The sequence below is a fragment of the Denticeps clupeoides genome, chromosome 16, assembly GCF_900700375.1.
Source record: "Denticeps clupeoides chromosome 16, fDenClu1.1, whole genome shotgun sequence".
NCBI lineage: Eukaryota > Metazoa > Chordata > Actinopteri > Clupeiformes > Denticipitidae > Denticeps > Denticeps clupeoides.
In genome coordinates this window covers 8,162,523-8,306,050 of record NC_041722.1, presented here as the reverse complement: position 1 = coordinate 8,306,050, position 143,528 = coordinate 8,162,523, and the positions used below count along the sequence as shown (strand labels likewise).

At 42.8% G+C, this 143,528-nt stretch overlaps 8 protein-coding genes and 1 pseudogene across 19 annotated transcripts in view; 4 read left to right on the top strand and 5 right to left on the bottom strand.

Annotated features, from left to right (window-relative positions):
- lingo1b (leucine rich repeat and Ig domain containing 1b) overlaps window positions 1-15,836 on the bottom strand; it is a 20,094-nt gene extending 4,258 nt beyond the window's left edge. For 2 of the 4 annotated variants that reach the window (XM_028956513.1, XM_028956514.1), the window contains exon 1: window positions 15,513-15,836. In XM_028956513.1, the coding sequence (XP_028812346.1) occupies window positions 15,513-15,524 (12 nt within the window). In that variant the 5' untranslated portion in view covers window positions 15,525-15,836. Of the gene's footprint in view, window positions 1-6,910; window positions 6,933-13,707; window positions 13,756-15,512 lie in introns of those variants that run through there. The other 2 variants (XM_028956515.1, XM_028956516.1) reach the window with 2 other exon arrangements.
- A 5,153-nt stretch (window positions 15,837-20,989) lies between these two features.
- On the top strand, window positions 20,990-21,106 carry LOC114766459 (uncharacterized; annotated as a pseudogene).
- Window positions 21,107-24,733: 3,627 nt separating this feature from the next.
- Window positions 24,734-28,209, top strand: slc25a44b (solute carrier family 25 member 44b). Of its 2 annotated transcripts, none has more exons than XM_028956792.1 (4): window positions 24,734-24,835; window positions 25,547-26,213; window positions 26,403-26,530; window positions 27,175-28,209. In XM_028956792.1, the coding sequence occupies exons 2-4, from the start codon at window positions 25,586-25,588 to the stop codon at window positions 27,364-27,366; spliced, it is 948 nt and encodes a 315-aa protein (XP_028812625.1). In that variant the 5' UTR covers window positions 24,734-24,835; window positions 25,547-25,585; the 3' UTR covers window positions 27,367-28,209. The 2 variants fall into 2 exon arrangements, with proteins under 2 accessions (XP_028812625.1, XP_028812626.1); XM_028956793.1 differs by having other exon boundaries at window positions 24,737-24,839.
- Window positions 28,210-30,733: 2,524 nt separating this feature from the next.
- crabp1b (cellular retinoic acid binding protein 1b) lies at window positions 30,734-33,891 on the top strand. The gene is made up of 4 exons (XM_028956775.1): window positions 30,734-30,803; window positions 31,510-31,688; window positions 32,283-32,396; window positions 33,841-33,891. The coding sequence occupies exons 1-4, from the start codon at window positions 30,734-30,736 to the stop codon at window positions 33,889-33,891; spliced, it is 414 nt and encodes a 137-aa protein (XP_028812608.1).
- Window positions 33,892-36,353: 2,462 nt separating this feature from the next.
- sin3ab (SIN3 transcription regulator family member Ab) lies at window positions 36,354-49,266 on the bottom strand. Of its 4 annotated transcripts, none has more exons than XM_028956701.1 (21): window positions 49,019-49,266; window positions 47,657-47,880; window positions 47,291-47,470; window positions 47,090-47,196; window positions 46,727-47,009; window positions 46,363-46,614; window positions 46,090-46,242; window positions 45,543-45,698; window positions 44,999-45,085; window positions 44,780-44,898; window positions 43,671-43,881; window positions 43,264-43,380; window positions 42,922-43,160; window positions 42,397-42,580; window positions 41,719-42,304; window positions 40,428-40,597; window positions 40,057-40,230; window positions 39,549-39,641; window positions 39,247-39,341; window positions 37,124-37,325; window positions 36,354-37,044 (listed from the first exon to the last, which is right to left on the bottom strand). In XM_028956701.1, exons 2-21 carry the CDS (start codon window positions 47,834-47,836, stop codon window positions 36,826-36,828), a joined length of 3,807 nt encoding a protein of 1,268 aa, XP_028812534.1. In that variant the 5' UTR covers window positions 47,837-47,880; window positions 49,019-49,266; the 3' UTR covers window positions 36,354-36,825. The 4 variants fall into 4 exon arrangements, with proteins under 4 accessions (XP_028812534.1, XP_028812536.1, XP_028812537.1 ...); XM_028956703.1 differs by having other exon boundaries at window positions 44,999-45,082; XM_028956704.1 differs by having other exon boundaries at window positions 46,180-46,242.
- Window positions 49,267-52,852: 3,586 nt separating this feature from the next.
- On the bottom strand, window positions 52,853-71,624 carry tnfaip8l3 (tumor necrosis factor, alpha-induced protein 8-like 3). The gene is made up of 2 exons (XM_028956633.1): window positions 71,372-71,624; window positions 52,853-54,248 (listed from the first exon to the last, which is right to left on the bottom strand). Exons 1-2 carry the CDS (start codon window positions 71,415-71,417, stop codon window positions 53,686-53,688), a joined length of 609 nt encoding a protein of 202 aa, XP_028812466.1. The 5' UTR covers window positions 71,418-71,624; the 3' UTR covers window positions 52,853-53,685.
- A 5,165-nt stretch (window positions 71,625-76,789) lies between these two features.
- cyp19a1a (cytochrome P450, family 19, subfamily A, polypeptide 1a) lies at window positions 76,790-79,407 on the bottom strand. Its single transcript, XM_028957094.1, has 9 exons — window positions 79,203-79,407; window positions 78,889-79,039; window positions 78,621-78,775; window positions 78,311-78,487; window positions 78,114-78,228; window positions 77,917-78,028; window positions 77,671-77,833; window positions 77,191-77,432; window positions 76,790-77,047 (listed from the first exon to the last, which is right to left on the bottom strand). The coding sequence occupies exons 1-9, from the start codon at window positions 79,405-79,407 to the stop codon at window positions 76,790-76,792; spliced, it is 1,578 nt and encodes a 525-aa protein (XP_028812927.1).
- Window positions 79,408-82,571: 3,164 nt separating this feature from the next.
- On the top strand, window positions 82,572-87,021 carry gldn (gliomedin). Of its 2 annotated transcripts, XM_028955918.1 has the most exons (11): window positions 82,572-82,588; window positions 82,655-83,167; window positions 83,444-83,495; window positions 83,587-83,604; window positions 83,759-83,857; window positions 84,412-84,513; window positions 84,603-84,731; window positions 84,813-84,890; window positions 84,975-85,100; window positions 85,501-85,651; window positions 86,204-87,021. In XM_028955918.1, the coding sequence occupies exons 2-11, from the start codon at window positions 82,760-82,762 to the stop codon at window positions 86,667-86,669; spliced, it is 1,629 nt and encodes a 542-aa protein (XP_028811751.1). In that variant the 5' UTR covers window positions 82,572-82,588; window positions 82,655-82,759; the 3' UTR covers window positions 86,670-87,021. The 2 variants fall into 2 exon arrangements, with proteins under 2 accessions (XP_028811751.1, XP_028811750.1); XM_028955917.1 differs by lacking the exon at window positions 82,572-82,588 and having other exon boundaries at window positions 82,608-83,167.
- Window positions 87,022-87,110: 89 nt separating this feature from the next.
- Window positions 87,111-126,234, bottom strand: dmxl2 (Dmx-like 2). Of its 4 annotated transcripts, XM_028955913.1 has the most exons (46): window positions 125,867-126,234; window positions 119,395-119,520; window positions 118,510-118,581; window positions 118,029-118,107; window positions 116,401-116,545; window positions 115,781-115,847; window positions 115,469-115,641; window positions 115,026-115,206; window positions 114,758-114,932; window positions 114,384-114,590; window positions 113,647-113,909; window positions 112,345-113,059; window positions 112,093-112,214; window positions 111,724-111,813; window positions 111,509-111,620; window positions 111,297-111,416; window positions 110,817-111,047; window positions 108,714-110,405; window positions 107,010-107,120; window positions 106,752-106,921; window positions 105,562-105,659; window positions 105,322-105,487; window positions 103,975-104,239; window positions 102,541-103,601; window positions 101,586-101,777; window positions 101,348-101,424; window positions 101,027-101,157; window positions 99,050-99,298; window positions 97,609-97,656; window positions 96,084-96,119; window positions 95,335-95,525; window positions 95,132-95,265; window positions 94,707-94,792; window positions 94,389-94,590; window positions 94,150-94,267; window positions 92,711-92,776; window positions 92,238-92,324; window positions 91,349-91,470; window positions 91,117-91,255; window positions 90,383-90,443; window positions 90,103-90,230; window positions 89,919-89,996; window positions 89,732-89,823; window positions 89,556-89,608; window positions 89,147-89,364; window positions 87,111-88,797 (listed from the first exon to the last, which is right to left on the bottom strand). In XM_028955913.1, the coding sequence occupies exons 1-46, from the start codon at window positions 125,951-125,953 to the stop codon at window positions 88,588-88,590; spliced, it is 9,246 nt and encodes a 3,081-aa protein (XP_028811746.1). In that variant the 5' UTR covers window positions 125,954-126,234; the 3' UTR covers window positions 87,111-88,587. The 4 variants fall into 4 exon arrangements, with proteins under 4 accessions (XP_028811746.1, XP_028811747.1, XP_028811748.1 ...); XM_028955914.1 differs by lacking the exon at window positions 92,711-92,776; XM_028955915.1 differs by lacking the exons at window positions 96,084-96,119; window positions 97,609-97,656.
- Window positions 126,235-143,528: the final 17,294 nt, after the last annotated feature.

Genomic DNA, 143,528 nt, shown 5'->3' with positions numbered 1-143,528 from the left:
CTGCTCTACCACTTGGTGAAAAAGAATATTTCTTGTCTAAAGCCATTATTCTTATAGGTGTGAAAACTTACATGCTCACTTGTCCAGGTACAAAACAACAGTACATTTGATTCATTTTAAAACAACCATTTTCACAGTTTAGCTTCATTTACCCTTTGCAAGACTGACAAAAATTATTGGCCCAACAGGTAGATTTGTTCCCTACACGTAATCCTTCTCATTTTTGGTGGAGTGAAAGGCGCATAAGAATAAGCTTAGCAGCATACACAGCATCTTAACAGCTTCATCTTCCTGACAGGTTTCATGCAAATTGAGCAAGCCGTTCCACTGGCTGCCACAGAGACTGCTGCTAAAGGAAGATACGGTTACAATGAGATGCCTCGGCGCCCGTTGATACAGCACATCTCAGCCATTTTGAGATTTTTTTTCTAACAGTTCTGCTGGGCAACATATCAGCTATTATTGCGAAATGAAAATATTGTCATCTATGTTAACATCTCGTACAAATTCATGTACAAAATGTTATGTACTGTTATCATGGAAGTAACGTTCAAGTATATTGATACCATATCCCCCTGGCCTTGTCCTACATCCTTCAGGAGCAATACAGAATGATACCATTAAAGGCTGTAGCTTTAGCAGGAAGGGAGCTATGGCTCACATTCAGACAGATGTGAATGCTTATGTTCAGTCACGAACTGAGCATTCAGCTGAGTGTAAATATTTGCATGCCTGTGTCCTGAGTACTGACTTTATGTTTCTTTTGTACATTGCGCTCTGATTCTAAATATAAAGCAGACCGAAGGCTTTTCTGGTGCTTCTAGACTGCTGCTGGAGGTCACATACATAGGCTGTCAGACATATCGTAACCTCTGCTACCCATGGCCCGACCTTTAACCCTGTCAGCACTGCTATTTGACTGCATGACCCCTGAATGCCTGCCATGAATATCATTAGGCATAATGAGACCATGTGAGGTGTTTCGCATTAGTTGACATGATTAGATTGTTCTTGACCCATCGGTGCTCTACAGGATGTGCAGAACATTTCAAAGTGGAAAAAACACAAGCATTATTTATTGATCATGTCTCTGTTATTATGCTGACAGTCCATTGCTGCCAACTCCTAGCTGTTCTTTAACCCATTAGTCATACATTAAAAATGTTTTTATTTGTCTTCCATAGTCCACAATACAGTGTTTTGATTAATCACACAATTTACACATTGAAATGTGATAGTTATAACAAATAATTCATAAATATCTATGCAATGGCTAATTTATAGATGGCTAAATAAAAAAGTTCACTTGCTTGATTGCAATTTGAGTGACATCAAATTGGCAAAATGTGATTCCTAAAGAGTAGAAGATAGGACTCCCAATTAGTGATAGTAAGTGGGATTTGAACCTGGGTCTCCTGGTTCATAGGCAAGTGTGTTACCCACTAGGCCACTACCTAAATTCTGGTCTAATAAAGTTAAACATTTTCTGTCCATTGGTTCTTGGTTCAGGCATTAAAGGTTTAACCCAGAACTTTCTTTTTTGTCTACTATAATATATTCTTGCAAAATATGGTATGAGAAAGTATGAGAAAGTTGCAGAAACAGAGTAAAACCTAAGAACAGTGTGCTTCTCTTATGAGCTTCAGATCAGTCTGCTTTGGAAATGAAGCATTGGGAAGGAATTAGTTCTGTAATATTCTCCTGCATTCCAAGACTTTTTACAGTATGCAACTCACCAGCTCGGCACCACACATGAAGGCAGCAGGGACGCATTCACTCTTGTATTTCTGAGTCAATTTTCAAAGACACTTCTCTGCTGAACCCCTCTGAATCAAACGTTCCAAATTCTACCCAAAACTTCATTATGTCCTGAAGATTTTTTTTTCTTCTGAGACAGCAATGTGCACCGACAAAATGGCCATTAAACAACCCTATGGTCATAGATCTTTTCTTGCTCTCTGTTTCTGTAGACAATTTTTCTTCTATTCTTTGAATGGTGTACATTTCAGCAGGTGGTCCTCTCTGCGTGAAGAGGCCTTGGGCCTTCCAGATCCTTTCAAGAGTTTGTCTTTGTGCACAAGAAGATTATAGAAATGAAATTCTCTGTTTTCAGGATTTCTCCCCAACAGCAATGAATAGTGCTGAGCAAACTGTGGCACAGGTCACGAGAGAGCATGTTTTAGTTCTTGCTAATGTAATCTTGTGATGCCATTATTTTAACTTTAAAATGCATGATAAATGTTTAATCATAGACATAGAGTTCTGTTCAGTGAAACAAATGATGCAAAGTCAATTCAAATATGGCCTATTCTCAAGATGACAACTGACAAGCAGCTCTCATCCTAGTTGACAGTTTCATGTTCCAGCATGTTTGTCACCTACAAATGTTCCCCAGATCAGGCCCTACCTCTCACAACATGCTGCAAGCATCTCGTTGTCCAGCCATCACTAGACAAGACTAGTACAGTGTGCCCTTGGCCCATCTCCCAGCCATTAGAGTGCTACAGAAAATTCCAAATGAGGCACTAAGCTAACATACAAATCACCCCCTCTTTATTTCACTCCACTTCGTACTGTAGTAGATTCACCTTGTCTGTTCAACTGCTTATACGATTGTTCAGCACTTCCTGTGGAAATGCTTTTGTGCTCTATGCTTTGAATAAAAGTGTCTGCCAAATGTGAAAATGCAAATGAAGTATGTTCAGGGCTCTTGACTTATTTTTTTTCTTATTTCTATAGCACTTTTTACAGCAGTGCACGATTTTGCCCTCATTTCACTTCTTCCAGAGGAGCTACTTTATTGTTGATCATGTACTGTACTTTAGACCATTGTCATTTTGCTTATCCCAGTCTGGTTTAGATTATGAACAGATGGCCTGATATGCTGCTGTCGACTCGTGTGATATAACTTCATTGGGCTCTTAATGACTGCAAGTCATCCAGGCCCTGAAGCAGCAAGGCAGCCCCTTACTATTACATTCCCTCTGCGGCACTGTACGGCTCAGAAGTGTTTTTTTGGTGCTGGTATGTTTGCTTTCTCCTACTATCACAGCATGTGCATTAACCATCTGTTTAATACGCCTATAAAGCATCTTTTTAATTTTGTTATGGAGCAACCAGGAATTCTTAAACTGTTGTTTACTAAAGAATGCTGGTTTCTTCGGTAGTCTTCATTTGCAAAGCTGTGGCTTGTTCGCTTTTCTTAAACTAGATTCTTGAACACATACAGTGAATCCGGAAAGTATTCACAGCGCATCGCGTTTTCCTCAGAATACTACACAAAACCCCACATAATGATAACGTGAAAAAAGTGAACTTTTCAAATAAAAAAAACAGAGCACATGTACATAAGTATTCACAGCCTCTGCTCAACACATGTTTCCAAGTCCTCAGTTGTCACCCAGGGCTCTTTCTTAGGGTGGTGCTACGTGCGATGGTGCAAGGTCCTCAGGGTTCACATAAATAAACAGATACGAGAGAAAGAAGAAAGAAACATGATCTTTAATGATGGTTGTGCACGTGTTGTATTGATGGATGCAGGCTTAAAGTAGCAGATGTGAAAGCTGTCAGTCATCTGGCTCCTTCCATTTTATAAACTAAATTTTTTAAAACACTGTAAATTTTTTAGTTCTGGGTGACAAAAAACCATGAACAAAAAGGCTCTTTTGTTTCTTGTCTTCAAGTTGCACTTGCACTTAGCATTGCACTTAGCGGCGGTTAAAAACAGTGCCCTTACAGTCTATGCTTCTCTGCTAATCTTTGCAAGGAATTCTGAAGGTTGGTGGATTTCAAAAGAAAATATTTATTTGTTTTTATTGCAGACTCATTCAGACTGGCATCAAAATGTATTTGAATCCTTTAACAGCAGTGGCCCTATTTCTAACTGTGGTAGTAGCCTAGTGGGTAAAACACTCGCCTATGAACCAGAAGACCCGGGTTCGAATCCCACTTACTACCATTGTGTCCCTGAGCAAGACACTTAACCCTAAATTGCTCCAGGGGGACTGTCCCTGTAACTACTGATTGTAAGTCACTCTGGATAAGGGCATCTGATAAATGCTGTAAATGTAAATGTAAATGTAAATACACTTCGTATCACCATGCCTGTTCCATCAGCGACTGTAAGTGCAATTCGTTTGTACGCTGGATTGTCTTTATTAATCCCAAATAGAAATTGGATTCCTTAAGAACTGATCTCGCAGAAATCAAAATGTACACAATGTATTCGCATCAGAGACTGACGGATTATCTGATTAGCATCAAGTAGAGGTCATCGCAGGCTGTGTTTCCTTCGAGTTTATTTTAAATTGTAACAGGCTTCAGTCCAACTGCAATAACACATCAGTAAAGTGCTCCTAAAGCGACAGGAAAAGCAATATTGACAGGTGAGACAGGTTCAGGCGCCTGGGTGTTATGTTGTTTTCTTGAAAGTGCCGAAAAAACCTTAGTATCTGATGGCAGCTGACAAGTAATCCCACCATTTTGGTGCTGTGGATGAGAGCGGTTTGGAGCAAGTTCTCGCAACAAGCTGATTCATGGTCAGGTATGTGTGTTTTGTGTGTGGCCACGACTCCAACTTCACTCTTTGTTCTCATCAGGGATTACAAATTATGGGCATACCTTTGGACCATGGACTTTCTAATGGGGCTCAGGCCCCCACGACACTCTCCCCGCTCCCCCGAGTATTAAGGTCTGTGTCTGTGTGTCGCGCAGTGTGCACTTGGTGTTCCCATCTAGCACTTCCGAACTGTGGGTACCGTAGCACGCTCCCTTCCCTGGTCCCAACGGCACAAAGAGAGATCCTCACGGTGTAATGGGCAGCTCGGTGCAGCCCGGTACAGCTCGGTCCGTCTCACACGGTCCACTATAAAAACCCCGTGTGATCTGTAGTCTGCAGAGCGAATATCCAACACGGACATGTCGTGTGCATCGTCTTCTTCAAAATACTGGCGGTGTTGTCATTTCTGTGTCTGTCAAGCAGGATCCTGTGTAAGTCCGTCAGACCAGCCAATCAGAGCACAGGACGGGCGGACCGTTAACCGCCAGCAGCGGTCACGGACAGGCAGGCCTCCCAGCACAGGCCAAGGACAGGGCAGAGCCCTTCCCATGTTTTCAGCAGTTCTTCCTTTTTTGCTCCTCTGTTCTTTTTTGTCAAGAATAAGCTCTTCTTTTTTGTCCACTCTTGACGTTCCTCGTTCCTCTCTGACCGACCTCGGGAATGACATTGAATTCCTTTCCTTTTGGATCCACCGGCATCCATTTTGGTGCATACATCTACTACACAAAAGAATATTCTATTTAAAGGAATAAAGTTTTTGATATATAGATTTTAGGAAACATAATGCAGCAATGTTATTTATTTAATTGCTCCCATTTTGAATATAAACATTATAAACATTATATAAAGATTGTTTTCTGGGTGACTAAAATAATTCCACACCAACAAAATGTAATTAGTTTCTCTTCTTCAAGACACAGATAACCACCAAGCTGTTAATTTTTATTTCATTGCAAATCCCGAGGATGCTGTACCATACGTTAGCGAACAAGCCTCTCAAGTTCAAAGACTCATGTCCCCCTTCAGATTCATGTCTCTCTAAGATGAAAAATTAATGTCTAGATCTTAGGAGAACATAATATGCAAAATATTTATATTTGGAGCACTGAATAATCATATTACTATTTAATAATAAGGCCAAAACAAGCCCACCTTTAAAATAGACAAATAAGACATTGGTTTTAAACATGGTCTATAAATGTCACATTGTATTATAAAAACTGATTTTATAAAAGACTTGAATAAATATAATCTGTTTTTTTTCATGGCTGTCTTATGTCATTTGAAATAATCATCTGGTTTTAAAGCAATGAGATGCTACATTTCTTATCTCACACTCTGTACTGTACACAAGGTTATGGTTCGTGCCAACAGTTAACCTCATGAAAGTCTTTCATCGTGTTTTCTACCGTGGTGAACCAGAGAGAGAACAAGCTGGGATCAGACCTGCCACGTTTTTTTACATCAAAGACTTCTGCTGGATTTTCATTAGCATCGCTGCCGTTGCACGTCAGCAAATTTCACCTTCACCAGCGCCATTTGTACATTGCACTCCCCAACCCATGCATTTCTTGGACCTGTTTTCTTTCCCTACAGCACGTCACATTCTGCAAACCCAGAGCTGTGAAATGAAATCATTAGCTTTTATGTTACATCTTTTTGGGCTACATCAACTGTCTTTTATTCACAATGCATAGACATACTGCAAAGGATAAAAAAAAAAAACAAAAAACAAATATGGAGCATGTCAGCTATAATCTCCACCCCAACAAACACCCACCTCCAACCTTCAAAACCTGCAGATGCCTCCAGCCAGTGGAAGACAAAACACATGAGAATCATTTACATTTTTGGCATGAAACAGGACAATGAAGGAAGCATCATAGCAGGCTTTCATCCTCAGAGTGGAAGGAGTGTAACCTTTGCGAACAGATTTCACAGCGATTTATTCATTTCAGAGCTGTGGGATCACCACTCTTAGCTCAGATTAACCTGTAACTTCAAAGAACGGGTTGCTTTGAATAAAAATCATGGATATGCTAATCTGAACAAACATTTTTTTTTTAACAAATTAAAGCAATCGGTGGTTTAGTTTTTTCATGAAACAGCCTTCATGTTCAATTCTTTTCCATTCAAGATTACGAAATAATGTTTTTACACAATGGATCCAATGGTTTTAAAAATGTTGTTAAATTACATCCATTTTGAACACCAATGCTATGTCATTCACATGAACAGTTGGTCAACTCAGGCTGAAAATAGCAGCCATATTTACTATAGTGATGGTACACAATATATCGGGAAACGGTGCATTTAATCTGTGAAATATGCTACAGCACGTAAAACAAATACCTGGTGCTGTTAAACAGCTTCCAAGCGATCTTGACTGTGCTTATTCTCCGACTCTGTGAGATACTTGCAGAAGTCTGATGTCACTGTTCTTGAGACGTATTGAGGTACATCATGACTACAGCCACTAAAGGTCCAATGGTGACCGATTCCAGGTGTCTAAGAGACATTTTCTGCATGAGCTGTTGATTTCTGGAATACAAAGATATGCATTGTGTTTTACATTCTTTCTTCTATTGGAACGGAGACTACTGACCTGCTTTAGCCTGATGTTCTGATATGAGCAGCGTTGCCAGATACAGCTGATTGCTTCCAGCCTCAAAACTGTTCATAATCCGCCCATAAACTGCCCAAAATATTGGTCCACTATGTACTTCAGAATTTTTCTGACTGTCAGTGTATAGGAGGGGTTCATAATTATTTAGTGGAATATCTGTAAAGGGACTTCAAGCATGGCAGTCCTTGTGACAAGAGACGAATCCTGAATGTTTTCCATTTATTACAATCTGGGCTCTCAATCATGATAAGAGAGGAAATCAGTTAAAGATCTACTTGCAAATTATAATGTTTATCTGTTTCTGAGACAGCTCAGAAGGCCCTGGGGAAATGACTAATACGAATCCTTGAAATCTGAAAACTGCGTTTGCACATATTAGTGAGGGAGAAAAAAAATGTGATTGCATCCTGTCATGTGAAATTTGGATGCTGAAAAGTATTGACTCATTATTCGCCGCTTTTACACTCCAGTATCATGATAGCTCGTGAAAGATTTTTGCTTCATGTTGCAGGCCCCATATCTGATGCAGTCCTCAATACCAGCTGAAAAATGGAAGTTATGAGGGTTATGAGGGTTTTTTTTTTCTCTTTGTTTCTATGTAGATTGCCTCTGCATCAGTGCACCATCAATAAATGTCCTCACCATACCTGGGACATGTACAAGACATGAGCGCCAGCATTAGGATCAGGCCCAGAGTGTGTAGAATGTAGTATTTGTGTACTACACCTTGTCATAGAAAGTGAGGCATTGGCACAGGGTATTCCTCCCACGGTGACACTAATTTGGCTCTGGTGTGTGGGTTTGTGTGTGTATTTCTGTGGCTCAGCAGGTGTCAGCTGCAGTGTAAGTGTGTCTGTAGGTGTATGTGCGCACGTCCACCTCATAAGGGACCGGTACCCTGAGGTCATTCCTGCACTGCACCTAATATGTTCCGACTCCCCCTGCAACAGTTCCCGGTTCACCTGCAAAGTTTCAAGAAAGGACAAATCGACCTTTTTAAGTCACATATTTTAAATCATATGTATTTTGGTTTTTAGTATTCTAATTAGGAGCTGGCAGAACATATTATGGAAAAAGAGTATGCTTAGGCATTTTTGTGCATTAAAGTGAAGTGATTGTCATTGTGATACACAGCAGCACAGCACACAGTGAAATGTGTCCTCTGCATTTAACCCATCACCCTTAGTGGGCAGTGGGCAGCCATGACAGGCGCCCGGGGAGCAGTGTGTGGGGACGGTGCTTTGCTCAGTGGCACCTCAGTGGCACCTTGGTGGATCGGGATTCAAACCGGCAGCCTTCTGATTACAGGGCCACCTGATTACGGGGCCACCACTGCCCTAGTTCTGCCCTGTTCTTACAATTTATTAATTGTAGAACTTATGTATTAGAATGTATTAGTTGTTTAATCTAATCATCTTTTTTTGTTCCGTTCTAATAAAAAATTTGTTATACCTACAATCTGAATACATCATTTTCTGACAGCTATTATACCTGCCTGTATTTGCATGTAACCTTGTAAAGTAAATTTTAGAATCACTTGTATACATATGCCTGAAAACATCAAGGGAGATGTTTCAGTTTATCAGCAATGACCTGGGTCACATCAATAACGCTCCCTGCCCTCCCATTTGTCTTGTGGGCACAAATCCATTCATGAACTTTGTTTGGCTTTGCAGTAAGTGCAGGCAAAGTGATTGCAGTGATTGGGCTCCAGTCATTGGGCTCCAGCAGCATCCTGTTTAAGATTAAAAGAAACTCCACATTTGACTTTTTCTGTTCTTCCTGCTGGCTTTGCTGGGCGCGTCTTTTGATCTTTCTTTTGGCTTTGCACAAAACCTGAGATCAAAGGTTGAGTTTTGCAGGCTGAAAAAAAAAACTGAGCCTCGCTCCCAGAACATAAGAGGGAGGGGGAAATATTATTAAATGAACCCTTATTATCATACGTGAATAAATATGTCAAATCCTTAAAAAAAAAAAAAAACCCTCATTACTGATCTGGCCTCACATTAGTAACTACAAATTCTGATCACTAACTGCATCATAGGCCCCAGCGTTTTTTCATTCCAGCCTTCTGTGCCTTCAGCCTGCTGTTATAATCATGTGAGCCTAATTAAGAAGAGGTTGCATTAAGGAAATGCAGGGCGGGGTGGCCTCCAGGGACTCCTGACCTCGGTCATGCTACGTATTTGTAGTATCCAAAACATGTTGGATGTGTTTAAAAAGAAATCCCTAAAGGTTGATGTTCAATTTCTGTACATTAAACAGAAAATGTTACATGACGTAACACGCCATAAACCTGCCAGTTTTTGTTATTTAATGCAAATGCGTGTGTGAATTTGCCGCGCATACTGGTAAAAACTTTATTCTCCGATTGCTGCTGAATCCTTACAGCAGAATTCTTATCTGTATAATTTAAAGAGGAGCTGCCATGCCTTTAATGATTTATAGATTTACATACAGATAGGGTACACCTGTTTCGCGGCCGCCATGTCCTTGAGAGCCTGACCTGTCAGTGTCAGACTGACGTAGATTAATCACCTTTTGTAACAAGCGGTTTCTGCCGCTACATGTTGGACCCGCGCTCCAAACACTGGAATTGAAATAAAATAATTGGACCGTGTGACATTAATCTGCTGTCATGCATAGACACATGAAGTGTGTTTAACAATTTCCTCATTCTGAGTACACGAATGTGATTCTTCGAAATTGCAGTTTTACTCTGTGATTACTGTTCGTACTGTTATTCACATAAATCACTCAGGTTATTCTACATGTTTAATATGTTGCACTGTGACTGCTTTGATTAATAAAAATATATGATTTATAAATGTATAATTAAGAATACTGAAATTGAGACGTTCTTTAATCAAATGTGGGATCTAATCTAATCTAATGTTTATATCTTGTGAGGATCCTGACCATTGTATGATTCATTGGAACATGGCTCACAGGATTTATTCAACCCTGCTGAAAAGATTCTGCAAGCATGTTTCTGGGCCTCTAGCCTATAATTTGTGTTTCCAAGGGGCTTTAGGGACATTCCTGCATTTCTTTTGGGACTCCCTGACCCTTCATTACTTCTGGCGAGTTGTTAGCTTCTGATATATCTTTTTCATGACTGACTTGTTGGACCTATCACTGGCTCTTTTTCAGTAAATTCTGGTCTGTTGGAGACACATGGATTTATGTCAGTAAGAACATTAACACTCCAGTGTGCAGTTCATGGTTGCATGTTTAACACTTGCTTTTTTGGGGGGTGCATGGGGTCTGAAATTTGTTAACTGTATCATTGTGTGAAGAAAAAGAAAAAAAATTGTTCACAAAAAGAATGTTGATTATTGATTCATCAAGTTGACACAGCTCTGTATTTTGCTTGGCACTACCAAAGCTTTTTAATTACAGAGGTAATCAGTTGTGCAGTGCAGTTGTCTGGTGTTTCAGTATTATGCCACTGTTGCGACCACAGTTCAACCAAGCTTGTGATATCTTTTTTATGTTCTGAGTAACATGGTGTAATTCAGAAGAAGCACTGCAGTCGTGATCCTTGACCAGGAAGAAATCCCTGATGGCATTTTTATCATCGTCAACCTTAATGCCACAGGAAATAACTACCATGATCAATTATGATGGAACAAAGGTCAGCTGCCTATCAGACAGGAACCAGTGTTCTGTGGTGATTTTCCTGAAAAGGGAAAATTAAGATGAATAACCACTCATATTTAATGTTGGGTGAAATGTAGTCAGGGGTATGAAATAATAATAAAGACTGTTGGGTTTTAACAAATATTTCAACCTCTTTGATGTAATGCCTAAAGAAAAAGTGAAAAAGAAAGTGAAAAAAGATGTAGGTGATACTTGAATATTTGAATTTAACAAATAAACAAAAAATGTAATATCCAGCCATTCTCTGATCGATTTGCTAGTGTGCTTTGTGTGGATTGTTGCCTGATCCATTTGTGGTCAAAGTTTTAGGCTCACATTATCTTAAAGCATTCTCTGATACAATACAGAAACCATGGTCGAATCAATAGTGCCCAAAGCAGTGCCCAAATCCAAAACATTGCCAGAATCATGCTTCAAAGTTGATTTGAGCATTTTCCTGCATAGTTGTGTCTGGCCTGGGGTTTGCCTATATGCTCACGCAAAGTGTAGTATTGTATTTTGGACTATTGGCATAAAGGTCTGCCTCTAGACATATGCACATTCACACCTACTGCAACAGTTGCAAGAAACCTCCGTAGTAGCTGTGATGCAAGCTTTCCTTTCATTGTGAAGGGCTCTACTGTCACTGTGAGTTTGCTGTCACTGACAGTAATTGACAAACTGGCAGTTTGTTTGAAATCCAACCCAGTTGTAGATGAGTCTGCTGAATTTATTTAAAACCGTTTAGAGATCTTAGCTAATCCCCTGCCAGACTCATTGAGAGATCTTTTTAGATCTTGGCAAGATAGCTCAACACTCTTCAGCAGCAAAGGCAGGGCACCAGACACCTGTACATGTCTGACATAGGTAATCCAGAACAACTGATTCTAAATATAAGGATTCTTTGATGTAATGACGTTTTATTGGTAATTAAAATTTGAAAATGAAGGCATAATGTCAGTATAATGTCTCCTTTGTTGCACTATATCTTCTTTACTATTAAGAAGATTTTATTCTCTTCCTTCTTCACCTTTTTTCACCTTTGCCACATTTCCAGGTCAACTGTTATGCGCTGTCAACACTAACATGGCGGCTGGTTTAATAATGTGCATGCTTAAACACTTGCTTTTGGCTTTTTGCTGTTATCACACCTTTATTAGCCTGCATTTCTGTCCTCGCTCTGTGCTGTGTATAAAAATAGACAGCGTATTTTAAATGAGTACAACTTAGCAGTTTATTCTGCATCGGTGCCCAAAGACATCTTGGAAACATCAGATGCAAACAAAACAACCTAGACTGGTATGTCTAGAAGAAGAAGCTAAAAGAAATGGGATTAAACCCTGTGAGAACTCTTCCAAGAATATACTAATAGATACAAGAGAAGCTGTGTTATTACCTTCTGTGTCCCATTATAATTTGGTGTTGCAGGTTGTGCTTTTGTAGGTCACTCACCGGTGAGTTACAAAGAACAGATACTTTACTTTTTAGCTTTTAAAGAAAAAAAAAAGGTTTGGAACTCTGCTGGCTTGGTCCCGCATATACTGTAAATAAGGATTGTGGTTCTGGCCAGTAGCAGAAAAGTGATATACTGTAGGTTTGCACAGCAGGACTTAGTATCCCAAGGGCAGGGCAGCTCTAAGTCCATTGTTATATGATAGATGGTGTGTCCATTTTAGTCCTTCGTCGTTACAGTGTCTCCAGTCTATTGGATTTGATTATAAGTGAAGCATTATAAATTCTATTCAGTTTCATTCAGTTCAAGTTGTATGTTCATGCCGATTTTAAAAACGTATAAATGCTCAAAAGGATGAAACGTAAGCTATGATCACCATCTCTCAATGGTTTCTTGAGAACACTGTTAAAGATCTTCATCACCTCTGTCAGACAATTCATACACATATTTCCAGTGTGCTAAGTTAAAAAAATCAATGTCTGCCCTCTGCAATAAAGTCCATCTAACTGTCTGTCTGTGATTGTGTTGCATTTTGTTATATTTCTGGAGCACTAATAAATATTTCCATGTGTAATAAATACATAATTCCACCTCTGGAGGAGACACATCACACACACAACTATGCTTTGTACATCCTTCATGCTTGATAAACAAAGCTGATCCTGATGAAATCTTACTTTTTATTTACATATTTTTCTCTGAAAAGCAGCTGAACAGAGCGCAAGCAATGTCATTTTTCACTGTTACACGCAGGATCATAATTTGTCATCAAGCCAGGTGCCAGTGCAGGGCTTAAATGCGTTTCTATGTTTGCCCATTGTTCCAGTTGCTAAGTTTGTACATTGGCAAAGGCTGCACTGACGCTGCTGTTGCCTACTGTGCCGTGAGGCACCCTGGAAATGGAGACGCCAGCCTCGAGTCAAAGTTTCCAAGGGTCATCATTCACGAGGAAAGCACATGGAATGAAACGTCTCAAAATATACCTCAATAACAGCAATTCTGTAGGCGTAATAAAGTGTGCTGCCTCTACTGTAAAATCCTTTTACATATTTACGAGCGAGATATTATTTATTCATTACTCAATTCCTCAATGATAGCCTTGGTAGGCTGGAGGATAAGAAAGCAACCACGTTACTGGGAGTTTACAGGAGTTTACCGTCCTCCAACCAACACCCCCCGAGACAGGATGTAAAAGCTGGTCATGTGACGATTACAATGACGATATATAAATTGCAATATTGTTGACGAATGAAAATGAGACTAACTATGGCTTACAAGATAAAAACTATAGCTAAATGTCTTTTCAATTTCATTGACAAAAACGAGACAAGATGTTATTTCTTCTCATTTCTTTGCGGAAGCGATGTTATTTCTTCTCATGTCACTTCCACAATACGCAATCGCGCCATTAATTAGACTTCAGCATACCTCTGATGAGTGAGAAGATAGCTGGGAGAAAACGAAGCGATCTTTGGACGCACTTTCTGAAGTGGAAAAGAAAACAATGTGCGGTCAAAGAACATGGAACAAATCAGAGCGCCTTCCTCATCTGGAATTGATGTAGTCTATAAGTTAACAATAATATAATAAGAATAATATATAATTAATAATTATGAATTGGGATTGACTAAAATAAAATGATGTTTTTGAATGAAAAGAAATGCTAATGTCAATACAGAATTCCTGAAAACAATGATGTGATTGTTCCTGGAAGAATGAATGGAAGAATGAATGAGGGAGAGACCCTCATCCTTTCACATGTCTGTCTCATATTTTACATAAAGCTGTTATTATTAAATTTTAATGGCCAGTCTGCTGCAGTAAAGCGACACTGTGACCTTTTGAATACATTTGTGGGAGGCGAGATTGAGTTCTGTGTGTCTGATATGCCACTATGCCTCCCCTCACAACAACACCCTCTGTGCCTCCCTTGTTATGCATGGGCCATTTTAACAGTCCCTCATTTTGTGTGACAGAAACGAGCCATTATGCTGATGTCTTCTGATTTCGGCATCTTTTCTCAATGAGACCAAATACACACCCTAAAAGGGTACCAAGAAAACGTACCCCCGCAACAGCACCAACTGGCTGATAAATCGTCAGGGCCAGAGGGGGCGAGGGCGGTTAAAAGTCCATTTCCAAATCTTCCATTATGTACATTCAGAAAAAGAGGAGCCAAATATGGTAATCATTTTATTTTGGATTGTGTGCACAATATATAATAAGTATGGTTATTATTATGTATTATTGTGATTATTGTTGTTGCTGTATGTGTTTTTGATTATAATTCAGATTGGCTCATTTAAACCAAAGAATATGATCTTAACTAATTCATATACATTGCAAATTATATACGATACATATTAATTATGTACCTTTTATCATTTCTAAATGACATTTTTAATAGGTCAGTATATAAATATGCCAACAAAACGCTGAGCACCTTCATTTCGAAATGCCTTCAGCATAGAAATGGAAATGCCTAGCACATACACTGGCAAACTGTTTTTACAAAATCAAACTCTCCAATATTCAAGATTTATACCAGAAATTATGTTTCAGATGGTCACTGAGAAATAATTATGTTTATCATCACAGATCTGCCATAAGTTGGCTATATTTTCCAATGATCATTTAATGATACCAGATGCACTTTCATTCATTCCTGCATGTAGCTATATAAGCCCTATTGTTTTATCATATTATAGTATAATATGTGCATCATTTGCATGAAATGAATTGTAAAGAGAAAGGTGAGTTCTATAGGAGCAAAATCTAAATTCACATTAGATTCCTTATAAGCTGTACTGGCATCAGGGCAATAAGCACTGTATAGCATGGCAAACCACACACATGCACAGTCTGTCTTTCTCAGTCTCTCTCTCTCTCTCTAACTCAAACACACACACACCTACACAATCTACACACAAGCATGCACAAACACACACACCAACACAGCAGCAGACACACACAAGGCATTTGTATGCACGCACATGGACACCTTCAAAAACATCTCTACAGCTTCACATAATCTGAAGTCAAATGGCTTCCAAATCCATATCTGCAGCCAGATTCGGCACCATTATTCAGCATTTTTTTGTCTCGAGCGAGACCCTTTCCTTTCCCCTCTGACTATTTTAGACACTCATCTGACTATTCTATCCCACCAGTCCTCCATAGCTAGTTTGATTCCACACCTCAATCCCTAGTTAGAGAAGCGAGAGAGCACTTACCACAATCGTCATGCAGAGAATTCTAATGTTGGCTATTCCATGCTGCCACAATCAATTTTAAATCCAAATCGCCTTTGAGAGCTGCACAGAAATTGGGGGGGGGGGGCCTTGAAGAAAGTCATAGGGAGAGGAGAAATCCTAAAGGCGCCGGAAGCATGGAGAGCGCAGCGGCCGCACGTTCAGGTTTCCCCGAGACAGGAATTCAGTCTGCAGATGAAGGATGGCATGTAAACACAGACCCCGGAGCTTCCATACGCTCGCATACATGCTGCGGCAGGATGGAGAGGCAGAGAGTGGCGAGGAAAGATGGTGAGGGAGGAGCTGTTTCTGTGCAAGGTGGAGGGAGGAGCTGCAGCACAGCGAGCAAGCGACAGAGAGAGCGAGATGGGGAGTGGGGGCGAGGGGGTGCGTTTTTTCAAGACAGCCTGGCGGAGAGGAAGGAGAGCGAGCGAGGGGCTGGTGGGGTGGTGGAGTTGAGGGGTGGGAGGGCTGAGGATGGAGCCACACAATGCCGAAAACAGGGCCGGTGGAAATAATCAAATTCAATTCCCCTGTTCATTCGAGCTGCTGCAAGAGCGAAGGAAAAAAGGGAACGGCGGGAACATAAGCGTGTCAAGGAGTCGGCATGGAACAAGCAGATAGAGGAGGGCTGCACTCGCTCGCTGCAGACCACGACACCCCCATCACGCTGTCACTTCATGGTGATTAATGCTCCCCTATTATGCAAAACAGGACCATCATCAAAAAGTGTGCCTGGCTGCAATGTGACAAATGGATGACTCAGGGAGGTAAACAGGCACAGAGCAAGAAAGAGACAGGGAGAGAGAGAGAGAGAGAGAGAGAGAGAGAGGAAGGATGCGGCCGAGATGCAGAATGACGGGGGCTGGTAAGATGAGGCACCACGAGGAACGCACAGACGAGCACAGAGCAGTAAGTGAATTCTGTGCAAGGTCAGTCACGGGGACTGTGTAACAAAATCAGCAGGAAATCCCTGTCAGGCACCATTACATTCCCGAACAGCACGAGGGCTGCAGCCATCGCGCCAACAAATGACAAGCAAGTGAGGAAAGGGCGATCGTTCCTCCAGGAGCGGGATGGGAGGGAGAGAAGACGAACGACAGCTGAGACCGAGAGAGGAAGGGAGAGCCAGGTGGAGACGTTCGGCGACAGATTTTAGTGCTCAGACACTCGCCATTCTCTTGCTGCACTAATTCACATTCCACAGAGCAGGCCGCGGAGGGACGATTCAACACTGTCCTCTGTGTGGGTTTAGACTGGTGTGATTAGCCTTTAAGCAAGTTGTTAAATACACTGATGGAGGGACTGGCATATTTTTATTTTATTGACAGAATTTTGCAGCAGTGGCTGTAGAACAAATCTAACAATATAGTGGTTTGAGTTCCAATATCTATCCTAGTTAGGACATTTTTTGCACTTGTTTGGGGTAAGAGTGTTTAGAATAGAATCACAGTATATAAATTCGTAATAAGTTCATAATAAATTCATTTTTCATGTGCCATCCAAAAAAAAAACAGGTGGATTCAGCAAAACAGAACACTTTCAACTTAAAGTGACGGTTAGAAAGCCATGAATTATTGAACAACACCTACAGCAATTCCTAATCTTTTGTCCACAGGCCCAGGAGACTGGCTTGATTTAACTTCTCACCAGTAACACTAATAACATGGATGTTTGCTAAAAAAAAATCCCCGTGGAAAATCACATCAGTTCTTCAGCTCATCCAGTAGAGTCCTCTGCTTTAATTTTACATTTCATATCAGCCTTGTCTAAAGCGCCTTACAATCAGAAGTTACAGGGACAGTCCCCCTGGAGCATCTCAGGATCAAGTGTCTTGCTCAGGGACACAATAGTAGTAAGGGGGTTTGAACTTGGGTCTTCTGGTTCATAGGCACTGTGAAGCAACTAACATCTTGTATCTGGTATCAAGAGAGCCTGTAATCAGCCAGGACAACTCATCTGAATCGATTACTTCAAGAACAACCTGCATCATGTACACCAAGAAACAGCTACATCTCACATCATGTAGTCCAAGAACGTGTTTCATCAGGCATCATGTACACCAAGAACAATCTGTTTCATGTACTCCAAGAACCAGCTACATCTGGCATCATGTACTCCAAGAACAACCTGCATCCAGAACACAAAGAACCTGCTACCTCAGGCATCATGTACACAAAAGAACCAGCTACATCTGACATCATGTACTGCAGGAATGTGTTTCATCAGGCATCATGTACACCAAGAACAACCTGCATCATGTACACCAATAACTAGTTACATCAGGCATCATGTACTCCAAGGACCTGCTACATCCGACATCATATACACCAAAATCCAGTTAAATCAGGTATCGTGTATTCCAAGAACCTGCTACCTCAGGCATCATGTACACCAAGGATGTGCTAAATCAGACCTCATGTACCCCAAAAAACAGTTACATCAGACATCATGTACACCAAGAACCAGTTACATCAGGTATCATGTACACCAAGAACCAGTTACATCAGGCAACATGTACACCAAGAACCAGTTACATCAGACATCATGTACACCAGTTACATCAGGCAACATGTACACCAAGAACCAGTTACATCAGACATCATGTACACCAGTTACATCAGGCAACATGTACACCAAGAACCAGTTACATCAGGCAACATGTACACCAAGAACCAGTTACATCAGGCAACATGTACACCAAGAACCAGTTACATCAGACATCATGTACACCAAGAACCAGTTACATCAGACATCATGTACACCAAGAACCAGTTACATCAGACATCATGTACACCAAGAACCAGTTACATCAGACATCATGTACACCAAGAACCAGTTACATCAGGCATCATGTACACCAAGAACCAGTTACATCAGACATCATGTACACCAAGAACCAGTTACATCAGACATCATGTACACCAAGAACCAGTTACATCAGACATCATGTACACCAAGAACCAGTTACATCAGGCATCATGTACACCAAGAACCAGTTACATCAGACATCATGTACACCAAGAACCAGTTACATCAGGTATCATGTACACCAAGAACCAGTTACATCAGACATCATGTACACCAGTTACATCAGGCAACATGTACACCAAGAACCAGTTACATCAGGCAACATGTACACCAAGAACCAGTTACATCAGACATCATGTACACCAAGAACCAGTTACATCAGACATCATGTACACCAGTTACATCAGGCAACATGTACACCAAGAACCAGTTACATCAGGCAACATGTACACCAAGAACCAGTTACATCAGACATCATGTACACCAAGAACCAGTTACATCAGACATCATGTACACCAAGAACCAGTTACATCAGACATCATGTACACCAGTTACATCAGGCAACATGTACACCAAGAACCAGTTACATCAGGCAACATGTACACCAAGAACCAGTTACATCAGGCAACATGTACACCAAGAACCAGTTACATCAGGCAACATGTACACCAAGAACCAGTTACATCAGACATCATGTACACCAGTTACATCAGGCAACATGTACACCAAGAACCAGTTACATCAGACATCATGTACACCAGTTACATCAGGCAACATGTACACCAAGAACCAGTTACATCAGGCATCATGTACACCAGTTACATCAGGCAACATGTACACCAAGAACCAGTTACATCAGGCATCATGTACACCAAGAACCAGTTACATCAGGCATCATGTACACCAAGAACCAGTTACATCAGGCATCATGTACACCAAGAACCAGTTACATCAGGCAACATGTACACCAAGAACCAGTTACATCAGGCAACATGTACACCAAGAACCAGTTACATCAGGCGACATGTACACCAAGAACCAGTTACATCAGACATCATGTACACCAAGGATGTGCTAAATCAGACCTCATGTACCCCAAAAAACAGTTACATCAGACATCATGTACACCAAGAACCAGTTACATCAGGTATCATGTACACCAAGAACCAGTTACATCAGGCATCATGTAGACCAAGAACCAGTTACATCAGGCAACATGTACACCAAGAACCAGTTACATCAGGCATCATGTAGACCCTATGTTGAATTAGGAGTTAAATTAGTTCCCGAGACTGGCATATCTATATCTACATACATTCCTGTGGTAAAAAAAATGTGAAATAGTTCCTCAGTGCTAAAAGGTACATCAAGAACCAACTGCCTCAGGTACACCAATAACAAGTACACTAACAACCACACAAAGTGCTACCTACATTAAATACACCAAGAACTGAAATATAGTGTGGAAACGTTATATCTGGAAATTCTGTCACAATGGCAAAGGAAGCTGCTTCTTAAATAAATGTCAGTCCCTGAGGTGGATTAGACAAAATGCACTAATGTCAGCAATGATTCCCATGGGAAACTTGCAGAGTACTGACATCCTGACATACTCAATTTTGTGAATTACAGAAGTCAAAATGAAAACACGAAAGCAGGTCCAGCATTAGTCCAACTGAATACCCACAATCCCCATGTGCATTTTAATTGACTATTTTGTATGCCTTCCAAACACAGAAACAGAAGAGTGAAGTTTTGCTCAAAATTGCAATTCTTGCTTGAGATGCTCTTTCTGCAAAAGACAGAGTATGATTTAATCCGTCAGAATTCACTCTGTGCTTCTCTTCAACCATTGGACAAACTGCTCAGGGACACAACTGATGAAATAGAGGTGCAGAAATCATCAGAACCTTGACAGGCGACCATTAGGCCGGACTGCTTGTTGTGTTCTGTCATTATGACTCAGGTTTGCCGGCAGCCACCTTTTGTTCCAAAACCGTTCTGCCTAACCGCATCACAGGACGATGGATGACCTCATTACATACAGAATGCAATATAAGTCCTTCCAAATAAAGGTTCATTCACACAATCAGCTTCCCCACAGACCCTGCATTTAGGCCCCATTTACACATTAACACTGTGTTATGCAGTTCACTGGGCCCAGATTTCCGGGTCGATCGCCTGTAAGCTGAGAGTAAATTCATTTTGAAGTGAAAGCTAACATTTGAGGAATGTCTTGGTGTCTCTGTAAATACATAATGTAGGGAATGTTAGCAGGGAGAAGCACAGTAATTGACATTTTGCATCTTGTGGTGCACAGAGGAACTTATTGTGTATTGTCAATTTCTGGATTTGCTTGGTAAATGTCAAAGCAGCATCTGGTGTCAGACAAGAGACCTTTGAAGATAATAGCCATCACTCATTACAAACGCCTTGCACGTTGTTTAGTTTTGTTAACCCCCTGCATAATCGCAAAGTAGTAGCAGCGATCGTCTTATGTGCATTTACACAAAATAACGTATTTTATTACGTATTTGGAAAACTGCAAATTAATTAATTAGTTGACGATGACACATACTTCTGTAATTAACACACCACACATAATGATAGTTATGTCAAAAAAATTGTTCTGCCAAAGACTGGTGTTCATTACTTAGTAACTGTATATTCAATATTTTAGAACAGGGAGTCGGCAAAGGAGCTTGCTCCATCCACTCCACGCATCGACCCAGTATTGCAGTGCCTCTGGGAGCAGTGCACTTTCTCTAGGGGCAGTGGTGGCCTGGTGGTTAAGGAAGCGGCCCCGTAATCAGAAGGTTGCCGGTTCGAATCCCGAACTGCCAAGGTGCCACTGAGGTGCCACTGAGCAAAGCACCGTCCCCACACACTGCTCCCCGGGCGCCTGTCATGGCTGCCCACTGCTCACTCAGGGTGATGGGTTAAATGCAGAGGACAAATTTCACTGTGTGCACCGTGTGCTGTGCTGCTGTGTATCACGTGTGACAATCACTTCACTTCAATATGAAATTAAAACGTAAAACCGACTGCCAATGTTAATTGGTTAATAGTCTGTTATTTACTACTGACAAAAGCAGTAATACTGCACACAGTATCTCACTGTTCATAGCATTGACCATTTATATTGGCCCATCATTGGCTCATTTGGAGGTTTCCTGAAGTACATATGGTATGTGTGATAACAACTACTAACAATTTGTCTATACTCTGAAAAGATCCAAATAATGAATTAAATTATGCTGTCTTAATGATGTATACGATTGAGTTATCGTAGTTGTGATGCCATTTGGCAGAGTGAAATGCGCTCTTATATAATTCATGCAATGCTCTTCACATATGCGGGGAGAACCTTCGGTGATGAATAACAGTGAGCACGCTTTGGAAAAAGAGATTGTGGATGTCCTGAGGGGGCATGCTAGAGCCCTACTTGCTCAGTCACTGCATTAGGAAAGTGGCATGGGTTCATTTCCATTCGGGATGCATCACTCTCTGCCAGAGGTACCATGCCAATCGCTGACATTTAAGTTATTACACTTAAATGAAAAATATTTTGGATATCACACTGTTTGCAAATGCAAAAGAGAAGCAGCGGGATCATGAGATCTTTCTTTCTGTAATTAACTGTAGCATAATTAAGTGTTGGTGAAAGCATTTGTCCCAAGGGCAGTTTAATACATCCCATGGTTCCAGGCTGCAGCTGAATGGATTTTATAATGAATGTGAGCTGCATTTGAGGAAAAAGAATTGGATCTCTTGCTCGTTTCTAGACAGTTCTACAATGAGATTATTTTCACTAGACAGAAAACAGCACTAATCAAATCCATTGGGGAGTGAGCCGGGTAATCATATTGCAAATGTGAACAGCAGTCTGTCCAAATTACACTCCAGTCATTGTCTGGATCACTGACAAAGAGCATAAGAAGGACACTGTGTGCGCTGATTTATAAGCATCCCGCTATCATTGATAACAATTGTTTGTAATAAAGAGATTTTTCAGAGCAAAGGGCCTATGACAAATTAGTTTCAGACTTGCTCCAGACATCTTCATTTTGATGGTCAGCGTGACATATCGTGTAACACAGCATGTGCCGTACGGCAAGTGATATCAATGAGTCATCTTGCACAACCCTTTGCCTACTGTGTTGTATTGTAAGAAACAACCTTGCACACGCTTGAAAATGTAAAGAGAGCAATATAATCATGCAAATGATTGGACAGCACCCTGAATGGCAGCTAAGCTGGAAACCAAAGACCAAGCTAGAATGTATTTGAAGCCATCAAAAGGCCTCAAAAGAAGACATTTAGTGGCATGCATGTGTGGAATATAAAACAGTTCAGCTCACTGTACCAAATGACTCAGCATCGCTGCACAGTGTGCACACACATTTCACTATCCCACATTTCACTTCTTTTTAATAAAGATGTTCCACTCAGAACATCTCTCAGAATCTCATGGTTATTTGTACAACTATAATGGAAATGGAGAGAATATGGTAAATATAAACATATATGGATTTGTACTCATGAGACAGCAGACAGGAATAATACGCAGCATATTATTCATGGTTATTCATGCCTTAACAAAGAATGCCCTAGTCTATTAATACTTAATCCCATTAAATAGGGAGACACAGTCTCCCTAATCTTTGACAAAAGTACTTTGCAAATATCCAAACCCATCCAACATTTAGACAGGTTCAAAAGAGAAAACAAGAGACAACAATTTAATTCTGAGTTGTCCGACTGGCCAGGGCACAGTTATACATCACACTCAGCACAAGCAGGCTTACAGGAAATGGGGAGTCAGGCATGATGCACTATACCATTTATCAAAGGTGGAGATGATGGCGGGGATATGATTACTAATGATGATAATACAGGGGTTTTGTTTCTACTCTGTTCAGTCACTAAGCTTTCCATTAACGCTTACAGATTCTTTTGAGGGGTAACATGCATGCAACGCCATATCACACAACACCCTACTATAATACTAGGTTGTTGTTTATGGATGTGATGTTTTAGCTGCTAACTACCTACCTAGATAAAACATATTCAATACATAGCTGGGTATTCGCATCTATAATTATCATAACGTAAACCTCTTTAAGCAACTCTCACTTTTTAATCTAATGTCACAGAATGCATCTCATAATAATAACTAGAAAACATGGTTTATTTAGTCATTATTTCCATCTCCCAGAGGGATTTCACAGCGTAACCGTGTAACGCCTGTTAATCTGACCATTAAGACAATAATTGCCTCTTTTGACCTCAGCTGCTTGAGCACACATGACTAATGGATATTTAGAGGCAGGAGCTCTTGAATTTACATTAATCTGTCATTTCTGATCTTTGAGCAATTTCATGAATCCATTTGGGTTGCATAAATTGCGCAACGGGAAACATGAAAAAAAAAAAAAAAGATTATATTGTTGATTGTTTCTTTATAGTTCAATTGAATAAATGGGAATATAATTGCTTTAAACTAAATGCAATCATTTGAAACATGTTGGCAAACAAATGCACACATTTACATTTACATATGTTACACTATCCATACACCATATTTTCAGAGAAATTAGCCACACACACACACACACACACACACACACATACACACATTGCAAACACAATTTACAACACACACATTGATGCACATAAAAACACATACCAAAAATAGTTATGTAACAAACCAGCTCAAACCTTTTTTGCTTTCCCTGTAGACAGTCTTTGTTGCCATAGAAAACAAAGGTCTGTTCACTCATGGCCTGTTTGGTTCTGTGCTACTCACTACAATTCTGTGCGGAATGAGGATTATATCTGCAAGCATCGTTCAAACCAGTGCTTCCAAAGGTGCTTTTTGGAACGTCATGGTAAACTGAATAATATACTATCTTAGTCAAATGGGCCTATATTAATAAGACAGTACTGATCTGATCAATAACCTCACATCAGATGGAGGTTTTAGTATAGGAGTTGTCTCCATCTGCTGGTTGGATTTGCAGGAGTTTCATTCAGTGCTGACATTTTTACATGTGCATTTTTGTGATAGCTGCGAGGTCTTTAATTTATTCTTTTGTTCAGCACCTTGGTCCAATGTGGTTGTATAAAATCTTCTACAGATCAAGATGGATTGGGTTTGATTGACATTTTTACCCATTTCTGAAATCAAGAAATTAGTGATAATTTGTGAAAATAAGGGCTAATTTCTCAGATCAGACAAATCAGGAGGGTCGAAAAGTCTGTTTTTTAAATTATTATTATTATTGTATAACCCTGAATTTGCCTGGATACCCTGGGATTTGGATGGGCGGGGGCGTGACCTTTCACCTTTGGTGGTGTGTGACGTCAGAACGCTGTCATTGGTCCTTTCTGCAGCATGACTGTAATGGAGGAAGAGCTCCATATATGAACGGCGCGTCATTCGCCACGCCGAACGTCGAAATGGGTTCTCAATAAAGTCGTTGTCCCGAGCGGTAGGTGAGCGGTTTGCGTTTTATTTTATCTTTTTTTTCCTCCTCTGCGCGTTTTATCGGTTGAGGCACAGTTCGTGCCCGGTAAACATTCAGAATGTACCCGTCTTGCCCCTTAGCTAGCTTGCTGTGAGCTTGTCTGGGTCGCCGTGGTCGGTTAAAATGATGTGAAAAGCTGGGCATTTACAGCTAGTAACTCATCATTTACGCTCATTCCGGGAGCACGTTTCGTAGTGACATGGCGCCAGGCTAGCCTAGCCTAGCCTAGCCTGGCGGCTATCAGTCACCGAAACACCCGCGACGGCGTGTCGACAAATTCTGACATTATTATCGCTTTAAATAACGTATATTATACACTTCTCACCAATAGTTGTCGTTTGTTTGCAGCCAGTCTGTGTCGAAAGTGTTTAAACACTTGCTAACAGTATGCTAGTCCTGATATAAAAACACCTTGATTTGGGGAAAAAGGTTCATTAAAAAGTTTTATTGTTGTGTTTAGTCTCTTCTGGTATTTATGGTAATTACTCATCTGAGCTGGCTCGGGGGCAATATAACTAGCAAATATAACTATTGGACTTCGGGGAAGACCTTTATACCTTTCCCACATATCTCTGCATGAGAGAGCTAGATTGTGGCCTTTCTGTGGTGCACGCAGTATCCTCATCAGTTTCCCATGTTGTGTAATAGTTGTCCTGGTTCGTATGTCTGTCACAGGTCACCTAAACCTGATGACGGCCGATTCAGGGGACAAGGATGCAGCAGAAGCGGAATATTCAGATCATAGAATGGGAAGACCTGGACAAGAGGAAGTTCTACTCCTTTGGGGTGTTCATGACCATGAGCATCCGGGCCACGGTCTACCCTGCTACTCTCATCCGCACACGGCTGCAAGTTCAGAAAGGGAAGTCCCTCTACAGCGGGACGTTCGACGCCTTCTTTAAGATACTGCGAGCCGAGGGTGTGAGGGGTCTCTACCGAGGGTTCATGGTTAACACCTTCACGCTCATCTCAGGGCAGGCGTACATCACCACTTACGAGCTGGTGCGGAAATACGTCTCCATCTATTCCAAGGACAATACGCTGAAGTCTCTAGTGGCTGGGGGCTCAGCATCCCTCGTGGCCCAGAGCATCACTGTTCCCATAGATGTGATCTCCCAGCAACTGATGATGCAGGGCCAAGGGGAGCACTTGACCCGTTTCAAAGTCAAGCCAAACACTGGAGCGGCAAAGCACAAAGTCACTTTTGGCCAGACTAGAGACATTATCAGACAGATATTTGCTGCTGATGGACTCTGTGGGTTCTACAGGGGATATGTCGCATCTCTCCTTACATACATCCCGAACAGCGCCGTCTGGTGGCCTTTTTATCACTTTTATGCAGGTATGTCAGAGTCGCCATGCTGTAAATGTTTAATGTTTGTTCTTTTATTGCTTGGCCGCATGGTGGCCTCCAAGGTTGTGTGTTTGTGCGAGTTTCGTCCGGGTTCCTCACATCACCCAAAGGCATGATTTATTAAAAAATATATATTTTTGGCTATTCTTTTCTCAAATCTCATTATATTTCTAACAGAGCAATTATCCAAAATGGCGCCTGGTGATTGCCCCCACCTAGTTCTCCAAGCCATGGCTGGACCATTAGCTGCTGCAACTGCCTCGACTGTCACAAATCCAATGGATGTCGTTAGGGCCAGGGTCCAGGTAAACTGAAGTTTTCATTCCCATCTTCACAATCGCCAGTCCACAGTACGACACAGATATACGTTGTTATGTGTGCAGATATACCTTTCTTATGTGTGCACCAATATCTTTATATGTGATAAATGTAGTTACAATTGACTCTTTCTATGCCTGACTGCCTGTTAAAGCAGTTTTAGTTGGAAATGTGTTGCTACATTGACACAGAGCCAACATAGCACTAATAAATGGCAACATCTTCCTTGTCCACCATCCCATATCACGATGAGAGCCACAATGTTAAACGTGTTCTCCATTTTCTAGTTATCAAAAAAATGTAGTCAGCACAGTTCAGAAAGTAGCGAAAGATACAACAGCATTAGAAATCTTGCAAAGGATACAAGACTACTCAGTCTTGCAACTGTACGCAGGTAGACTATCCAAAATAAGAATAAGGCCTTTTAATGGTTTTGAAGAATCTGGAAAAAATGTCTATATTTGCACACATTCAAAAACCAAATCCTAATTTGTTGCACCTGTGGGTAAATTATACTTTTCTTAACCCCCTTGTTGACAGCTTTTCATTCTTAATTTAGTTATTTTGTTCATTTGTTTTTGGGGTACCCTCAAGTAGCTTATATATATATTTTTTTTTTTTTTTTTTTAAGGTGGAAGGCCGATCATCTGTCATTAAGACTTTCAAGCATCTGATAGCTGAGGAGGGATTCTGGGGGATGACCAAAGGGCTCTCTGCTCGCATCATATCTTCCACCCCTACTGCAATAGTCATGGTTGTTGGCTACGAGACATTAAAAAAACTGAGCCTCCGGCCAGAGCTGGTAGATTCACGGCACTGGTAGAGGACTTCTCATCTGCTTTAATAACTCCTGACTTTCCCTTGTTCTTATTGTCTGCCTTTTTAACTTTGTTGCCTTGCGACATTTAATTCTGTGGTGGAAGCAATTTATGTCTCTGTATCATAAAGATGTAGTGAAGATTTTATTTGCTTTAATTTTGCTTTTATTGAATTGTTTTCGATTAATATCATCGGATTTGTGTTTTAAGGATACTAATTGAATTCCCATATTACGCAGGTTTTAATTCATTAATATTATTTACCTGAGTAAAGGAAATGACAGTATGTTATGAATTGGAACAATCCTTAATTCTTAACCATAATGGTTTAAGTATGCTGCTGTAGGGTTTTAAATTCTATTTAAGTAACCCTGAAGTTCTGTAGCACGGTCAATGTGAGTTGAAACTATTAATTTGAAAATGAGTTGTCTGCCACATACTGTGCGTAATAATTTGTTGGTGTATTTTTTTTTATTTTTGTCCTTTGCTCTGCCCCTAAGATGAAAATGAAATCCTGTAATGTGCATTTGTCTGTGTGCAGTTTGTATAGATCACCTTAAATCACAATGTGTATTTCTGTAAATTCAGGTGTCTTTGACTTGTGGTTTCTTTTGGGATGGCCTGATTACTGTAAAATTTCATGAACTTTTATTACAGTATGTATCCCAGTTTCCTTTATTTCACACATGGTGTGTTGACATGACTCTTTGCAGATGTCATATAGTGTGGCCAGTTCAGACCTGTGTAGTAAAGTAAATGTGGGTTAGACAGCAGGTGAAGAACCGAATACATGCAAAAAAACACACTGAATATGGCACTGAAAAAATAAACTTTATCGTTGATTCTGATGTCTTTTATATCTCTTCCTTTAATTATTTGTATGGAAAAAAACAATACATTAGTGAATTTTAATAGCATTATGATATCCTTAATATTATACAATTTTATTTTTATCAGGATGGGTGAGCCATGGGTCAAATCTTACCAACCATTGATCTATGGTAGGTCATAATCATGAATAGAGCTTTAGGAAAAGCCAAGAGATGTGGATTTTTGAATCGTCGCTTTTTCTTCTGTTCATAATGGACTTATTTAAAAGAAATGACAGTCAACAGGAATGGTGGAGGTCAAGATTGATCTTTCAGGTCAAGAAAATGTTTGAAAGATTTTGCCAGTTGGATTTCAAGAACTATCTGTAAATAAGTTGAGGGCTGGTTCCTGCAAAAACATAATATGAAAGACACTTAAATATCTGCAGTGGAAAATCTCAAAAGGTATAAACTGAAGGCTTTGCCATGACCCTCACTGTCTCTTAATCTAGATCATTAAAAATGTATCTCAAAAAGCAGTGCATGCAAGGCACTTTTGAAGGATGAAAATCTCAAAAGGCTCTTAGCTGCCAACACAATGCATGCTTGCTAAAGGGGGTGTTGACAAGTTCTGAACATGTCAGGTGGCCAAAAGCACCCTTTGCATTTTTGGTGTGTTGTACCGGTGAATGATTAAAATATTAAAGTAAAATATTGATGTACTTTTTGGTACATCAAACTCATCTAAAGCACAGAAGGTGTGAGGCCATATTCTGTTGATCCAAATCCACCAGATATTGAACAATGAGATGATGTAAGAACACGGTAGAGCACATACGGCGCTTAGCAGTGAGTAAAGATTGGGTGGTCTCACTGCACCAGGAAACACAACCTCCCCAATCTGAGGTCAACATAGATGGATGATCAGGCATAGATAGTGAAAAGGAGGGCCCTTCACAAAAGAAATCCTTAGAAAGTGCCGCAGGCCTTAAAAAAACATGGTCGGTATGGCCCAGTGACCAATGAAGAATTAAAAGGTTGACGGGAAAACTGGACTATGAGGTGTCAATTACCCATCCCAAAGGCTCTGAATCGTAAACCCCCAGGCCTATTTAGTTTGTGAATGAGGTGAATATTTATCATTCATATACTGTGAGCGGGCTGTGCGTAAACTAATTAGATTTAAACGACCTGGTCCAGAGTCCAGCTGAGACATGATGGATCAGGCAGGTCATCTTGACTGAGGGTCACATACAGCTGATTCTCATGGAAGGTGCCACAGCTTCTCACAAATTCATAACATAAATTACAGCAATTATTTCAATTGTTATTTTATGGCATAACTGTGAAAATGGATGCTCAATGGGCCCTCAGTGGCACTTTGGCGGTTGTAACCCTCCAGTTACGAGTCCGCTTCCTTACCTTCTAGGCCACCAAGTTGTAATGTGTATATTGTTTGCTGCTGACTTGTGTGCCAATGTGCCATATCACTGCTCATTAGAATCATCAGTTCATACAGTTCCTGGCACAATGTTTTTTTTAAAGATTTTGCTGTTAGCACGCAGGCAATGAAAAGGGTCATCATGCCTATAACTCAGGGTCTTGGGACTGCTTCGGTCAGATGAGAGAGTTGTCAAAAAGGGAAAAAGTTGAACTTAATGCACTGCTTGTGGTCTAATGTTTTATGCACTTCTTTATATATTTTTTTCAGCAAAATAGTCGGGCTCAAGTCCTCAGTGGTCCCAGATTGTTCTCTAGTATTTGTATTTTCACTCCTCCTACACTTTCTCCTCTACTGGAGAACATATTGATGGGCTGAACAGAGGCAACAGTGAATGTGTAGGAGGACCGGCGGCTCCTTGCCTTTAGCCGCCACATTTACTGGGAGAATAACAAAGTGCTCCCTGCCCCTCCTCTACATTAATTATCAGCCACTGTCCGGTGGTACTTTATCAAAGAGACTGATGAACAGCTGTCAGAAAAGGCACAAATCAGGCTTGGGTGGGTGTGGTATGTAGGGATCTGCCCCCCTGCCCCCCTGCTCTCTGAGCTGGGGAGGTGGGACAGAGGGAAAATTGGTCTTCATCGGAAACGCCTCCCAAAAGTCGCTCAGGGGGTCTGTCATGACAAAAGAAAACCAAACCTTTAGGCTGATCCTGCCACATTAGCACTGTTTTAATTATATAATACCAATACTACATTATAGAAGACTAAATCACTGAATATTGAATTCAAATCTTGAATCAAGCCCTGAATGAAACTTAGATATCTTTTTTTTTTTGGTCAGAAATGGGAGCAATCTTCATCTTACTTGTTCTATACATTTATTTATTTATCTATCTATTTATTTATTTATTTATTGCACGAAGCTGTATCATTGATATTTGCAGGACTACATGTGGGTGGCTTTTAAAAACACTGCTGGCTTTGATTAATGGGAAGGCTGTCCTGGGGGAGGGACTCGGGTTCAATACACATGGTGGGACATGTATAAGAGGGGGAGAGACTGGAGACAGAACCTCAACACACTGAGATCTGCCTTTCACCCTCCTGCGGAAAAAAAATGCCAAATTTTGCGGGCAACTGGAAGATGAAGAGCAGCGAGAATTTTGATGATCTCCTGAAAGCCCTCGGTGAGCTGGTCACTTGTTACTATTTCTTCCACACCAACCAATCAGAGGCAGTCGGTTTTCAAGCTTTTCATTAATCTCAGTAGATCTGTTCTTCTGTGAATTCTCCGTCTGCTTTGGTCTCCTTTGTTTTCTCAGCAGGATTTTTGCTCATCGATGAGATTTATATGCTATGGATATCTAATGTTGTGCATTAATTCTATTTCCGTATGTTGGTTTATTTAGAAATTTTGACTAAATATGTGACTAAACTGTGCACGTACTGCACACATCACTGCTTAAGCTGATCATTTTTATCATTCGATTTAAATGACCTATTTAAAGCTAAATAAAAAGCAATTAATTCATCATTGTTTGAATTCCATGGCTATAAACACATGGACCTCACAGTGATGATTAAAAGTTTTTTTTTACAACTGTAACTTCGCCGAGAAGGGAGGAGTGTGCGATCTCCACTGTGTGACCTCTGTAAGGTCTGTAACAGAACTAGGGTTAATAAGAAGACATGCAGTATCACGCATCGGAGTTCATTAGTTCATTTGCTTGTAGTGGGGTACAGTGATATTAGTCAGATGGACATAATTGCACACATTGTTAAAAACAACAATGTTCATTAATAATCCAACCACCATTTTTCGAAATAATAAATTGTCATTATTAATCCAACCTCTGTTGGAACCGTATGTTCACGGAGTCCTCTCTTGTGCAGGAGTGAATGCCATGCTGAGAAAGGTGGCGTGTGCAGCCGCCTCCAAGCCGCACGTGGAGATCCGTCAGAACGGCGAACAGTTCTACATCAAGACGTCCACCACCGTGCGCACCACCGAAATCAACTTCCACGTGGGCCAGGAGTTCAGCGAAGAGACGGTTGATGGCAGGAAGTGCAAGGTAATGGTTTGTTTATTTATTGCATTCATAGCATTTCAAAATGTAATATTTCCTCCAGAAGTTGGAATTGACATTGATATTGGAGTTGGGCGGAGCATGGAGATGATTATGGCTTTTAAATAAAGTGAAGTGATTGTCACATGTGATACACAGCAGCACAGCACACAGTGCACACAGTGAAATTTGTCCTCTGCATTTAACCTATCACCCTGAGTGAGAAGTGGGCAGCCATGACCGGCGCCCGGGGAGCAGTGTGTGGGGACGGTGCTTTGCTCAGTGGCACCTCAGTGGCACCTTGGCGGATCGGGATTCGAACCGGCAACCTTCTGATTACAGGGCCGCTTCCTTAACCGCTAGGCCACCACTGCCCCTTAATAAGAACCTGAATCGTAATTGTCTGGAATTCAGTTAATTCACTCACGCAGCAGCATCCTGGAATCAGGGGATACCTTGGGAGTTGAAAGACTCGGGATTCAATCTGGAAAGTAATTTAGAGGTCATGACCTGGGCGTGAGCACGTATTCATCAACTTCACCCTGCTGCTGCACAAGACGTTGGCAATAATGTTCGGCTGCTTGTTTTCGTTCATGTCAGAGCCTGGCAACCTGGGAGACGGACAGTAAGATGTTCTGCAAACAGACGCTCCTGGATGGGGTGGGACCTAAGACATACTGGACAAGAGAACTGCGAGGAGATGAGCTCATCCTGGTACGGGTCCTGCTGCTGCACATTTCTATAGCAACCGGCTCATCTCAGTACATAGGCCAGATGTACAGTAATAACACGCAGTTTCATTAGCCCTGTAGTGCTTCAGAACAAAACCATCTTCACTTGTGGAATTAAAGTGTTGAACTAATCTTGTAGAAGGAATTATCTGAAATAAAAATGATTTGTTAAAGAAAGAAGCTGATTTTATATACAACAATACAAAAGCAACATAAAGCACAGAAATAAAGCTCAGGAAGCAGGTGAAGGCTACGGAACTAGAAGCAATGGTGGCTGATGAAGGGAATAAAGCTAACGAGTAAAATTAAAAGAATTGAATGAGGTAAGTAGCAAAAACAGGCCTGCTAATGTGAAGCTAATATGAAAGTAACGTGAATCTGAATGAGTAGCACCTACAATAGGGCTGCTGGTGACACAGCGACGCAGCACTAATGTCCTTCATTGATCATGCCTCTCTGTAGCAGCCAGTGGGGACATCGGCCTTATTTGCCCTCTGGCTAACGTCTCCCAGGACACAGGTGCACAGAGCAGATGGGCCATCTGTACACCCAGTGGCGGTTTTTGATATGGGCGACATTGGCAATTTTTTTTGACATCGTGATTGCATGGCGATTTTCCGTTAGCTGGGAGTAAGGGCCACAGAAGGGGGGGGGCCCAGGTTCAAATCCCACTTACTACCATTGTGTCCCTGAGCAAGACACTTAACCCTAAGTTGCTCCAGGGGGACTGTCCCTGTAACTACTGATTGTAAGTCGCTCTGTATAAGGGCGTCTGATGAATTCTGTAAATGTAACTAAACTCAACGCTGAAGTAGCTCCTTTAGCAGTAGCATTACTTATAAAATAAAAGTACAATTTAAAAGCTCTGGGTCACTGAAAGCTCACTTGTTAAGGGTCAAATAAAATGTGTAGAAATAGGAACAACTAATACCTTTCTGGCCCCAAAAATTTTTCACTGTAAAATTGACCTGGGAACTTTGCTCATGTGCACATAGATTTATGTTGAATTTCCATGTAAAATAAATAGTATTGCAACCTGCAGTATGTAAGTGGAACAGACAATTTGAATAAGGAGCTGCTAATAATGAGCTAACAGCGTCTTTGTGTACCCTACATTCTACCACACCCATATATACAGGACATGAGCAAGGTCCTTGGTGTTGCTGCTAATAAAGCACATTTTATTCATTATGTTTTCAAACCAAGCTCATTATGTCACTATTAATTGTTCCTGTCACAGAAAAGTCACAGAAAACTATTCTGACCAAATTTGTGCACTAAAGTTTCAATAGATGTACATTGGGGTGATCCTCGGGAGGATGGACTGAAAAAATTAACGCAGATGGAAGATGGACCAGAAAGGTCAAAGGCCCGTGTTCTGGGAATGTGAACTTATGCTCATATTCCAAAATTTCTTCTCTCCCTAGACATTTGGAGCTGATGATGTGGTGTGCACAAGGATTTATGTGCGGGAATGATGGAGCTTTCAGACAGAAGTTAAGAGTCTATCCATAACCGCTAACTCCCCATCAGTGGGTGTGGCTACAGGAGCCCATCGTGGGACACTGTCTACAGGGAACTCCCACAGGGTGGGGCGGCAGCCCACTGCAGAAGGATCATCCATAGTATCTTTCATTTAATTTCTGTATTTTAAAATCATAATAGAAAATATTATTTTTCCATTTCATATTTTACACACTAATAGGTTACTGAAGTGCACCACTGTTTCTTTAACAGATTTTAACATCTATTTTTCCCTGTTTGTTTCATTGTGTAAATGTCTTAATTTTATTGGGTTGGTTGGGAATACCTAAGCACATGGATACCAGCTTTTAAAGCACTTGCTTCTGTGATATCTTTTTATTTATAAACCTACAAAAACCAAGCCTGGTCTGTTACCATTTTACCCTGTTTAAATTATGCTATTTGATATAAATGTGTAAACAATAAATTAAATAGTGAAAATGCTGTAAAAGAATTTAGCATATATATATATATATATATATATATATATATATATATATATATATATTCCAAAAGCATCAATTTTAAAGTCTTTAGAATGCTCAGGAAAGATTACAACATAATCAACCTCTTGAAATGTGCATTCCATTTTAAAGGACTTGATAAAATGATATTTAAAGATTATATAAAGATTCTGCATTCCATGCAGACCAAATCCATAGATTTTCAGTATAAGAGTGATTTTGTGGAATCAGTAAATTTTGCATCCCAGAGCAATATCTGTCATAAAATTACTATTTTACCTAATACCAAATATACATGCATGATTTGAAAACACAACATTAGTCTTCAATACTACCTCAACGATATGTGAATTTTATTGTCCATGGTTAAATTTGCATTTATATTAATAATGGTGGTTGTAGCCTAGTGGGTAAACCATTCACCGATGAACCAGAAGACCAAACCAAGACCTGAGCAAGACCTGAGCAAGACTCTTGACAGTCTCCATGGGGACCGTCCCTGTAACTACTGATTGTAAGGTGGTCTGGATAAGGGTGTCTGATAAATGCCCTGAATGTAAATAATAAGGCAGGGGTTTTGGTTGATCCCTCACCATGAAATTCTTTTCTAAATAGTAAATTTTGGGGAAAATTATCAAAATTTTCACATTTGTATATTGTTCTAAAAGTAATATAATTAAGCAATGATTTCAGCCTGAACATGTCATCTCTATTAAATTTAAATAATGTCATTAGTGTCCCCTGATTCCAAGTTAAACCTTTTACTGACGCAAGTAACTTTCTCTCTTCTATAATGTAGAATTCTGTTGTTTTAAGAGATAGTTGGGGCATTATACAGTCATTACTGTTAGCACAACCACATTTTAACACATGGAATTGTCATTTTAGAATGTCTTCTGTACCAATGTCTGTACCCATAACGGCTAAGACCATACTGATTATAATAATAACTAAAAAAGATTAAATGCACCTCGTTTCTTGCAGAAATGCTGTCCAGCAGCCACAATAGCATGGTTTTCAATCACTGGTGTGCTGAAGCCATAGGCATGATTCCAAAAGCCAGTAGATGAGCTGAACACTGTTCTTGTAACTATTCATTAAACAATTATAATAAAAATCACTTTTAAAGCCTTACTGATCATCCCCTACCAAAGAGTTTAATCCAATCACAATGCAGGTAGGAGCTTGTTGCCAATGTTGATGGATAATGGAACATCAGTTGAAAGAACTCCTGCTAGTAGCCAATCAAAAATAACAGGAGTCATCCAACTGAGGAATAATACCATGATGGACATAATACCATGAAGGACATGGGTGAACTATTCAACAGCATGCAATGAGAACAGCACAGTAAAGCAGAAAACCGGGTCCCAACTACAACTTCACTTTATTTGAGAACAACAATGAAATGAATAAAAGCTATACAGTTGCAGATAAGACATGCCTCCATCGCATTATTTGACACTGTGAGCTACACAAACATCCCATATGCTTTTTAAAGAAATAAAGGGAGGCTAAACATATTTATTCGATTTCACCACTAACACAGCTAAGAAATAAAAAATGTTAGTGACATTTCGAATTCGAATAAAAACACCATTTTAGAAATTTAAAGGCATTCTATAAAACTTGCGTTAAAAAAAAATGCTGGACCATTTTTCTACTTTTCAAAAGGACATTTAGGACATCACAAAACAAAGGAAAAAAAAAAAAAAAAAGAACGGAACAGGTGAATAATATCCCTTTGGTACAAATGGTAATAAATGATCTTTGAATATATATTTAACCAGCAATATCCACAGTAGATCAGTTTCAACTACAGAGAAAGGAAAGTCTCTGATATATAAACAGTCAGGTCTATGTACAAATCTATTTACACAGTAGAGAGCAGTGGTACTCCTCTGCTCATTGTTCTGGGTTGGCATGTCGAGCTGATCTGACAGATTTCATTATATAAGATGACAGATGTAGAAAAGGTGTTTTTTTTTTTTTTTTTAACAGAAGACAGTTCCAGTAGCTCACCGCATGCGGTGTGTAACTAAGAAATGAATGTAATAATGCTGCCAGTTGACCTTTGTCCAGACATGTAGCTTCACTGAACTACTCCTACTGCAAAGGGCGTGCGTTCGTCTTATGACCTCTGTACAATTCAGAGCTGAGAACAAAAAAATAAAATATCATAAAAGATACGATTGTATAACACAATAGACTGTGACCACCCGTCCATACAGTAAGTCTGCTGAGTGAATTTGTTGTGATGTTGTTCAGTCCTGGAGTTTGACGTAACTCCCAGCATGTCAGTTATGTTGTTTCACAGTCACAATTCAGGCATCGATGTAGGATGAATGGATGAAAAAATTCTCGCAAAAGTTCAGAATACTTCATCTGTTTAAAATGTTTAAAAAAAAAAAAAAAAAAAAACCTTCAGTCCGCACTGTATTTCACACGGTATTTGTTGATCTTCACATAGTGGAGGACCTCTGGGTGGCACGTGGTCTTACAGGGCAAAAGACCCTCCAGTCCTTCCCCCATTAGCCACTTCTGATTTTCACCCCCCATGTCGCTGGTCACATGCTCATCACTCCACTGGTCCAGCCAGGCATGGAAGCGTTGATGCAGACGGGTGCTCACCCTCTCGTGGGACTGGCCACAACACAGGAAACCGCAAGTTAATAAAATGAGGCGTGAGGCGTGATGGTTCGAGAGGGTAACGAGAAGTTACCTGCTGGGCTCGGAGCAGCGCGGTGCGCCTGTACATGTAGTCCTCGGATTTGAAGACGTACACCATCTTGTAGGAGTTCAGCTTGAACATGCACTCCATGTTCACACTGCTGCCGCCGTCTGCAGATTTCTTTGCGCTGTCCTTGGACTCCTTCTCCTGCATCTCCTGACCTAGCTGGCATTTCCGGATCCGCCTGAGGTTCCTTGGAGAGAAAAACGAACTTAATTACACACACAAACATGCATACACGAACAATAGTTCATACAACTAGCAATTCATTTATATAAACTACTACACACAAAAACAATTCAATCATAAACTAGACCCTTGGCATAAAACAATTTCACCAAATCAAGCTCAAATCCACTCATCACCATTTAAATGCATTCATTCCCCCGCTTTGACAAACTAAATTAAATTTGTACTTACCAATCAGCTTACAGATGAGCGGGGACTGAAACCATGAATCTTATTTGCATTCAGAGCTCCAAATAAAAAGAAATTGCTGTTAACTAGCCAATTCTTCACAAAATTAATATCAAATATGTTCACATTGTCAGGATGTAATTGTATTTTTGGCAACAATTATGACCATGCAATGAAGCAAATTCATGAATTAGCATGAAGCCAAAAGCCCAAACGGTTAAAAAGAGATGGAGCTGAATGGATTTACTGACCTCAACAGGTTAAATAAATAAATAAATAAAAATCAAAGATGATCAAATATTTAGTTGGATGTTTGCTGAACTGCACCAACAGAAATGAATCTGTTTACAGCAAGCTACTGAGTGGTGGAAGTCAAATAAAATTGCACACCTTGTAGCAAGCATGTAGGGGGGAAAAAAAGAGAGAAAGAAATAGAGATAGAGACAGGCTTGCTGTACATGAAGATCAAAATCAGCCCACACTCATGCTGTTCGTTCAGACCTCTGGAAATAAATACACGTACATTTGAGAATACAATTTGACCAGCACTTTATTGACAAGCCCCTCTTTCAAGTACAGTCATGTGGGCATGATGGACCATGGCAGTTTGAGTATCATTCAGTAGGCCAAACTTAAACCCACAAAAGTTGAACATTAAACCAAAAAACAAAACACTTCAGTAGATTCGCATCATTAAAAGGTTTTTTTTGTTTTAAACATGATGCCAGTTGGAATTGCAATACAAATCTTACAGGGACCACAAAACAGAATTTTTTTTTTTTTTTTTTTTTTACAAAGTGACTCAACAGCACTTCAGTTAGCAACACAGAAAACCTCAATATGCAAACATAATTACATGAATATAAAAAATGGCACTGGTGAGAGAGAAGAGAACACACTGGGAAAGAACCTTTTCAGTTTCTCTTTGAAGGCCAAAAATTCTAAAATCAATCCCGCTGGTGTGTGTTTTGCTTCTTAAATGATGGATTGCAGGGTAATTGTTTTATAGCAGGAGTATTGCTTTGTAAAAAAAATGCCTGGCAAGCCCAGCACCGCACATGATTATCCTGCATCGACTCCCCACGACAGGACGTTCAATCCCTTTGCTAGTATGAATATTAAAATGTATATGTCAGAATAATAAAAAAATAATAAAATATGCCTCACTTAAAAACTCAAATAAATATACAATTTTAAAAACCAAAACACAGATTGTGGAAGTTTTAGAAAGAGAGTTTTCCCCCCTTTCGTCCCCTGAGTAGACTTGTAAACGAACAGGGGTCTCCTGATTTGAAGTAGATGGTAAATAAAGTGCAATCAAGAGGAAAGGGACTTGAGCCATGAAATGAAACGGAAGAAAGTGCTGCTGAACGACCGAGGCTGGGCAAAAAGAGACAAAAGTCATTGAGAACAAGTGAGCATTTCTACAGACTGCTCCTCTCTACGGAGCCTCATCTGTGGACCTTCTGAATTCGTCACCGTGTCCCATGTTAGCTCCAACAGTGTGAATTAAAAAAAAAAAAAAAAAAAAACATCACCATGCTAAGAGAGATTGGACTGAGCGAGAAGTACAAAATAAAACAGACAAATGAGTCTTGAGCAGCTTTCCATACCAGTTCCCCCTTATGTAACCGGAGTTCTACTAAGAGGACCTCAGGAGAGCACCCTCTGCAGACTGCTACAGGACAGGGCCTCACCTGGGCAGGAACACTGGCTTCTGGGCAAGATGCTCGCGCAGTTCCGGAGACGTAGACTCAGAGTTCAGGTACCGGCCGACATAGTCTGACCAACGCTGCAGAAAAGAAAATAAGTTCAGTTTATCAAAAAACCTGCTGTACGGGAGAGAAACGAAGCCCTTCTGGGTCCTGGCTGACTTGGTCTGTTCAAATGCCCAGTTTTAATCCATAAAAGAGGACGTGACGATGGTGCAGATGAACAGCATGGACACAGATATAACTATATCGTGAAGAATCTTTGTGTCGCATGGCTGAAGCCTCACCTCTGTCTCTGCGGGCTCGTCAGAGTTGTCTTCCTCTGTGTCAAGCAGTTCCACGGCAAGCTGCACATTTCCTCTGGTTTTTTGGAACATCAACTATCACACACACACAGAAAAAGTTACTTTCAGCTTCAACTATGCACTAGTGAAAGTGAAGTGATTGTCACACGTGATACACAGCAGCACAGCACACACAGTGAAATTTGTCCTCTGCATTTAACCCATCACCCTGAGTGAGCAGTGGGCAGCCATGACAGGCGCCCGGGGAGCAGTGTGTGGGGACGGTGCTTTGCTCAGTGGCACCCCTCAGTGGTAACTTGGCAGATCGGGATTCGAACCAGCAACCTTCTGATTACGGGGCCGCTTCCTTAACCACTAGGCCACCACTGCCCCACTATTAGAGAGACGACACATTTTTTACGTTTGACTACCTTTTTAAGTAAAAGTAAAAAAAGACAGACAGACCAGAGGTTGATCGGTTTGAAAGACCATTGTCTAATGACTACCCTACCTTGAAGCAGTTCTCATTCGCCATGATCTGCTCAGCCTTCCGGTGGTAGGCAGCCTCTGCACTACTGTGCTGGCTCTGGGTGAGCTGGGCCCCGCCCGTGGCTTTGTTGGCACACTCGCTCAGGTACAGGTCTGTCACCTGCACGCAGACCTCGTCACTCACAATGTGCTGCAGCTGCGGACACAAAAAGAGAGGGAATCATGGAAAACGTCAGTGACAAATCAGCGGTACAGTTACAGACTGCAGCCCGTCTGCTGCCATCAACAAACCGCAGACCAGACATGGTTGAAGTCTGGGATATTTAACAGCATTTTTTTTTTTTGCTGAGTCCATCATTTTCATAACATAAAAAAAAAAAGAATTTGTGTTACCTGTCTGACGATGCTCTGAATGAGCTTGTCCATGGTGAAGGCTATGTAGGCGTGGATGGTGAACATCTCCCTCAGAGAGTCCTCATACTGAGACGCCTCCATGTTCCCATCAAGCAGGTTCCGAACCATGTCCAGGAAGGCTGAGTAGTAGTCCTCCACCTCAATGTCCACTGCAAAAGACATGCGTTGAGAACCAAGGGCCGCCAGCTCTCCGGACTATGAAAGTGGTTATTATTTAAATAGACCTCATGATCCAACAAGCCTATGTATTCATATATACAGAGACATCTTCTATTAGACAGCTTCATACTTATCTACCAAACCACATATTTGGACAGGACTGTATAGTGCGACCTAATTTCTCAATGGTGGTAACATTAATCAGACGCCTTATGCAGAGCCACTTACAATAAGTAACTACCGGGACAGTCCTGTAGCCCTGTGGTTGAAGCAAGAGACACACATTGATTGGCCGTGGTCCAGATATTCCGGTACGTTTGAAAGGTGAGTAGCCTGGACCGGTCAGATAGACAGAGTGGATGTAGCCACGGATTAGAGCTTTAATCAAGTCTTAAAAGTTAGACCTGACCCCCGAGCTTTATAAAGACTCAAACCAGACGTTATTGTGGCAGTGAATTTCTGCAAACATGGTTTGCAAGCAATGTGTGTCATTTATATGGTTTTAAGGCAAAGCCCACTCCTCAGACTTTGCTTTCATTCCCAGTGTAACCGGAACGTAATAGGCATTTATTTTTGCACTTATCGAGATGAATCACCTGACTACTCATTTAAAATGATAGAAATTAAACATCTATAAAGCATATTACAACACATTTCTTTTTATTTCATTTATTTTGTTTTAACTTCAGCTCAATGAAGCACTTTAAGCACCAACACATTTTCAGTAAGTTACCTTTCTTGTAGAATTGTGTTAAAAAAAAGAACTTTGTTAACTAGACTGTTAGTTAATCATTTACAAGTCAATATTGCCTATATGGACAGCGGAGAAAAGCGAACCCGTAACAACTGTGTTGTTAAATGCGATGCAATCAAAAACTCGGAGCACCTACAGCCCTGTTGGAACACCATGCCGAACTAAACCAAATCAAACCAAACAACTCCCTATCAATCAGCAACATGTCTGCAATTATTCTGAATTATTAGTCATTAATCTACAAAACCGCTGGTCCTGAAGCTGGACAGATTACCACCCAGTCTGGGGACGTTTTACATGAAGAGAGAAGAGCAGCAAATGACACACCTGACACCACAGATATAAAATGACACTTACTGGGCTCTTTGAGTCGGAGCTGGATGGCAGGATTGTCACTTTTGTCCCGCTTGATCCCCAGGACCTCTCTCTCCCACTCCCTCTCTCGCACCTCTTCTTCTATCTGCCTCTCCGCCTGGGTATAGATGCGCAGCAGCCGCGTACACAGGATCTGGTGGAGCCGTAGGAAGATGTACCAGTTGTTGTTGACGTAGAAGAGATTGTACAAGTCGTCACCGCCCCCTGGCTTCTGTGCTGGTGTGCTGCCGAAGAGCAGTTTGGACTTGGAGCCGGTCCCGGATGCAGGGACGCCATTGTGCTTTTTGGCCCCATCATCATCCAGGTCCATCTCCTCCTCCTCCTCCTCCTCTTCTTCTTCCTCCACATCCGAGAGCTCCCCACGTTGGGCAAACAGCATGTCAGGGATGAAGTGATAGATGATCTGCTTGATTTTGTACTTGTCCTCTTTTTGAATACCAGACTGGCGTTTGACGTGGTGGATGATGAGTCCTGCGGCGTCCTCTAGGATCTGCCCATCTTCATAGGGCAACGTCATGTGGGGCCCACATGGAGGGGTGCTGCTGTCTTCGGAAGCTTGCTCCTGCCGCTGATGGGAGCCACATAAAAGATGAGTGGTCATCTTATACACGCCACAATAAATAATATCGCAGCACACAAACAAAATAGATCATGTCTCACCTCATCATACAAAGTTTCGATTTCATTGAGCAACGTTTTGGAGCGGAAGACCTTAGTGTCGTTCTGCTTGAAGTTAATGCCTTGGTGATCGAGTGACTTTAGATAATACTTCTCATTCTGCTCCCTCCAGATCTTGTTGAAACCTCTCTGGGCTTCCCGCCACTCTTCATCTTTTGTCTTCAACCTTGAGTTAAAACGGGGGAAAAGCAAAGCATTTAAATATCAAGCAATTATATACTCCGATTTACATTCACAACATTTATCAGACGCCCTTATCCAGAGCGACTTACAATCAGTAGTTACAGGGACAGTCCCCCTGGAGCAACTCAGGGTTAAGTGTCTTGCTCACGGACACAATGGTAGTAAGTAGTGTTTGAACCCGGGTCTTCTGGTTTCTAGGCGAGTGTGTTACCCACTAGGCTACTACCACCCTTGGGAGGGTTGCGCCAGGAAAGGCATTCAACGTATGTCAATGTGCGGACCAGATGGCATGATCCACTGTGGTGACCCCAAACATTAATTTACCTTTTCAGCACAATGGGAACAGACACTGCCGGATTCTTCTTGAGTCCATCAATGATGTCGGCAGCCTTGTCACCATATATCCTCTGGATTGCTTTCCGGTGTATGACCTCAGAGTTGCCTCCGAGGGTGTTGTCCAGCCTGAACTTGGCCTGTTCCTCAGCAGACATGCGGGAGAGACGCTTCTGGACGGTCTCCAGGACTCGCATAGTGGCCAGATTCGTTTCCAACACCACATCAAGCTGACAGAAAAAAAAAAAAAAAAACGCATGAAGTATATAAGACCCACAGCAAGACAAGTTAATCAAGCAGCAAAATTTTTATCAAGTCCGGATGTCTTCATACCTCAAAACGCTCATCCTCACATCTGTAAATGTGCTCCTCATACTGGGTCTTTTTGGAGCTGACGAACGTGGAATCCTCAGACCAGGAAGGGAACGACACCCAAGTGTCATTAAGCACCTTAAATAGAGATACACCAAAATGAACATCAAGAAGTCTATTCTCAAAAGAGAAGGCACAAATGTGTAGCATGTTTAAGCAGTTTGCACAGTTTCTATATCCTTGATGATCTAATTCAGCAAGAATAATAAAGTACAAAAGGTGTTGAAGGAAAATATGGTGGTGTATATTTTGCTAATGCTCACTCAATTTCCATAACCACTTTATCCAGACCAATGCATGAGTTATTTATATAAATATTGATTGGCCACCACGCTAGTCCTCGTGCACGTCATTACTTCTACTCTCACCTCTTTACACAGGGGTGTCCTGCCGGTACATTTCGGCTGCTGGTAGCTTTTGGGCAACGCCCTGTAACTTGGGCCCAGTCTCCTGCAGGAAGCGTAGTCTATTTCCATGGCAATACCTTCAGTGGCCCGTTCCTTAGGAAAACTCTCGATGTGGGTGGACTCCCGGTAGCCCAGGAAGTTCTTGAACCAGGAAAAGAGCTCAGGAAACTTCCTACAATACAAAACACTTATTAAACCACTCCACAAGATGACAGAAAACCTTCTGCATTGAGGAGGAGAAATATATATAAATGGTTATTTGTGCTGCATGCAGGGTTTCTGCAGGTATAAGGAATAAGGAGACTTTTCTCATGACACTGTGAGGGCCACATGCTCTTCTAAAATACAACATTAATATTATTATATATTATTTAACATATTAAGTTTCCTTCCAGATGTGTGTTTTTTTTTTAGCCTTTGTCAGTGTTAACAACCTCATATTACCATATTACTACAGCAAGCCACTAGGGGGCGTCTGCGATATTTTAGGTCATTTCCAGTGGTGACTTTTGACGGTGGTATTCACGCATGCTGAAAGGCTGAATGCAACATCTACTGTATATATTTACATAATTTATCAGACGAATCTTATCCAGAGTGTCTTAAAATCAGTAGTTACAGGGACAGTCCCCCCCAGAGCAACTTAGGGTTAAGTGTCTTGCTCAGGGACACAATGGGATTTGAACCTGGGTCTCCTGGTTCATAGTGTGTTACCCACTAGGCTACTACCACCCGACATGGGGTCATATGGGCCACTGCTCAGAGGGGCATCATGGGCAGTTTTCTACTGCTCATTTGTGGGGAGGAAGGGCGCCCTCCATTTGCAAGGTGCGCCTGCTGCTGGCCACACAGCAGCAGGAGTGGCATGTGATAACTTGCTTTGCCTTGCTCAGCACACAAAACCCAGAAGTGTGCAGTGCTTGAATGCTTCTTTAAGTTGATTTATGCAGTATATAGACATTTAAACCCGGGATTTAAGGGTTACTAGTCAGTTTTAATGATACTTAATTTTGGAAAAAACGAATTTAAGACTTAAAAAATAATGTAGAGACCCTGTGCATGAACCTTACCCCAAGAATGGTACCACCAGCTGAACAAGTTCTGCACGAGAGATCACATCTTGATTGAAGAGGATCAAGCACCGCAGGAAGTTGTCATAAGCTTCAGCACTGCGCAAGGCTTTACGCACCTACAAATGAGTGAAAACGGAAGTAGTCGCTGAGATTAAACTAAGTAGTCACTGACCAACCTAAATCCTTAGAAGAAATCAAATTAAATGTCAAACATACCCTTTCAAAGAACAAAGATTCAGTGCCACCACCATGTTTGTTAGCCTCTGCCAGTTGATGTTCTTTGACAAAACATTTTGGTTTCTTCTGAAAGAAAATGACATGGCAATTATGCATTTTTCTTCGTGGCAAGTAGAACGAAGTGTTGTGTATGAGTAATATATGGGTTGTTGCATAACTTGCATTGAGAATAACAAAGAAAAATAGTACTAACAATACAGCTATTAAATATAAATACTGTGTCTATCAAGTATATCAAGTGTAACACCATGTAAACCAGAGGTTCCCAACCTGGGGTCAGAAGGGGATGTGCACAATATCATCTGCGCTGGGGTTACCAAAACTATATTTGAAAAAGTTAAATTGATAAATTCCCAATAACACAGCCAATAGGATAAAAAAAAGAAAAGGTAACTTACTGAAAACTTAGAACAATAAGAACAAAAACCTTCAACTGGTGTTTATTCCTGCTGCTTCAGGAAAAAGAGGTTGGGAACCAGAGACTTAAACAAGAGTGAACACTGCAAACTATAGTACTGTGCACCTTGACAGGAGGAGTAGAAGGAGACACAGCGTGTCTTCTGATCGGACAGCCATTCTGACTGAAGCGTTGCTTGTTGTTGAGCTGATGCCTTTTCACTGTCCCTCCATGGTCATTCCTTACAGACTCTGCTTTTTCTGCAGTTGTCTTGCTTAACATCTGAAAAAAATAAAAGGAAACAAATTAAGGGTATTAGCAGGTAAGGACCAGAAGACCCAGGTTCAAACCCCACTTACTACCATTGTATCCCTGAGCAAGACACTTGACCCTGAGTGTCTCCAGGGGGGACTGTCCCTGTAACTACTGATTGTAAGGCGCTCTGGATAAGGGCGTCTGATAAATGTTCGCTCTACTCTGCTGCTGCACAGAGCCTCACTGGTGCTGATGTGAATAGTTAGTAAAGGAACAATTAATGGATTATTCATCTCTATTAGATATGGCTATGAAAACAACAACTACCACAATGCCATGTGTCTGAACCCCAAATACACTAAAAGCAATTGACTTCATCTTTGGCAAAAGAAAATCAAGATTTTTCTCAAATACACACCGCTGAACTGTTGGCATCGGGTAAAAACTGGCCAAACTCTGAGAGCAGGTCCTCCTGGTTCTTAAAGAGTCGAGCCACCTGTGTATATACCTCTTGCTCAGTGAGGGCAGGTGTGTAGTTCCCACCAGCGTCCTTAGCATTGCGTTGCTCTTTCTACAGAGACATAAACATTATAGTCTAGATCATCCTGCACATAAATGTTATTACAACAACCACTCCATATGTAATAAGTAATTCTATTATGGTCTAATTCTAACTCAGCCTTTATCATACCTGGTAAGTGTGCAAAATCTCCAAAAATGCTTTGTAGATATCTGGCTGGCCCTGGAAACGGTTTTTAATCTTGTTCACGTAGTTGATGGCATGGTTAAACTCCACTGGCTGGTTGTTCTGTAGGGCTGGGGCATTTGCAGGTGTGCTGCTGACCGGTGTGTGAGGCTGGACTGATGGGGATCGCGGGGACGCATATGAGGGGATGGACGGACTGGGCTGGCTGGTTGGAGTAAGGGCTGGAGACTGCATAGGCTTTTGGGAGATAAAGTGGTGTAATGGTCTTACATTAACTCGAATTCTGCACAAATTGAAAAACACACAACAAGGGCGACGCCTCACGTAAACCGTATTTAATATTTGTTACCTTGCTAATCTTTGCAGGCGTTGGCTGGCTGGGCTGGGTGGGAGCAGCTGTGGTTGTAGGTGCAGCCTGCTGGGATTGATGTTGAGCTGGGAGGATATTCTGCACCGATATTCCGTGAGGGGTTATATGGTGAATCTGGCCGGGAGTGGTCACATTGACCAGGTCATTAGTCTGAACTTCAATCTTGTATCCAGGTGGAAGGAACGTGTTGAAACCCATGATGAGGTCAGGGTGACCCTTAAAGAGCTGTGATACTCTGCTGATAACCCCTGGTGTGTCAATGCTGCAGACATTAAACAATTATTAATCAAATATCTACTATCAATGACAGGCAGTGAAAAATGACACTTTTACATAACTTACCTTTGAGATTTGAATTCCTTCATAATATCAAGAAAGTCATTATAAACCTGAGGCTGGTTTCCAAACTGCAGCTTCACCTGGTCTAAGTATGACAAGGCGTCCTCAACCTACGGCCAGAAATTAAATAAAGAAAAGCACGTTTAGCAACAAAATGTATTCACCACAACAACTTGTGGCCTTAACAAATGCTTGCTGCATTACCTTAAGCCTCTGAAACTGCTGCTGGCCCTGGGTGGGGGCAGAAGAAGCAGGAGAGTGGGAGTGGCCCTGGCCTACTGGCGGCATCTGGGACTGCATCGCTGGACTGTGGTGGTGTGAACCGCTGTGGACCGGAGGACCACTGCTGTGACCATGGCTGCCTGAGCTCTGAGCCATTGGAACCTGTTAAGACAAACAACAACACTATTGGGAAAAATTCAAACAGCAAGCAAGATATCAGGAAAAAAAAATAATATTTGTTATTTTTTAAAAACTATTAATTATGTAACTAATTATCAAAACAATGAAAAAATTAATGCTGAATGTCTGTATAAAGAATTTCATTTGAAAAGCATCTACAGCACGTGCCTGGTACCCATGAGGGACGGAATAGTGAATGCCGGAGGACGGCTGCATGGTTTCTGAAGCCGCCTCGTACACGGCTGTGGCAGGGGCGAGGGCCCGATGCTGGAACCCGTCAGAAGTGCCAGGGAGTCGGCGCTGCTGAGATGCAAACACGGTTTCTTGTTCCTCCAAGCGCCGCTTCATGGTGCGCACATACTCTACAGGCAGTGAAGACTACCAACAGAACACTGGGGGCAAATAACAAATAACAAGAATTTACGAGCAATAGGTTATCAATGTCAACAAATTACAATGCAATAACACACAATAATAATACATTTATTTACATCACACCCCCGTTTACTAATGATACTTTATGGATGAAAGTAAATATAAAAGCTTCTGCAATGAAACGGTACCATAATCTGGGTGTTGCGAAGCAAAAAAGCTAAGATTGTAATACCGCGGGACATCGCGATACTTCCTCTCGATACAAATTTCAGGTCGAATCGGCGGTGTAAAAACTTCGTTTGACAACGACAACGTACCAGACCACTGTGAATTAAGACCACCCTCCCGTCTCCGACGCGGGTTCGTGTCCTGAACCTGCACCCCGACGAGAGGATCCAAACCTTTCACGGTCATTTCCATCATTGGACATGTGCACTTTAGAGCCATTACCTCTCGTGGGTTTACAGAACGTGGATTTTTATCCACGTATTAGTTACGTTCGGTAAGCCGCGGCGGCTCCGGCGGAAAAGTCGCTAGTGCGCCGACGTGACAACAAATGGCCGTAAGCAGCGAGCGTTTGTCTGCGCACCCCTCCCCCTCCGCTCGGCTCCGCGGCCTGTGGACAGCTGGCGCCCAACTCGAGCCGCTCGGCGCGGAGTTGGCCGAGCCCGCGGCGCGCAACTCCCGACGCGTTTTTCCCGCTGCGCGGACGGCGACGCCGGTCTACGCGGGTCCTGGCGCCGAGAACGCGGGCAGCCGGCGAGGAACGCAGCGACCCGCCGGATCAGGAAACCGGGAAAGGAGGAGGATGAGGAGGGGGGGGGTTGTGTTATGAATGAATAATATTAAAAGTTTACAACGCGGAGACACGGTGACCTCCGAGGCGGGCTCCCGCTCGCCTTTTAAACCGGCTCCGCGCCGCGTGTGTCGGGTCGTGCGGACACGGGGAACGTTAGTCACACCAGCCCTCCGCAGCCCGGCGCGCTAGCGACGTAGCGTTAGCCCAGCTGTTAGCAGGCGCACACTCTCTCCTGCGCTGGCGATTTCACCCACGGCGCGACGCGTGGATAATCGCGTCCGGTAAACACGCACGGAATTCGGTCTGCGCGCAGGCCAAAACACGCCGTTTTGGCCGCGAGCGTTCGGAGAACTCACCTATCAAACCCCCAGATCCGAAGAAACACACTCCCGACCGTGGACCGCGCTTTGTTTTCCGCGGGGCTGAAACGCGCATTAACGACTTCGAAACGCGCTCGCCGCCGAATAACGAGGGTGTTAAAGCGGCGGAATCCAGCGGCGGAGGCAGCGAAACGCCGACATGACAGACTGGTACATTGCAGCTAGCGTGCTAATCGGCTAGCGCTGGAAAACAACCTCTGATGGTCGTTCCCACAGCCAGGGGCGTGGCCGTGGCTGAGGGCGGGAACGCGCCCGCCCCCTGACGTTCGCCATTGGTCAGGTGGAAATTAAAGTCAAGTTCAACAACCAATCGCAACTTATTTCTGCCAGACACTCCAGCAATGTAGATGGCGCCAATACATCTTTGGCCTCAAAAGCAGCAGAAGAGGTACAAAAACGAGCTACTTTAGCTTTGCTGACCGCGTTGTTGTGCTGTTGGGTCTGGTATGCTAAGGTGGCCCAACGTTAAACGGCAATAAACACGTTTGTGCGAGTAAATACTACTCATACTAGTATTTAGTTGTATACTAATATATATTCTTTGGTGTGTTTGGTGCAGCTGTAGATATAATGCTTCCTGTTGAAATTCCCGATAGAAATGTAAACACAGCATCGTATGTAAATGTAAACAAGCACCGATATACATTTACGGGGGCAGTGGTGGCCTAGCGGATAAGGAAGTGGCCCTGTAATCAGAAGGTTGCCGGTTTGAATCTCGATCCGCCAAGGTGCCACTGAGGTGCCACTGAGCAAAGCACCGTCCCCACACACTGCTCCCCGGGCGCCTGTCATGGCTGCCCACAGCTCACTCAGGGTGATGGGTTAAATGCAGAGGGCAAATTTCACTGTGTGCACCGTGTGCTGTGCTGCTGTGTATATAGTATATAGGACTATAGAACCACCCTGTGGATTTTAGATTTTATACCAAGTAGGGATGGACTGGAAATTGAATGTATGATGGTTTTGTTTGCAAAATATATAATAGGTTATATAATGTAAATAGATGTAAAATACAAGAAAAAGAAGAGAAACTAATACGTTTTATTTATTTCAACTGGAACAGAACTGCGGTTGTAGACGTCATCAGCTCAGAGAATTGAAATTGATTATCAGTGAACAGTGCAGGAGGCAAAAGTTTACTCTCACTATACTTCAAGAATGTATATATGTAATAAAAAAAGAAGCTTGTGATACTCTTGTTACATTCATTTTGTGATTGTGTTCATTTATAAAGGATGTCAAAATCCTCTTAGCACACTGATGTGGTTGGAACACACCATAAACCTGAGTATTTTAGCCTGGGATTTGCGGTATTGCCCGGCTCACACAGCTGCAGTAAACACCAATCACCAGAAGAGGTCGCTGCATTTAAGAGTTTGTTTGCCAGTCTGTAGGACTGCTGAAGAGAATGACAGATCTGATGAGGTTTCCGTGCAATGCAAGATATTTTTACACCCCAGCCACCTGCCTGAGTTGCCACGTAGACCCTGGGGCAGTGTTTTAATTGGAGGACCACGCGGCCTGCCTTTAATGCAGATAGACACATGCCACTGCTATGAAATTTCACCAGACATTTTCGCTCATTAATGTGTTTTAGGACACTTGCATCGACATGGAATGGAAGATATGACTATAACAATTATCTTATCATTTATATATTCAGAATTTTTACTAGCCCACAATTGGATACGGCAGATTAGATTAATAACATAACTAATTGTTATTACATAATTGTAATGATGTTAATAACAGAAAAATACATCTACTGTTGATGAAGTTGATGATACTGGTCTCATAGCTGTAGAATGTTTACCTTCAGACCATTTGTAATTCAGTTTTGATTTGTTGTCATGTTTGGGTCTGGTAACAACATGAATACCCCCTTGCAAATATTTTGTGGGTTCTTCAGGCGATCCATGTGCTGAAGTAACTCAGAGGGATCCGACCAGGCGGAGGATACCCTGGTTGTCACTTTTGGGAGACACCAACAGTTATATCACCATTTTGGAGATGCTCTGACCCAGTTCGAGCTGGTGTGCATTAACTAAAGAGCCGATAGAAATTCCTTCTTTATGTGGTCTTCCCGAGTTCACAGTTTGGTACACACAACGTCTTGCGTCATGATCCCAAGCTGACCAGTTCCATTTCTGGTAATGTGTTACTGGGTTACCAGGAGACTTATTTATTCATTTGGTCAGCATGCATGGGTTCACATGTTTGACTGAAGAGTCATGCAGAGCTTGTGAGTGGTCTTGTAGTGTGTAGTGCAAGAAACCAAACTGTCGATTTAAAAACACTTCCCACTAGTGGCTTAGAATGGACTCACGGCTGCCCCAAATAGGAAATTTCTGTTTATTTTGTGGTCTTTCATATGACACTTAAGTTACGATATTGAATTCTCTCAATCACAAAACCCTGGCCCCTTTATATAACAGTCTATGTGGGCCCTATACCTTTATTTGGGTGGTAGTAGCCTAGTGGGTAACATACTTGCCAGAAGAGACAGGTTCAAACCCCACTTACTACCATTGTGTCCCTGAGCAAGACACTTAACCCTAAGTTGCTCCAGGGGGGGACTGTCCCTGTAACTACTGATTGTAAGTCGGTCTGGATAAGGGTGTCTGATAAATGCCATAGAATGTAAAATTTATTGGGAATGATGGGGAGATGATAAAACACCATGCAGACTCAGACAGAAAACAAATTGGAAATCAAATGTAATGCAGGTTACTTTGGTTTTTCTCAACATTCCAGTCAAGCAATGCTTTATTCTTTCAATTTTCACCTAAGGGCTGATTCGCCCCCAAAATGCAGTGAACCTAGTGTCAACAAGGTCTCCGTTTGATACTGATTCACATTTAGAAAAGAGACATCATCTTAATCAGCCATAAAACTTCTTCACAGCTCGTCTCCAACTTTATGCAGGGTTGCCTCTGTTGGGGTTGTCTCTGATGCGTGGATTTTACATTCATGTCATAAGACAGACCCCGCACAGAAATTTAAATAACATGCAGATGCATTAATGGGGTTCATTTATTTTATTTTAATGTGTTAAATTAAATAATACTCGGGTCTGGGGTTAGACATGCTGCTCAAATGAGTTTTTCTATTGTTATCAGTACTACAAATTCAGTATTTAGAGTTTTTAACTCAATAAAGTTAATGAAAATGTGCAGAAATTGTTTAGTTGTTTTTTGTGAGAATGCTTTTCACTAATGAACTGTATCCATATATCTCCTACGGATTTTTCAACTTAATTTACGTAACTGGCAGACATGGAGATTTATTTCATAGTACAGCTTCTGTCCAAGATAAGAAGTGAGAAGGCAGGGAGGGGAAATGATTTGCAGTCTGAGGCCAGTGACGCATCCACCGTCTTTCACCTACGATGTTCACCACATCAAGAGGCACCTTTTTCATTAGTCACAAGCAACCTTCTGCTCTCCTTTCATCCCTGCGACTAAATTTAGAGACTTTGTTAGCAGCTGGCAGGTGCACTGCTGGGTTTTTTTCTGTTATGTGCAGGTCTAGAGCGCACCTTGACTGTAAATTGTTTGAGGTTGGAATAATTTTCCACAAATGAAAGAGTGAAATGATTTCATTTGGTTTCACAATTTCAGTGGCTTTCATCTTATATACTTGTAATAAATAACTGGTGACCATTGCAACTGCAAAGATTGATTCAACATTCATTGACTAGACACGGCAAAGAAGGTTGACAGTGCAGGAACTAGTTTGAAAGAAACCTTTAATTAAAAGTAATAACAGTAATTATGGTATAGCTATTATTGGAATAGAGGAAACTACAGCACTGGTCACAACCACACTTTATTGGAGGACAGTCTTTGTAGATTTCTGATTTGACTATGGAAGTTGCTGTTATAAAGGAATCATACAATTTGGAATAATTTCATAATTTCATACATCCTACACAATTTCAATGAGAAAATGGACACTTAGATATGTGTCAAACATCAGAGCAACATCTACAGTACAGAGAACGATGTATAGCAGAAAAACGTTACTGATTTATATACAGTTTTGTCATTTTTGGCATGTATTTTAACCTATGACTAAAGTCCCAGCCTCTGATTTTACACACACAGTGTGTGTGTGTATGTGTGTGTATATGTGTCTGTGTGCGATATATATATCTGTGTGTGTGTGTGTGTGTTTGTGTGTCTTTGTGGCCTTGTACATTGACTTAAGTTGAGACCCATTCTTTCACTTTAACAAATTGCCCACAACTAAACGATCAGACATGAATTGATGAACTGCCACTGTCATTAAATAAAGAGGAAGAGTAACATATTGTAACATAATAGCGACATATGAGCAGGTTTAAAATTGTAAGATCATATGATGTAGAGTTTAGCTGTTGACTACATTTGAAATGCAATATTTTTTCAAGACTGAATAATTGCACAAATGTGTCAAATGCATATTGGACCGTGCATCTTTTTGGAAATACAATAAGGCTTAATCGGTTACAAGCACAGGATTGAGTGGATATAACACTTCGTGGTGATGCATCTTTTTTAATCCCTTGTGAAATATGCAGGTTTAAATAAAACCAGGAAAATGTGATAGGAAAAAAAAAACAAGACATAGCAGAGAGACGAAAGAGGCTGGGTTGCACGTGGTTAAAGCACGCCTTCGTCCAGAAGTTTGTTTATGCCATGGCAGATCTTCCGCAGGTAGAGTCTGTAGTCGTCCGATGAGCCGTACAGCTCGGTGAGGAAGTCCACGTTGGCGAAGTGGTTGAAGACGTGGTCGATGCGCCCGTGTGAGCGAGTCGTCAGGTGCTGCTCCACCAGCTCATGCAGCAGGTCCCGGCACTCCAGGAGCAGCTCCGACAGAATGTTCCGGTCAAAGGTGTAGTCCACCTCGTAGAAGCTGACTGCTGTCATGGCCGCCTGATTCATCTTTTTCTTGAAACGTTCCACCGTCTCCATTTCATCTGCACTAAACTGCTGGTTGCGGTAGAGGATGCCGATCTTCAGCGCGATCTTAATGATGTCTTTCACGATCTTGTGCGCTTCCTTTTTGCTCTTGGTGTATTCGCGGCTTGCTCTGTAGAGCTCGTCCAGGATCTCACTGCTGGTGTCGTCTGTCAGGAGGTTGGCCACCGCCATGGTGGCCATCTTGCTCAGGATCTTCTTTTGGGCTTGCAGGGCCAAGCTCTTGGAGTTGAAGCTCTCATGCCCTGTAACACACACACACACACACACATGATCAATGTTAGCACAATTATCCAGACATGTAGAAGAGTTATTTTGCACTTTGACTGTAAAAAAAACTCCTGGAATCTTCCGTGGAAGGCGTGTCTCATGAAGTTTTCCCAAACATTCCAACACCAGGTTTTGATGAGTATAAAACCAGCACAGAACGTTGGCCAGAGGTCCCATTCGTTGGTCCAGTCTAGTGGACATTGGACGGCTTGTTTAATAACGGTTGCACTCAACTCGCTTCAGAGGGAGCAGAGACACGCGATGGCAGCTCACATTTGGAATCAAGTCTTTGTGGTAGCGAGCGAACGGAGGTGGAAGTCTGCGGAGAGGCGCCACCGCGCAAGAGCGTCTTTGTCTCCGCGTGAATTAGTAGGAGGCGTGGGTACAGCGCTGCAAGGGGGTTTTATTTAGCTACCACCCAACTGCAAATTACACACCAGATATCACCAATTATGATTAAGCGTCTCACGGTGGCCTGTGCTCTGGTTCCAGCCGCGCCACAATTCAGCCAGAACTCCAGCCGTCATCTCCGAGCATCAGACGTTATCAGCTGATCCCAGTCGCCAGCGCATTATCCACCGCCAGGGCAGCGTAATCCCATAAACCTATTCTGTTCTAACATATTTTCCTGGGAGATTCTCTCAAAGCCTTTGTATATTTTATGCTATCGCTGTTCTCAGAAGGCCGGAAATCCATATTGGCCAAATCTCCCGAACACAGTTCTGAAACGCCCGTGGAACAATACTGGTGTGGACAGCAAATCCAGAAGAGGTGTGTTCACAGTGTGTTCCAGTCAAGTCCAGAATTTAGCCTCGTTGGTGCTTCATTGATGCATGCGGCCGGTCGCCAGTTTGGAGGGTGGACAGGAACCAAGACAGTCGATTGGTCCTGATTTACACTTTTTATGTATCACAATACAGTATATTATAAAAAAAAAAATGAACAATAATATCTTTACATGTTACAGTAGTCTAATTTGGGATGGAAAGTATGTTCCTGCAGCAGAAAACAGTTTTCCTTCGATGATAGTTCACATGCGTCGTATATTTGGAAACACTTGTTATGTAACTTGATGAATGGCCAAAAGTTTGGGAAGGTTTGAGGAGACATAGTTATTTTTTATGGATTTAAAAAAAAAGACCAGATGTACCCCAGCATTCCCATTTAGTTTCAATGTGTTTTGAACACTTCAGGGACTGAAAGATGGAGAGCAGGGTCCCTCTTCACTGGATGGCATTTTACATTTTGTGCTAAGGGCACTGCTGCCTCTCCAGCCTTTCTGCTGTGTGTGACCTTTCTGGGTGCTCAGTGAAGTGTGTATGTGTGTGTGTGTGTCAGTGTCACTGTCAACTTCATGCTTGCTCTTTTTGATTTCTCTGTCTGGTAAAAGGCTGTTGTCTTTTGAGGAAGACTAGCAGCCAGTCTTTAGTTTCTTCTGTCTCATTTGTGTCCGTCCCTCAGGCATGTACGCTTTACAGGACATTAATCTGTTCATCTGCCTCATTTCATCTAGGGTTATTGTTACATGACTTAATACAAAATATTTAAGAAAATAAAGATGAAACCCTTCAAAATGTACTAATTACTAATTAAGTTTAAGGGAATTGGATTTCTATAAATTATTATTATTAATATTAAACACATGATAACAATAACTAATGCAAGAAACTCTTATATTGTAACTGCAACTACCCCTTCTAAACCTTATTTGTGACGAGTAATAAGCATTATGCACTTAGCCAATAAAAAAATGGACCTTAAATTAAATATCAAAATATATACACTACCAGTCAAACATTTGGACACACCTCTTGCATTTTTACATTATAGAACAAAACACAAGACAAAGGACTATGAAATAACATGTGAGGTTATGTAATAAACAAAATATAGCAAACAAGGCAAAAAGTTTCAACACTTTCTTATCATGACTTATGTTAATGAGCTGCTCAGGAAGTGGATTTTGATGATGATAATACAGCATCCATGAATGTAAAAAGAATCAATAAAAAAAAAACAGTTTCATACTTCACTTTCTCTTGCTGCAACAAAATATTAAAATAAATTCTTGCATTGGATTCTTTAAAATGGCTCCATAGTAGGTGCATCCAAACTTTTGACTTGTAGTGTATTTTCCATAAAAATATTTGCAGATTGCATTTATGAACTTGCTGCTGTATTATTAAAGCTCCACAACTCTGTTTAAACGTGTGGTAGCCTGGTGGGTAACAAACTAACTTCTCATCTAGATGACCTGCACAATTCACACTTTCCAGTCCCTCTTACCCCCACCGTGTCACTGAGCGAGACACTTAACCCCTGACTGTCCCAGCTAAATGCACGTAATTCTGAATAAGAGCATCAGCCATACGATAGAGCAGACAAGTACTAATAATACACCGCTGTCACACCAGCGTGATTGAAAATACAATGATTTTTGCATCCGATTCAACTGCGATCTGGCATTTCACAATGTTCGCTGTTCATCTGCAATAATCGTTTTCTACTTTTTTGGACCTGAAGCAATGCTTTGTTCCACTGAAGATGCAGAGCGCTCCCACATGGCAGAGCCAGACCCGAGTTCTCTCCCCCGGCCCTGCTATAATTAATCTAGGAGAGGCTCCTCAGGACACACAGCCCCAACCTCTGCGACACAGGAAGACGACAGCTGAGACGGGCGGAGACGTGTGATAAGATCAGCTGTGTAGGGTTCAGAGGTCAGTGTGGGAGCGGCTGGCTGGCCTCAGGCTTTTTTTTTGAAGGACATGAGGGTGCAAGAACATCGCCTAAATGCAGATATTTGACAGGTGTCACTCTTATGCACATTTGCATCAGTCCATAGTATATAATGTGATAATAAAGCACCTATAATGTATTTGCATATTTGGCTTGTTAGCAGATATTGTCTCAAAATGATCCACTGATCCACCATGAACAATATTTATTAGAAGGGCTGAAACCGAAAGTTAACATCGGAGGAGACGGTATCCTGCATTTAGTGTTGCCTGTTGGACAGTTTTGTTATAATAGTATGTTAACAGTCATTTCTGACAATTTAGGAAAGAGATAATCAGCTATCCAGCAATACCACTTGCCATTGTTAATTTCTCTTCTTCAGGATAGAGTTTATATTCCATTTGAATCTAAGTCCTGACCTTGTTTCAGTGAACTAAGCCCCAATCTCATTACACCAAGAAAAAAACTATTTGGAATTACTCCCATGAGTGAGACAATAATTCCTACACATGCATGCATATAGGTAGCTAATTAGAGTGAAGCGGTACTGAGAAGAATCATATAGTAACTTAGTGATTGAAATATAGCAGTACTGTAATAGCTCTGCCCCGAAAAGCAGGAAGCATCAGATATCATTTTATATTACGCTGATGGACAACTGTATGCAGGTTGCACTTATGCTTTTATGGGACGGTTAGAGCCCAGTGAATATACATTATTAAAACAAGACCCTTTCCATTAAGATCCACTGTGCTGATGGAGGTAGTTGTGCCTAACTTAGTAGCTTAGTACAGATCCAAACTTGCCTTACTACAGAGACACTAGCAGTAAGTTTCTCATGTTTGACGTGATGTAATGCTGGCCCTTCATCCAGATGAAGCAGGGTTGGAAGTTATTTCAGGAGGAGCAGAATCAGCCGTCTCCCTCACTACTCCTCTCTGGCCTGAGAGTCCCTCGCTTGGTCAGCTTCCTCCCTTTCTCACTGGTCAGCTCCTATCAGTGGTCTCTGGCTGCTCTGCCGCCTTTGAGTTCGGGATTGTCACTGTCCCTGACAGCGGTGGGGGTTATATTTTCTGCATGGTTTCCATGTCTTAGTGTTATTTTGTAAATTGCCGGGTTAGTGTGGGTGTATGGTGTGAGGTGAAGGTGTGGTAAACACGTGGCTATCCTGTGTGGAACCCAGCTTTGCTGATAGTGATAGCCTTGCTGTACGGACATGGTCATGGTCTCTTCTGTGTCTCATTTGACAGCCCTGAGGGACATCTGTTAGTATTTTTCATTAAAAAAAATGAAATTATCAGATTTTTCTTGTTACAGTGTCTCATATCTATATTACTGTTTTAAAGCCAGACAGTAGCCCTTGTCAGGGAAGTGAATATATTATTCAGAAGATAACATTTTCAGGAAGAGAAACTGAGCAAGCAATCTTTGTGAACTTTTTTTTTGCTGTTGCAAAGCTGAGGTCACGTCGCCTGGAATAAATGACAGCTTTTGTCAATCCTGTCACTTGTACTTCCATTGGAGGGACAAGGGCGACTAACTAAGCAACCATGCCAGATTCGCATGGCTCACACATACACCCGTCACGCCACAATGAGGAAATCTCCTCTGACAGGCCACTTGGTGTCTAGCACTTACGACGCCAGGCCGCTGGGATCTGCACCGGACTGTGTGTCAGGTGGGGAGTATTTATGTGTTTGTGTGCAGCTCTTTGGGCCTGGTGTTTGTCCAGAGAGGACGTTGTGACAGATGGACATCACTATAAATTACGTAGGCCGATGTCAGATTTTAATTAATTACACAGCCTTTAAACGAGTTTCAGTATTAGGTATTGTGTATTATTTTTTAACAAGTGAAAGTGAAAAAAGTGAAAGTGAAGAGATTGTGAAACACAGCACAGTACACGGTGACACAACGAAATGTGTCCTCTTCTTTTTACCATCGCCCTCGGTTAGCAGTGGGCAGCCATGACAGGCACCTGGGGTGCAGCGTGTGGGGACGGTGCTTTGCTCAGCGGCACCTTGGCAACCTTCTGATTACAGGTCCGTTTTCTTACACGCTAGGCCACCACTGTCCCAAGTGTGGTTTGACTCCTGGGGCAGTCATGCTTACAATCTGGTACAGGACAGTGCCGTGCGAAATTCCAGCAGATCTCATTATGCACCAATCCAAATATCAGATTTCTCATACAATCCCCAAAATATTTTATATGTGGTCTAACGCAGATTTGATCTCAGAATTTGAATCTATTTATTGTGTGTTGTATAGAGCCTATTCTAATATCCACAGTTTCATCCTACTGTGACCTTGTATATTCTTTTGATTCTTTTGCGAATGATAAGTTATCATTAATTGTTCATTATCACACACCGAGTTTTTCAAATGCAATATTTCAGCAATTGGCTGTTTGGCAGAACCTGTAATTGCACTGATACTAAATATCATTATTGCAGTAACTTGCATCAACTTTTAAAGGTCCAAAATATTTAAACAGGAATCCGGCGCTTACTCAGTTTGTGTTAGATCCCGAAGTAGCCGAAGTCGAATAATCTACTAACAGAACATCACCAGACAGACATCCCTGGAGGCGACAATCCTTTTTTTTTTTTTTTTTTTAAATGAACACACTTCTCACATTAAATTGAGAAGGTCAGTGACATTAACATGAACAGAATATTCCATTGAATGTCAAGATTGGCTCATTAAGTCTGTAATATGTTTAAAGCGTATGAATGTATGGTCTCCAGGTCATGGGGCAGAACTGGAAGAGGTCCACAGCAAGTCTATTGTTCTAGCAGAGGTGCATTCTGGGATGGCATGTGTGGGAATTATTATTATCTTTGGAATTTTTTTGATAAAGCGGGAAAAAGCGCCTCAGACGCCGAGTTGGAACTGGTTGTGCAGCTCTGCAGCTCAGCACGGGAAATGGCCGCCAGTTCCTGTGATGCCTCAGGTGCGAGAGAGGATCGTGTTTCGGCTTTAAACAGCGCTGACCACTCTTCAGATATGGTTTCCATCTGGAGGAGAACTCCTAAATATGTCCTTTGATGCGCTCTGTTGCCGTTGACAACAGAGCGCGTTTGGGTGCAAGGTCATTCGTCGTTCGTCATCCGGTGCTCGTGTTGTGCTGCATTATGGTAAAAAGAAAGGGGTTCCTACTCAGCGACAGCTTTGACAATTATTCTGAAATATGCACAAGCAAATCGAACCAAAAAAAAAAAAAAAACACCCACAAACAAACATGACAGACTTCAACGTCTTCAAAGCGTGGCGGTGCGAAGGTCTGCCGTCAAGGCTGCCGGCGTTCATGAATTCATGTCCCTTGTCTACTTCAGCCAACAGAAGCAAACAGATTCCACATCGCAGCAAACAAAGGGGACTCTGGCAACATGTTTTTTTTTAAATGAAATCTAGTAAGGTATGAGAATGTGGAATTTTTGTCCTGCCCGATTCTTTCCAACCCTCAGCCTGTCACACTGTCCTCCTGTCTACTGGCGTCTTATGTAATAGTTTTTCCTGGGCGGTACAGACCAACCTGTCACTCCACGCTGGCCCAGATGCATCCGTCTGACAAATGAAAGCGAAAAACACGCGTCCTGGTTTCCACCTGAGCAGGAGGCTCAGTCATCTGTAAAGAAGATGTGTCACCTCTGTTCAAATGACTGCACCTTTTATATATATTAGGAAAATGTTGCTTGATTAATTTAAATGATTCATGTTATTTTATTGATATTATTTTAGAAAAATGTACAACTAACTGATATATATGTATGTGTTTTATTTTGGGCAAACTCATAAATTCTGTCCAACAAAGACGCACAATGATGACAATGAGAATTTATTGGGGTTCTGTTAAAGGTTCTTGTTTTAAAGGTGAACTCAGATTGATCTATGAATGAATGCAGTTCCATCAGTCGGACTTGTGGATGTGGAACATCCCGTGTCTCTTCTACACAACATCCCTGCACCTCATTTTGTCGATATAGAGGTGAACTTGAGGAAAAGTGACAACAGAGAATAGAAACCGACAATTGTAAGAACTTGTTTAGTTGCCCTTTATGAAACCTCCAAGTTTTGAAATTACTTAAATTTTGCACTGCTTTTATTCAGTCCGTGTGGTGGAGTGCAATAATTCACATTGGCCAGGTCCTTTCTGCAGACGGAGGAAACGGGTGTTTAACCCACCTTACCACATCAGTGTTCCCCACATAAGATAAGATTATCCTTTATTAGTCTGACAAGTAGGAAGCAAATTTACAAATTTACATCATCCGCTCACCACACACATTACTGCAGTAAATAATAATCCTCCTGTCGGACCAGACCAACGGAGGGTGGCACGCGACAGGTTCATCTGTCGTCAGGGGTAATATCTTGAAGTGTTTAGTAAGACCACCTTCTCTTGTGGAGCAAGTCATTTACAAATAAAAGATGGAAAAGTAAAAAAAAAAATCACATGACTTGTCAGAAGTTTGGACGCCCCTACTCTATGGCAGTTTTGTAGATTAAGATTGAGCCATTTTAAAGAAATCAATGCAGGAAACATAGTTAGTATTTTTGTATCATGAGAAAGTGAAGACTGTTTGATAAAATCTGTTCCTTCAGAGCCGCCTCTTTTTACCTTCATGGCTGCTTTGTTCACTATTGTCATCATCAAAAGCTGCTCATTAACATGAGTGAATGATAAGAAAGGAATCAGCATAAACTTTCAGAACTGTTGGAAACCGTCCCTGTTGTTTAACTTAAGGTGGTTGAGAGAACAGGGAGGCCAAATGTGTAAAAAGCTTTGGAGAGATTCAAATATTCTTTTAAATATATTAAATACATATAAATATATAGAAATGATTAATTACATAATAATTAATAACTTTTTTGTTTGTTTATTGCACAATCTCATGTATGGTACTTCAAACGGATATATATGTTTGGGCCTGCTCATTTATGGGTTTTCATTTTTTATATTATAGAACAAAACTGAAGACTATGAAAAAACACACATACACAACAAACAACATGCACAATGCTACTTGGCTCAGTGACAACATGAATGTACAGAAGGCAAAATAATGAATTAAAACACAATAATAGTCTGAAGGGAATTGCATACAGTGAGATGTGAATACGGGCAGTGTTGTGCTGCAGTTGTGTGCGCAAGGCTGAAGGTTTATCATGTGACACTGCTGCTGTAAACAACATCATAAGGCAGAATGATATTTTAAGGAGATGCATCAAAGTGCCATTATGGTGAGATATTGTCACTCTCTGGATCCCTCTTAGCCAACCAAAGTGCCATACTAACTGTAATTTATTACTAATGTGTTTATTCTGTCCTGTTGATAAAACACACGGTGCCCTCTGGGGTGGGGGTGTGCAATTTCCCACAAATGTGCATTAATCCTCCATGCACATCGCTCTGCTTTATTTTCCAGGGACTGTTACATAAACTACATTCAAGTAGACCTTAGACTTTAGCATGTCTAAATATTAGCACATAGACATTTTGTGTTTTGGATGGAGTCTATGGCAATTTCCGCTCAGTTCCCCCCCCAATTTTTTTTTTTAATGCTGAATTAGAGTTCTATTGATAAAAAGTTTCTTATCACTCTGTAATGCACTGGAGCCACTGCATAGAATGACCCCCCACAGCACGTTATCACCATAAAAGCTCCTAACCTCAAGAGTTAAGGATAAATTAGCTAGTATTTTGATAACTTGAAAAACTGGGAGAAAATAACGATCATTCGGGTGCTTATGGGGAGGAACATGGTAACTTGGTCCAGGTTTGAATTCTGTTTCTGATGGTCCAAACAGGAATGTTTCGATAAATCTGCTAGACGTAGCGCCCATTTTTCAAATGACACTTTTCATTGGACGTGTCTTCCCCGCAGAATCTTTACTTGGCTATTGTTACAACAAGTCTGAAATATCAGGAAGGCTCCAGGCCTGATCCATATATTTGCAGTATCACATTTCACATCCCCGTCAGCAGCAGAAACATGTGGCCAGGCAGACCAACAATGGGGGGGCATTGTCACTTCATGTCAGCTTTTGTGTCAGCTAATGGGTCTCCACACTCAGAGGTGTCTCGCCACCTTGAAGTCACAAGACATCTCATACCTGAGGGGCCAAAGTCTCACTGGACTGAGGTCGGGTGGACCCGTTACACTGCTGTCCTTCCATGAGGACCTTTAAAGATTAACCTGTTTTATGATTCTTGCAGCGTGCATCTTGCAAGCCAGATATTTCATTAACTCGGCCTTACGGCTAAAGTACAAAGGTGCGATGGCTTTAATCACTTTGACAGCAGCTAATTTGATGAGTTTTATAATCTAAACCCGGTCCTGTTTTTCAGGAACATCTCAAGTCCTGCTGCATATTTCTTCTTCCTGCGTAGGCGCAGACAAGCCTATGACCAACGCACGGCTTCTGCTAACGAAGCCTAATGCCATCAAGCACCAATTTGGAGACCCATTTTTATTCTGTGTTGGAAGAGAAGGATAGCTGGAGGTGTTTTGAACTGCGGAGATGAAAGGAAACACTGCTGCTATCAGCAGACTATAAATAAAATTACTGAAGACAACGTTTTAATAAGGAATTCTGAGGAATGTTGGCCAAACTGTCCCTTTCAAAGATCTGGCAAGAAGAGCGAACAGCAGTCGGGTTCTCTTATCGCGCCAGTCTTTCTGGGCGTATCTCAGATTGCGGGAACGCAGTGGGCTGTGGAGAAGGTGGTGTTTTTCTTTTCTCCATCAGATTTGAGTCTGAATTCATTAGGGTAATTACACCACATGACACACTCGGCACATCAGCGCTCAAAGCCCCCACTTGTTTTCTCTTTGTAGTCTGAACACTGTGCTGCTTGTACTCTTCTCTGAACTGGACAAGGCTCACAAAGCAGTTTTACACCAGCGCACGCCGGGCATACTGAGATCTCGGAAGATCCCGGCGCTTATCTGGGGGATTCAGGCACCTCAGCTAGCCTCTTCTTCATTCAGCAACCTTAAATGGCCTTTCTGAGTTGTACATTGTACATGAGTTGTACATGTACATTTCTGAGGTATATGTACATATACCGTATGTGTTCTGCACATGATGCACACCGTCTAACTCTTTTTCATAAACATGAATTTGCATTGCATGGATGTTTGCAGATTTTTAGGCCCTTTAATTGATTTAATTATGTGGTTCCAGGAAATTAGTCACAGTTTGATGTACCCAAATTTCACACCCATGCTGATGGTGCCTGAACAGGCCTTCATGAATTCTGACTTTGCGCTGCAGCTATATTTGAAGCTGTGTTCTGAGTGAGATTGCTGTGCATATCTTATTCTGGTTGTTCTCAACTTCATTTTACCTGGTCCCACCAGTCCAGAGACAATGAGGAGGAGACAACATCATAATGGGCCAACCTCAGGCATGATAGGCTCCACTAAAAGGTTGATATGCATTTACGGCTTTAGCACAGTTGATGGATTTGATGACTTGTCTCTTATCCTACACACAATATATGGGGTAGACCAAGCACAGTAAGAACAGGGGTACACTTAAAACACTACAAACTTCCCATTTAACAGATAATGAAGTTAAATAATGAGTTGAAATTAAAACTTTTATCATTGTCGTTTTTGAAAGCATTTTATAGCATTATTGATGGTACTTGGTACATATAAGGGTACTTGAACTAATTTGTAAACTATCTATGGGTATTGTTGATTAATAATATTCTAGACAAGCAAATGAAATGCAATTTAAAAATAATTTCTTTCCTCTCCCCATTTTGGGTGACAAACCATATCAGAAGTTATCTTGTGGCAGGACTGTCGGAGCCCACAGACGCAGACATGCGCCCTTTCCTGTACCCGCTCCATTTAATTAAATCAGGTCACTGAAATGGGAATTGAGTTAGAAATCTTTCTACCAATCAAATGCGGCTGATCCAAACGTAATCGTGAAATTAACTAGATTCATTTTCGACATGTGGCAGCGGCTGCAATTAAAAAATGTGAGAATACCAGGCTGTATACGGTACTCATAATGCATTATGCAAAAGTGTACATAGACCTAAGTGTACATTTGATTTGTGAAACTTTACTTGTGATCATTGCATCTTTCTTCAGATAAAGGGCACTGCTTTTGAACTGGCTATGTGCTAAACGTGGGGCTTGTTCACAAGTTTAAGGTCAGAGGTCAACCGGATATACATAAATACATTAAAGAATGACGGAACGCTTGGTAGGTATTAGGCCTTTGACCTCACACTAGCGAACAAGTCCCCACACCGAAAAGGTCACTATTAGCATATTAGCACTATTAGCATTGTGTCATTTGCCCGGGGTCTATGGTCTTTGGCAGCTTGCTGGGAAAAGAAACGTTTTACAGTTTTTACTGCACCAGTGTGACAAATTTGTTGGATAAACCCTTCTTCCTTGTGCCCTGAAGCCAGACACTAAGAGGAATGGGCTAATGTGATTTTGGTGGCCTGTGGTTTATATAAATTTACACTCTTAAACGGTTCCTCTTGCACAGCGTCTGGGTTCTCCTCTCCTGGGCTTGGCTGAAAAGAACCGCAGAGTTAATGGCGGCGCTGCTGTAATAATGGCAGGGGCCTGGCGGTAACCGTAAACTTTAATGACAGACAGTGTGATCCTGCTTAATACAGATGGAGGCTGGATGTTTTTCCTGCCCAGGGCTTGGCAGAGCTGTGCCACACGCCTCAGTTTTTCCATCAGAGATGTGGCTGTTTCTCTATGCAGAGAGAGCGAGCGAGCGAGGGATATATATATACATAGAGAGAGAGAGAGAGTTGGGGGGGGTTGGAAAAAGGTGCTGTGTGAAAGGCCTGAGGAAAAGCGTGGGTGCGAATGCAGTGACTGGAGCTACCATTATAAAGCTGGCTGAGTGTGACAGCGAACAATTCAACGGCGTTCACTGACAGGCGTCACTCATTGGCCAGCTCGGCGCTCTGCGTACACAGACACGCACACTCTGCGTGACATCTTCTCCCTCACGCGCGTCATGTGGTCGGCTGCTGTGTTTGATGTGTGATTGTGGTTCCAGGCTGCAGAGAGACAGCCCCAGGCGCGAGCAAGAACCAGCCTTCCAGTTCAGCCCCCCACCCCTGCATCCCTCTGTTCTCTCTGGGTGGCTGAGTTACACTACAGGCCAGAAGTTTGGCTCAGACTAAAAAAAAAAAAAATGTTCTGCAAAAAATTAGAAACACTTTGTAAAAGTGATTTTTTTAAATACATATTTGATACTATCTAGTAAAACAATATTTAGTGACAAAGGTTCAAGCTATTGGTCATTCAACATATCAGCTGTGTGTTAAGTGAGTTGAGACTCACTTTGCATGCTTGGGATGGGGCTGGGAGGCTTATTTCCATAAAAAAAAAGGTATTTCCAGGTGAATCTGCTTACAGTCTACGTTACACTTCAACAACCAGTCACTTACATTTTTGTAACAAAAGAGCAGCACAACCTTAATTATTAATTTTTTTAATCCAATGGTATGTCCAAACTACGGGCCTGTAGTGTATGATCAGGTCACAATTCTGTTTGCCATTACTTCTCTTCTCTTCTGTTGCACTGTCAGGTCAAAGTCACAGTGACGATTGGTGACCATTGCTTTGTATGATTTAAGCACAGTGTGTAGTTTGAAATGTATCCTTCCTTTTCACTTACAGAAACTGGGAGGAAAAGCTTCAGTCTGTTGAGCAAAACCTCATGAGCGCCCAGCACTCTGTCTCCTTCACGTATTCTGGCATCAGCTGCTCGCTGTAAGATTGCACTTGAATTAGGAAACAGGATATTTTCAATACTAAAGTGGACGTTTCCAAAAGGGACCTTTCCAAAATTAAAGTGACCAGATGGAAAGTGACATTAATTAATTTTAACAATACAAGCCATGCATGGAGGGTCAGTCATGTTCTGAGTTTGTAAGAGCATGTAATTTAGATTTTTTATTATATTCTCCATTGATGTCTGAAATCATGGAATGGAACAATTTTGAATTTATTTTGAATTGAGTTCTTGGATGAACAGCTTTTCGTGTCAAAAAGCCGTCAGAGTTGAAAGGTTACGGTTTCTGCTGAGCAGCTTAACAGATCATTAGCAAGGCAAACATTCGGGAAGTGTCAATAAACATTAACACCAACCCTGGCGTAACAACTTCAAAAATGATCAAGCGGTCACATGCATCAGCCTCCAAAGTTCTGGAAGTGGTGACCATGAAGAATGCGAGGGTCTGGCAGGAAGGAGCAGAAAAGCGAATGTCTGCCAAACCTCAGCGTGTGGTAACTTCATTTTCAAAAGAGCATTCGGTGCAACCCAACCAAATCCATCCCATAATTTCTGCCCTCCATTTACTGTTTTTTGTCAGGATTTTAGAAATGACATTCTCTTTCTCTGAATATGTATATTCATATATAACTCCACATGTGTTCATTCATCGTGTGTGTGTGTGTGTGTGTGTGTGTGTATATACACACACACACACACACACACACGATGAACACATGTGGAGTTATGTATTTAACAAAAAGTGGAGACCTGGCCTCCACAGTCACCGGACCTGAACCCAATCGAGATGGTTTGGGGTGGGCTGGAGTGGTAGTGGTAGTAGCCTAGTGGGTAACACACTCGCCTATGAACCAGAAGACCCAGGTTCAAATCCCACTTACTACCATTGTGTCCCTGAGCAAGACACTTAACCCTAAGTTGCTCCAGGGGGGGACTGTCCCTGTAACTACTGATTGTAAGTCACTCTGGATAAGGGCGTCTGATAAATGCCGTAAATGTAAATGTAAATGTAAGCTGGACCGCAGAGTGAAGGCAAAGGGGCCAACAAGTGCTAAACACCTCTGTACAACAACTCCATGTGTGTTCATTCATAGTTTTGATGCCTTCAGTGAGAATTTACCAACATAAATGGCCATGAAAATAAAGAAAACACATTGAAGGAGAAGGTGTGTCCAAACTTTTGGCCTGTACTGTATACACACACACACACACACATATATATATATATATATATATACACACACATACACACTTGGATGAATGGCACCCTTTGCATTTTCCTAGATTGCCTATGCTGTGGGTCGGCCCTGCTGTCACCTGCTACGCCACTTACTGGTGTAAAAAAAAATGTTGGCAAGCGCATTATTCATCTATAAAATAGAACAAGGGATGAAACGGGGTGATGTTTGTTTTTATTTCAGCTCAACTCGTCCTGTACTTTATATATATTTGTGTGTGTGTGTGTGTGTGTCTGTGTGTGCATAGAAATTGTTTATAAAAGTTTTATATAATCTATATAAATCTCTTTAACCAGGTCTTCATGTTACACTGAGCCATATTTTATTTTGCAAATAATGTTCAAAAAGTTTGTATATCTTATGTATAGTAGCGATGTGGTATTTGATTTTGTCACAGTGTGTGTTTAAGATGTATGCCGGCAGACATTTGTGCATTTTTGGAAAATTAGTAAATTCAGACAGAACGGGGCCAGAATATCAAGTGGTTCAAGAGAATCGAGAGAAATGGCCACAGTCCTTGAAGAGAGGTTATGCAAGATGGTAAAAAGTTATAAACATCTACATGACGTCACTTTGCCTGGGCAGAGGGACAGAGAATTTATACCGAACAGCTGGGATCGGGCAGGAATTAAAATCTCACTTGGATCGGTAGCAAGGTAGATACGGTTCCTTTATGCACATAACATCTGCTTTCTAGTAGACGCATTGCTTAGTAAAGGGACCCTAAATGAGGGTCATGTAAGCAGTGGCCCTCAGCTCTTCTTTGATATATTTGCGTGGGCAGTGTTGCCGTTGTGCCTTGTTTGCTGTTAAGAATCCCACTATAATCTCCCATGATCTTCATTAGAGGCCCATGGGAGGCAATTAACGGTGTGAATGGGGATCATTTCATTTGAAATTTCATCTGTGTGTCATGAGTTACACCTCACATTAACAAGAGGGTATATGGGAATGTGTGAGCAGCCCTATCTGCATATCATTTTACATGCAAATTCATCTCTGGGCTGGTGGCCTGTTGTTGCTTCTTTTAGACGCTGTACTTTGTGCTACATACCCCTGAATTGTATTTCCAATGTATTTCCAGGATAAAACAGAATTATAGAATGAGACATATGTTTGAAACCTGGGTTTCATCTCAGCGCCCCACTTTTCCAGAGCCTCTTCCTAACCTCAGAGACTCGTGGCACGCCTCACCTCGGCCTCGGGCCGCAGCCTAACGAGATGGAGTCAGGGGGAAATGGCTGTGGTTCCACCTCAGAATGTCAGTCCGGAGAGCCGACTGGCTCAGCAGAAAAGCCCAGGGACACTAATGGCTCTCGTTATGAAGAGAGTTCTCTGTCGGCGGCTGGAATTGTCCGGGAGAAAATATTTCCATGTTTTAGGGACGGGCGTGTTTTTAAAAAGCTGCAAAAAAAGCAGTCTGACAAGCCAAGTGCCTGTTTATGTCCCACTGAGAGACGAGCTGGCGGTTATTTCCTCCACTCGGCTTCTACTACAACAGGAGATGCATGTTTGGGGGGAGGGCGGACTCTCTCCTGGCCTCATCTTTTCCAGTCTTTTTTTTTTAAACATGGGGACAGATTTTCCAGATTCGGCTTCTGGCGGCAGACGCCAGGAAAGGCCTGGGTGCAACGCCGAGCCTCCATCTGTAGACCAGATTAAAGTGCAGTGAGTCGCACGCGGTGCAGGGGAGACCGTTTGTCCCCCCTCGTCTGTCAGTCGTCTGGCGACGCGGGGCCGCTGCCAGCATGGCACTCGAATTTGTCCTTTTGATTAGCCACATCGTTTAAAATAGAGGCATAAATAAAAACCCCAATTCCTCACCGAGCCGCAACTGGAGCCTGTCTGGACACGGCATCTAACAACCCGCCGAGCGCAAAGTGAAAAGAAGACATCGTGTGTCCTGCTCAGAAAGGACTACGGCGAGTCCCTGACACGTCAGAGCAGTGTCCCTCACTAAATCAAGCTCTTGACGTCCAGTCTAAGCGGAGGTCCTTACAAGCATCTAGCCTCTCGGCCGAAGGAACAAAAGTACTCGTTATCGGAATCGTTCACCTTTATTAAATTCAACATTTATTATTAACGCCGTACTGCAGAAATGTTGTTTGGCAGTAAAACAACAAAAGCTCCATCAACGTAAGTATTCTTTTTCTAGGTGGGGAGGGGGGTCGGTGTACGATGAAGATAATCGCGGCGTGGCCCTCGAGCAGCTCATCACGGGGGTCCGTGTAACCCTGACACAGAGAGGGAGCGCGCCTCTGCCTGCCGTTCTCTCCGCGACTTTGCAGGGCTCGGAGGCGGCCGTCTCCGCCGTGCCAGCCTTCCCACCGCTCTCACCTTTCAAATCGCGCCAAGACGATGAGTAATGGGCCCGTCGCCGGGAGCGAACAACGCTCGAGCGTTATCAATTCTGGAAGCTCTGAACTGAAAACGTCCTCTCACCCCCCCCCCCAGCAGACCCCCATCCGGTTTACAAAACCCGAAAGTCGTGGCGAGGCCCGGGCTGTCGGAGCGATTTGTTTGTGACTTCTTTTAAAAACCTGGCTCGTGGCGAAATCTCAGACGTGGATTAAAATTCCAGAGGGGAGGAATGAGCTTTACTGTACCCCACCCTCACAACCCTGTCATGGTCACACATCTCCGGCAAAATTCAGTCTGGGCTTTACATGAAATTTGTATTAAACGGCCGGTGTGAACCGTAATAATGCTAACAATGAGCAAAAATGATCAAATAAAAAACTTCTTTTGATAGACAACCTTCCATATGTTGATGTAAAGAGTCACATGATCGTCCCATCACCACTGGGGGGGTTCCATCAACTGTTGTGATATGAGAAAGTTGCACCTTAAATGGTCAGTTTTGCATGTCCCTGCTGTCAAAACGATGCTTTATTGGGTCTGTGGATTTTTTTTGCTGACTTCAGAGCAACACGGGATATAAATATCCTGAAAGGAATGCCGGAAAAACATGGCACAGTGCCTTGTGAACTTCTGGAATATGCATTTTTTTTTACCATGTCAGTAAAGAGCCTCATCATCTGTCAGACCTCCCAGGATGAAAGAACTCATCTGTGAGACGCATCATGCCGCCTGATGCAAAACACCTCGCATTTACAGGATATTTTTGGCATTTTACCGCATGACAGCAGGACATACGGCAAGGGACCGATCCCCCAAAATAGCTGGATGTGTTGATGAGGTGCCCGACCGCACGTGCCTCAGCTTGCCTTGTTAGTGTTAGTCATTGTCCACCGTGCTGGATGCAGATGTGGAAAGCGGGGGGCTGGGGTTCGGGGACGAGTTGTGTGTCTTTAAAGCCCACTCACCTGGAGAAAGCTCCCCCTCGCTCAGCTCCCCAGAGTCGGAATCCATCTTCCCCCCCGAAGGACCTCTCTTTTCCTGGAGAACAAGCGCCTCTTCGCCGGCCGCTGAAAACTCCTGTTCTCTGTCCGTGGTCAGAATGCAACTGGCAGCGGGGCTGGCTGCTATTTGCTGAGAGCCTTTTCTCCTCCTCTTTTTTTCTCTCCTCCTCCTCTTTCTCTCTCTCTGTCTGTTTCACTCCCATGCACTCCCCCTCGCTCGCCCTTCCGTCCTCTTTTCTTTACTTTCGTCCTCTCTCTGTAGCCCCCTAACTGCCCCCCTTCTCTCTCCCTCTCTCTCTCTCTCTCTCTCTCTCTCTTTCTGGCTCACTCAACGCTCTGATTTGGAAAAACATTTAAAAGGGGGGTAAACTCAGCCAACACCCCCCTGGCAGCAGGCGCACTCAGCAGCAGCTCATTTCCACTCAAGGCTGCTGTTGCTGCTGAAACAGAGTCATAAAAGCGGCACATACCTCTGCAGCCAATCAGGTGCGAGCCCCGCGCTTCAACAGTTATCAAACGTGGCTTTTGTGTGAAGATTATGCAACCACGCAGGAACCATAATGGTCTTAGGTCTCGGCTCTAAATGAAATGACTGTTGAAGGTGTGGAATTTTCACTCATGGTTATTAATATGAACATCGCCATTCCACAGCTGCAGCAATGAGGCACAAGTAAGCGATAATTTATAAAGCCCCATATGGCAGGTTTTTTAAAATGCTACAGAGGATATATTGCGGCAGAGCCTGGACCGATATTTTGCCTTTGAAGTCCATTTGTTGGAAGAAAAAGTGTAAAGGGCCAAATTACAATGGCAGGACTTCTTGGTTTCCAAATCCGCAGCTCTTGTGGGATGTTCTTGGGCTGTTGTAGCTCAAATTGCAGAAAAAGTTCATGCTGTTAGAACATACAGTAAATCAGAGTGATGTGTTTGGGACTGCATAACTGCCAATCAGTCAGGGCACACATACTGATCTGTGTCCACCAGCTGAATCATCTACAAAGCCATGTGAGGCCTATCAAAACTAGACCATTTAGAAATGGAAGAAGATGTCCTTCTTTCATGGGGCACCAAGATGCACTATGGGTCAAAAACTGCACCTACCTTAACATTGTTGCAGGTACACTCCATCATGTGTTTTCTGATGACAGTGACCTCCAGCATTGAAAAAAGCTTCAAGAACGGGTTAAGGAACATAACAACAAGTTTGAGGTTTTGAACTGCCCTCCAAATTCTCCAGATCTCAATTCGATCAAGCATCCGTGGGGTGTGCTGGAAAAACAACTCAAACCCTAGAGGGCACTACCTCACAACTTAGAAGATCTACTGACAGCTTGGTACCAGGTGCCACAACACATCTTCAGAGGTCTACTGGACACAGCGACAGGCCAGTGCTGTTTTGATGGAAGTGACTTCAGAGAACCAATCGGTGTTGGTTTCATTTGAATCAAATGGCCTTACGCTAGATCCCATATACACTACATATGAACACTTTTGCAAATAAATGAATTTAATATAGAAATGAATAGAGTTCGATATTGGTGGGGTGTTGTGGCCCCGCCCAGGGTGAGTCCCCGCCCTGAGCCCTTTCGGAAAAACACACACGTTAAACAGTTTTAGCATACCTTTAGCTATCGTTTACAGTATAAACATAATTAAAAAAAGATTTTGCAATGCACCCCCCCCCCCCCCCCCCCCCAAGCACACAGATCCTGAACTTTATTGTTGAGTGGAATTTGTTCTTCAAATTATGTGTCAAAGCGACACTCAAAAAATTCTGCTTCAGGACACGTTTCTGGAACAATTGTGTTATTAGGAACAGAAAAAAAAAAATCCCTGTACATTGCCTGAGTTATTAGAAATAAAGGAGAAAGTGGAGACTGGGTTTCTTTCCTCCTAAATTAGTTCATTTCGGAGAAAACCTACAAGACGTAATGAACAGCGTCTGTCTGAATGAGCTTTCCCCAGTTCGGAGGGACCGTGGGCCAAACCGCTCGGTAACGTGGGCAAAACGGCGTTAAACAAAGCGGATTAGGAGTCAGGAGACTCTCGCCCCAGCGGAAGACACAGCTCCATGTTGAGGAGGATCTCAGCCTGCGTTTGGAGAGACAGTTTTTCCCGGCAACGTTACAGATGTCAGGGTGACTAAGGCTCAGCGGCAGCCCCTGTGAAGGAGATTCCGGTTGTGTGAAGAGACTTTGCTTTTGATCACATCCCCACATTGGCAGATCTCCATTCTCTCCTTTTCTCAGCGGCCCGGCGTGAATGAAAGAGCCTAAATGGACTCTTGTTTGTGCTTCAGCATGAGCGCAGATTCTGATGACACCCACAGAATGAGCTTAAAAGGAAGATAGGGACCTTGGACATCTTAACACGTTTGTACCTTGTTGCAGTGTCAAGTAAGCAAGTTGATATGAATAAGAAGTAAAAGCCTTCTTATTGTTCACCAACTATGAACAGAATGGCATTTCAGTCACATTTCAGCTCTCCTGTGACTGAACATAACTTATCCAGCATTGCAAAGAAGCCAAACCCTTAACAAAGAGCCAGTTTCGAGCTGGAGAGACCCTCACCTTCGTTTTAGATTAAACCGAGGCCCGCGCTGACTGTCAACTAGAGTCAGCCTATAAGCAGGAACTGAACTTAAAACCATCCACTGCTAAGAAAAAAAAGCGGCCAAACCAGTTTGGCACCAGAGGACCTCTGAATCAACCTACATCCTCCCATTCTGCAACAGAGCGTTTCATTTTTTCGACTATTTTTGTAAATTAGCGATATGTTTTGCTGACCAGGGAAGGAGACCACTGTTACCGAATCTGAGTCGTCTCCGGTGGAAGTGGCCTGCTCTGTTATCTCCACTGTTGCTGTGATCCGCTACTGTAATAGCTAATAAGACAGCAGGAAATCTAGCTTTTACTGTCATAATGTGTGATGGGCGGGGTCATGCTAAGCAGAGCTACCTGAATCCTCATCTGTATTGTGTGTGTGTGTGTGTGTGTGTGTGTGTCTTTTTACACTGCAGGTGTATAATAATGGCTTATTTTAATGAAATACGGCCATGCATATTAATGAAAAATTCAATTCATAAATTATAAGTGTTTATACTGTATACACTTGACACACACCACAGTTATTCAACAGAAGCAACTTCATCTCAAGCATGTTTGATGTTTAGTGACACCCCTCTGTTCATATAAGCCTGACCATGGGCTGGATATGGGCTGGAAACATTTAGTGGAACAATGTTCTGGTACTCAGAACAAACCAAATTAGGTGCTGAACAGGGAACCACGCAGTTACATTTACCATCATAGCATTTATCAGATGCCCTTATCCAGAGTGACTTACAATCAGTAGTTACAGGGACACTCAGGGCTAAGTGTCTTGCTCAGGGACACGATGGTAGTAAGCAGGATTTGAACCTGTGACTTTGTGGTCTTCTGTTTCATAGGCGAGTGCATTGCCCACAAGGCTACTACCAACCATGCCTTCCTCACGTGGGACTGGGCCAGTATCTGATAGCAGGAGACGAGTGAAGGGGGCAAGAAACCTTCAAAAAAACCAATTGAAACAAGGCTTCAAATGATTGATCACACAGCTACTGTGTTATGTCTTGGTTAGCAACTTATTATTTTTAAAAATAACTCATTTTTGTGTAATGCACAGCATTTTAGGTGCCTTACCTAGCCTCTGCTTGTCCAGGTGGTCCACAGTCTCAGGAATGAGGAGAACCATTTTTTATTTTCTGCCAAAATTAGATTATATAAATAAATAAGAGGGCATTGTCTACAGTAAGCAGATTTGCCAGCAGCTTTTCACACATTTTAAAATAAATGAAGCCACCTGACACCTACATGTTGATGACAAATTGTTTCAGCAGTGATATATTGTGCCTCCTAAACAGATTGTTCTAAGCGGTGCAGCTCCAATGCTGTTTGTATTTTTTAATGTGTGCCTGGAGCTTATGTACATATTGTATGCTGTTTTCTGGACTTCTGAACTGTTGGCACGTCTAAAGTGTGTTTACATGTGTGTGCATATTAGAGAGACGCCTTTATTTTCCCAATACAAGTACAGCAAAATAATGTTTGGAGCAAACCAGCCGATGCACATTAAAACTAGGTCTGGCAAATATAAAGAAAAACATAAGTATTTATTCAATTAGAAATATTTATAATTTAATGAATGCAGAGAGTATAATGCAAGCAGTGAGTTATAGTGTGTGTGTGTGTGTGTGTGTGTGTATGTGTGTGTGCAGAAGTCCAGTGAGTCCTGATGTTAATTAGGAGGTCCGTGATTTTATGGCATATCTACAAATGCAAGAGAACCCATTTTCACGGCTTGTGAGTAAGTGTTGTTAACTGCACATGTTGCATTAACTGCACATCACATGACACATTTTTGCAGTTAGAAACATTCTGTTGCATTCATTGAAGTTAAAAATGTTATATATTTCATGTTATTTTGGCAGTGCATTTCTTACTGCATTTGTCTTGCAAAATGCACTGACTTCAGGCCTACTGACTATAAGTAGTGTTCTTTTCAGTAATAAAACTAAGTGATCTGTTAATAATGAAAATTTGCTAGTTACCGGCAGCCTTGTTTAATTTTAGCACTCTAGAGCCCCATCTGTGTTTGCAGCAGAAATGTCACTTCAGACATCACACTGGCTGTAAAGGCCCTTGAGGGACCCAGACTGTGCCGTTCACACCTCGCATAAAGTCATTTCACCCTGACTCAACATTACATTAAATATTAACATGCGACCTTAACCAAGTCCTTTTTAAACACTCCTTCCTTCTGCACATTCGACATTCTAGAATCAATGAGCCTTTTGCTTAATGGGTTTTCAGACTGTTCAGGACAAGATGCTGTTAATGAACTGTGGGGACGTGGTCAGCGCACAGCAGAGGAGATGAATGTTCTCCATATGGTGTTAGGAGACCATTAACAAGAACAGCCTTATGAGATGTGGAACCTCCACATCTGAGAATAAAGGATTCATGTTATTATTATTATTATTATTATTATTATTATTATTATTATTATTATTATTATTATTTGAATGCAAGTGTCTGGTGTGTAATCTCAACTGGATGTTTCTTAATCTCAACTGGATGTTTCTGAAGTTTCTTTACTTTGATAATCAGGTCGATGTGGTTTTAAGCATTAAAACTGAGTTGCTCTACTGCCCTCTATTGACCATTTCTGTAAAAACAATAACACCAAAAATCTTGTAAATGAAATCACAATAATTTATTTAGACTTTATATATACATACATTATATAATGATATTTATATGTACAGTTCAACATAATACAATTTACTGCAAAACAAGATTAAACAGACATAAATGTAAATTGTGGGTAAACGATTGCACCATGTTAAGTTTTTCCTGGGTCGCTTCTGCTCTTCTTCCGTGGGATGAATTTTACCCTCAGGGCTCCTCCGTCCTCCTCCACTGGCTGCTGGGAGAGGTTGTTGGTCTGAGGAATGCTGTTCAGACTGCAGTCCGGCTGTGGGCAGACGGAGTATCGTGAGAGTAGCGTCACCAGGATAGACTTCATCATCACCATGGCGATGTGTTTCCCCACACAGGAGCGAGGGCCTGAGCCAAAAGGCTGGAAGTATTGGTTTGGTACCTGTAAAAGAGTGAATGGCATATAAGGCCTTTATAAAATCTTCTATTCAAAAACATAATAATAAAACACAACAACTGACAGAATAATTGGAAGATCGGAAATTAGGAGAATTCTGAGAAGAACTGGAAGAACCAAACACTCACATTTTTTTCAAAGTTCTCCAGGCTGAATTCGTTTGGCTTGAGGAAGAAATCGGATCTGTGCATGCGTCCCATGTTGAGGATAATGTTGGTTCCCTTGGACACTTTGTAGCCTTCGATGATGTCATCAGCCATCGCCTTCCGCATGGTGAAGTCAACCACTGGATGAAACCTGAGGGACTCATTGATGAAGCTCTCAAGCACAGGGAGCTTGTGAAGGTCAGCATGCTGCAGCTCCCTGTCCACTGAGGTGGAAACCAAACAGGTCCAGAGTACAGTTAATACACACTTCATGCAGCCTGGTAGAAAATATCTGAAAATATCAAATATTATACATTCATAATCATAAATTGCACATTAGATTAATATTCACCAGTTAAACCCCTGAACTCTCATCAAACCAACTGGTGTCTCCACACACATTAATAAACCAGTGATCATCAGTTGGATTAACAATAAAACTGAGCACTGAGCTGCACTTACACATCACTGCCTCCATCTCCTGGAGAAGCTTCTGTTCCACCTCAGGATGCTGTTTAAGGAGCAGCAACATGAAAAAGAGACTGATTGACAAGGTGTCGGGTGCTGCGATCACCATCTCCAGCACACACTGCCTGACGTTCTCTGCCGTGAGATCCCCATGGTTCTAGAAGTGCCGGCAGACACAAAGCACACGGTTAATAACTGAGGTGGAACGTTGGACTTGAGGTTCCCATGGAGTGCTTCTACCTGGGCAAATATCAGATCGGTAGTAAAGTCGATGTTGTCAAGCTTCTCCGTCTGGAGGATCAGGGCGCGCTTCTCCTCGATAAGGCCCTCGATTGCATCCTGGAGCTCCTGCCTGAAGTCAAAGGGGATGGAACGAGAGTTAACATCATGAAGGAGCTGGGGTCTGGTGAGCATGCTGTGATTGGAAGGACGCTTACGCTGCACTCCGATGCTTGTTGTGAATCCACTCGAGCTTGAAATAAATATCCGGTTTGATCAGGACCGTTTGCCAGGTCTCAAAGTAGTTGTGAATTTTCTGCAGCAGTTCCTTTTCTGAAGGAGCAAAAAGAACGTGTTCCTACGTACTTCTGAAATCTGGAGTACTGTTTGTGCAGCAGAACCGTGTGAGGCTCACCGTTGAAGGGAACTCCCAGGAAGAGTCGGTTGGAGATGTCCACCACGATGCAGCGCAGCAGGTTCAGGACGTCCACGCGGCCGTGGGCATCGCTCAGGTCATGCAGCTGCTCCAGGTGCCTGCTGGTGGAGGACATGCAGATCTCCATCGTCCGTTGGAGTCCTGGGCCTGTTAGAGCTGATATGAGCACAGTCTGTCACAGCTCTTCAAGTGTTGGGCAAAAGTTGACCAGTTCGTTCGACACACCTTACACCCCTTTTTAATAGTCAGTTTTATTTTTATCTTTATTATATTGCTGTGGGGAACCTACCTTTGGCAAAAAATGCTCGGACCTTCTTCCAGATGGTCATGTTGGAATTGAAAATAATGCCCCTCTCATCCATGCCGATGCACTGAAGGCCCTGCTTGCTGCCAAATCTGGATGTGTACTGGGCATGCTTCAGCACATGATAGACTGCAGAGCACCTGCATCCGAGGAAGGAACACAGTACAGACCCTGTTGTTTAAACGCATAGGCAGAATTTATTCTCCGGGATGATGCGGCTGTTGCACGTCACCGCGAGGAACAGAGCGCCTACCTGCTCAGTATCAGGGTCTCCTGTCCATCGATCCAGACTCGAACTACGTCTCCATATTTGGCGTTATAGTAGTTGCAGGCCGTCCCGATCCCTGACCAAATGAATCTGGAGTACGACAGGATTGGCCCCAGTCCGAAACAAAAGGATGGACCTGCAGAGATATGGAGGGTGATTGACACTGTGCTAATAAATAATAAATATAAAGTCAGAATTATGTTGACAGCAAGAAGCAATTAGATAAGAAGATGTCCTCTGTATCATTACTTGATACTGGCCTATGAGCAGCTCTAGATGAGGTCACATGGACATCATACCTGGCACTGAGGACTTTTCCGACCGGTTGAGAATTGCGAGCAGCAGGCACAGAACTGCCATGAGGGTGGCCGTGGCTCCCGATACGCTCTCAGATCCAGCATCTGTCCCGTTGCGAGGACCGGTGGCCAACAGCTCCATCACAGTCTGATCCAGACGCACCGCCTTCACCGTGTGCCCGCAGGGCGAGAACAATTTGTCGGCCATTGGGTCTGTTCAGTGAGCAGCAAGGTGCCGATGACAAGCTGACCTCAACTGTCCGATTTTCTCACGCTGGCCACGGAAGGTCTTATATAGCAGTGCTGCAGCAGAGAAGTCATAACAAAAGAGGGATAGCTCAAACAGACCTTGACTTTTTCTGCTCCTGTTACACTTCTTGTCCTTGTGTTTCTGTCCTTCTCTCCATTTGAGTCACGCTTTCAGACACTTTCAACTTAAAGGGTTTGCACTTTGACCCCATAATAGGTTTGGGATGTGCCCTGGTATTTAGCATTCCCAATATTTCCACATTCTGATGTTCATAAAATTGCTGGACAATGAAAAAGTATTTGTAGTATTTCTGTTCTCCCAATATCTTATTATTTTTGTCTATCTATCTCTCCATCTGCGACTACCTACTTCATCACGAGGAGCTACTGATATTAAAATGAATTTAATTTAATATTTGGTATAAACAACAAAGCTTTGTATTTTTTTTAATCAGAATTGTAATATTTTTTTTATGAGATCAGCACATATGAAGAATGTTTACAAAAGAACATGAAGTGGAAATGAAATACTACAAGTTGTACTTCATTTTGTATTTGCTGTATTTACTCGACTCGAGAATGATTAAATATGAATAAATAAAAATATGAATAAAAGCTACCATAAATTAATGAATAACATAAATGGTGGGGCCTATCAGTGCAAGTGGTGCATGTTTTCAGAGAATGTCATTTCACTTGTCACCACCTGGGGGCAGATGTGAACATTTTTTAACAGGATCGTCACCAGCCATATACTATTTGTTGTACTTTTTTTTTTTTTTTTAAATTTCACAATCCGTTGCAATGACCCGCGATTGGTCATGTTTGTATTTTCACCACTTAGGGTCCCACTTGATGATGTTTTCTGATGGTAAGATTTCAGTAGCACTGTACTGTAGATAATCTTGCAATGCAAGTGCTACAATATCGCTGCCATTATTACAAAGGTAATGCAAGTTAAGGATTTAAAAAAACACAAGTTATGGAACTTGCTGTACTAAGGAAAGATATTTACTTACTTTGTACCTATTTTTGAGATAAAACTGTGTAATGACATTTCTTCAGTCCCACAGCCACCACAACTGATTTTATCCTCTTTATGTATTTATTATAATATAAACTGAGGCTTAGAAGAATCATTATTCATAGTATTTGTCTGGTATGTGTTGCAGTGGACATTTCTGTGGCCTCGGACTCTTTGTGCAGTGAAATGTGAATAAAAGGACGTTGTGAATTCACACAACGCCTACATTTTTTACAAAAAAAAGGACCCATGAATCAAATGGGCATCTTTGTACATGTAGTGTGTGCTGCTGCAGTAACGCTGCAAGATTTATGGATTTGTGCTGCTGCAGCCGCATTCAATTCCAGTTCTTGTGAATCTTCTTTTCATTCTCCGTTGACGTCATCTAAGTGAATAATAAGGTGCTATTTTTTGTTTTAGGATTTTACTTTATCATTTGCTCCTCTTTAAACAGAACACTTGCACAACATCCAAAATACAGAGTTCTTTATGCATTCATTTAACTTTTAAAACTGAGCTCCTCTGTCTCTCCAGCATAAAACTTTTCACCCCTTCACATGTGAAAAAAGCTGCTCCGTACCCTTGAAAGTGGAGGGGCTTCAAACAGAAGACAGACTACAGAGGAGGCCGGTATGAGCTTCGTTCGACTGACTGAGGGAAGCCGCGGCACATCAACCCAACATGTCACCCTCAACAAGCCGACTGGTCGTCATTTCTAGTGTCATAACTAGACAAATATGACTGTGGCTGGGGGAGCAGCACAGGACTAACCCGACACTAGTAATTATCATTTTACTTTCTGTTCTTTTATTGTGAAGGATTTACTGTGGGGAACAGTGGTGAGGTCTTACTATTGTTAAAAGACATCTTCTAGAGTTGGAAGGTACGGTTTCTCTTCCTTCAGGCAATGTCATGGTGGTCTTGAAGGAGCGAGACAAAAAAATGACATTAATAATAATGATAAAGTACATGTAACAGCATAACAGGTTTTTGTGGGAAAACAGCAGCCTTTGGAATGTGCTGCCCACTCCTACTGCCTCTGTAATTGGGACAAAACGTGATGTGTCCCAACTGTGACGCGTCACTTTGCTGGACACCCACTGACCAGTGCACCGCTGTCACTGAACACACTGTGGCTGTGAAACATGGCCAACTGGTTCAGTCAAAAGAAACTTGCCTTGTTTGTGTAGAGCAGACCAATTTCTGATCACGTTCTGATATGAATGTTGAATCCATTTTACTGAATTTTGACAGATTTTCTTCACACCTTTCATATCTCTATTAACAAAAAAATTTGAGGAATATCATGAGGATTTTGCAATCATTTGATCTGACATTGTCACTCATCAGTCTACTTGTGTGTAGATAATTATTCCTGCGCTTGTGTGTATTTTGTACTGATTCCTCCTCCCAGACGCAACCCTGCAGATCTGTGTGCAGAATTTGCACACACCACCAATAAAAAAAGCCGTGAAGCTCATGACAGATGGTGTTCCTCTTCAGGTACTCCTGGCCATTTCCACAGCGGGGACTGAAACGTGAAAGAGCCGCGGGGGGTCGTGTCAGCGCCGGGGCGTTCCAGCACGTCCCCCTGCATTCACTTCACTGCCAGATAGAGAGATACAGTGACCTACAGCCTGCAGGCGGACGGGTGGACGCCCGGCTCTGAAGAGGGAATTGTGCATTGTGTTCACAGAAGGCCGGTCCCACTCAGTGTTTTTTTTTATATTTATACATCATAACTTGTTATGTTATGCCAATTTAGCAAAATATTAAAATGTACATTTTGTAAGGAGCTCCCGTTTTAATTTGGAGTTTCTCGTAGAATAAACAGATAAAGATAAAGTGAAGGAGCATTTAATCATGAGATAAAATATTAAACAAGGATACATAGAAAAGAACACTTTGCACACTTTTTCAGAGGAAATGGTTAAAATGTCAAATTCATTGCCGTATTTCTTTATTTATTTCCCCCAATTGACTGGAGTATCTAGGACAGGGAATCTAGCCCGTCTCCGAGCTTTTCCACATCATCAACCGCTCTCTTGATATGAATTATGTCACACACAGCCCACAGACGCAGACTGAAGAATGGGCATGACTGCATATAAATCAGGTGATTGCACAAGTCTGGACTTCTTTCTGGAGGCTTCTGATGGTGATGCCAACCCTCTCTGCTCAGAACAAGGACATCGTTTGTCCGGCTGGCTGCAGCGCTGCTTCCCGGATTGAAGGTGGATTTTGGAGGGAAAACGTACATTCGGAGTGGAGAAGAACAGCAGACTAGATGCTGATGCCGGACGTAAGACGAGGCAGCATGAGGTCGTGCTGCGGAAAGATCCCTTGGAGGGTGCAGGCTGCGCTTTATGGCGTGTGCGTGCTGAGCGTGGTCAACTCGGTAGGACTCTTCGTTCTGTTAGTGCAGCAGATGCAGCTCTCCTCGCGCCTGGTCCAGCTCGACCGGCAGGTTCACGAGTTCTCCGAGAGCTCGGTGGTGGAGTTCCTGTCGGAGGTCCGGGGCCTGGGTCAGGCTGAGGCGCAAGTTCAGTATTCCCGCAACAAGAGGAGCGAGGAGCTCCAGCAGGTGCAAGAACAAGAGCAAGCCCAGGAACACATGCAGGAGCCGGAGAAGAGACTTCACAGGGCTGAGCAGCATGGAGACATGATGATGATGATGACCTACTCCATGGTGCCGGTAATGCTGAGGCTGAATCAGCCACTTCAGGATTTGCTGTTTGTGTTTATGAATATTACACTCATAAACCTTGAATTATTTATATACTAAACAAGGGAGTTAAGAATATGAAAATAATATTAAATAAAAGTCCAATTTGCTCAATATTTTACCATACAATAAAAGAAAAAAGAAAATAGATATATAGTAAATACATAATGAGAAGAATGTATCATCTTGATGTTGTTCTGGCCCCAATAAGACTTCTGGACTGCAAAGTTGCTGCTTGTGTTGCAGGTAAAGGTCTTGATAGACATGTGCAACAGCACAAAAGGAGTCTGTCTCACAGGTTAGTGCGCACAGATAAACCACATCAATGACGACGACAAGTCGCTTAAAAATGAACTAACGTCTGCCTCAACTCGCTGTATTTGTTACAGGACCTCCAGGACCACCAGGTAATTCTACTGAATGGGGAAAAGTATATTTTAAAAAGCGCACACACATCCTTATTAAACCAAGTCTAAACAGTCTAAACATGTGGGTAGAAATGAAGAAATCAGTAATATTATTTTGAGGATAATAAGACATATAAGTCTGTGTGTTCTTCAGGCTTGCCGGGCAGAGATGGAATGCCAGGTCACAACGGCACAGATGGGATACCAGGACTAAGTGGCGAGCCTGGCGTGGCCGGGAAACGAGGGAAAAGAGGTCAGGCATCCATCAGAGCGCCCGGCGCTGCACTGCCCATTAGCCAGCAGGAGAGAAGGAGCAGAAGTAATGCGAAAGAAGAAGTTAAAACACGCTGGCCTCCTTTTGTCAGGCAAAATTGTGGGCTGCATCCAGACAGGACGTTGGTGGGCACATCAGGGTGACGTGCATCACTGCTGAGTTCGGCTGTGTCCTTCCTTAGAACACTCAGCAGCCCACTCACGTTCTCCGAAGCTCATGCATATTAGTCATGGGTAAAGAGTGAATGAATCTGTGGTTTGCTTGAATGGGTTACGGAAATCACTGGAATCCTTCAAAAGGATCTCTAAAGGATTGTGCTGGGATATGAATTAGTGGGCCTTGCTGATAACAGATACTGGGGTCAGGTTTATATTCCAATTCAAATCTCAGCAAAATGCAGAACATACTTTTTCTATTAACACATTATTATTATTGTAATTATTAAATACCTAATATATACAATTTATACGTTTTAAATAATCTGATTTTAAATAATTAAGGCATTAATGACTGGTCATACATTTTTCTGTAAGGTCCTCCTGGAGAGAAGGGGGATCCAGGTGAGAAGGGGGAGGTTGGAGACCCGGGACCCCCTGGTGAACAGGGAGAGCCTTCCAATGACGTCATTCTAGAGGGTCTGCACAGTTTGCACTACCAAACCCTTAAAAGAACCATGTTTGTAGCGCACAGACATCGTTTCATGACCACATGCTTTGATTGGTAGGTCCACCTGGTCCTGTTGGCCCACCTGGGGCTCCTGGTCCTATGGGACCTCCTGGACCTCCTGGCCCACAAGGGCCACCTAGAAACAGGAGCCAACGTGCACACTTTCACGCAGCACAGAAATCAGTGGGTGAGTAAATTATTTGTCATTTTTGGTAGGGGGTTGGACGAGATCAAGACCCAATTTCCCGCCTTTTTCCCATGAATCCAGGTCTATTTCACGCCATTCCAAACGACTCAGCTGGCAAGGAGGGAGGGAGAGGACGAGAGGCTGCTCTGAAGAAAAGAGGTACAAATGAAGCACAAGTATGTGTCTGATTCAGAACTGTGAGCAGAACGTGAGATCATCGGGAATTTTTCTTGCACTTTTCAGAGTGCACCATAAAATCTCTGGACTGTCCGAGGACCATGGCAAAAATGGAGAAGACCTTTGGAGTGTGGATGAAAGACACGGCAGCACAACATGATGAACGGATATGGGTGGCCGAGCATTTTTCAGGTATTTTACCATTTTGCAATGTTTCGATGGCAAGAGTTCAGCCCACACAAACACAAACGTTTCCATACATTCAACCAATAAGCATTGTCTCTTGTTCATGACTGTGCCATCTGTCACCATCGCTGTTTTAATCCTGTTAGCCAATTTTTAAAAATCGATTTCATTTTTTTATAAACTGAATCACACTCTACATTGGCACACAAGTTGTCCAGCCATATGTGGTGTGAATGTTGATAATTTTTTTAATTAAACAAACACAAAGGTTACTTTCACTTATTCCTGCAACTTCACTGTACCACATGAGTAGAAGAATTAGTAGAAGAAGAAGAATTTTGGATTGCAACTATCCCTCAAAATTTTCATCAAAATTCTGAAGGTCACTGGCTTGTTTTCTGTCAAGGTCGCTGTGTGAAGGAATACAAGAACATTGCTGCATTTGAGAATAGCAGCAGTGAAACCATTGATCTCAAGAAGTACTACCAAGGGTGCGGACACATCGTTCACAACGGCTCCATGTATTACCACATCGCCGGGACCTTTAACATCGCCAAGTAAGTTCTGCTGGAACATAGGCCGTTACATACACTCATGTGGATCGTACAGTACTGTCCATACCCATGACAGCAATATGGTATTCATCTCCATCTGCAGAAAAATGGCCAGTGGTGGCCTAGCGGATAAGGAAGCGGCCCTGTAATCAGAAGGTTGCCGGTTCGAATCCCGATCCGCCAAGGTGCCACTGAGGTGCCACTGAGCAAAGCACCGTCCCCACACACTGCTCCCCGGGCGCCTGTCATGGCTGCCCACTGCTCACTCAGGGTGATGGGTTAAATGCAGAGGGCAAATTTCACTGTGTGCATCGTGTGCTGTGCTGCTGTGTATCACATGTGACAATCACTTCACTTCACTTCAAATATGCTTGTAGGAAATTGTTCAATAGTTTACAGGGTTGGGAGGTGACCAACCCCCAGTTCTTCTAGCACATCTCTACATATAAACATGAACATTATTTCCTGAACTATTTGAAAGATGAAAAACCTAAAACCTTTGCACAGTACTGTACGTCTGTGCGTTAGTACATTTTTGTTTATTTTCTCTTTTAGATTTGAGCTGGAGTCCAAAAAATTGCACACCTTGGCGATAGAGAATGCCTTGTATCACAATCGTGCATACCTGCTCAACAACTCCAAGACTTACTTTAAGGTGGCCCTGGATGAGAACGGGCTGTGGCTCATATTCGCCTCTGGCGCCGATGAGAACATCATGGTGGCCCAGCTGGATGAGAAAACCTTCTCAGTCATAGCCTACATCAACACCAGCTACCCCAGGACCAAAGCTGGAAATGCCTTCATCGCGTGCGGCGTTCTGTACGTCACGGACACTAAAGACAGCAGGGTGACCTACGCCTTTGACCTGCTGAAGGGCAAACCGGTGAATGTCAGTTTTGACCTGAGGTCACCTGGCGGCATTCTGGCCATGCTGACATATCACCCCAAAGACCGACTTCTGGTGTTCTGGGACAATTCTTTTGTCAAGTCCTACAGTGTCCACTTTCTGTCTGATGAGTGATATACAAAGAGCTAAATTAAGAGAACCCATCATAAATAAAAATGTAAAAAATATGCTTGTATTTGTAATCACATATTAATGAGAACATTGTTCCCCCCAGTTTTTACTTAATCTGTATTTATCCGCTGAGCGGACTCAATATTATACCATTTTTTTATGAGTTTCAATCCCCGTTTTTTTGCAATATTTTGTCTGATGTGTGTTATGTTATATTTGATTATAAATATATATTTCTCATGTTACTGTGGTAGAATTTACCTGAAGTGGAATCCAACTTTGTCTCCAGTGTCCTGTGAATGAATAACCTACCACTTTCTATTTCCTCTAAAATATATTAAACATATGTCGTACAGTTTTTTTTTTTTGGCTTTTCTGTATTTCTGTGTGATTGGTGGCATGGTGCACAACGGAAAATAAAAAAAGAAGATTAAAAGACGTATCTCGAAATAAAAAGAATTTATTCAACTTACAAAGGTAAAACTTTGACCATGAACTGCCTGTTCCTCCATACAATTTCACAACATGACCTTAGCTAGCATTCCTCCACACACAGAGCATATTCTTTTTAACCAATAAATACACAAAAAGACCACTGAACACTTAAATACATACAGTAGACATGGCGCCCAGGCAGATCTGACAGAAACACAAAAATGTTGAATAAATACCACATACATGTAACCAAAGTACTAGTCCAGCTCATATGAGAAACAAAAATAAAACTAAAAGCTCTTATGTTTGTACAAGCTATGGTGGTAGCTCATTTATATATTTGTGTGTGTGTGTGTGTGTGTGTATATATATATATATATATATATATATTTATATTTATTAAAACTATTTCAAACTTTTACTACTTGGCCAAATGAAGCCAGACATTCATTTGTATATAACAGTTTCCTCTACAATTAAATTAGGTTTATAGTGTTCCCAGATTTGGAGTGCAAATATTCATTTATGGTGGAAACGTAACGGAAAAAAAAAAGAATAAAATGACGACAGTAAATAAAAGGGCAGCCTAGGTGTGTTTCACTAAACAAACCAAAAATACATTCCTACTGTAAAAGGCAGAGAGTTAAATATAAATATGGGTCTGCTAAGGAACCAAAACCGCCAAATTTTTACGATAAAATAAAAATAAAAAGTGCAAAGCTGAAAAAACTGAAACAGTTTGATTCTGGTCAAATTTCAGCATTTCAGTGTGTAGTAACAAACATGACGAACAGAGTATTTCATTTCAAATCACAGTCACATTTAAAACCACTTTATTTTGTTTTCTGCTCACACGGAATGTGTTGCGGAGCGGCTTCGCCCTCAGACGGACAGTCGGTGGCGGACGGACGTGAGCTAACTCACTGCGGGCCCGACTCGGGGGTCCACCGGGGCTCTGTGCCATACAACTGTGCAATGCGAGCAGCCATGGTTAAGAGATGACGGTTAAGGAACTCAAATGTAGATCCGGCGTTATTGGGTCACACTGGAAACCACTGACGTAATATAGAAACCACAGTGCTGGTAAATGCTAAGAGCTTCAGCCGTGGGCACAAAATGACGACAGATACACACTTAAAAATTTTTGCTTTGAGCACTTTTACAGAGCACTATCAATAAACCTGTGATTGCACCGCTTTTACGAGTACAGTACATGCATAGCTTTCCTATGGACACACTCTATCAGAGATTTTGGGAAGGAAAAAAAAAAATCAGCTTTTTAAAATGACAGTAAATCTATCTTTTTATTTATTTGTCTTTTAAACCAAGTATATATGTGACCTTTGCTTACGTGTTTAGGCTTTGGAAAATATATCTGCAGCGGGAATTCACTTTGTTACGATCCACAGCTAAGGAAACGTACAGCTTGCTGCCAAAAGCTTTTGTTCGTGTGTTAACCACCCATTGATGAACTCCATGTTCCAATCTACAGGATGTCGAATATACTAGCCGGTATGTTGTAGCGGTCGGGCAAGACCCGCATCTTGAGGGTGCCGTCGGCGCCGCACGTGAAGATGCGGTTCCCGGGGCACGTTTCCACCTGCATGACGCCGGCCCCGATGTTGCGGAAGATGGACTGCTTGGCGTGCTCGGTGCTGAAGGAGTGCATCAATCCATGTCCTGTTAACTTCCACACCTGGGAACATAGAATTCGAAGTTTACTGCGGCAAAAAATAACCTCAACTTTCTGACGAACTTGATTTCAACATGGACAGAAAATGTATTGCAGAGCCATGTATAATACATCCATAATACACCTCCAAAAACATACTGCCAATCAAAAGGTCCAAAATACAGTTATGCCAGAACGTTTTCATTTTTATACATTTTGTAAAATGTCTGAAAACACATTGGACCATTTTGTGTAAAATAAATAAATGTTAATTACATGAAGATGTTGGTGCATTAATAGATTATTCACCAGTCTGATATTCATTAAAACAGTATGACAAAAATCGTAAACAAGTACACAGCAAGTCGCACACCTTCATATTTCCCTCAGCAGAACCGGTCACAAAGAAGTCTTCAGTGGAGTCCATGGCCAGCGCTTTAATTGCAGAGTCATGGGCCTGGAAGGTGTGGAGCAGCTGCCTCTGCCTGATGTCAAAAATGCATACAAAGCCCTTACGGCCTCCGGTGATGATGAGCTGCTGCTTGGGAGCGTACTGCAGCACGGTGGCCCCGTTCTCGTGGCAGGTAAAGGCTAAAGGGAAAGAGTGCGCAGTATGTTGCTCAATGCTGCAGCAGTGAACGTTTCCATTTGACAGTTAACCCCCAAAGCCAATCACTGGCTAACTGAGCAGCACAAATTAGTGAACTAATTATGTCGCAGTCATAGTGATCTAAATATTTGTTAATACATCTTCAAATGTAGACGAAAACGGCCAAACTTACCATGTACCATCGTATTACTAGGGGAAATCAGGGTATCCCACAAGCATACATTTCTGTAAAAGATAAATATATATTTTATATATTTACCCCTCAAACAGTACTAAAGTACTTCTGAAACCTTTTAACATGCTGTCAATTTACAGAATGCTTGTCCCTGAAGCTTAAAAAAAACAGACCTATTGTCATTGGACTGGCCAGCTGTGGCAATGAGACTGGAAGAAGTGATGAAGGCAAAGTCACCGCACGTCTTTGTGTGACACTGCCAGCTCTGGGTGGGGTAGGAGATAAATAAAAAAACTGTCAATGCTTCGCAACGATTAACTGTGAAATTGTGAAACTGAGAGACAATCCCTCAATACATACCAAGTAAGGTTTAGGGTTTGATGATGTTTGGTTGACTTGCCAAAGGCTGAGGAAGCCTTCACCATCGGCAACACCACACTATACAGGTACAAAGAAAGAGATAAAGATACAATAAATAGAGATAAAAATATTAATACAATATATAAATAAATACTGATGCTGATGGAGATCCAGATGGAGTTACCTTATTGCCCTGGGAGTTGAAGTAGAGCCTGGTGACTCGGGCGTTGCCCGCTTGCCTAAAACAGATCAGCTGCTGAGGGCGATTCCACTCAAACATGCGCACACTGCCATCCTGAGCTCCAGTCATGTCTGCATTACACACACACACACACACACACACAAACATGCATTAATAGTTTTACAAATCTCACATAAATAGGTGACCTGCAGATACTGGGAGAAATGAAATCCATAATTACAATTACTGCGTAGAAAAAAAATGATCATTTCTGTCTACTTACAATACTGATATATAGGATGGGAAGTCATTCTTTTCACATTGTTCAGGTTCCTCTTCACAATCTGTCACATAAATGTTATTTAAATTAATTATATTACTAAGCCACATATATTATGTTTTTTTTTATTAGATTATTGTATTTAAAATTTTACAAGTAGAACTTTGAGAAAATGGTAAATTAAGAACATTTATGCATCACAAGAATAAAGAACTTGGAGAACTCCGGATCCTCAGAATGGTGACGTAATAATGCACCTTGGGATCTGGTCTTAAAGGACTGAATCTCATGTTTATTATTTCTTTCAAAATCTCTGTGAAAACAGACTCATCAGTGGGTCTGTTTAGACGGGGTTATGTTACAATGATAAGAAATGTAAAATATACACAAAGTTCTTTAACACCCAAAGAAAAGAATGAATATTGGCAGGAAGATCTTGGGCTTTACAGACTTATATAATTGCGAACGTTTAATAAATGAATGTATTGACTTCAGTGATTTAGAAAGAGGAAATATGTTAGAAGCTCTCTGTGTCCACCTGCTGGTGATTTGTTGGAACTAGACCATAAAATCTGCTGCAGCAGAAGGAAATGTTCAGATGATGTTTCATGAATATTGTACAGTAGTTTTGTGTTGCGCCCTCGTCTTTCACTGCCATCGGACATGCATTGCTATAACAAGAAAGCAGCGCCTCCATTGCAAGCGGGTCCGTGGTGTGCATGTGGAGACTAACGCACCACGCTGGCTCCCAAGCTGGTCTGCCCGCTACCCAGCCAGGGCATGGAGGCGGAGGCCGAGATCTGTGGAGGGGCGAAGGGTGCAGTGCTGGCCTGTGCGATGTTGGTGTGGGAGGAGCGGTAGTCCACGTCATCAGAGCTACACGGGAGCACAGCATCTCTATGTGAGCCTTTCAATCCAACATACACACTCAAAACACACTAAATAGACAACTGGTCATGAGACACTGACCTGCGAGACTCTTTATCAAAGTCTTCTCCAATCCAGGTGAAGGGTTGAGCAGCCAGGAGAGTAGACACGTCCAACTCCTGCACGTCGTGGGTAGAGGCAAGGACAATCTCGTTCATGTTGGCCTGCGAACACAATGACATAAGACACATCCTATAATTAAATGTAAATAGTGCTTCTGTTCAGTCACAGGACTACAGGCTGACTTGGACATGAAATACAATCAGGATTGTACAATCCTAATTGCTCTTGATTATAATCAAGGTACGCATATTCATACTATTTGTATATGTTGTATTAAACATTTTGAGTAGATTTTAGAAGTAAATCAGCAGATTCTTGCAATTTAACCTTTATATACCACTAAAATATGTAATCCTGTACAAGGTAAATTGAGGTAAATTTTTAATCTGGGCCCAAGCCCAACCACATACTCTGGGTCGGGATCAATTTCAATCATTTTAGTGCTGGGTTGGGTCAGGTCAGATTGGCATGCTCCGGAGGTCAGCAAACACGAACTTCTGGTCTATAGTGCCGCTCGTTTCCGTATGATTCGATGCTTGTAAATGTGTGATTAGCAATTCTTGGCCACCATGGTCAGGTGATAAATATCGCAAAACAGATGTGAAAATGGATGCTGAGGAGGTGAAACGGAGACAAGCAGCTGGCCATTGTATTTTAAACCCACACCATTCCTTTCCCTCTTAGTCTACCACTCATAGTGTGTGCAAAGAAAGTCTGGATTTTAAAAAGCTCTACTTGTCAGGTCAGATTCTGTTGGGCTCAGGCCAGGTTAATATTTTAGGCCCGATTACAGCTCCAAATGGGGGTGTAAATGCACGTAAACAGATCAAGTCCATCCTCTGGGCTAAACACTCAGTGAGGCTTGTACCTTGTTGATCGCAAAAGCCATGATGATGTCCGACTCCTTGTGTATGACTTTGGCCTTCCCGCCTGGATAACCCAGGTCAGCTTCCACCTGCAAAACCGAAAGCACGACACTCATTCCCAGTTACATACCCACAGTCAACACACAAAGCAGCATCCAGTGAGCATGCAGATCGGAACCATGTGACACATTTCTTGACAGGTGACTGGCCTTGGCGAAAAAGGAAAAAAAAGAGTTCCCTTAGCAGCCCTGTGGGACAGCGTGGGCGCCGACGGGTGGGGCCAGAGGAGTGGGACAGATGCATGTACAGAATTTTAGTACTCTAGCCAGTTAGTGTCAGGACAGAAGCATTGGTGACTGGTTTGGTTAGGGAGTGTGAGGGCAAAACACTGAATTTCCGGGTTAACAAGCACGAGGGGCTTCAAGCCCAGAGCCGCAAGAGGCGAACGGAACTGGCCGCGGCTGAGACATACTACCTGGTTGCCTTTACGACCTTCTGTTACGCAGTTTTGTTTGAGATGGTCCACATGGTTGTCTAAAGACTACACACCACAACACACCACAACACACGCAAACACACACACACAGGAGTCACAACATAAAAAAAAAAAAACATGGAATGTGAAAAATAAAAGGAAAAACACTGAAATATCAAAATATTGGTGGGCTGGGCACCATCAGATCTTTAACCCAAGCTCCCTATTTCTTTTTAAATCTCAACTGTATATGACAATTCATTGAACTATTTTGCATCCTTGGCAGCACAGGGCACAGATCACAACAGTCAATACACCCTTAGAGACCTTTAGCCAGTTTTGTTTGTCCTTATTTATTGATACTTTGTCTGTAACATATTTTAATACGGCACTGAATTTATTGAATAACGGTATACCGTCCGTGTAATATCCATAATGGAAGTTGACAGCACTGATGTATAAAAGTTCAGGATGTGTCTGCCTTTGTGATCAGTCTGTGGCGGAGAGCAGATAAACGTGGTGCGATAAAGTGCAATAACTGGGTGGGGTTTATGAAATGTGACCCCAACGTTAAAAAAATGTTACCCGGAGAAAGGTGTTTAAAAGGGACTATTCTCTATTCCAGGTTGATGTGCCAGTCACATTACGAGCCCAACTGTCCCTGCCTTTTAATCAATTGACCGCCAACTGGAGGTTAGGAGAAAACCCATCAAATCTCCACCACTGAGAAGAGACAGGAGGAAATCACTAATAACATTCCATACCATTATACACTCCTACAACATACAAGGCCACAGGGTGGTAGTAGCCTAGCGGGTAACACACTCGCCTATGAACCAGAAGACCCAGGTTCAAATCCCACTTACTACCATTGTGTCCCTGAGCAAGACACTTAACCATGAGTGTCTCCAGGGGGGGACTGTCCCTTTAATTACTAATTGTAAGTCATTCTGGATAAGGGCATCTGATAAATGCTGTATCAAACCGGAGGTCTCATGCACACCTCAGTGCAGGAGGATCCCCCACTCTAACATACTACAGCATATAACACATTATAATACATTCCTAAAGCACATCATGGCACATAGTATAATATATCACCAAGATATTTCAAGCACACCCCAGATTGTTCTCAAGACTAGACTGGTTTTGCCACGAATTCTCATGATGTACATCCAGTGAGTAAAGGAGGGTCCTCCAGCTAATCATCAGCACTGATGAATGACTGCCGCCATTTATGCTGCTTGTTACATGAGGGACATCAAAAGCATCTTCTCTATGTTCCTATGAGCTGTCCTAGTGAGACTGGACTGATGCAGGAGGTTTTCTGAGGGCCAGTAAACAGTAAATCGCACAGTTGGAGGGAGAGGAACTATAAATAAATCATGCATTCTTAAAAATAAGGATGAAAAAAGGGCCAACCACACCCTGCTCTTTACCTCACTCTGCTTCCTCTTCTTAGTGAAAATATAGCGAATCAGAGTCTCCTGCAGATTTTCCTGTTTTACCAGGAAATGCCAGAGACGCCGTGCAGGGAAGGACAGATGGTGCTTCGCCCTGAGGAGAGATAAGAAAATCGGAAATAAAGCTGCATAAAATAATATATGACTTCAATTATTAATAATAATCACTATCAGTATTCGGTTATCAGGCAAGATCACGTGACTCGTGGCCATACTTGAATGGGGTGTTGTCGGGCTCCAGCATGGCTTTGTGCCGTAAGAGGGCCGGGCCTCCGCCTGCGCTCACGTCAGTGGGGTATGTGTTGATATAGTTGGGTGGAGGGCCTTCAAACTTGTTCATCTTCTCCACCAGGATCTGTTCCCACTTCTCCAGAGTCTTAAGTACCGCGTTGGATAGGGGAGAGGTGACTGGCAAATCTGAAATTTCAATACAAAATCAACTGTATTGCTACATTTTTGTTTTGCAGATATGAATTATAAAAGTAATTAGACAAATACAATTTCCATATTTTTTAGAGAGGAAAAAGGGTCACCTGCAAAGTCCAGTCCAGCCAGTGGCAGAAAATTCTTGACGTTGTGCAGGGCCAGTTTCACCATGACCAGTCGAATGAGTGCCCAGCTACATAGGAACAAGGGACAAAAGCAGGAAATGACATTAACGCTCAGCGAAGGTGGCATATAAAGAGGGTTTATTTGATATTATTTGATGATTAATTAAGATTCTGTATTTTATGGCTGTTACTTGTATGTTAATGATAAGGCTGGCATCATGTAAAATGTTGGGATATACAGACACTCAGACACTAGTTTTTCCTCTTCATTTTATTAAGAAGTAAACATGAACCGCAGACAACCCGTCATTTTTATTCATACTGGTAAGGATTTGTGATGAAGAATGAAGGTTGGAAAGAGGAGTCAGTACAGAATGTGACTGCAGTCGTCATCAATGAAGTTCTACCTGTACGAATTAGGATCCGAGTGCTCAGTCATCTGGGTGTCTGAGAGGAAGGCGTCGTCGTCATCCTCATCACCGCTGGCCCCGCTCTCGTCTGAGTCGTAGAGGGCGCTGCTGTCAGAGAGAGGTAGGAATGGCTGCAGGGAGAACAGAAGTCAGGTCCCCCCGAAAAGTAGCCCGCCGACCGGTTGCGCCTCAAAACTTACTTTGGCCACAAAATAATCCCACATGCTCAGCTCCGGCGGGATGAACTTCTCTTTGTACGTTGGCCGATCCACTGGTACTGGCGGGGGCGTGGATGGTGTCTCTTTCACAGGGCGCCCCGGAACCAGCATCCGCATGTTGAACCTGCGACGGTGTCGGTCCACGTCCTCGGCCGGTGGAGTGGCGGGTACGGCTGCCAACGGCACAGAGACCAGTAGTGAGGAGGGAATTCTGGGAACCACACAGTACCACCGCTTTCTGTTCCCCTGAGGCAAAGTCAGAATCTCGAGTGCCGAAGACCGAAGGAAATCAAAGAGATCAGGCTTCAAATCCCCATGCACGGAGAGACAATCATCACGAGCCTCACAGCTCATGGGTTTTAATGAGGTACGAAGAGATTAAAAGATGGCGAAGAAACGTAAAAACCCAAAGCAAAGAGGCCAAGACCCTAACCCACTCCGACACCAAATCTCTAACAACGGCGCTCAGCTATTCTTCCCTCTCATTCCGAGTCTTAAGGTGCAAGCAATCTTTCATTTAGTTATTAGATTAGAAGACGCGGTGCGGTGCGCTGCTCTCCCCCTTCATCTGTTTGTCCATTACATGGCTGAATGGCTTGTGTTCTCACGCCCCCCCCCATACAGAATGGAAAAACGGCGTCGAGAGGGAGAGAGGAAATTGCTTAGTTTCCAGATGAAGGTTAGACTCCATCCAAACACACAAAAGAGCCTACAACACAACACACACAAACCTGCACTGCTATCCTGGGTCACTATTTCAGGAACCACTGAGATTGACAAAGAACAAAACATTAAAATTCGGTCTGCCGACCACTTCAAATTCAAACACAATGAGCAGTTGCGACACAATTTTGCGATAATGCATACTAAAAAATACATACATACATACATACACACACACACACACACACACACACACACACACACACACACACACACACACACACACACACACATATATATATATATATATATATATATATATATTAAAAACAAACAAACAAAAAAAAAAAACAGATACAAGTACGAGACAGCGATGCTCAGACACAGAGCGACATGGAGCAGCCCGAATTTAAATGCATTGTTAATACACAAGCAACACAAATGAACATTTGTGGGGGTGGTAGTAGCCTAGTGGGTAACACACTCGCCTATGAACCAGAAGACCCAGGTTCAAACCCCACTTACTACCATTGTGTCCCTGAGCAAGACACTTAACCCTAAGTTGTAACCCTAACCCTCCAGGGGGGGGACTGTCCCAAACTATTGATTGTAAGTCGCTCTGTATAAGTGCGTGTGATAAATGCTGAAACATTTCAGCATTACGGCCACATACTGTACAGCAAACACTGGCGCAAAGAAGACTGATCAAAGCGAGCAGTCAAGATACTGAACTGTAGAAACACTGCGCTGTAATATCTGCTGTACGAATACGAGTGCGATGCACCTTTATACACAATAAAATGCATGTTAAATGCAAGAGGTCTGTATGGAAGACACTTTTATCACGGTGACTGATAGGCTGCCTTGTGACAGGAGGCTGCTCGGTGTGATTGGGGACAGGGGGGGCACTGTTTAGTCTCAGCGCCTTGGCCACAATCTCCAGCAGCGGTGAACAGAGGGAGAGAACAGGGTGAAAAGCTGCCGTCTGCACACTGGGGGAGATAGAGAGTGGAGGGGAGGACATCTGATATATATATACGTGATATGCCATTTTAAAGTGTTTTAAAGGCTGTGGTCTGCTGTGTCTGGAGCAGTGGGACAGGCACATTAACGTTTGAAGTGGTGATTCTCACTGTACCAGGCCTTTTCCACACAGACTGTAAATATCTTAAAACCAGATCTGTATCACATCATATCAGTATCAGAAGATGAGAACATTGTACATGTACACAGGTGAGAAGGGCCTGAATGTGCCAATTCCACATGGAACAACCTCCCCTTCATACTGTTGAGAAATGAACATGACCTTGTCCCAGAGTGAACAAGTACTCCATTACCCTGGACGTATAATCACCGTTCATCTGGAGACTGTGACAAAGGACTGCGGCACACAGCGTTACGGAACTTTCACCACAGTTACCTGGAGCGATCACACTGCAATGGACTGATAATTTCATTCCGGCTACTCGGGGGCGGACAGTAAATCTACTGCGGTGACGTTCAGCTACAGGTCAAGTCTAGCGATGACACGGGGTCACACCGAGTATATTGGTGTGGGAGAGAGAGAGAGAGAGAGAGAGAGAGACAGTGTACCTGCTTTATTTTCTGAAAGCGTTTCTGTGTCCACACTAAACTTATCAGCTGCATGGCCCAAAAACAACAACAGAGTGAATCATGACGACACACAAAACATACAGATAATAATGAAAACAATGGGGGGGAAAAAAGGAGAGTCATTCAATAACATTCATTTAAGGTTTCTGTACAAATGTAAGGGGCCATCAATTGATATGAATGGCTCAGTTTCCCAGTCATGAATTAAGCCTAGTCCCGGGTTAAAACCTTTTTTCTCATTCTCTTTTATGACTTTTTCCATAAACAGGAAACTATATGTATTTATAGAACAACATGCAAATCTTTGCTACAAAAAGGTTTGCGAGAATAGTTAAGAGAGCAGAATATTAAATGTGATATTAGATTTTTTACATTGATTATTAACATTATCCTGTTGTAGGACCCACAGTTTTTCACAATGTGCAAAGGTATGTCTGGTGAAAAAAATAAATAATTGGATGAGGGGATTAAAGATCATTTTGCTGTGCAATTCAGACACTGCAGCTAGGATGCAGGAAAGATTTTCATCTTGTTTTATTGGCTTTTCAGAAAATGTGTCTTACAATCTTGACATTCGCCTTTTCTGCTTCATTATTTGAATACGCTTTGCTATCTTCTTGTAGCCTGCTCCTGATCTGTAGCTGACCAATAGCTATGGAACTAGATGACTGACAACTGGAAACACAAATGTGTTATTTTTAACATTATTCCTTTCAGTGATCAGTTCATCTTCTGCTCACCTAACTATTCAGTGCAAACTTCTAGAGGACAATGGATCATGCATGAATTGATGACTAAGATCTGTGTAATATGTACTGGAGGTTAAGAAATCATACTGTAGCACAAAATGCCCAGAACTTTCACATATTATCTGAACAAAAATTAAAAAAAGCCAAAAGAAAAGGGAGAGGCACACCTCCTACTAAATCACAGACAGAAACTGTCAGAAAGAGGCACGGCACACAGCCCCACTATCCACCCAGAGACAGCACCATGGACGATAAAATATTTTATGTGGACCTCTGAACTGTCCATCACTGGAGCTTTTACTTTGGGTGGACGTGGGGGGGACGTCAGTTACTCACAGCTGGACTCTACTGGACCTTCCTCTCTGGGCCCACTGTCAGCCTCAACCAGGACAGGGATGCTACTCTCTGCCTTACAGACATCTGAAGGAGCTGCCGCAACGGTGGCAGCTAGGGGACACAGATCACACTGACACCTCAACACGGGGACGGGACGGATCTGAACCACTTCAGAATTCTTCTGGCCAACTGGCCAAGTCTAAATATCAGTTTAGCCTCACAGTCCGAAGGGTACATTTCTGCTACCATTCAGCCCACTTAACCCCACTGGGGGACTGAACATTATTAATTATTAAAATGAGGAAAAGTGGGCTGAAGTTGGCGGAGCTGGTTACCTGGTGGGACCTCTGGGGCTCTCTTGGGTTTGACAATGAGCTTGGCGCCACCACCGAAGACCGCTGCCCACATGCGGTTGTTGAGGGGGTGGGCGGCCAGACGGAAGAGCTCGTTGCTGGAGTGTGTGCCCAGGCCATGGATCAACAGGCTGAGGTAGACAGCCAACACCCCTTCGCACAGCATCACGTTCAGTTTGGGCTGATCCTCCCCATGAGCAGAGATCAACAGGCTGATCAGGGAGGAGACACCTGCATAAAGACAGCGCACACACACACACACACACACACACACACACACACACACACACACACACCATGTTATTCTTCTTTATACAGTATTATCAGAATATTTATATGCATTGATTGAAAGAAAAAAAAAAAGGCTCTTTTTCGCCGGGTCGCAGGCTGCAAAAGTAGGCGCAATTAATGCCATTACTTAGCACCACCCTCGCGATCCCACTAAACCTCAATATTTCGGTTACATTATACGTATAATGTGCTATTTCTACACTGCCAGAAACAAGCAACAGTCACTGTAAAATCCAACTTTTTACTCTTTCCTCGCGGTATTGCCGTAAGATGATACAGTTGAATGGATTTGGCAGACGTCCATATCCAGAGCGACTTACAACGTGCTTCCATGTTACAATGTTACAACTTGAATGAACTTTCACTCTCCTCCAGGGTCCTGTGAAATCAGTTTTATTTTTTGCTAAATTCTGCTTTTTCAAACATATTTATTCAGCTAAAAACTGTGTGATTATGGAGTGGATTGGGAAAAAAGAACAAATGCAGTATGACAAAGTATGGTCAGTGGTGGCCTAGCGGTTAAGGAATCAGAAGGTTGCCAGTTCAAATCCTGATCCGCCAAAGTGCCACTGAGCAAAGCACCGTCCCCACAGACTAATCCCAGGGCGCCTGTCATGGCTGCCCACTGCTCACTAAGGATGATGGTTAAAAGCACTTCACTTTCACTTTCAACAAAGTTCTTGGGCATTTACTCTTAGCTTTTGTAAACCATGTAAATACATGTAAATAATATGTGCATTTCATGCAAATAACTATTTCGCAGTATTACTAATTCCACCTTTTGTAAAATAAAAGTGTTTCACATTTGAAATCACCATAAAAACGTATCAAATAACTAAGTTCTGGGAAGACTTGGAATACAAAAAGAAAGTTGTATGTTTGCGGCGAACCGATCAGGCAAGTGGTCCGGATTCGACACTAATTCCACACTCTCCGGATTCAGGTCAAACTTCAACAACTGCGGTGTCCGCAGGGGTTCGTGCAGTGTCGCTTGCTACTTTTCAGGTGCATATCCAATAGAAAATAATGTGATTCAGAGCGCTGCATGCATTTGGTCTGTGAAGGACTTTAGTGCACTAAGTTGACAGAAATCAGTCACTGAGACAGAAAACTCTGATACATGTATATTATATGGGCATACGGGTATTCCAAAATTACTTACGTCTTCAAGTAAACAACAAATGAAAAGCACCAGCCTTCCTGCACCCCATGAGTTTCATTTGACACGGTATTCCTCATGGTCTTCTCTGTATCGTACTCTATCCTTTTCACTGATATCATTATTCATCTTTTCGCCTCACTGTGTATTTAAATGTTTTGTTTGATATTATTGTCTGTATAGAACTTGTTGCACCTTGTTCTTAAGATAAAACCATACAAAATAATGATGATAATAACTGGCTCCTCTATGTTCAGGCCTGTACTGTGGGGATTTGCGAAACTTTGCATGGACTTCAGGGTCCATTACCTGCACCATCTGCCCCAACCAGACTTCCCACTGCACCGTCAGAACACACACCAACCAGCTCCAATTACACACGCTTGTTTGCTAAAGCAATTGGCATTATGACCAAGGCCAAATGTGCCAGGTGCTTGCACGCTGTATGAATGGCCTAATGACAGATTACTGCAAAATGAGTGCAATCCAAAGTGTGGACAGGAGCCCACCTGGCCACTGGGCGGGGGCAGTGGTGGGTGTGGCATGCTCTTCGATACTCTCCGTCCTCAGCCTCCGACGTTCACTAAGCAGCAGTCCCTGGTATACCATCCCTGTGAACTGATTGGCTTCGGTCTGGCTGCTAGTGAAACCATAGGTGAGGGAAAAATTCAAGTTCATCAATGCAATTTAAAGGCACTGGCATTTCAGAACATGTTTAATGTAAAACAGCACACAGCTGTTATTGAATTTAACATTTCCGAACAAAGCCTGTCTGCGAACAATGCAAAGCTCTAGATGCTCGTATTACAGGCGGCCTGGCCAGTGAGTACCTGTAGCTGTGGCTGTCACACAGGGCCTGATAGATGCATGCAGAGAGAGAGGCAGCCAGAGTGTGCAGGGCATTCACCTGATAGACACACACACAAAGAAGGTGATTACTCATCTGCTGACACACACACACACACACACACACACACACACACACACACACACACTTCTTTCACCAAAAACACTCTCGAAGCATGGCCATTAATAAGAATGAAGGCTTATTTAAGAAATGACCCTCACCCGGTCATCCAGGATATCAGGGAAAGGTGGGGCCTCCATCTGTACAATGGTGTAGAGGACGTCATGGATGTGGTTGCCGAGGTGTAGGACAGGGTTGGCAATGACTGTCTTTGTGGGAGCGATGCTGGCAGACAGGAGAGGCAGTGTGGTGGGCAGAGGGAGAGGAGACTGGAGCTGCTTCACTGTGGTCTCCTGCAGGGAGGACGTATCAGAAACTGAAGCACCGTGATGGCCACAGTCAACACACCAATTACAGGGCAAAAGCAAAACTCAATAGACAAGTTCTAAATAGAAGACAATAGAGATTTTACAAGAAAAGGAAGGATGAGGAAGATACAATTATATAGAATTAAAATTTTCAACAACCCAAGGCATAACTTGATTTCTTATAATATAAATATAAAAAGAAGTGATATTAGTTCATTAACCAGTTGGTGCACTATTCTTCAAAAGCTTAGGGTCACAAAGAAATACTCTTGCTTTACATAAAAAAGAAACAGTAATTGACAGAAAGAATACTATTAGAATTAATTATGTAGTCAAACCGATATTTGCTGATGCACTAGTGTGAATTTGTGAATTTTTTTTTTCTTGCGACTGTTTTCATATAATTTCTAATAATCAATAACCCTATTAAAGAGATAGACTTGCATTACTGAACACTAAAGAGTACGTGCTGCTGATGAAATGTTAAGTTCTCCCAGGTAGCTACTGATTCTCACTGGTCTTCACACCTGAAATTCAGCAGCACCTGCTCCTCCAGGTATGGGAGTTAGAACTCTGCCCTAAATACCATCATTCTAGCAGTTTTCTTCATCTTCCAAACTTAAACTTACTCTATGCAGGAAAGGGGGCGGGACTGGCAGCAGTTGTGGATGAATAGTAAAAAATGGACCATGGACTCTCTTTTGTATAGTGTGTCTTGATGTTATTGCACTGTGGTGTTTTGCCTGACCTGCTGAGACTCCTGCAGCAGAAACAGCAGCTCCATCCGGACGGAGGTGACGCCACCTCCTTTGGCCCCGTGAAGGCTGCAGTAGCTGAGGAAGATGCGCAGCAGCGCCTGGTTCTTCCTCAGCCAGGCCTTCCTCCGCTCTGCATGCTGCTGCTTGGCCTGCAGCCTCCTCCGCTCCAGCTGGTGGCGCTCGTAGGCGCCGGCTTCGAAGCGCTCCAGCGACTCGTCCAGGTCTATGGAGCCGTCCGGCACCTCGCCAAACTTCTCCAGCTCGCCGCTGGTCTCCTGGGCGGGGGGCTTGTAGTTGCAGATGCGGTGCATGGCCTCGATCTCTTTCTCCAGCCAGTTGTAGAGCTGGAAGCGCAGCTTTCCTCCATCCACCTCATAGCCCGTGGCTAGCGTGCGCAGCTCGGTCATCAGGATCTTCAGACACGCCCGGAACTTGAGCTGCTCAGCGATCACGTCCACCTCCGACTCGCCAGTAGAGTCCTCCCTTTGTAGACTGTCTGCTTTACCCTCTCCACTGCTACTGGATGCTTTGGTCATTTCCACAGGCTCTGCCTTCTTCATAGTCAGGCCTCCATCATCCTCATCGTCCTCATCGTCCCCTTTATCGTCTCCCCAATCCAGCTGCAGCCCCTCGTCCTCCAGTTTAACCAGTGGCTGGCTCCAGTCCATTCCAGTAGAGGGTTCTGCCCCAGATCCCCAGTCTAGGTCAGTGCCACGGCCCCCGTTCTCCTGGGCTTGAGAAGAACCCATGTTCACCATTGAGGAGCCCTTGCTCAAGGATGCAGCAGCCTTCTTGGAGACTTTCGGGATCTTGGAGAGAACCTCCAGCGCGAGCACAGGGCAGCCCACCTTGAAGTGAGCATTGGCGGTGGTGAAGAACAGCTTCCGCTCGATCAGGTTGATCTCATCGGCGCTGCTCTTCTCAGCAGTCAGCCCCACCGCAGCCAGCGTCCCTTCGGGCTTGGCGAAGTGCCGGCGAATTATGAGTGGGTGGGTCCGCAGGTAGTTGTAGAAGCTGAAGACCACTGGGTTACATGATTTCACCATGACAGCTGAGAGAGAAATGTCGCACATGAGCTTATGACAAAACAGGACAGTAAAAAAAAGATATATATAAACAGCAATTATTCTGAACTATACAACTCTGAGAAAATAAAATATAGAGGCCAAAGCAACATTTTCTCTTCTTTACTCAATCAATGTGCTTGTGTTCTGTGTAAAATTATCTCTATATTGGCTGAAACATGTTAAAATAGAAATATCCAATAACTAAACTAAGAACGTATCCCCCTATTTTATAACATATAATTAATTTAATTTCAGTTCAGTTGTCAAAACTGTGATGAAATGCGAGTGCTGAGTTCAGCGGTCTCTTATTTATCCCCAGAGCTGTATGTCTGACAAACATTTGACCCAGATACCCACTGGGATTCTCGTCCTCATCTTTGGGGATCTGTTCCAGCAGCGTGTCCAGGGCGCGGGTGTAATCCTTCATGATCCAGTACGAGATGCTTCGCAAGAAGGGGTCGGGGTGCAGCTTGGTGCAGTTGAAGCCGGAGCCGTCCCGCTTGCAGCCTAGAACCTTCTCATACAGGACGCCCTGGCACGTGGATGAGCTCTCGTAGTCTGCCTCGTACAGACGCGCTACAATCATGGCTAGTTGGATGTCCTCCATTTTCTCCAAACATACCTACAACATCCACAGTCATTTTTTTCACCGTAGGATCTTTCAGGATAATTGTAGATGGATCTTTATGGAAAATATTTGATTTAGGGCGCCTTCACACTTTAGTATGTTTCCTTTGGTTCGTATTGGTCAGTGAGTTTTGAGCGTTGCATCATTTTCCTCTTGATTCGGTTCCCTTTCACACAGGGAACAATCCGAGCAAACCAAAATGCATTGCTTCAAATAACACAAGAACTTTCTCTGCTGACTGGTCAGAAGTATCGGCGCGGGAACAATGTGCGTGAGAAACTGGAGGGACATGATGGAAGTAAATTCACGCAGGTTGGCTGTTGCCCTGGCCATTTTATATTATATTACATGCATGTACCGCTTTAGGCAAAACATGTAGCACGGTTACGTCTTGAAAACAATATCGTGATGTTCTGGAGTAACAAGACAACACAGGACGTGCATTAATCAAATGGATCTGTGAAAAAACTGAAAAGGTCATTACATGATTTGAGAACAGTGAATAATTATCTGTCTGCTTCCTGTATTAACTTAAATTTTTCCCGCAGCGATACATTTGACCGATCAGCAGAGAGAAAGTTCTCGAGTGGTTTTGGTTCTCTTGGACTTATTTGGACCAAAGCAAGCGCACTAAGGTGAGAGAGCGCCCTAAAGGTCAACTGAACAATGATCGTTCCAGTCGTCCTCAGAGCTGCATTTGAAGTGTAAGCAGACAGCATGAGAGTGAAGCCTCCAGAGCCTTTTCCAATACAGACAGATGCTATCTCTTTGTTTTGACTGAGCCTTATTGAACATCCCCACCCCCCCCAAGGTAAGTTAAATGTGTCACTTGCGCGGCTCATCATTTATCTGAGAGGTTTAGACTACAGAGTGTGCCGAGAGGGCTGCAGCAGGCGGCCATCTCTTACCCACACCTACCATTAGCATTATGAGGAGATTTGATAATATAAACACACGTGGGGCGAAATGGAATCTCGCCCCAACCTGCACCCTCTATTGTTATGGGGAGATGAGGAGTGGTTTTTCACCTAGATCAACGCGCAGAGCGGGGTTAAAGACACAACATCACGGCAAACCTCAATGGCGTCTTTCAGGGAGCCAGCGAGCAGGAAGAATGCAGCAGACTGCTCGAAGCGCTGTTTCCCCAGGAGGGAGAAGGCGTTCTTCAGCGCCGCTTTTCGCCAGCGGTCTTCTGTGAAGTTGTTTTTGAAAAACTGGGTCATCTTCTCATCATGTTGGGATCTGGTGGGCACAAAAATAAACTCAATCTGGCGAACGTGAGCACATTCCAGCGCTACTGTCAGAGATTCCTCTACCTGAAAAGACCCCACAGAACAGCTTTCTTCTTCATGGCGAGGAAGAAGAGAGCAGCATCCAAAGGATCGTTATTCCGCTGAAACGCAGCCTTCCCCACCTTCATAAAGAGAGACGAGCACAGGAGGAGGAGAAAGTCAGATCTGGCAAGATAATGAACTTCATAACCCTAATGGGAAGTCATTAAGCTGTCGTATGTCCATTGACAGAATGAGGATGTTAAATCTGCATGCAGGGTAAGCGGCGTGATGGGAAATGATGCCTGCTGTGAGGTTCAGTATTCACAGAACAGCACTCTCATCCAGCGATGATGTGAGAACACACTGCGGACAAAACGTGCCTTTATTCGCAGAAAACACTATAGCAGACAGAGCGCTTGGGGCATGTCTTTAGGATTTTTAAGAAGCAGACAGACTGAAACAAAGAAGAACTACTTGCTAGTTAGCTGGGTGAGAAGAAACTACGAGTATCTTCCTGCCACCCAGGAATGGTATTTTTATAAAAATTAGTTGTAAAGGGCGATGACAGTCAGCTCTTACATTCTCTACTTGCTCCTTCTGCAGTGTTGCCAGATATATGCTCTGCTGGCTGCAACGAAAGGCGCTTTTCAGATGGGCGCAGTGTTGCCAGATTCGAAATGTTGAAGTATCGTAGTAGCATCTTGAAATTACCGTATTTTGAGAAAAACTATTGTACACACTCAGTAATATTTTTTCTCCAATTCATTTCTGTAAGCTGATGGCGATGTTGCGTATGTTACTCTTCCGTAACTGCCGTACAACCCTGCGCTAAAACCACTCATCATCGTTTACTTAATTCGTCACCACGTGTTAAATCAGGAGGGTCAAACTCAATTGTATTTTGTGTGTTATCAGTGCTTCTTATCACTGGGCCATAATAATAGATCTATATTAAACAAACACCGCACTGAATGGCTATAAAGGCACGTGAGACGACTGCGCATAAACAAGCAAAGCCAGATGAAAACAGAGATCTGTACCCCGTCATGTTAATGAAATAAGTAAAGTGAAGGGGTAAAATTATCATACGTAAATTTAAATTTATGGTACAAATACAATAATTATCGTGCTATGGCAACACTGGGTTCGCATCTCATAGAAAATGATTCAGGTTTATGGGATTCAGTGGTATACACAGTACACAGATACACTGCGATGGGACCAGACCACACCTTCTCCACCATCCTGCGTAGGGTATTGATGTTACGGACCCACCAGCCCACACCCACGGCCCTGAGCTCAGACCACTGAGGGTCGCCCCGCTGCATGGCAGGGATCATGTTCAGCATTTCCTCCTCTGCCTCTGAATGGAAGGCCCAGGCAAAGTGGCATGTGGACACTCCTACATGCACAGAAGATCATGGATTAAGTTTATTAGTCCTGCAATGTGGTGTAAGTTTAACTGAAAGCCACACTGGATGGCTTTTTACCTTGGTGGAGCAGCTGCATTCTGTAAAGTGGAGGCAGGGAGGTCAGCAGGCAGATATGGAGCCTCATTGCCAGGAGATAGCGCAGTCCACACTCATCCAGAGCCTCACCGCCTAGAAACACACAGACCGACAACTTACGCCCAATAGCTCAAGTTATTACCATTAACACACAACAGAGCAGAATTTACTATTGCACTCAGGAGCAATTTCATTGTGCTTCAAAATAGGAAGGTCTTTCCAATTTGAATGCAAATTTGCTATTTTAAGAACAGTGTGGATGCACAAGAGCAAACCAGATATGATCAGAATGCATCCTTTATTACTATTAATGTCATGTTGGGATTCCTGCTAGATGTGACTGAATATTATGCAACTGAGAGTAGAGCCCACATTACTATTACAGTCTATAATTTCCTGACAGTTCACTGTGACTGCACGCGATTAAAAAAAAAAAAAAAAAACGCCCGGCCAGCAAATCATGATGCTCACACACAGCTCCCAACCCCTGGGATGTTTACAGCATGGTCACGCAACGCAAGCCCTACGGTCCGGTCTGGCCTTCACTCCCCCTTACAGCCGCTCAGTCGGCCACTGCCTGATCCTGCTGTGGCTCCCTGCTACGGATTCAACTCAACATCCACCTCATTTTTCAGTCTACGACAGCTCTCGGGAATAATATGAAAGCTTACACCGCGAGATTTTGGAAACATAATAGTTGAATCATTAGCAATTTAATTCTGCTCTTCACTGTACTGTCAGATTCTATCGATTTAGAATTTCTTTATTAAATGGTTGCAGGACAAAGTTAATATGTACATTTTTTGAATTTCAATGTACCCCAGTTCTTCACTTCACACCTTCACAACATGTAAAAAAATGATAAAATCACAATTTAATACAATAACAATGCTGAACACAGTCTGCTCAGTATAATGTCGTCTACTGAATATTGTACTACAGTGAAATTTACACTTTGGATAGTAAATATTAGATAGGATAGATGAATAAAGTTCTTCAAATTAGTTTAGAAATTTGACAATTAATCAACAAAAACAGTGCTCCTAAAAATTGGCACCAATACCAATAGTAGTAGCTGGCATGGATTTATTATAAATAAATCCTTTAAATTAAAATCCAGACATTAGCTATCAGAATTTTATTAGGGCCATTTTTATGAGCACAATTTTTGTTAATTGCTCATTCTTGTTAATCCATTGAATTCATGGCTTCTACTGAATAATAAGTGCACACGCATCTGAATCGAAACAACTGAATGCTAGCATGTTAGCATATAGCCTATGACAAAATGCACATTTTCAAACGCATGGTACGTCCCTGAACTTACTTAACACACATCAGTGCTTACGTATGGCCTGGAACGCTCTGTTATGGACTGTTAGCGAGAGACTAAATAATTGAACTAAAATTGTGGGTAAAAAGCAAAGAGACAAACATACAAAGACAAACAATGCAATCATGGAGCTTATTTCTGTCACTAAGGCCATTTGGGCTGACATTTCAGTCATGGCAAAGAGCACGTAGCAACATTCCACTCTCTGGTCTGTTTTTAAAGCCATAAAGTCCAAGACCATCCTTCTTGGACAAAAATGGACCAGAGGGACAACATTACATCCTACCCTAAAATATCCATCAACTGTTTACGCCAACATGGCATCATTATTCGGGCTTTCTGACCAGACTCACCGGTGTACTGCTTGTCTGTGGAGCCGCCCACCTCGGCACTGGTAGTGGCCACGGTGTCGGCCAGCGCCACCAGGAACATCTGCTCCAGTCGGGTGAGGCCAGGCAGGCTGGAGTGCATCAGGTGGCTGGACAGGACCTGGGCGTGCTCCGGCCCAAAGTACGTCGGCCCGTACTGGGACAGGTTGATCACCCGGGACTTCTTCTCGGCCTTCTCTGTAGCGAAGCTGACGAAGTCGTCCGTGGTGACCGTCTGCATTTGGAAGAGGTCGGCGTACTGGTCGTCGTTGGACTTCTGCGCCTCTCTCTCCGGGCCCTTGGCGCCTTTGCTGGCCTCCTCAGCAACCTTGTAGGACGTGTCCAGATCGGCGGACAGCAGCGCGTAGAGGGGCAGCGGAGGGATGGAGTTGATCTCCGTGTAATCTCGGCCGCCGTCGCGCCCAGCCACGATGGTGTCCTTGGCAGTGCTGCCACTCACGCTGATGGTGCGGGAGAGGTGGCGGCGTGTGCCACCCTCCCCGGCCTCCACGTCCTTCACCACGGCCACCTCCCCCGCGATGCATTTGACCAGGTGAGACAGGATGGCCTTGGCTCGCCGCACCTTCCCCAAGTCCATGAGCTCCAGCAGCTGGGTGGGGTGGTACTGGGGCAGGGTGGGAGACAGCGAGTGGGCAGCTTCAAACAGGCCTCCGTCCTGAATGACCGCGGGGGCGCGGAACGCGTCGTCCATTCCCGCACTTCCCTCAAAAACGCTCTTGGACCGAGCCCGGCCTTCGGCTGCGGTGGACACGGCGCGTCCCACAGCAGTGACGTCGTCGGTAGAGGACAGGCTGTCACCCTCCGCCTCACCAGGCTTCTTGTCCTGCCGCCACTGGGCATAGACGTGCATCTCGCAGTCCATGCCGATCACCAGGATGCCGTCCCTCACCCAGGACAAAGACATGGGCAGAGACGGGGTTCCGTCCACGGAGGAAACCAGGTTCACGGAGCGCAGGAGCACCCAGCGAGAGCGGATGCCCTGCTTGATGCTGCCCCCCAGTGGCAGAGTGATGACTGCCACACCCTCTTTGCTGCTAATCTGCTCGTTGACCATGCCAGAGATGCGACCGTACATCAGGATGTTGGAGCCCACGCCCACTGTCAGGATGTGCGAGCCATCCTCTTTGGACAGCCAGTCCAGGTGGACAAAGTGCTTGATGTTGGGACTGTCTCTGTGCAGGAACAAGTCCGACTTGCTGTAAATAAACAGGTTGCTGTCCACACTGACCCGTGGGTCCAGCGCCTCAGAAGGTCGCGCCACATCCTCCAGGTTGATGGTCTGTTCAAGGACCCACTGCGAGCCACCAGTGGACTCGCACTCATAGGTGGACACATGCATGGAGAACTCCTTTGATCCAGGAGCGACAAAGCCGTTGCTAGGAGCCGGTTGCTTGAAGGCCACAGCCAGACGACCTGTGTAGGAGCAGCTGACGGCTACAGGCCGCCCAGACACGCTCACTGCGCTGTTGTCATCCTCCTCTTCGTTCAAGAGGCACCAGGGCTCCCAGTGGTAGGAGCGCCCCTCCTCGGGGTCTGCAGCGTCTAGGTCCACATCCACTCTACAGCGCCAGAACCGGACCTGGCCGTCTGAGCACGCCATCACAATCAGATATGGAGCCAGACACACAGGGTAGATGGAGGAAGAGCTGAGGTGGCCTGATGAAAAAGGAACAGGATCAATGCTAATAACATTCAGGAGAGAGATGAGATGAGTTTAATCCAAAGCAACATTACATAAGGCCATTCTGCCTTTAAATGTAGAAAAAAAGATTAAGAAGTTCAGACGGACTGTTTCTCACACAGCTTTGACGTGGGCGAGATTATGCGGCTGAGAGACACTGCTGATAGGGTCAGTTCCATCTAATTCCAGGAAAGTTCTCATATTAACACTGAACTAATGAGTGGATTGTATTGTCCTGACCCTGAGCCAGGAGAAGAAATTCTATTTCGTGAGAAGTGAAGAGTATAACCTCTGCCGAGAAGCAGCTCCTACTCTTCACACGTCGCAGATGGCAGGTCGGTGACATTACCTCGAATCTCCAGATTAAAAAGAAGGGAAAAACGTACCAGCGGAGGGCGTGGCACGGATGACCTCCACCCCCGCGGGCAGCTCCATGCGCTGACTGTACACCAGGCGAGAGCTGAGGATGAGCTTGCTGGCAGACTGCAGGTTGGCAGAGGAGGAGGAGCGAGGCAGGGGTCTGGGTCCGGGCGACGTCTCAGGGGATGACTCAGCGTGGTTGTGCGCATGGGGGACCATCAGTTGGTTTTGGAACATTAGCTCCTGGTTGTTCTCATCTGCACCCACCCCAACGATAAAAAAGGCCATTTTTAAAAGGAAGTCTTTGGGGGAAAGCCAGTTGGTCTTATGGAATATGCCAGATACTCAATATTTGATCTCATAACACCGACATTTGTATGATTAACTAGCAATTTATGCAGTATACATTTTTAGAACATTCCTGTTGATAATTATGCCAGGAGAAAATGCCTCGTCAAGGCATTACGAGATTACTGATGTAAGAACAGGGACGCTGTGATGCCTACCCACACAAGCCTGGACAGATTTCAAATGCAGATGCCACATTTGCAGGAGAGAATTGTGCTGCTCATCCTTCTCAATCACAACCAGAAAGAACTTCTCTGAGAAAGGGGGTGCATGGTATTCTATACCAAAAAGGCAAAATAGGGGGAACAAATTACGCAAAAGTTTCATTTTTTTTTCCCCCAATATGTTTTTGTGATCGAATCCGCTGTACCCTCGGGGGAAGGGAAAGAGAACGTGCTGAAGTCGGGGGCATCGTCATGCGGCTTGTATCCTAAAATGAAGTCCTCCTGGAAGACATGGAGCAGCTGGGTGTTGGAGCCACACTGGAGGAGAGATAGAGGAGAAATAAAAAAACCATGAGCACATGCCTGACTGCACAGCAGTTCAATAAAAAAAAAAAAAAAGCCAGTTTCTGAGGCAACTAACCTGATTAGTTATAACATCCAATTCGATGATGCACCCCGGCCGGGCGGTGGACTGCTGGCTGACTATGTTGAACACCTCCCCAACCAGTTTCTACACACAGGGAGGAGGTCCATTAGTACATTTACATTTACAGCATTTACCAGACGCCCTTACCCAGAGCGACTTACAATCAGCAGTTACGGGGACAGTCCCCCCCTGGAGACACTCAGGGTTAAGTGTCTTGCTCAGGGACACAGTGGTAGTAAGTGGGATGTGAACCTGGGTCTCCTGGTTCATATGCTAGTGCGTTAACCGCTAGGCTACTACATTTTTTTCATTAAATTTTTCCCAGCCGGTAATTAAAACCAAGAGGAAGTTTAGACAGCTCACAGAGGTCTCCGGGTCTGACAGCTCATCCAGGAGCTTCCGCGCATCCACCACCGCCTGGTACAGCCTCAAGTTCTTCCCGTCAGATGCCACAAAACAAGCGCTGGCCGAGTTACAGTACGTGCCTTTCAGGGAAGAGAGTGTTGGCGAGGATTTTTAATTAAAAGGGAAGAGAACATCAATCTTGGAAAGAACAACGTGGGAGTTCATTTCACCGTAAACACACATCAGCAGAAACGACAGGGTTTCGCTTACCGAGCACAGAACTGGGTACGAGCGTGGGCAACCAGGCCACGTTGGAGAAGGCAGAAGTGTGGAGCGAGTTGATGCGGGCCAGTTCCGAAACGCCACCGGTACACGACAGGGGGCCGATGTGGTCCACGCGCCACAGGATGAGCTCGCTGTAGATGGCGTTGGGGTCGTGGAAGGTACGTGTGGCTGCGTTCTTCAGCTGCTTACGCGGGAAGCCCCGCAGCTGTCGCCCAGGAATGCCCCCCATGATCCTGGCCTCCTGCTCGTCGTCGAAGCTCGCATCACTGGAGGGAGGGGTCAGCAGGGCATTGTGGTGAGAAGACGTGAGCAGAAGCGGAAGCACAGTGTGACAGGCCAGGTCGTTGAGGTGAAAGCGATGGCCGCAGTAGCGAAACTTGTGAGTGACCGTCAACACGGTAGAGAAGGCTGACTTCTCTGCAAAGGTAACCGCCCACTGGTTGAGGGAGCCGTCCACGTGCTTGGAGACCATCATAACAGCCGGCCCGATGATGGCCGCCAGTGAATGGCCAAGCGCGGTGGTGCCCAGGCGGGCTGAGGCTGAGCCACTCTGGGACATGTGCCTGGACTTGCGCTTCTGCTCCAGAGCTTCGTTGGTCTCAAGCTCAGTGAAGGTACAGGCGTACATCATGATGTTCTTGCTCAGGGAGTTGGCATCACCAGTTGGAAACGCTACAGGGATACGGGAGGAGAACGACACCTGGGGACAGAAAAGAAAAAGGTCATTCTATTGGGTACAATCAGGTGGTGCCACTAGGGGACAGTATCTGTTCCATCAGAAAGTGCAAGTCAAAGACTTAAGAATGTTGGTGATGTGGTAAACAGAGCTGTGATTGTAAATGCTTTGCTGTTTGAAATGCAGTATATAAGCTTGAACTATAAAATTGAACTAAATTAAGCCAAATAACTTCTATGCACAAATCCCCAGTACAAAATATTAATCATCATTATTGTCAATGTAACAGGCACAATTAAACTATATACTATATAGTAAAAAGAATACAATACATAAAATAATATATGCTAAAAATTCACAATCTAAAAGAATGCTGAAGTACTGGCATATATGTGTATTTTATCAGCATAAATGTACAATAGAAAACAGAAGAATTTAATATAGAAATTACAGGATGTAGTAACACAAAATGCAAATTATGGGTCCTGTCTGATACATTTCTGGTTTTGCAGATAGGACCTTTTTTATTTCTTCCATTGCATTCCATTCTAACCTCAAACAGCATTCATTTAATTAGCTGGCATAACAAATAAAAAAAAAATTGATTATACCTGAACTTGTCTAAATATGCCAGGGATGAATTCGTCCAAGTACTTCACATGCCACACCAGGAAGGAGCCATCTACAGGATGGATGGTGAAAAGCATGTCTGGACTTTTGTTCCACTCCAAGGTCAGGGCTTCCATCTTCCTGTCCAGAAGTACGGTGGGTAGGGGAACGCTGCTGCTGGAACCGGGGGAGGAGGCCTTTGTACTGCCCTCCTGCTCCCCCTCCTCATGCTCTGAGGAGCCTTTATCAGACATCTCATCCAGGTCTGAAAGGCACAAAATCTTTGTTAATATCAATGAGTCATCCCCACTCCATTTTTGTTCATAATGTTCACATTGCTCGGATTTATCTGGTTGGTAAATCAGAGTTTGAAAACAAGACTGAAAGGTGGTAAATGCTTCATCTTCATCAACTTCATCTAATTATGATTCATGGATTAAGTTATGGTTCACGCAATACACTTCAGTGTGCAGTCAGGAGTACAGTCCATCTGATTTATGTGCCAGGAGATTTTCTAAATCTCCTTAATTAGATTATCGATTTTGCCAGACACTCAAGCGTGTGACTAATTCAATTACCCGATTCACAGGTTCTTAACTGTGGAGGCCAATCGCCAGACAACTGTCCGACATCTGCACATGATGACACCCTCCCCCCTTCCCATATGACCTAAAACCCACATGCAGAACAGAATATGTGCTTCCACAATACACATCTCCACAACAGAAGCTGCTCATACCAAAGTCAAACTTCATCGGTGAGCCATCCTGGTCGAGATCCTCTGCGGCGTGCTCCAGAGGCTGCTCAGAAAGCTTCCTCAGCTGCTGCATGAACAGGTCCATGGATGTGGTGAAGCTCAGATCTTTGTTGTTCAACCAATGAACCACAAAGCCTCCAGTGGCCTCATCAGCGGAGAAGAGAGAGCCATCCATTACAGAGGGGATATCTGATGGTCAGGAGAACACAAAGCATGTTGACTTTCTCTGATTTATATTATTCCATGAACAATAATGAATACAAATATGATGATAACTTAAAACAATGTATTTATTCACGTCAGTGGTTTCTCCGTGCCACTGAAAGAGCCGATCTTTGCATAGCCTCTATTCTTACCGGTGTTGGGGTTAATGCTAGCAGAAATGTGGAAGTGGCAGAGGGCGTTGGCATGGTGGGAGATGTGCCGATGGACTTCGTGGGACCCAAGCTGGCTGGGTAGAAGCTCAGTATGAGCAGCCAGCGCTGAGGATCTCCTGCGGCCCCGGCGAAGATGCTTCAGGTGGTGAATGGACTGGAAGTCGGGGTTGAAACATCAGGGAATTCATGAAACCACGACGGAAGAGACAGAAAGAAGAGATGTGAATTGTGCCATGTTAAATTTTACCTCCAGTGCATGCTGGATCTTATCTTTCTGGCCGCCCAGGTTGGGCAGGCTGCTACTGAAGCTGGTGGTATTTTCAGAGATCAGTCCCCCAAGGAGACTGTCCTCCGGCAACAGCGTCTCAGACCACAGGCGACAGATCCCGTCCTGGCAGGACGTCAGGAGCACGTTGCACACTGAACCCCTGAGTGAAGGAGAAGCGAGAACAATCACAAACAAGCTGAATTGCCCAAGTATTTTATTTCAATTTATCAGGTAATACTCTAACATTTGAGATAGTGGGTTTGCTGATTTATATGAGCTATCAGACAAATCAACAATAGAGCATTTATGAAGGTTTTTATGACAAATGACATTAGTAACAGATAAACTCTTCATATAACCTGGGCACATGGCCGGTAGTTTGCATGAGTGCAACATGCTGGCCGAGTATGAAAGGAACTCACTTCGGCATGTACTTGCTTGTCTTCCTCCAGGAGAAGCCGGTGACTGTGCGGGGGTGAGCCAGGTAAACGAATGAGAAGTGCACCGAAGCGGCCTTCTTGTCGGGTAGATCGGGCATGACCACAGCCGACTTCCAGCCAGTAGTTGGGTACCACACCTTCAGGAGACAGTCGTCCTGTGACAGGCACCCATGGAGAGAAGAATGCTAAAAGTTACATCGCGCAAATCATAAAAGAAGAAGCATGTGATTATCAACCCTGTAGCAGAAGGGGAACGGAAAAGATGAATAGATGAGATAATGGTGGGTTTCGTACCTTGCCAGCTGTGGCAAAGTATTCCCCGTCAGGAGACCACTTGGTTATATGTACCGCAGCTGCAGTCCTTAAAGATATGATGCATTAACATGAAACTTGCCAACAGAAAATTCATTGCATTACATTAAATTACATTACATTACAATTCAATATATGAATATGAATGTGACAACAGAGTCCATGAAACAGTGCATGTTGTAGAATCCCTGCACTACTTTCACTGCCCTGTTCGAACGAAACATATGAGAAGAGGCCTGCGCTTCTGTAATCTCTGCTCCAGCTGGAATGGAACAGAACAGATTCTACAACAAAATAGAAAGTCTGATAATGGCCGAGTATGATAATGCGAGTAAAATGCTGAGGACACAGAATCATTACTATGGTATTACGATTCGTAATACCATAGTAATGTAGGTATAAACACTGAAATGTAATGCAAAAAGAAAGACATTTGATGCCATCGGCTGTGTTTCAGGGGGGCGCTGGGAGGGCGATTGGGGACTTGGTTTACCCTGTGTCACTAAAATGACTTGCCATTCTGATGCAAATTCTGGGTTAGGTGGACTTTTTTTCTCTAGTACATCACCTGTATAGGCTGTGAACCCAACTGTGAGACTCACTTGCACTGCCACACACATTTCCAGTCGTTGAGGATGGGGTGTATCTTGTCATCCATGAGCTGGCTGTCATCCTCCTCCACCAGTATGTCACTGGACGGCGGTGCCCACAGCTGCAGCTGCTCTGTAGCCGCCAGGATCCGGTTCCCTGGGGCCAGAGCAAACATTTTTAATTCCGCAAATTGATTGATTTCATTGGTCCACAGGGGCTAAAACCATTTCAATCATTTAACATAAACTTGAAAAAATCCAGACAGTTTATATTTGAAAAATCCTGCTTTTTGTTTGATAGTCAGTTACTAACCAAAAATTGATAGCCAGTTACTAACCAATTCTAAAGAGATTTGACGTTACAAGGTCTATATTACACAGTATCCCCCGGGGGTTGGGTTGCAATCAAAAAGACAGATTTTGTGGCATGTTTCCCCCCCTGACAAACCCCAACCAAGGTTCGTGAGTTTAACTCTCTAATCTCTTGGATCCACTAGTGCGAGTGGAAGTGAATAAACATGTGGTACAATAACTCTCTCGTGAGAGGTACCCATGATGTGACGAATGTTTAGGCATCTTGGAAAGTGACATTTTCACTTTGTGAGATTATTTACCATTAATACTGGTTCCCCTAGCCTGTCTATGGTCCTGCAGTGGATATAAATGGTAATCAGTCACTGCAAGTAACATAAATACAGGTAGAGGAATTGTACACCAACAAAACAGCTGGGTGGGTAGTTTGCTCCAATATAAATATATAGGAATATTACTTATAATTGTAAATAAAAATGGGTATTGATGTTGCAAAATTCAAATGCTACTCTTTACCACATTAAGCCTGGTCTGGCTTTTGCTACGTTTCCATATCAAAATACACCAGATCAGTTTTACGTACAAATATAATTTTTGGAAGGTTATGCCTTGAAATGTCTAACATTTTAATATGTGTTTAGCGTGTCCATAATGAAGTTCGAGCTTAGCTGTCATCCACCAAAGTTGCTAAGGTACAGTGTGTTGTAGATGATGGGTTGCTATGGCAGCAAACAGAACAGTTCGCATGAAATTTGGCAGCCCGATTGAGGCACTCACACATATTACATGCAGCCAGCTGGGTGGCAATGAACCAGTTCCTCCACCGCCACACAAACACACACACAGTTTACACTTCTGAAATTCAAGATCTAATGTAAACCACAGAACAAAGGATTGTTCATTCCGGCTCATCTCCTGAAATTCCAGTCCATATTTTGGTTCTCTTCAAGGACAGGTTTGGGCAGCACAATGTTTCATATAATCTCCTTCAAAACCATAAAAGTGTGGAGAAACCTACATGAGCTAGAGCATTTGCTCATTCCCTCCACCATAGCCTTCCTAAGGTAACCTGTTCAATTTGAAGGAAATCTGGCAGGCTGATAAGACATTTCTGTAGTCCTTTAAATCACAGCTTGAAACGTATCTGAATACACACACACTGTGAAAGACATACATCCAACGCTAATTTGCTGCGTGCTGGGCCCTTGTGTTCAGATTTCTTACTCTTAAACTCACACACAACATCCATCAGATCACCGATGGGTGCCCCGTGAGCAGCTATATGGTACAGTTTGGTTTTAACACGACGTTAAAATATATGGCCTAACCTTGCGGATCCCATGCCAAATTGTAGGTCATTGCATTTAGGAAGAACTGTCCAGTCTTCTGCCATTGGTAATTAAGTTGCTGTAAGAAAGAAAAAAAAAATAAAATAAATGAATCCACAAATATTATGAATATTATAGGGACAAATATATACTATACTATAAATATGGACACATTTTATATTTTTATCATATAAATATTTATAATAATAATTAATTAATTCAATGAATGTCATTAGAGGTTTAACTCAAAGGGAAAAAATACTTGCATATTCAGGGTATATTTAAAAAAAAAAAAAAAGCTAAAATTAAACATGCATGCAGATGCATGCACTTTTTATTATATGATATGCAAAAACGTTATAAATAGCCCTACACTGGAGTTGCAGGGCACTTAATAGAGTTACCAGACACCAGGGAAAGAGCAGCTTAAATAATTAACTTATGAAATTTTATGATGAGCACACAGCACAGACACACTCACCTTATGCCTTTTGATTTGGTTAGTTACTATTGGTTCAAAAATGCATACAGTATTCCCATAGGAAGCGGCAATCTAAAAGAAGACAAAAAGACATTAAGCGTCCCATAATGAATAATTGTCATTCATTCAACTGTCTGATCTAATCAAGCAGCACTTTCTCTCTAGAACAGCTTTATGCAACATGGACTGTTCATTCCTGGTCATCTCCTGAAATTCCGGTCCATATTTTGGTTCTCTTCAAGGACAGGTTTGGGCAGCACAATGTTTCATATAATCTCCTTCAAAAGTGGGGAGGAAACCACATCAGCTAAAACATTTGCTCATTCCCTCCACCATAGCCTTCCTAACGTAACCATCTGTTCAATTTGAAGGTTTGTTTAGTTACTATTGGCTGAAAAATGCAGCGCAAGTATTCCCATAGGAAGCGGCGCTCTAAAAGAAGACAAAAAGACATTAAGCATCCCATCATGAATAATTGTCGCGTCCCTGTCTGATCTCATCAAGCCGCACTGTCTCTCTAGAACAAGCCAAAGGTCTCGGTTTTATTTTCAGCATCACTCCCAATGCATCCTGGCAGGCTGCAGCACCAGCGCAGGCGAGGAATGCTGCAACAGGGATCAGGTGCGGCCAACACAGTCAGGACGCCCAAGAGGAACATCCAGCAGGCTTGCAATAATGCTCGGCCACACTGCGCAGCGCTGCTACGAAAGCAGATGGATACGCTTTACACGGGCTCCCGCAGAGCCCCCGACCGCCCGACAGCTGCCGGGGAACGGGCCCGTGTACCCCAATGCATCTTTGGATGTCCGCGGCCCTTTCATCATTCAGCAACGCGTTTTAAATCGTTTGTTCGGTAGATGTGCGATGGAAGATGAGCTCACTTACCCTCCCCAGCTGATGGGAACATTCCACGCAGCCCACCTGGATATTTCCATTCTGAGCCCCGGGGATGATCTGAACGCACTCGAAATCGCTGGCCAAGATGACAATGTCACAGCCCGATCCATAGGCCTACGATCAGATGAAACTGCCATTAGCAAGCATGTTCATCTGTAGGCACTGCACACATCAGCACCACCTACTCAACTAAAAAAGCATAAAAACAGTGGAAACAGCGCATTATGGAACATGATCGGCAAAATGCATCATTTCACCAGTTAGAGGTGCTTTTCCATCTTAAAGATTGTATATCCAAAGAGCAAAATGAACCATGATGTCCTTAAGGCGAAAAACGAAACTCAAATGAATCTCGACATGTTCCTAAAGTCAATGAGTGCCTAATTTCAGGATTCAGGCCAGAGCACAGGGAAAATGACTCCAATTTACACAGCATGTAAAATAAAATAAAAGCATCCATCACAGAAACTACAGCTTTCCGTGATTCATACGGCCAGGGTGGTGAATGTGATTACAGCCCTACTAACAAGACATCATTTCTAGCTAATTGGACGCTACGTTCGCCCATCAAATGGAGTTCTTTACGTAACACTGACCTGCCACAGGCCAACAGTGTCCCAAAATGCCAAGTGAGTAAAGGTTGTTAATTTAACAATTTTCAGACACCCATAAATGACGTTCAATATACCAAATACCTGTTATATACAAGAGGAGTGTGAGACACAGCAATGTAACAAGAATAAAACGAAAAAGGAAGCAGCCCTGCATGTTCAAGCATGAAAGGCAAATTCAGTCTTTTATGCAATCGTTCATATGTTTGAGGGTTCTTTGCAAATCATCATGCATTCTCTACAGTAGAGCTGTCAAAAATGGCCATGAAATATTTATCATGATATACTTTCTCATATTAATCGATTCGATTTTTCAATCAATTTTTATTTAAAGATGTTTCTGATATTGCCAGACTGAAACTAAAGACACCGGAGATAATAAACAGCTTATTAACATATAATATCATGACTATCGCTGCTCTCCTTGGCTCCGATTTCAGCCATTTCTTAGCTACCTTTACACACTGAAGCACGGCACACGGTACTGCACGGTACTACTATACTACTATATTCCAGGGCTGCAACAGCCCAGACACCCCAATAAAACTGAGGTAAAATGCGTTTTATATTTTTTACTTTTTGGTGCACTCTCCCTCTGCCATGATGCTACACTGAACCTAGAACAGTTATCAGTTTTCAGAGTTATCATAACTTTGGTCCTGGAGCAGTTAAATAAATGCCCGCCCACTGAAATCTGATTGGTTTACTTAGCAAAATAAGTCCATCAGGATGCTCTGTTTATGGAATCAAATTTGAGCACAAATTATTGAACAAAACGTTGCTAATGTTAAGCAAAAATAAGACGCTGAAAGAAGAAAATTACTGATATGTGAAAAAAAATGATATGAAAAGTAAAACATCTAAGTTGCATCAATATAATGTATGTAATTATATAAGTTGCATAAACGTGCAAGTTTTTCCGCTTACAGCTCGCTATTTTACTGTAACGCTGCTGACTTTCTTGTTTGCGCTGCCTGAAGTTTTGCTTGAGTTTTGACACAAATGTGGACGGGCTTCCCATTATTGTCCAGTAAGTATTTCAATAATTCAATAATAAATAAAATAAATTTGATTCCATATTTGTCTAGCACGTGCTACATGAACAGGCACATGCAGTACATTACAGGCCAAAAGTTTGGACCTTCTCATTCAATGTGGTTTCTTTATTTTCATGACCATTTACATTGGTATATGAATGACTATGAATGAGCACACGTGGAGTTATGTACTTAACAAAAAGTGGAGACCTGGTCTCCACAGTCACCGGACCTGAACCCAGTCGAGATGGTTTGGAGTGAGCTGGACCGCAGAGTGAAGGCGCCAACAAGTGCTAAACACCTCTGGGAACTCCTTCAAGACTGTTGGAGAACCATTTCAGGTGACGACCTCTTGAAGCTCATCGATTGAATGCCAAGAGTGTGCAAAGCAGTAATCAGAGCAAAGAAACTAGAATATAAAACATGTTTTCAGTTATTTCACCTTTTTTTGTTAAGTACATAACTCCACATGTGTTCATTCATAGTTTTGCTGCCTTCAGTGAGAATCTACCAACGTAAATGGTCATGAAAATAAAGAAAACACGTTGAATGAGAAGGTGTGTCCACACTTTTGGCCTGTCCTGTAGATAGAGTATATATAGAATAGATCAAGGTTTTCAAGTGGTAATGCTTGCAGGCCATGCCACCGTTAATTCTCTACTTGTGAACGTAAATGGTCATGAAAATAAAGAAAACACAGGTGTCTCAAACTTTTGGCCTGTACTGTACACACGCTCTCTTCTCTCAAGTGTGCGCTGCACGCGGTACCGTCTCGCCTGCATGCTCTTGTTTGCTTGCTCTAGTTTCCGGGATATTCGTGGAGCCGAAATCAATATATGGGATGTCTGGCAGCCGCGTGTCTCCATTTAGCAGTAATGTAAATACACACACAAAATGATCAAAGTGGTATAGTTCCCAGCAGTACTCAACAGTAATAGTAAAACGAACCGAAAAAGTGACCATTAAATCAATAATCTGAAACTTTTTTTTAGTATTCATAACTTACATTTACATTTACATTTATGGCATTTATCAGACGCTCTTATCCAGAGCGACTTACAATCAGTAGTTACAGGGACAGTCCCCCTGGAGCAACTTAGGGTTAAGTGTCTTGCTCAGGGACACAATGGTAGTAAGTGGGGTTTGAACCTGTGACTCTGTAGTCTTCTGGTTCATAGGCAAGTGTGTTACCCACTAGGCTACTACCATCCCGTACCATAACTGTGACCACCTTAATGGAATCAAATGAGACGTGCATGTAATAGTGAGGATCTTTTAGAACTGAGATGTAAAGGTGGTGTTTCTGCACGTATTCCTGGACGAGATACGGGTGGGGCGTGGCTCTGTGCCGTGGCTCCGCAGTGGAAGGTAAACCGGCGCAGGGGGAAATAAGAGACTGAACGGCCGCCGCTCCCTCCCCGTCCAAAGCGGCAGAGCGTTGCTCCCGCTCCCGCTCCCCTCATGAGTTATTTATGGGAACAGAAGACCGCGAGGACACACAAGCGCACCAACGCTCGCTCAGCACAATGTGACGACACGGGCGGCCCGGAGAGTGGTGGTTTCCCCGGTGACGGGGATCGAGCGCGGGCCTGTTCCTGCGTCTCTGCGCTTCAGCAGGGTGAGAAATGGCGGGACGGGACCTGCAGCGCACATTACAGGGGGGGGGGAGGGGGGGGGGGTGGGGGGTGGAGGGCGGTCACCGTCACACACTGGCCAGTCGTATTTAAAAGGCCTCCCCTCGCAGCAGAGGCGGTGACTTTCTCTTCTCTGCAGCCACCATAGCACGCTCAATACATCCATATCAAGATATTACTGGATATCATGCAATGATTCATTTCTATTCAATCACAAGGGGATCATGGGTAAAATATGCCCATGCATTTAAAATAATATTAATATTTTGCATAAAACATTTACATGCTGTACTGCAAACTGCAGTACACACTCAAAAGACCAAGCGCTTGCTTTTGCAATTCTATTTTATATTAATTGTAGAATCATATTTTACCGTCGTCTGAAGAGTGTTCTAAAACGTTCTTCTTGTGCCTGTACTTTTTGGGCAGTGCGTGGCAACACCGTTTCTATCCGAAGGTTTTTCTTTCCTCAAACATCCAATGGGAAGTCAATCAGCCAATCAGCTTCTTTTTCAAAAAAAAAAAGATGGAAGGCGCCCCTGCACCAGTGGAGCGTAGCTTCATACGCAATAATACCAACCATGTAGACACGTAGGCAACTAACATTTATGGCTGCAACTAACATTATGATGGCTGCAAATGTTTCAGCGTCAATATATATATATATATATATATATATACATTATATATATATATACTAACATATACTAACACATATATATATACTAACATTTATGGCTGCAACTAACATTATGATGGCTGCAAATGTTTCAGCGTCAATATATATATATATATATATATATACATTATATATATATATACTAACATATACTAACACATATATATATACTAACATTTATGGCTGCAACTAACATTATGATGGCTGCAAATGTTTCAGCGTCAATATATATATATATATATATATATATATATATATATATATATATATTGACGCTGAAACATTTGCAGCCATCATAATGTTAGTTGCAGCCATAAATGTTAGTATATATATATGTGTGTGTGTGTGTGTGTGTGTGTATACACCGTCGGCCTCCCCGGCAATACGCTTGCCCGTATTAGTCTCCATCCAACATGGTCGCCCGCCGCTCGTAACAACGCCGCACCGCTTACAGTCCCTCCTGAACCAAGTTCTCTCCTCTTCCGCCACACGCGAGGGCGGAACAAGGCGTCGCTCCTCGGCCGGCCGCAACGTAATACGGTGGCGACAGCTCGGCTCACCGCGCCGGCGGCGTTTACGGGGCTGTGGGAGACGCCGACAACCTGATCCGCACATTATTTAAGCGGCGCGGGAACCAAAAGCCTCGCTTGTAGCGCCCGGCGACCGCAGTAAAGCGGGCCGGGCTCACCGTGCGTGTGTGTGTGTGTGTGTGTGTGTGTGTGTATAGAGTATAACGACTCCAGCGTAGCTCTCCGCTCGTACACACGCTGCGTTACGGGGCCGTTGGGTATGTAAAAAAAAGGGCGTGGAGACGGCCAGCCCATCACCGGCTTGGCTTTGACGGAGGCCATGACAGATAAGCCGCGGGTAGGAACGTCTTCCCTTGCTGTGCGAGCGTCGGGGAGGCCTTCCGGGCCTTCTAAAACCCGGTTCTGGTCAGGCTGCCGTTTTTAGCTGAACACCAGGCAGGAAAGTCTGGGGACGTTGGCGGAGGAGACCCGAGGGCGGCGTGGACAGGTCTCTCCAGGGTTACGGCTCCAGCACACATACAGGTTAGGTTACGAAAATGGCGCCACGTCAAACGCCACACGCCGGGCCTGACTCAAGCGGACCAATGAAGAAAAAACAATAATACAGAATATCTCCTCCGAGCGCCCGAGGCTTTGACTGACGGCGCTGCTCAGCGCGCCGAGGGCCGGTACCGACAGCACCTCCCCACCGGACTCGCTTACCGAACCGGCACAGATCTTTTTATCCTACAGTCAGCTGGTGCCCTCCCTTTCACTTCCTCCCTGTGCATTGCTCAACAATGGAAACGAGTCCAAATTTCACGTTTGACAGTGAGTTCTTCTTCTTCTTCTTCTTCTCTCTGTCTATCAAAAGAATTATGTCCAGTTGTCGTCACTACCGTACATACAGCAAACTACCAATGGAGCCGAACTAAACCCCATTACTGTAAATTGTACTGCTGCTGCATTCACTTGATGATTTTCTGCATTATTTTTTTTTTTACAAACCATTGATACAAAGATAAGATTTTATATATTACTGTTCATAATCACACAATGTACTTTTATTATTGATGTACGTCAGAAATTTTAGGTGTCAGATTTTTCATAAACACTCACATTTTTGTTACCTATTACAATAATTGCAGATTTAAAATGAAACTTATGTGTTTATGTTGTCAAATATTGCAGCTGAGCGGCACATTTCCACATAACTCGTTCGTTTTTTGGGGGCTCTGGTGCTGCGATTCTTCTCAGCCATGATAATCTGCGTTACTTTAGTAACTACATTTTACACGTCCTCACCAGGCCACGACATGCAGGCTCTTCGTAGGCCGTCAGACCATTCAGAGTTGATTAGGGGTATTGATTTTCGCTCACCACCACCACCACCACCACCACCACCACCACCGCAGTTGATCGCAGGGTCACGGGCCACCGGTGGTCCGGGCGGCCGGAACGGCACGGCTCGCTCGGATGGTAAAGCGGAGCCCAGCTGACGCGCTTGTCACAATGACAGGCGTCCCAGTGATCCGTGAGGCGCGCTGACGCCAAATGTTGGGCCAGGGAAACCGAGAGCCCGGTGTCCCCCCTACACGCGTCCCCCCACATTCACATTTCACCACGCACGCCTCGCCCAGGGGATCCCCAAGATGCTTCATTCTTATATTAATATTACGTCTGGACCAGCTGGCAATTTATCTATTTGGAATTCCACACCAGTAAAGCGCCCTTTGACCTTTGCGCTGTCCGCAGCAATAATATTAATGATTGTCATTGTCGTTGTCCCAGTAATAACGGGATGTTGGCTGGTGCAGCATCATTTGTCGCGCACGTCGCCTCGTCTCCTTCAGCATCTCCCCCCCCCCCCCCCGTCACCACGGACCCGGAGCTCCAGCTGGCGCCGGTTCCCGCTGACCTGTGAAACGTTACCGATGACGGACGGTAGCTAGCCCGCTAACCACCGCCGCCGCCACCGCCACTCACTCACCGTGAACGCGACGTCGTTGACGCTGCCCACGGAGTAGCAGCTGTCCCCGGGGTTGACGGCTCCGGTCAGCACCTGGTGGAGATGCATTTTAACCCGCCGATCCCGGAGCGATTTTAATTATTTACCGCCGCTCCGCTTCTCCATCTAGCGCGCGACTGGGAATCCCATCCCGGCCTGCGTATCTCTTACGGCCTCGGCGTTCCCGATACGCACATGAGCGAAATGTCGATGGGTTCCGCGGAGGCGGGTGCAGCTCCAAGCCCCCTTTTTTTAAAGTCAGACGTCCCCGCAGCGCAGGCGGCCGGATTACCGCGATCGGGGAAGGACGGGATCTGTCCGCAGCGGCGCTGGCGGGCGCGTTCACGGCATTCCACGGCACCCGTGTTGCCAGGTGTTCGCCACATTTGCAGCTGACGAGCATCTCGAACACAGGGCTGTTCGCGCACTGGACCTTGTCCGCAATGTTATTATATATATATTTAACGAACCTCATACCAGACAACTCAGTCACAGTTTTAATGGAGGGGTTGAAAGATGAAAATGTGAATTTCAACAAACTGTGTCAAGAGCAAAACTCGGTAACACGGGGCAGAGAGAAAAACCACAGTCAGCCCAGCTGCAGAATCGTAACATAATGAATTATCTTCATTGTGACGCCCGCGCTTAAATCACTGGTTTTAAAATAGGCAAAAAGGCGTGAAAATAGAGAAACTGGCAACCCTGCTTCGGCACGACTGCATGACTATAGCTCCTCTTCACTAGATTCTCGGTGTTCTAGAGCTACACAATATATATGCTGTTGCATGCTGCGGATACTTGCTAAAATCTGTTACGCGTCAACAACTCGTGATCTGTAAAGTATCAACGCCGCAGGAGAAGAGCAAAACGGTGTGTTGCCTAATTACATGCGAATCTAGGTTTCGGAGTCTATGTGCACGACGCCGTTCCATATTTGTGGACGGCAGCACGGTGACGACAGCACACGCGCTCGTTGATCAATAAAAGTCGCGGGGTGGCCGTCGAACACGCAACGTCGTTTGCCCTTTCGAATCAACGCGCGCACCCGCGATTTCGCTCAGAAACGCCTTGTTTGGGCAGGGACGGGCGCGCGCATTGACACAGCCGCGGAAAGCGATTTGGCGTCGACGCCGGGCTCCGTTCAGCAGGATGCAGAGGGAATCCCCACCCCCCGACGTGGCGTCGCGTTGGTGCGTTCTGCTGAGGACACGTCGCGTGGGCCACGGTCGGAAAATGATCCTAATCATAATAATACATTCACAAAATTGCTGCTCGACATAATGCACCACGGGCGTCAGCCTCGCACAGGAAATGCGGAGGCACAGTGAGAAACAAAGAGAATTAATATCAGTGTTACGTACAATAACATTATATCGTAACATTTGTCCAGAGTGCGGTTGGTTTTAACACTCAGCTCAGTTTTTTGGCCTGGTACAAATCTGAGCAATACTAAAAGCAATAACAACAATTCACACTATTTTAATAGTACAAAAGAAAATATTATTTAAAATAATAATAATAAATTACAAATATTGTTATTATATGTGTGTGAAATCTCATTTAACATACATTCTGCTGTATGTCTATTATCTTGAACTGAAACTAAACAAAAATGACCATGCACATGTCTTTATAAAAGAACTACGTGTGATTATGTGATAAGCATCAGACGACAAGCAAAAGCAAAAGAGCAGCAATCGACAATGCGGTGTATTTACTGTGTGTGTGTGTGTGTGTGTGTGTGTGTGCATGCTTGTGTGTATTGCATCCCTCTTTCCAAAAGGGTCATTCTCATTTGGCTTTTTTTTTTTTATAGGAACTTGAATCATTAATAGAAATGTCTCTGACTTGCTTTCCCTTAAAGGAAAGGGGAATGACAGAGCATCTAATTAGCAGAGACTGCCATTATGGTTTGGAGTTTTCCTGACTCGGGGCATAATATTTTTTAAAGTACCCCAATGACAAATTCAGCAGTTCGGATGGTCCTCTTGGCAAGAAGTTGCTGGGCTATTAATTAAAAGCAGCATGGAGGAAGCCTAAAACACAATTTACCCATAACTCTACACAGTAAGGCAGAACTATTAACAAAGTGACCAGACAAGAAACATAGCACAGCAAATTCCATTCACTTACATATATTTCAATTAATTATTCAAGAATGTGATTGTGTACATAAAAAGTCATAATAATTAAAAATGAAGATAATGTAAAATTCAATATCCCACTGTATATGAAAATATATTTTATAGAACAATAGTCGTTCTGCAGCCATGAAACAGATTTTTCTACTGTTTCATGCTTTTTTACAGGATTTTCTTGTAAAATCCATTACTTTTGTGCAATAAATTGGATTTATTTATGTATGAGAAGGTTGTAGGGTCATTTTCAACATTTGAATCCTTCCAAAGTGAAATTATCACCCCATCAAGATATAATTTTCCGCTGCTCATGTCTCTATATTTCTTGTGCCGTGCCTCTACGTGCCTCAGGGGAATCACCTGCAGCGCTGGCCAGCCATGACAGAGGCAAAGGACAGATGTGCTGGCCCGGAGTGTGGCATCATGTGACCACCATGGCCCAGATTTCACATGGCAGAAGGGACCCGGTGATGAGCTGCCTCTCTCTCTCACCGGCAGTCTCACTGGCATTCAAAATCAATAAATTTTTTATATCATGCAGACTGGTCATCGACAGTTGCTGATATTACCTTCTCTGGAAATCACATCAAAACAACGACACTGGATTCATAATGTACGGCTCTGCAATAGATTCAGTTATCGGCAGAAGGCGTCCTTACCATGTGTGCTTATCTAGGTCATCTGAATAAGAAATGAATTGGTTGCCTGCACCTATGCAGTACATTACATAAGTGTGGTGACATCAGCAGTTCATTTGCCTACGGTTCAAAATATATCTGATCTCTGTGCAGATTGCACTTCATACTTTTTGTTTTCTTGCGATTTTTTTTTCTTACACAGCTTACACCCATTATTATTTCCAATAGGAAGACAGAATATTGGTATTTCATGAAATGAATCCAAAAACAGTGTTCAACTTTCAAGTTAACGCTGGAATCAGATAACTGTCAGAACATTGCTTAGCCATCACACATTTACCATGTCGGCTGGTAGCAACAGGATTTGGTGCATTGTTTGCTGGAGGTTGTAAGTAAGAGGATTAAATTCTTACACCTGCATGTTGCCAAAGCCTTTAGAATCAGAATCAAGATTAATGACCAAGTATATTATTGGTCAATTGGTGTCAATTAAGCAACACAGTACAATATATATAATATAAAGAATGACATGATATGATATTTACATTCATGCATGATATTCAGATTATAAACAAGACCTCACAATAGGAATAAATCATGCTGTTGCATTCTGACATTTCTTCAGTGCATCTCGAATATGAAACGCGTAGGGGCATATCCATCTCTTCTTACACCCCACCCCTCTGATCATACCACATTTATCACCTATGTTGCTCCAGCTCCGCTCAAGATCCTTGTCTAATTCAGTACACACACAGGCGCCTCGCCGCCAAGATGGATGACACTCATTTCGGACAAACCGCCCGCTCCTCCTCTCTCTCATTTGCACCCAGGAAAATGGTGGCCAGCCACCCCTCCTGGGTCTCAGTTCCGTCTGACTGTAACTCCCCCGAGCAGGCGCTCTGACATTTACCCATCATATCTGCAAATGATACCCTTCAGATGCTCCCCTGTGTCCCTCACGGCGCTGTGACGTGTACTGCAGTTACCACGGGTTTACCACAGGCTCCGCTGGCCAGATGTTTCTGCAAAACCTACATTTCGCGTTGTTCCAACTCCCCATTACCGCGTATTTGCATACGGACCAGGGCTATTACATCCCGAGGACAATTGCAATAGCAGGAAAAATAACCGAATGTTCTGTGCTCTCAGAATGAAATTAGCTGCAGGATAAATCAGAGCATAGCAGTAATGCTTCGGCTGTGAATAAATACTTCATGACGTCCTCTCTGTTTCACAATTGGTAACAACTTCATTAATTTCTTATGAGGCCATTTATTTTCATGCTAATGCTGCCTAGAAAAAAACGTTTCTTTTATCCTGCACCACCTTCAAGTGTTCACTACGTAAATACTTACTTTACCTGACTAAGGTTCAATGTTCAACTACTTAAACCTTTTCATTCACACAATTAATTTCCTTTTTTAAGGAATATGCTTTAGCTGTAGACCATCTCCATGTAAGGAGCAGATATTTTGGCGAGATTATCCCTAATCTTTTCTGCAGCATGTTTGCAGGCTAAACTGGGCTCCTCCATGCAGAATCTCGGTGGACGTGAACAGATGGCAGAAGCCAGAGCGTATTCCTGAGGTAGCACCTAAGCAAGGAGATCAAGAGCCTGGCCTGCTGCCACGTGGCAACGCGACTCTCACCAATCTTCTAATCCCAACCCCTCACCAGCAGGTCACTAGGTACACAGAGCAAAACTCGCAGGTCATTTTTGCAAACCCTTAGAGGTTTAGAGGTGGGTTTCTGGACTGTGCAGTGGGGGTCTTGAAGGCCACTGAGACTGTCCTGGGTGGAATATATCTATGGGGCTGCAGGGCGGTGACCCTCCCCTGCTCCAAATCAGATTTTACTCTGAGAGGTCAGATCTGTCCCTCCACAAATCACTATGAAGTTAAACCAGTTCAACCAATCCAAATCATACAACATGTTCATGTTTCTGTTAGTATAAAAACAACTGAATTATACTTCCAAATCATGTTTTTTCTTCTTCACTACAATCCCTCATTTGGGCACTAGGGGGAGACGTTTTCAAGACTTTCAAACACAGTTGCTGTCACAAGTTACACTGCTCAGCATTTGGCTCCTCCCTCCAGACTCCAGATCAGCAGTTGTCATTAATTTGAATGAATATATATTATTGTGCAGTGATCTCTTAAAACACTGGGAAAAAGAGAAGTTCTATCCAGCAGCTTTCTAAATAGGCACTGAACAACACATAGGTGTATTAGTGCAGACATACATACAGTTCAAAGGTTAGGGTCATTTCGAAATTATGTGATTTTAAATATCATTCCTCAGATATGGCAAAACATTTGTCTTCCGATTACTCTTAGTTCTATTTGAATACTGCGTTCACTAAAGTCTGGCACTTTAAAAGGCTCATTAAGAATTACAATTATCTCAACTGCCATCTACAATGCCCAAGAGTGACCAATCTGCAATTGCTAGAATTGCATGATTCTTTGATGAAAATAAAACATGAACAATGAAATTATTATGAAATAAAAAAAATTTTCAAATAAAAAAAATATATATTCTGACTGTTTTCTTTTCTTATTTCTATAGAAACCCTAAACCAGCATGCCTTTGAACTGTGTGTGTAAGCACAATATTTAGGGTTAAAGCACCCCATGTCTCATTGTTCATTCACAGTAAGGCTGAGCTCTGGGTCCACGGGAGAACTGCAAGAGTGTCAGGACTGACTTGATCATAACTTCTTATCTCACAGTTATCAGGTCCCGAGATTTTTTCTGAAGATTGCCCAGAACCCTTTTCCATATAAAAGCCGTAACACTTTATCTCTGCCATCATCACCACCACCACTCATTTGCACACAGCCCTGCAGTCAGCTTCCCCTCTTTATTCAGATATGGCTCTTTGTGTTATTTTTTTTGTCAGACCCCAGACGTATGCGGGCGGGGCGCTGCCTGGCAGCCATTGAGGACTTATTGTGCACATTTCAGATTTCAGATGCCTGCAGGATCCTGCTGGACCGCAACAGGAGTTATCAGCCCTGATCGCTTTGCTGTTATCTGTGACAAAGCCACTGGTAAGAAGGTAGTCGCAAGAGCAATGATGACAGCCCTTGGTTGTTGATGAAGAAGAAAACCCACCATCCACAGTCCTCATGCAGAAGAAGCAGAGCATCAGTATAGTAAAGCCAGAGAAGAGTACAAAATAAAAACCATGCATTTCCTATATCTATGGAGTATTAAGATTTGAGTGACTTTGACAAGGACCAAATTGTGATGGTTTGGAAGCTCCAACAAACTAGGAAGCATGTGACGTGCAGTCTGGACCATGTTGTCTGCCCCACCAGAAGAGCTCTAGTAACTTAAATAGATGAAAAGGCTGAGTCCCACAGAAATGCATCATAGCTGGTTGTGTATGGAGCTGCATAGCTGAAGATCTGTCAGGGTGCCATTGCTGATCCGTGTCCCCTACCAAAAGTTCCAACAATGGCCGCATGAGCACCAGAACTGGATACTGGAGCAATGGAAGAAGGTGTCCCACCAGTGTGATGCTTTGGCCAGTGTTCTGCTGGGAAACCTTGAGTCCTGCATCCATGTGGATGTTACATGTACCACCTCCCTAAACATTTATGCTGACGAAAAAAATATTCCCAGATGGCAGTGCCTTCTTTCAGCAGGATAACGCACCCTCCCGCATGGCAACTTGTGTTTTTCTGGTGAACATAACATTGAATTCGAGGTTGACTCCAAATTCAAGCTGTGCAATGTGCTGGCACAGAACTGTAGGACAAAATTTGCTTACAAAAGAATTGATCGCATTGCAGTGGTATACAGTGGACAGGACAAAATCAAAGAGAAAAAACTACGGAACACATTAATACCTTCTTACCACAAATATTCTATGAAGTTCCTGTTATTTTCTGATGTTAGAACCTAGCTGTGCAGGCAGGGAATGAAGTAGGCCATGTGCTGCATTCATCCCAGAATAGGATGAACAATTGGCCAGCAAATTATTCCTACGCTGTCAGTCAGGTTCAACGTGCTTGATGGTTTTGATCTAGGCAGTGGTGATGGTGCTTGTTAGACAGACATAGCTTTGGCTGTCTGGTCAAATGATTTTATGGTTTTGCACCCCCAGGTTTTGGTACTGGGACCCGATCCTTTCTTAAGGATGAGATTAGTAGGTGTAGGTTTTAAAGCTCACTGACACTATAAAGATAGAATTCTGTAACAACATGTGCATGACCATTTACATTGGTAGATTCTCACTGAAGGCATCAAAACTATGAATGAACACATGTGGAGTTATGTACTTAACAAAAAGTGGAGACCTGACCTCCACAGTCACCGAACCTGAACCCAGTCGAGATGGTTTGGGGTGAGCTGGACCGCAAAGTGAAGGCAAAGGGGCCAACAAGTGCTAAACAGCTCTGGGAACTCCTTCAAGACTGTTGGACTCTTGAAGCTCACCGAGAGAATGCCAAGAGTGTGCAAAGCAGTAATCAGAGCAAAGGGCGGCTATTTTGAAGAAACTAGAATATAAAACATGTTTTCACCTTTTTTTTGTTAAGTACATAACTCCACATAGTTTTGATGCCTTCAGTGAGAATCTACCAATGTAAATGGTCATGAAAATAAAGAAAACACATTGAATGAGAAGGTGTGTCCAAACTTTTGGCCTGGACTATATATTTATATGTATATGTACATACATACATATGTGTGTGTGTGTGTGTGTGTTGGTATGTATATATATGGAGAGAGAGAGAACAAGCCTCATTTGTTGTCCATACCTTGGACCCCGAGTAGCCCCTTCTGGTCTGAACCCTGACATAAAGTTCGCTTTGACTGTAATTTTTACCCATGTAACTTTAAATGCATTTGGAGCCTGTGGTGATAACACCAGTCTTCATTATGTGCTGTTGTTGAGGTTGAGAAGACAATTTCCATCAGCACAGCTTGAGTCTGGTTTTCTATCCATCAGTATCAGTTTGGCTGCAGCAAGCCTGCCCACGATGCTCTCTCCAGCACTTTCTCTGATTCAGTGTGATTTATCATCATATTGTGTTTTTGTTTGAAATATAAAATCATTTATGAAGAAACCTTATTTTATTTTATTAATAGAAATAAAACAAGAAGCTAATGGGAAACAAAAATTAAAAAACATCTTCCACAGTGAAATAGGTCAAATTTGCAGACAAAAGAAAAATATTACACCATACTCATGGGTTTCATGAAAGCATTGTTGATTTAAAAAATGCTTTAGTGAGAACCACCTCAAAGACCCTTTGTTGAGAACAAAGGAACAGAACAAAGGAATTTTGCTCAATGAGCAAAGTTCACCAGCAGATAGCGCTATTAAAATAATAATGATTTGCTCAGGACGTATGTGCTTCTGTTGTAAATGAATGTAGACTCATTCATAATGAGATCAACAAATTTTGACACTAGCAGGTATGAAGTGTAAATTTTGTAAAATTTTGAAGTACATGTGAGAGCTGGAGTCTTGGCAGGAGATCTTTCTGGCAGGTGTTCTCAGTCACTCCAAAATAACGCCAAGGCCTGCGGTACCAACCCACCCCCCCTGCACTTTTTCTGCCAGAAACCGCCCCTTCCCCCCTGTGCAGTCTGGATGTGCTGTGGGCTGCAGTCCATGCACACCGAGTGACCTCGTACATGTCCCAGACTCCAGCAGGTCACAGGACGCCCCGGGGCTCTGCAAGCCTCTGTGGGAGAAGTGGAGTATTTTTTTTTTGGATGTGTGCAGTTGCAGCGAGGGAGGAAATGATCCTGCCACATGTTGCAGAGCATCTCTTCTCTTGGCCTCCTTCTCAATAGTGTCTTCCCTAACTGAGTGGGAGTGTTCTGAGTCTTATAGTTTTATAGCCAAAATGGAGGCCAAAAGTATGAAGTGCATAAAAAAAATAATCCTCACCAGAACACAGTGGGTCCCTGGCTACTACAAATCAGCCTGTTTAAACATTAACCAACCCTCCAGTTCTCATCAAGGAAATGAGTGGAACGTTTCACACCTCCAGACAAGAAGAATGGTTGAAGGAGAAGACGGTCCTCACAGCTGCGTTTGAATCTTTTGTGGTCTGTAAAGCAAATGAATCTGCACTCAGTGCTGATAAGATGGCTGAGATGGTGAGGCGACTGCAGTCTTTCAAAGCTTGGCGGCCCCAATACATCTTCTGGTCCTGCCTGGTGTATGGGTGAAAGGCACTTCTGAGTGAACAGCTTAATCACGCCTCATAAAAGACCGGCAGCGTGATAGTGACTCCAAACTTCAACCTTGTAAATCTTCTGGACAGTGTAGCATGATGTCTTATCTCAAAGTGAAGTCAATGGAGGCATTGCAGTATGACAAATGAGTTTAAAAACGGGACATTTTTTTGAGAAAATTATCACACGCACACACACACACATATATATATATACACACACACACACACACACACACACACACACATATATATATGCTTCTGTGCTCTTGATATAATCATCAGACTTATGCGATCACTCATAATCGCTATGCATTGATCTGAGTAGAACAAATGACCACCACACAGATATTTACTTTGTTGCCATTTTATTTTTTTATTCATTTTGTTGCCATTAAGCATTCCAGCCATCAGCCAAGCCCAGTTCCTTTGTGCGACAATATGCCACCATTACATTGTACAAGATAGTAAGACCCTCTTGTGTATAAAGTAAAGTGAAGTGATTGTCACATGTGATACACAGCAGCACAGCGCACGGTGCACACAGTGAAATGTATCCTCTGCATTTAACCCATCACCCTGAGTGAGCAGTGGGCAGCCATGACAGGCACACGGGCAGTGTGTGGGGACGGTGCTTTGCTCAGTGGCACCTCAGTGGCACCTTGACAGATCGGGATTCGAACCGGCAACCTTCTGATTACTGGGCCGTTTCCTTAACTGCGAGGCCACCACTGCCCCGCTAGGCCACCAGTGCCCTCGCTAGTCCAACCCAAAGCCCCATGTAGTGCAACACCAGAAAACACAAGGAAAGACAGTAAAATAATAATAATAACGCCAGTTCAAACAAGAGCCATCATAATTATGACTTTATTTCATTCAATACCAATCTTTAAAAGTCTTGCCCACCCCTAGTCTAAAGTGACATTGTTGTGAGGCATTAAATTGCATAATATGTACCACTATTAATTTATTTTTGACATAAAGTCTAATTTAAAACTATAAAAATAATTAAAAGGAGAAAGGATAAGAGAAAATTTTATTCTGCTCCATGTATGACATGAATGTCTCATGCTGATTAGAAATGAACTCAGCTCCTCTGAAGAAAACAACAGTGATTTCCCAGCAGCAGCAGGGGGAGACAAAGACCATCACAACTCTTCTTCACCCCTCTCCATTCAGCCAAGCAACACTAAAACTTCTGGTACAGAAACCAGATTTCATTTTATAGCAATTGACTGAAATTAATCTCAAAACCATTTTAAACCTTAAAACCACATTCAAGGACACAAAAAAAAGGCAGAGTGAATTTTCTCTCCCTACTTCTGTAAGACGTAATCGCACAAAGTTTCTTTCATTAAAAGGCCCATCTGCCGTTCTGAACCACATTACAACCCAGAAAACAGTGGCATGTTGAGCCATTGCGTGACCTCAGGCCTCTCCGACCACAAATCTTTTTATTGTCTTTTGTTCTGAAATTGCATTGGTTGCTGTGCTGCTGTCTCTTCCTCCTGATGGTGCTCATCATCCACACAGGGGGCAGTGGTGGCCTAGCGGTTAAGGAAGTGGCCCCGTAATCAGAAAGTTGCCAGTTCGAATCACGATCTGAGGTGCCACTGAGGTGCCACTGAGCAAAGCACCGTCCCCACACACTGGTCCCCGGGCACCTGTCATGGCTGCCCACTGCTCACAAAGGGTGATGGGTTAAAGGCAGAGGACAAATTTCACTGTGTGCACCGTGTGCTTTGCTGCTGTGCATCACAAGTGGCAATCACTTCAAGTCACAAATGTAACCCTACTGCGAGCTTCCAAAGTTTCTGTTTGCCATAAAGCAGTACAAACCTGCCAACCAAAGGGTGTCTTCATACAATTGATCTATAAAAAGTAATGATTATATGACAACAGTATGACAATATGACAACCATATACAATGTCCATTGCAGGCCTGCATTGTCATGACATCTCTGAATTCCATGATGAGAAAAGATTAGTGACCCCAGATATAGGGATGGGAAGCCCATAAAATCCAAGGTAGTGTAACCAGAGGCCATGTTTTCATTAGCTCTTGTCTTATCTAATCACAGCATTGGAGACTTTACCTTGATTGCAGGGAGTTGAGCCTGTGTGCTGGACCGCCATTACTCCCCCAAGGTCACAGTTGTACCCAGTGATTACATTAGCTGAGGGGAAAGGGTTAATCCCCACCATCCTTAATATGGCACAGACCCCCTGGTGCGGACATCCAGCCAGTATCCAACCTGACAGGCAGAGAGGGAATGTTTGTACCCATATAAGGAAAGAGGAAAGAGCAAACTGGTAAAATAAATAAATAAATAAAGACGCCTTTGTTCTGCCTCAACATGGGGAACGATTTCACCTTTATTCTGGTTGGTTTACATTTGGGGAAATTTGAGTTAAGTTCTGTAGATATTAATTTCTACTGCTAAAGGGAAACCACAGGAAGTGGTCAAATCAAAAGAAAAGGACATTATTCATATTTGATGTTTGTAAAGGTATCTAACAAGGAGGCAATTTATAGCGATAGAAACTAATTATACTTTCACTCATTCACTTGTCCCTAAGCAGGGTTGCTGCTGATGGAGCCCATCCCAGGGCAGAGAATGCAGGGTGGGAACACACCCAGGGCGGAGTGCCAGTCCACAACAGGGTACATACGCGCAGTCACACACTCATACAATTTGGAGTTGCCAATTCACCTTTTGTGCATGCCTTTGAATGGCGGAAACCAGGGAACTCTGAGCAAACCCGTACCAACATGGTGAGAGCATGCCGCACTGCCGTGCCCAAAACGCGTTGATTATTTGTCTACATATGCTATATGATATCTGTGATGGTTTCATCGTTTAAATGCATTGCCATCATTCGTGGCAGTGGTGGCCTAGTGGTTAAGGAAACGGCCCCGTAATCAGAAGGTTGCCGGTTCGAATCCCGATCTGCCAAGGTACCACTGAGGTGCCACTGAGCAAAGCACCGTCCCCACACACTGCTCCCCGGGCGCCTGTCATGGCTGCCCACTGCTCACTCAGGGTGATGGGTTAAATGCTGAGGACAAATTTCACTGTGTGCACTGTGTGCTGTGCTGCTGTGTATCACGTGTGACAATCACTTCACTTTCACTTTCATTCATCTTTGAGAAGGCTGGGCTGCAGACGGGATCTGTTTGGGTCCGTCTTTATGTTCCATGTGGTACAGCCCCGCATGTGATTAAATCCATCAAAATAACTAGCTGTCCAGAGAGAGGAAACACGGCGCTCGCCCGACTGGCTGATCCTTCTTTCGCCCTGGGCTCACAGGTTCATTGCTGCTCTAGCTCAGCATGTTTTATTCTGGCAACAACAGAGGTGCAGTCTTAAGCACAATAGATTATTTTCTGGACATGAACGGTGCTGCGGATGGTGATTTCAGTCATGGGAGTAATAATTTTGAAATACACGCATGGAAGCACGCTCACACTCTCCTCCTTTCACACAGAAGCCCACACTTTGACTGCATGTGAACATAATGTATTATGTATTGATATTACTGGTACATCAATACCCATCAGCACCCAGCACTGTTAAAATCAGCCTCGCTGGGTGTATATAATGAGCAACATTCATTTTTCATTTTCATCTCTCTACTCCATTTATTTATTCTTTGGTCGGATTTTCATTTTGCTGATATCACATTCACTTTCCGGAGGCAAGTCCAACAAAGCAGTTGTGTCTGCTTGATGTGCATGTATGAGAACAGAATGGCTGAAGTGAGTGTTAATGTATTCATGTGTGTGTTTGAGGGCTAGAAGAACATCGTCAGGGGAACAAGTGGGAGGGAGAGCAAAAGGTCACAAGCTCACTGGTGCAATTCCAGCGTTCTGGCCACCAGTGAGTACAGACGCCCAAGCAAAATACGCCTTCAAAGACAAAGGTTTTCGAAAGCTGCGCTTTTTTACATGCTAGTAATATCATAATAATTTTAGATTTATGACTTATCATAAAATATACCACAGATCGCTCTGACTTGACATGTTCATTGGCTGAGAAGACTCGTGGGAGTGACAATGTCTCACTAAAATGTCACTCTGCTGCAAGAATGGCATGTAGAAACAGGAAGTTCATAGTTTAAACATTAATATCAAGTTTATTGCCACAAGAGCCATAAATAATTATTGAATGCTGAACTAAGATATAATTGCAATGAACAAGAATCACTTGAGTGCATATTACTGCTTATGTCAGCAGCTGGCAACCACAGATTGTGACTAAAAAGCACACATATCAGCACTCTGATCACATGTCTTTAAATATTTCACCATGTTTACCCTGGTTTTTTGGAGGTTGGTCTTTTTTACCATGTGTCTCTTGGTGAAGAATGGTGCCCAAGGCAAAATTTACCAATTCCACCACCAAAGTTTGTGCCAGAGTTTCATGATTTTTTTTTGTTAAATAAACAAACAGCTCTCCACAAACATCATTACACAAGTAATTGGTATAAAACTAATAATAATAGACAATAATAATAATAAATAATATAATAATAATAATAGCAATAGGTGCAAAAAAAGGTGCATTAGTAGCAATGCTGAACAAAGCAAACGGGCATGTACTTCAGTTCTGTGTTCACACATGCAGAGTGAGGGCTAACCTCACAACGGTCTGATATTCTCACCACCAGCCAACTGTAATAAACATAAACTAAACCAAAATGATGAAAGTTGTGATATTCTGATCAGGAAGGGTTATATACCTTGGTGGAATATCTTGTACACAATATTATGCAGGACACACGATCTATCTGCGGTTTGAGGAATTGAAGTGAGAAATCAGCTGAAAAACCGCACAGTGTATGTTCATCTTAACAGTCATTACCGGAGGGTGATTAGGACCCAGCACATGCATGTGAATAGGCCGAACCTGGCTAGTCCAGGAAATTGACATGCCATCCAAATATCACAAGAGCACACAAGCAGTCCATTATTACATCTATTATTCTGAGGTGTCAGTGTTGCTCATGAAGGGTGTTATGTCATGATGGATACAATGACCTTTCAAACCTTCCATTGAAATCCAACTGTTTTTGAATTCTGCACAGGCACGCAGCTATGGAGTGAAGAACCAAGCATATTTCATCCCGACACAGGTTGCATTTCTATTCTCAAGTAAATATTAAAATCTGTCTTTCTGCAAACAACAAACTGATGAGGGTGAAAATTGAGTTTCAGCCAATATGAATTCATTTTTCAAAACACTGGACAAGTCATATTTCTTTAGACCTGACGTGCTCGACACGACTCTCATAAATTTCTGATTATAAGAACAGTGAGTGGAGGAAAAAAAATTAGTATTCATGAAAATCAATGCAGTGTCTCATGACTTGAAAAATAACACATTCTTGGGTGGAACAGCAGACCGTGCACAATGAGGCATTTTTCTTTGTGACATTTGTTATTTTACCACAAGCCTGACCTGGACTGAGGGGTTTTGATGGATTGATCAAAGCTTGTTACATATGTTAGTCTTCAGGCTTTTAACAATGTACATTTAACAATGTTCATTAAAAATTAATTGTGTATTTATAATCATGTGCTTGGCGATGAGGAATTATAATCTGACATAGTGGTGCATGTATGTGCCCATCCTAAAACTGCATGTACGATATGAAAAAAATCCTGCCTGACAATAAGACCGCTAATTTCAGAACTGGTATATTACTGCTGGCTAATAAATGAAATTACAAACAGTTCTGTTCTATCATGGAAGTGTCATAAATTCCACCTTCAGGAATTTTGGGTGGATCAGGTTGGTTCTTGATCTGAAAGTGTTGTTTCTCAGCTCCCGTTTTTATTGTCTTTGGTCTGCAATTATAGTTTATTGCTTCTGGAGTATGAAATGTACTGGTATTACTGCTGGTATTATTGCTGGTATTACTGCTAGCGGCTAATGACATTTATAATATGATGTTTTTGAAGAAATGTATCCCATTATCAGTGTTTCACTAGTTTTGGGCCTTATTACTCAGGATTTATATAAATAAATAAGTAAAATAAGTAAATAGTTATCCTTGTCTTGAAGAAGAGAAAATAACTACCTTTTAGTTGGTGTGTAATTATCTCTATCACAATCTTTAACAATATTTCTATTAGACATTTTTATTTGGGTTTGAGTTTGAAATGGGACGAGTCTGAGGATTGACTTCCTCATTCCACATTCAGAACCTGTGCCTGACGTGGCTTTGCGAAGAGTAACATTATTTTGACTGATGGGGAGCACCTGTCTGCATGTTCTGTGGCTGAAACATGGTGGATATATATTGCTATATTTCATACTCCCTTCTCGAGCTGCATGCAAAAGCTAACACTGCATAGAAAGGGACATTTTCATCTGGGGCATCAAATGAATCCACCCCCACATCAGTTTCAGAAATGTGGCTGGAGTACATGTTATTTGGTCCTGGATGCAACACTGTAGAACATACCTTAAAACCATGTAGTATGCAATGTGGCTCTCAGATACCCATGGTGCTAGTCCTTGGGACCATTGGTACTGTGCCATCCATAATTTTTGTGTAACAACTGAGTTTTTTTAATTAATTGAGCATGAAGACAAATCTATAACAAGAAGGATTATAAGCCATAACTACTACACTCATATACATATAGATTCCAAATGGATGTCACTTGAATGGGATGATTTTTATATATATATATATATATATATATATATATATATATATATATATATATATATATATATATATATATCCTATATATATCTACTATATATATCTATCTATATATATATCTATCTATATAATATATATATCTCTATATATTCTATTCTATTATCCCTATATATATATCGCTATCTCGCTATCAGCTCTGCTCTCTCGGCTCTCTCTCGTCTCTATCTCTCGATCCTCATATTCTTCTATCTCTATTCTAATCATTCTATACTGCATCCCATTCAAGTGACATCCATTTGGAATCTATATGTATATGAGTGTAGTAGTTATGGCTTATAATCCTTCTATATATATATATATATATATATATATATATATATATATATATATATATATATATATATATATATATATATATATGTATCACCAAGGGAGATAAAAGCAGAGGACACATTTTGCTGTGTCACCGTGTGCTGCGGTGTTTCACAATGACAGTCACTTCTCTTCTTACCGCTGCATCCCTGCCACATCAACACCATCTGAGCGGCTGTTTTCTGCAGCAGGAAACAGCCTCAAAGAGCAAGCCTGAGGACATGTGGACATGCTCACATTTTTGCATTGCAATGAAAAGTGTCTCAACAAAGGGAGTGAGAGAGAGTGTGTGTGTCAGTGTGAGAGTTTGGGAGTGTGTACGTCTGCAGTGTAGTGTAGAGAACAAGTTCTGGCATTCAGACAAATCCTGTTAAATTGTCTGATTTGTATTGTTCTTATTGTTCTGGCAACTCAGGTGGCACATCTATATTTGGCAGATGTAAAGCATACGTGTGTGTCCCTTTTTATAACAGCTCAAGGAGCAACATGTTCGTGCATTTTCTAAAGATTTTAGTTCTGTTTTTGAATGAACACATGTGGAGCTATGTACTTAATAAAAAAAGATGAAATAACTGAAAAAATGTTTTATAGTTTCTTCAAAATAGCCGCCCTTTGCACACTCTTGGCATTCTCTCGATGAGCTTCAAGAGGTCGTCACCTGAAATGGTTTTCCAACAGTTCAGCACTTGTTGGCCCTTTGCCTTCACTCTGCAGTCCAGCTCACCCCAAACCATCTCGATTGGGTTCAGGTCTGGTGACTGTGGAGGCCAGGTGTTTCATTCATAGTTTTGATGCCTTCAGTGAGACTTTACCAATGTAAATGGTCATGAAAAGAAAGAAAACACATTGAATGAGAAAGTGTGTCCAAACTTTTGGCCTGTACTGTATATATGTTGCATGCTTGTATTATGTCAACTTTATTGAAAAAATGTAAAGTTTTAGAGAAAAATAGACACGTTTGTTTTTACATTTTTTATGTTAAATCGATCTAATTGTCTACTGCATGCAACAGCTGTGATACAGGTAGAGGTTTTAATGGTATAATTTTAAATAAAACATTCCAGACATTCTCAGCCTTTAACATTCAAATCATTTCCTCAATGAAGCCCCATGTGAATTATATTGACAACATCTGTACTAATTAGCATTTTAATAAACAAATTATCTTTGTTCTGTGGTTTTGGCAGCCATTAGGTTCAGCTCCATAACCTCTTGGGAGAACCTGCAATGTTTTGCATCTCTACATAACCCCAGAGGTTCATGTAAAAAAAAAAACAGACCAATTCAATTTAATATGTGAGCAAACACTCTTATTTAAGTAGCTCATTTATGTGACGTTAAAAATAACTTTGGGTGGTGCATGTGCAAGAACACAACAAAGGGTTTTTATAAAGAAAACAAGATCAAAAAGGGTCAGATTCAAGTGGATTTTCTTTGGATTTTTGAACATATAATACAATGTGTATGAAAAGAGACAGGGAAGTAATACAAATGGATAATGAATAATTAAAATGACTTAAAATGTCAGCATAATGCACCACATATATAAACAGTAATTCACACAAATGTAAAGAATGTACTTGCTTGTCCCATTAGTCCAGTTGTGCCCACTA

Bases quoted from the DNA above. Each gene is read 5' to 3' on its own strand.
- slc25a44b (XM_028956792.1), top strand. From the start codon at position 25,586: ATGCAGCAGAAGCGGAATATTCAGATCATAGAATGGGAAGACCTGGAC. The intron at 26,214-26,402 runs GTATGTCAGAGT...TATTTCTAACAG, and splicing joins TTTTTATCACTTTTATGCAG to AGCAATTATCCAAAATGGCG. The intron at 26,531-27,174 runs GTAAACTGAAGT...TTTTTTTTTAAG, and splicing joins TCGTTAGGGCCAGGGTCCAG to GTGGAAGGCCGATCATCTGT.
- crabp1b (XM_028956775.1), top strand. From the start codon at position 30,734: ATGCCAAATTTTGCGGGCAACTGGAAGATGAAGAGCAGCGAGAATTTT. The intron at 30,804-31,509 runs GTGAGCTGGTCA...TCTCTTGTGCAG, and splicing joins TGATCTCCTGAAAGCCCTCG to GAGTGAATGCCATGCTGAGA. The intron at 32,397-33,840 runs GTACGGGTCCTG...TTCTCTCCCTAG, and splicing joins GAGGAGATGAGCTCATCCTG to ACATTTGGAGCTGATGATGT.
- sin3ab (XM_028956701.1), bottom strand. From the start codon at position 47,836: ATGAAGCGGCGCTTGGAGGAACAAGAAACCGTGTTTGCATCTCAGCAG. The intron at 46,615-46,726 runs GTAACAAATATT...ATCTCCCAAAAG, and splicing joins CGCCTGCAAAGATTAGCAAG to CCTATGCAGTCTCCAGCCCT. The intron at 42,581-42,921 runs GTAAATTAATGT...TTTTAACTCAAG, and splicing joins GTTCCCATTGTGCTGAAAAG to GTTGAAGACAAAAGATGAAG.
- tnfaip8l3 (XM_028956633.1), bottom strand. From the start codon at position 71,417: ATGGATTCCGACTCTGGGGAGCTGAGCGAGGGGGAGCTTTCTCCAG. The intron at 54,249-71,371 runs GTGAGTGGGCTT...TGTGTGTTACAG, and splicing joins CGAGGGGGAGCTTTCTCCAG to GGCATGAGAGCTTCAACTCC.
- cyp19a1a (XM_028957094.1), bottom strand. From the start codon at position 79,407: ATGGCCGACAAATTGTTCTCGCCCTGCGGGCACACGGTGAAGGCGGTG. The intron at 78,229-78,310 runs GTGAGCCTCACA...TTGCTCCTTCAG, and splicing joins CCTGGGAGTTCCCTTCAACG to AAAAGGAACTGCTGCAGAAA. The intron at 77,834-77,916 runs GTAGAAGCACTC...CGGCACTTCTAG, and splicing joins CCGATCTGATATTTGCCCAG to AACCATGGGGATCTCACGGC.
- gldn (XM_028955918.1), top strand. From the start codon at position 82,760: ATGCTGATGCCGGACGTAAGACGAGGCAGCATGAGGTCGTGCTGCGGA. The intron at 83,858-84,411 runs GTCAGGCATCCA...TTTTTCTGTAAG, and splicing joins CGGGAAACGAGGGAAAAGAG to GTCCTCCTGGAGAGAAGGGG. The intron at 84,732-84,812 runs GTGAGTAAATTA...CCATGAATCCAG, and splicing joins CGCAGCACAGAAATCAGTGG to GTCTATTTCACGCCATTCCA.
- dmxl2 (XM_028955913.1), bottom strand. From the start codon at position 125,953: ATGCATCTCCACCAGGTGCTGACCGGAGCCGTCAACCCCGGGGACAGC. The intron at 92,325-92,710 runs GTAGTATGTCTC...TCGGTTTTGCAG, and splicing joins AAGGTCGTAAAGGCAACCAG to GTGGAAGCTGACCTGGGTTA. The intron at 89,365-89,555 runs GTAAGTTTGGCC...CTTTCCCTTTAG, and splicing joins TAGTAATACGATGGTACATG to CCTTTACCTGCCACGAGAAC.